Genomic DNA, 144,179 nt, shown 5'->3' with positions numbered 1-144,179 from the left:
GGTATGTCTGTCCACAAAAAGCAAGACAAATCCAATCCGGCCAATTACTGCCCCATCAGTCTACTCTCAATCATCAGTGAAGTGATGGAAGGTGTCGTCGACAGTGCTATCAAGCGGCACTGTACAATAACCTGCTAACCGATGCTCAGTTTGGGTTCCGCCAGGACCACTCGGCTCCAGACCTCATTACAGCCTTGGTCCAAACATGGACAAAAGAGCTGAATTCCAGAGGTAAGGTGAGAGTAACTGCCCTTGACATCAAGGCAGCATTTGACCGAGTGTGGCACCAAGGAGCCCGAGTAAAATTGAAGTCAATGGGAATCAGGGGGAAAACTCTCCAGTGGCTGGAGTCATACCTAGCACAAAGGAAGATGGTAGTGGTTGTTGGACCCAGCACCGATCCCTGACCCACACCACACTGAACCTGTATCCCAAACACATCACACTGAACCTGTAGCCCAAAAACACCTCACTGAACCTGTATCCCAAACACACCACACTGAACCTGTATCCCAAACACAACACACTGAAACTGTATCCCAAACACACCTCACTGAACCTGTATCCCAAACACACCTCACTGAACCTGTATCCCAAACACACCTCACTGAACCTGTATCCCAAACACACCACACTGAACCTGTATCCCAAACACACCATAGAATCATAGAAGTTTACAACATGGAAACAGGCCCTTCGGCCCAACATGTCCATGTCGCCCAGTTTATACCACTAAGCTAGTCCCAGTTGCCTGCACTTGGCCCATATCCCTCTATACCCATCTTACCCATGTAACTGTCCAAATGCTTTTTAAAAGACAAAATTGTACCCGCCTCTACTACTGCCTCTGGCAGCTCGTTCCAGACACTCACCACCCTTTGAGTGAAAAAATTGCCCCTCTGGACCCTTTTGTATCTCTCCCCTCTCACCTTAAATCTATGCCCCCTCGTTATAGACTCCCCTACCTTTGGGAAAAGATTTTGACTATCTACCTTATCGATGCCCCTCATTATTTTATAGACTTCTATAAGATCACCCCTAAACCTCCTACTCTCCAGGGAAAAAAGTCTCAGTCTATCTAACCTCTCCCTATAAGTCAAACCATCAAGTGCCGGTAGCATCCTAGTAAATCTTTGCTGCACTCTTTCTAGTTTAATAATATCCTTTCTATAATAGGGTGACCAGAACTATGCACAGTATTCCAAGTGTGGCCTTACTAATGTCTTGTACAACTTCAACAAGACATCCCAACTCCTGTATTCAATGTTCTGACCAATGAAACCAAGCATGCTGAATGCCTTCTTCACCACCCTATCCACCTGTGACTCCACTTTCAAGGAGCTATGAACCTGTACTCCTAGATCTCTTTGTTCTTTAACTCTTCCCAACGCCCTACCATTAACGGAGTAGGTCCTGGCCCGATTCGATCTACCAAAATGCATCACCTCACATTTATCTAAATTAAACTCCATCTGCCATTCATCGGCCCACTGGCCCAATTTATCAAGATCCTGTTGCAATCCTAGATAACCTTCTTCACTGTCCACAATGCCACCAATCTTGGTGTCATCTGCAAACTTACTAACCATGCCTCCTAAATTCTCATCCAAATCATTAATATAAATAACAATTAACAGCGGACCCAGCACCGATCCCTGACCCACACCACACTGAACCTGTATCCCAAACACATCACACTGAACCTGTAGCCCAAAAACACCTCACTGAACCTGTATCCCAAACACACCACACTGAACCTGTATCCCAAACACAACACACTGAAACTGTATCCCAAACACACCACACTGAACCTGTATCTCAAACACACCACACTGAAACTGTATCCCAAACACACCACACTGAACCTGTATCCCAAACACATCACACTGAACCTGTATCCCAAACACACCTCACTGAACGTGTATCCCAAACACACCTCACTGAACCTGTATCCCAAACACACCTCACTGAACCTGTATCCCAAACACTCCACACTGAACCTGTATCCCAAACACACCACACTGAACCTGTATCCCAAACACACCTCACTGAACGTGTATCCCAAACACACCTCACTGAAACTGTATCCCAAACACACCTCACTGAACCTGTATCCCAAACACACCTCACTGAACCTGTATCCCAAACACACCACACTGAACCTGTATCCCAAACACACCACACTGAACCAGTATCCCAAACACACCACACTGAACCAGTATCCCAAACACACCACACTGAACTTGTAGCCCAAAAACACCTCACTGAACCTGTATCCCAAACACACCACACTGAACCTGTATCCCAAACACAACACACTGAAACTGTATCCCAAACACACCACACTGAACCTGTATCTCAAACACACCACACTGAAACTGTATCCCAAACACACCACACTGAACCTGTATCCCAAACACACCTCACTGAACGTGTATCCCAAACACACCTCACTGAACCTGTATCCCAAACACACCTCACTGAACCTGTATCCCAAACACACCTCACTGAACCTGTATCCCAAACACACCTCACTGAACCTGTATCCCAAACACACCTCACTGAACGTGTATCCCAAACACACCTCACTGAAACTGTATCCCAAACACACCTCACTGAACCTGTATCCCAAACACACCTCACTGAACCTGTATCCCAAACACACCTCACTGAACCTGTATCCCAAACACACCTCACTGAACGTGTATCCCAAACACACCTCACTGAAACTGTATCCCAAACACACCTCACTGAACCTGGATCCCAAACACACCACACTGAACCTGTATCTCAAACACACCACTCTGAACCTGTATCCTAAACACACCACACGGAATCTGCACCTCAAACACACCACACTGAACCTGTATCCCAAACACACCACACTGAACCTGTATCCCAAACACACCACACTGAACCTGTATCCTAAACACACCACACGGAATCTGCACCTCAAACACACCACACTGAACCTGTATCCCAAACACACCACACTGAACCTGTATCCCAAACACACCACACTGAACCTGTATCCCAAACACACCACACTGAACCTGTATCCCAAACACACCACACTGAACCTGTATCCCAAACACACCACACTGAACCTGTATCCCAAACACACCACACTGAACCTGTATCCTAAACACACCACAATGAACCTGTATCCTAAACACACCTCACTGAACCTGTATCCTAAACACACCACACTGAATCTGTATCCCAAACACACCACACTGAACCTGTATCCTAAACACACCACAATGAACCTGTATCCTAAACACACCTCACTGAATCTGTATCCCAAACACACCTCACTGAACCTGTATCCCAAACACACCACACTGAACCTGTATCCCAAACACACCTCACTGAACCTGTATCACAAACACACCACACTGAACCTGTATCCCAAACACACCACACTGAACCTGTATCCCAAACACACCTCACTGAATCTGTATCCCAAACACACCTCACTGAATCTGTATCCCAAACACACCTCACTGAACCTGTATCCCAAACACACCACACTGAACCTGTATCCCAAACACACCTCACTGAACCTGTATCCTAAACACACCTCACTGAACCTGTATCCTAAACACACCACACTGAATCTGTATCCCAAACACACCTCACTGAACCTGTATCCCAAACACACCACACTGAACCTGTATCCCAAACACACCTCACTGAACCTGTATCCCAAACACACCTCACTGAACCTGTATCCTAAACACACCTCACTGAACCTGTATCCCAAACACACCACACTGAACCTGTATCCCAAACACACCTCACTGAACCTGTATCCCAAACACACCTCACTGAACCTGTATCCTAAACACACCTCACTGAACCTGTATCCTAAACACACCTCACTGAACCTGTATCCCAAACACACCACACTGAACCTGTATCCCAAACACACCACACTGAACCTGTATCCCAAACACACCACACTGAACCTGTATCCCAAACACACCTCACTGAACCTGTATCCTAAACACACCTCACTGAACCTGTATCCCAAACACACCACACTGAATCTGTATCCCAAACACACCTCACTGAACCTGTATCCTAAACACACCACACTGAACCTGTATCCCAAACACACCTCACTGAATCTGTATCCCAAACACACCTCACTGAACCTGTATCCCAAACACACCACACTGAACCTGTATCCCAAACACACCTCACTGAACCTGTATCCCAAACACACCTCACTGAACCTGTATCCTAAACACACCTCACTGAACCTGTATCCTAAACACACCACACTGAACCTTTATCCCAAACACACCACACTGAACCTGTATCCGAAACACACCTCACTGAACCTGTATCCTAAACACACCACACTGAACCTTTATCCCAAACACACCTCACTGAATCTGTATCCCAAACACACCACACTGAACCTGTATCCTAAACACACCACACTGAACCTGTATCCCAAACACACCTCACTGAACCTGTATCCTAAACACACCACACTGAACCTGTATCCTAAACACACCACACTGAATCTGTATGCCAAACACACCACACTGAACTTGTATCCCAAACACACCTCACTGAACCTGTATCCTAAACACACCACACTGAACCTGTATCCTAAACACACCACACTGAACCTGTATCCTAAACACACCACACTGAATCTGTATCCCAAACACACCACACTGAACTTGTATCCCAAACACACCACGCTGAACCTGTATCCCAAACACACCACACTGAACCTGTATCCCAAACACACCACACTGAACCTGTATCCCAAACACACCTCACTGAACCTGTATCCTAAACACACCTCACTGAACCTGTATCCCAAACACACCACACTGAACCTGTATCCTAAACACACCACACTGAATCTGTATCCCAAACACACCACACTGAACTTGTATCCCAAACACACCACATTGATCCTTTATCACAAACACACTGCACTGAACCTGTAACCTGTATAGGGATGGGCAATAAATGCAGCTTAGCCAATATCGCCCACATCCTAAGAACAATTTACAAAAGCTACCAACACCTCTGTGTTCGCTTTGAGTGCTCGTGAGGCAGTAAATAAATGACATTAAATTAGGAGCGACAGTAAGTAAGGCAGATTGCCCAGGTATGTCTGTCCACAAAAAGCAAGACAAATCCAATCCGGCCAATTACTGCCCCATCAGTCCACTCTCAATCATCAGTAAAGTGATGGAAGGTGTCGTCGACAGTGCTATCAAGCGGCACTGTACAATAACCTGCTAACCGATGCTCAGTTTGGGTTCCGCCAGGACCACTCGGCTCCAGACCTCATTACAGCCTTGGTCCAAACATGGACAAAAGAGCTGAATTCCAGAGGTAAGGTGAGAGTAACTGCCCTTGACATCAAGGCAGCATTTGACCGAGTGTGGCACCAAGGAGCCCGAGTAAAATTGAAGTCAATGGGAATCAGGGGGAAAACTCTCCAGTGGCTGGAGTCATACCTAGCACAAAGGAAGATGGTAGTGGTTGTTGGACCCAGCACCGATCCCTGACCCACACCACACTGAACCTGTATCCCAAACACATCACACTGAACCTGTATCCCAAACACACCACACTGAACCTGTATCCCAAACACATCACACTGAACCTGTATCCCAAACACACCACACTGAACCAGTATCCCTAACACACCACACGGAATCTGCACCTCAAACACACCACACTGAAACTGTATCCCAAACACACCACACTGAACCTGTATCCCAAACACACCACACTGAACCAGTATCCCAAACACACCTCACTGAACCTGTATCCCAAACACACCACACTGAACCAGTATCCCTAACACACCACACGGAATCTGCACCTCAAACACATCACAATGAACCTGTATCCGAAACACACCACACTGAACCTGTATCCCAAACACATCACACTGAACCTGTATCCCAAACACACCACACTGAACCTGTATCCCAAACACATCACACTGAACCTGTATCCCAAACACACCACACTGAACCAGTATCCCTAACACACCACACGGAATCTGCACCTCAAACACATCACAATGAACCTGTATCCCAAACACACCACACTGAACCTGTATCCCAAACACATCACACTGAACCTGTATCCCAAACACACCACACTGAACCTGTATCCGAAACACACCACACTGAACCTGTATCCCAAACACATCACACTGAACCTGTATCCCAAACACACCACACTGAACCTGTATCCCAAACACATCACACTGAACCTGTATCCCAAACACACCACACTGAACCAGTATCCCTAACACACCACACGGAATCTGCACCTCAAACACATCACAATGAACCTGTATCCCAAACACACCACACTGAACCTGTATCCCAAACACATCACACTGAACCTGTATCCCAAACACACCACACTGAACCTGTATCCCAAACACACCACACTGAACCTGTATCCCAAACACACCTCACTGAACCTGTATCCCAAACACACCACACTGAACCTGTATCCCTAACACACCACACGGAATCTGCACCTCAAACACATCACAATGAACCTGTATCCCAAACACACCTCACTGAACCTGTATCCCAAACACACCACACTGAACCTGTATCCCTAACACACCACACGGAATCTGCACCTCAAACACATCACAATGAACCTGTATCCCAAACACACCTCACTGAACCGGTATCCCAAACACACCTCACTGAACCTGTATCCCAAACACACCTCACTGAACCTGTATCCCTAACACACCACACGGAATCTGCACCTCAAACACATCACAATGAACCTGTATCCCAAACACACCTCACTGAACCGGTATCCCAAACACACCTCACTGAACCTGTATCCCAAACACACCTCACTGAACCTGTATCCCTAACACACCACACGGAATCTGCACCTCAAACACACCACACGGAATCTGCACCTCAAACACATCACAATGAACCTGTATCCCAAACACACCACACTGAACAAGTATCCCAAACACACCTCACTGAACCTGTATCCCAAACACAACTCACTGAACCTGTATCCCAAACACACCTCACTGAACCTGTATCCCAAACACACCACACTGAACCAGTATCCCAAACACACCTCACTGAACCTGTATCCCAAACACACCTCACTGAACCTGTATCCCAAACACACCTCACTGAACCTGTATCCCAAACACACCTCACTGAACCTGTATCCCAAACACACCTCACTGAACCTGTATCCCAAACACAACTCACTGAACCTGTATCCCAAACACACCTCACTGAATCTGTATCCCAAACACACCACACTGAACCTTTATCACAAACACACTGCACTGAACCTGTAACCTGTATAGGGATGGGCAATAAATGCAGCTTAGCCAATATCGCCCACATCCTAAGAACAATTTACAAAAGCTACCAACACCTCTGTGTTCGCTTTGAGTGCTCGTGAGGCAGTAAATAAATGACATTAAATTAGGAGCGACAGTAAGTAAGGCAGATTGCCCAGGTATGTCTGTCCACAAAAAGCAAGACAAATCCAATCCGGCCAATTACCGCCCCATCAGTCTACTCTCAATCATCAGTAAAGTGATGGAAGGTGTCGTCGACAGTGCTATCAAGCGGCACTGTACAATAACCTGCTAACCGATGCTCAGTTTGGGTTCCGCCAGGACCACGCGGCTCCAGACCTCATTACAGCCTTGGTCCAAACATGGACAAAAGAGCTGAATTCCAGAGGTAAGGTGAGAGTAACTGCCCTTGACATCAAGGCAGCATTTGACCGAGTGTGGCACCAAGGAGCCCGAGTAAAATTGAAGTCAATGGGAATCAGGGGGAAAACTCTCCAGTGGCTGGAGTCATACCTAGCACAAAGGAAGATGGTAGTGGTTGTTGGAGGCCAATCATCTCAGCCCCAGGACATTGCTGCAGGAGTTCCTCAGGGCAGTGTCCTAGGCCCAACCATCTTCAGCTGCTTCATCAATGATCTTCCCTCCATCATAAGGTCAGAAATGGGGATGTGCACTGATGATTGCACTGTGTTCAGTTCCATTCGCAACTCGCCAATGCTTCTTCGACAGCACCTCCCAAATCCGCGACCTCTACCACCTAGAAGGTCAAGGGCAGCAGGCACATGGGAACAACACCACCTGCACGTTCCCCTCCAATTCACACACCATCCCAACTTGGAAATATATCGCCGTTCCTTCATCGTCGCTGGGTCAAAATCCTGGAACTCCCTTCCTAACAGCACTGTGGGAGAACCTTCACCACACGGACTGCAGCGGTTCAAGAAGGCGGCTCACCACCACCTTCTCAAGGGCAATTTGGGATGGGCAATAAATGCTGGCCTTGCCAGCGACGCCCACATCCCATGAACGAATAAAAACAAACGAGGAAGCAGGAAGTTGCAAAGGGACATAGACAGATTAATGAGTGGGCAAAACTATGGCAAATAACGGGAGTGGGACTAATTGGATAGCTCTATCAAAGAATTGGCACAGGCACGATGGGCCAAATGGCCTCCTTCTGTGCTGTATACCATTAAATGGAGTTTAATATGGACAATTGTGAGGTCATGCACTTTGGACCTAGAAAAGATAAATCAGAGAATTTTCTAAATGGTGAGAAACTAGGAACTGTGGAAGGGCTGACAGATTTGAGTGTCCAAGTACAGAAATCATTAAAAGCAAAAAGCAATCGCAAAGGCTAATGGAATGTTGGCCTTTATCTCAAGTGTGCTGGATTACTAAGGGGAGGAAGTTATGCTTCAGTTTTATAGAGCCTTGGTTGGACCCCATCAGGAATACTGCATTCAATTTTGGGCGCTGCACCTCAGGAAGGATATACTGAGCAGGACAAATTCACCAGAATGATACCGGGGCTTAGAGGTTTAAATTATGAGTACAGGTTGCATAAACTTGGCTAGTATTCCCTTGAGTGTAGAAGATTGAGGGTTGATTGGGATGTTTAAAATGTTAAAAGGATTCGATAGGTACAGACAGAGAAACTATTTCCTCTCACAGAAGCATCAAGAACGAGGGGACATAATCTTAAAATCAGAGCTAGGCAGTTGAGGAGGGAAATCAGGAAGCACTTTTTGCACAAAGGGTAGTAGAAATCTGGAATTCTCTCCCCCAAAATGCTGTGGATGCTGAGATAATCGGAACTTTCAAGACTGAGGTTGATATTTTTGTTAGGCAAGGGTATCAAGGGCTTCGGAGCATAGGCGGGTAAATGGAGTTGAGGTACAGATCAGCCATGATCTAATTGAATGGCGGAACAGGCTCGAGGGCTGAACGGCCTACTCCTGTTCCTATGATCCTAATTCAGTAACTTGTTAAGGTGAAACTGGCTCTGCAACATGCTAGACAAGCTACGAATGGACTCAACTGTCCTGCGTGGTGAAGTCATGCCTTGTACTCTGGACATTCCAGGTTTATCTGCGGAGAGAAAAGCAATTTGATTTTCATCAAATACACAAAGGTAGCAGCCCCAATTTTAACTCCCGGCAAGGAACTGTGCGGGAGGGGGCGGAGAATTTTAAGTCCTGGGCCTTATCTGCATTGGCCCCTTTATGTCTCCCACCCGAAACTGGCAGAAAGAGTAGGATTTCGAATAGCGGGAGGCCACCACTGGGGACCTGAAGGAATGGTCCTCAGCAGTCAGATAAGTGGTTGGGAGGAAATGTGGGGGTGGGGGTGGGGTGAGTGGGAGGGCCTTACAGTCAAGGGAGAGGGAGGGAAGCCCAAAATTTAAATGTGGAGCCCAGAAGGATTCTCCTGCTTCTTCTGGCCCACAAGGAAACTAAAAACAAAATTTTAAAAACACATACCTTTCTGGGCCTCATCTGGCTCTGGCTCTGGCTCTGGCTCCTCTTTATGGCTAAAATTGCAATCAGGCCCCGATGACATCACGAGAGGGATATGGGCCAAGTGCAGGCAATTGGGACTAGCTTAGTGGTATAAACTGGGCGACATGGACATGTTGGGCCGAAGGGCCTGTTTCCATGTTGTAAACTTCTATGATTCTACATATTTAAGGAATGACCCCGCTGCCTTCTGGTAGATATCCCTCTCGCTGCTCAAAAAAGCAGATTAAAATTACAACTCATGAAAAGAAAGCAGGATCAATGTGGGTACGTCCATGAAGTTGTCTGATTGTCATAAAAACCCAACTGGTTCACTAATGTTCCTTAGGGAAGGAAACCCGCTGTCCTAACCTGGTCTGGCCTATATGTGACTCCAGTCCCACACCAATGTGATCGACTTAACCACCCTTTGAAATGGCCTAGCAAACCATTCAGTTGTATCAAACTGCTACCAGCGGTTCAAGAAGGCGGCCCACCACCACCTTCTCAGAGAAACTAGGGATGGGCAATAAATGCCAGCCTGGGCCAGCGATGCCCGCATCCCGAGAATTAATATAAAAAATAATAAAAAGTTGCATGGGGCAGTTTTAGTGCCCTCCCACCTGGCCGGTTTCCACTGGGCACGTCACAGTCAGAATCATTATTCATCCGTAGGAATTGGAAGTCAGATAATAAGCACAAAGCAAGTACTCACAGGTCACAGAAGGTTCAACTATAATTGTAGGTTAAACCTTAGTATCAGTGGTGAGCACCATGGCTCATAATGAAAGACTCTTCATGATGACTAAGCCCCTTTCACCCCCAGTCAACCACTCCAGAACCATGAGGCTAAAGAATCCAGTAGCACTTTAAGTTCCTGTGTTTGCCACCAATAGCCTGAAATTAAATGCTCCATTTGTGGCCTCCTTAGCATTGAGCAATCGTATTGTGCACAAGGACCTCCTGGGTTGATGAAGGACACCTACGTGTCTATGGAATATGTCAGTTTTTGCTTTTTATATTCGTTCTGAACAAATTCTGTCAGGAGCTTCACCATCAACTCGCTAAGTATTGAATTATGATGATCACAGCTGAACTCTGATTGGGTGGCTTAATTGCCCAACAACAGGTATTACACTGCTGAGAAAGTGAACAGCTACATTGCCATGAAATTTGCCTTAAACAAACAGTCCCTTCCTCAAGGACCCAAGGAGAATTTTGGGGTAAAACCACCTGGGTGTAAAACTGGTGTTGCGGGTTGGCCGCCCATTATAGAAACCATTCAATTTTCATTTCTATTGAAATCAAGCAGTTAAGGTTTTACTTTTAAGATTTTTGTGGGGCTAGGAGTAAAAAAGAGAAAGAAATAGAAAGAACTTGCATTTATATCGCACCTTTCACGACCTCAGGATATCCCAAAGCACTTTACAGTCAATGAAGTTCTTTTGAATTGTGGTCACTGTTGTAATGTAGGAAACACGGCAGCCAATTTGTGCGCAGCAAGATCTCAAAAACAGTAATGTGATAATAACCAGGTAATCTGTTCTTTTAGTGATGTTGGTTGAGGGATAAATGTGGACCAGGACACCAGGGAGAACTCACCTGCTCTTCTTCGAATAGTGCCATGGGATATTTTACATCCACCTGAGAGGGCAGACGGGATCTCGGTTTAACGTCGCTTCCAAAAGACGGCACCTCCGACAGTGAAGCACTCCCTCAGTACTGCACTGGAGTGTCAGTCTGGATTATATGCTCAAGTCTCTGGAGTGGGGTTGAACCCACAACCTACCGGCTCAGTGGCGACGAATGCTCCTTCTGGCCAGCTGCCGGGCCGACCAAGCCCCCTCCCTCCCCCTCTGCAAAGGAGAAAAATTCCAATACAGCTCCTTGGTGGTGCCACCGGACTTTTCATCCCAACCACTAAAGAGCGAGCTGTGCTCGAGCAGTACTCGTGCACTGCCCACACTTTGCCCATTGGTACCTAAAATGTCTTCAGGGTACCACGCATGACATAGGATCTGAACTGGCATATCGGAATGAGGCTCTCGCCTGAAATGGGCGGGCACTGGGCCGTCTGTGCGGAGGCTCCCAAGAAAATGGTGGTAGGTGGGAATGGAGCGGGAACAGGAATGGGGTGGTAAGCACAGCACTCTGGTTTTTGGGCTGCTCGTGTCCCATTCCCGCCCAATGGAGTAACTTGAAAAACAGTCCTAGGGAGTTAAAATGTGAACATCAAGATTTCTAAAAAAAAAATGAACCAATGTAGATCAAAACAAATTATGGAGACAGTCGACAAGAAAGAAAGGATTTGCATTTATATAGTGCCTTTCACATCCTTAGGACTTCCAAAGCGCTTCACAGCCAATGAATTACTGCTGAAGTGTGGTCACTGTTGTAATGTAGGAAAACAGACAATTTGTGCACAGCAAGATTCCATGAACAGCAAATGAGATGAATGACCAGTTAATCTCTTTTGGTAGTATTGATTGAGGGAGCGATATTGGCCAATGTGATTCTTTGCTCTTCTTCAGAAAGTTGCCGTGGGATCTTTAAATTCCACTTCAACAGGCAGACAGGGCCTCGGTTTGACATCTCGTCCAAAAAACAGAGCAACAAACCCACAGTACTGCACCAGAGTGTCAGCCTACATTATGTATGCAAGCTCTCTAGTAGGACTTCAACCCACAACCTTCTGGCTTAGAAGCCGGAGTGCTATCAAATGAAGCAAGCTAGCGACACCATCAAACACGCAAGGAATATGCATTCCAAAATAATTATGCTTATTTTCAGCAGAATAACTGATCATTTTCTTTTTATTCCAAATTGAAAATACTTTGAGTGGAACATGTGTACTTCCCTAGCACTAGTGGCAGTCCAACATTTCATGCATCGTTCAGCAGCAGTGAAGCATCATCCAATGAAGCTTGACACAAATGACAGTAGGGTTATGATATCCTCGGACAGTCCCTACAAATTAACTTTCTTGAAAGAAATGCGTCACAATATGAATCTCAAAATGTTCAAGGACTCAATAAGGTTGTTTACCAGCCTGGAAATTGTTTTATAAATTGATGAATGTTGATGGAGATTTATTTTGACTGACCTGTCAAGTCAAAATCAAATTACTGACAGGTCATCCGAAAACCTCAAGAATTCCAGGGTACATCTTACCATCATCGCCAAGGCCGGGAATTTCCTCGGAGCTGCTCCTGCTCCACTGCTGTAACTTCACCGAAAACCCCATTTACACATGCAAACGGGATTTCCACCACACATCCAATGAGGTTATAGCGGCGGAGTGGGAGCAGCTCTGAGGAAATTCTTGGCATAGGTCTCTCTAGCTCTGATGAAAGATCTGAGACAATTCCATCGCCTCAGTTCGTTCCAGACTAACAACTTTACCAAAAGATACACATTCATTCTGTTCACATGAAATGTCCACGTGGTGACAGAATAATGGTTGACAATTTTGTAAATGGACTTCATGGGCCAAAACGTGCGGAGTTCATTCTGAAGCTATCTGTAAGACCAGCTGCCCAGAGCTCCATTAGGAGGACATGCAGGTTAGACTCCCTGAAGTTTGAAGCTCGTTTCTTCCAATAGGCTGCCAATCTTCTTGCCCAAGTTGCCTGTTTCTTCCAGTGCTGTCTTTGCCCCTTTAAGCTGAAGTAGGTTTTATATCCTGCTGTTGCATCAGGGTTCCACCTCTCACAGGTCCATATTCCAACGACCTCCTTTGTCAGCCACCTGAACAGAGTTTTCTAGGCCTAACTCCAATCTCTCCCTAACTACCACCCCCCATGTATCTGAGGTGTTGCACAGCCTGCATACCTCTTCATATATTAATTACCTGACCCCACAATTTAGGACGGCATCTTCTGAACTTCGGGGTTAATATCACTGACAACACAGTACTACACTCCACTAGGGTTTTACCCAAGATTTGATTAAGTCCTGGAGCGAGATGAACCAACAACCTTCTGACTCGGAGACAAGAGTACTACCAACTGAGCTAAGCTGACACATCAAAGCAACAACTCCTGAAAGGAAAGGAAGAAGTTACAGCATGGATTATTAACTGACTAGATAACGGGAAACAAGAGTAAATTATTATTTTTATTAATGGTCTAGATGTAGGTGTTGGGGGTACGATCTGCAAATTTGCAGATTATACTAAGATCTGTGCAAGTGTCAGGACTGTAGACTTTAGACGATGCTCGGTTGTTTCAGACGGATCTTGATGTGTTGGGGGACTTGGCTTGTGACTGGCAAATGATGTTTAATTTGGAGAAGTGCAGTGTTATGCATGCGGGCAAGATAAATGCTCAACATACATACACCCATCAGGGAAAAGCATTAAATCAGGTAGAGATAGAAAGAGATCTGGGTGTTCTAGTGCATTGTTCTCTAAAGGTTCATGAGCAATGCCATGAATCGATAGCTAGAGCGAATAGGGCGTTGGGGTGCATTTATAGGACAATTGATTACAAGACAAAGGAACGATTTTGTCCTTGTACAAGACATTGGTCAGGCCTCATTTGGAAAACTGTGTCTAGTCTTGGTCTCCTCACATGGTGGGTGATATTGAGGCTTTGGAAAGGGTGCGGAGGTGGGCCACTAGACCAATTGCTAGCTTCAAGCATCTTAGTTATCAAGATAGGTTAAAAGAGCTGGGACTCTATACTTTAGAGAAGCATAGATTTAGGGGTGATCTGATTAGAGTTAATGAGATGATGAAAGGAATAGATTGTGCTCCAGTTGACGGTTTCCAATTAAATACGTTAGGGAAGATCAGGGGTCACAAATTTAAATTGTACAAGATCAGTAATGGTGGCCACGAAACTACCGGATTGTCGTAAAAACTGATCTGGTTCACTAATGTCCTTTAGGGAAGGAAACCTGCCGTCCTTACACAGTCTGGCCTATATGTGACTCCAGACCCACAGCAATGCGGTTGATTCTTAAACGCCCACTGAAATGGCCTAGCAAGCCACTCAGTTGTACAATCTCGCTATAGAAAGTCACAATAAGAATAAAACCGAACGGACCACCCTGCATCGGACCACTAGGCACCGGACACGACAAAGGCAAACCAAGCCCAGTCGATCCTGCAAAGTCCTCCTCACTAACATCAGGGGACTTTCGCCAAAATTGGGAGAGCTGTCCTACAGACTAGTCAAGCAACAGCATGACATAGCAATACTCACAGAATCATACCTTTCAGCCAACGTCCCAGACTATTCCATCACCATCCCTGGGTATGTCCTATCCCACCGGCAGGACAGAGCCACCAGAGGTGGTGGTACAGTGATATACAGTCAGGAGGGAGTGGTCCTGGGAGTTCACAACATTGACTCCAGACCCCATGAAATCTCATGGCATCAGATGAAATACGGGCAAGGAAACCTGCTGATTACCACTGAACACCCTCCCTCAGCTGATGAATCAGTCCTCTTCCATGTTGAGCACCACTTGGAGGAAGCACTGAGGGTGGCAAGGGCACAGAATGTACTCTGGGTGGGGGACTTCAATGTCCTTCAAAGGACATAGCTGCCATTCTGGGCCTGCGGCAGGTGGTGAGTGAACCAACATGAGGGAGAAACCTACTTGACCTCATCCTCAACAGTCCACCTGTTGCAGATGCATCTGTCCATGACAGTATTGGTAGGAGTGACCATCGCACAGTCCTTGTGGAGACAAAGTCCCGTCTTCACATTGAGGACAGCGTCCAACGTGTTGTGTGGCACTATCACCATGCTAAATCGGATAGATTCAGAACAAATCTAGCAGCTCAAAACTGGGCATCCATGAGGCGCTGTGGGCCATCAGCAGCAGCAGAATTATATTCCAGCACAATCTGTAACCTCATGGCCCGGAATATTCCTCACTCTACCATTACCAACAAGCCAGGGGATCAACCCTGGTTCAATGAGGAGTGTAGAAGAGCATGCCAGGAGCAGCACCAGGCATACCTAAAAATGAGATGCCAACCTGGTGAAGCTACAACACAGTACTACATGCATGCTAAACAGTGGAAGCTACATGTGATAGACAGAGCTAAGCGATTCCACAATCAACAGATCAGATCAAAGCTCTGCTGTCCTGCCACATCCAGTCGTGAATGATGGTGGACAATTAAACAACTAACGGGAGGAGGAGGCTCCGTGAACATCCCCATCCTCAATGATGGCAGAGTCCAGCACGTGAGTGCAAAAGACAAGGCTGAAGCGTTTGCAACCATCTTCAGCCAGAAGTGCCGAGTGGATGATCCATCTCGGCCTCCTCCCGATTTCCCCACCATCACAGAAGCCAGTCTTCAGCTAATTCGATTCACTCCACGTGATATCAAGAAACGGCTGAGTGCACTGGATACAATAAAGGCTATGGGCCCCGAAAACATCCCGGCTGTAGTACTGAAGACTTGTGCTCCAGAACTAGCCGCGCCTCCAGCCAAGTTGTTCCAGTACAGCTACAACACTGGCATCTACCCGACAAAGTGGAAAATTGCCCAGCTATGTCCTGTCCACAAAAAGCAGGACAAATCCAATCCGGCCAATTACCGCCCCATCAGTCTACTCTCAATCATCAGCAAAGTGATGGAAGGTGTCATCGACAGTGCTACCAAGTGGCACTTACTCACCAATAATTTGCTCATCGATGCTTAGTTTCAGTTCTGCCAGGACCACTCGGCTACAGACGTCATTACTGCCTTGGTCCAAATATGGACAAAAGTGCTGAATTCCAGAGGTGAGGTGAGAGTAACTGCCCTTGACATCCAGGCAGCATTTGACCGAGTGTGGCACCAAGGAGCCCGAGTAAAATTGAAGTCAATGGGAATCAGGGGGAAAACTCTCCAGTGGCTGAAGTCATACCTAGCACAAAGGAAGATGGTAGTGGTTGTTGGAAGCCAATCATCTCAGCCCCAGGACATTGCTGCAGGAGTTCCTCAGGGCAGAGTCCTAGGCCCAACCATCTTCAGCTGCTTCATCAATGACCTTCCCTCCATCATAAGGTCAGAAATGGGGATGTTCGCTGATGATTGCACAGCATTCAGTTCCATTCGCAACCCCTCAGATAATGAACCAGTCCGTGCCCGCATGCAGCAAGACCTGGACAACATCCAGGCTTGGGCTGATAAGTGGCAAGTAACATTCGCACCAGACAAGTGCCAGGCAATGACCATCTCCAACAAGAGAGAGTCTAACCACCTCCCCTTGACATTCAACAACATTACCATCCCCGAATCCACCACCATCAACATCCTGGGGGTCACCATTGACGAGAAACTTAACTGGACCAGCCACATAAATACTGTGGCTACAAGTGCAGGTCAGATGCTGGGTATTCTGCGGTGAGTGACTCACCTCCTGACTCCCCAAAGCCTTTCCACCATCTACAAGGCACAAGTCAGGAGTGTGATGGAATACTCTCCACTTGCCTGGATGAGTGCAGCTCCATCAACACTCAAGAAGCTCAACACCATCCAGGACGAAGCAGCCCACTTGATTGGCACCCCATCCACCACCCTAAACATTCATTCCCTTCACCACTGGCGCACCGTGGCTGCAGTGTGTACCATCCACAGGATGCACTGCAGCAACTCGACAAGGCTTCTTCGACAGCACTTCCCAATCCCGCGACCTCTACCACCTAAGAGGAGAAGGGCAGCAGGCACATGGGAACCACGTATACGTTCCCCTCCAAGTCTCACACCATCCTGACTTGGAAATATATCGCCGTTCCTTCATCGTCGCTGGGTCAAAATCCTGGAACTCCCTTCCTAACAGCACTGTGGGAGAACCTTCACTTCAAGGACTGCAGCGTTTCAAGAAAGCGGCTCACCACCACCTTCTCAAGGGCAATTAAGGATAGGTCTTGCCAGTAACGCCCACATCCCATGAACGATTAAAAAAAAAATCTAGGTTAGATGTCAGGAGGTGGTTCTTTTCCCAGAGAGTAGTGGATGTCTGGAACAGGCTGCCAGCTCGTGAGGTGAACGCAATTTGCTGAATTCCTTCAAGCAAAAGCTGGACCTGTTTCTGGTTGGGGCTGCCGCTGGGGCGACCGGGTACTGTAGCATAGTGGTAATGTTAGTGGATTAGTAATCCAGAGGCCTGAACTAATAATCCGTGAGACATGAGTTTAAATCCTGCCACAGCAGCTGGGGAATTTAAATTCAGTTAGTTAAAAATATAAAAATCTGGAATAAAAAGCTAGCAGCAGTAATGATGAGAATGAAACTACCAGATTGTCATAAAAACCCATCTGGTTCACTAATGTCCTTTAGAGAAGGAAACCTGCCGTCATTACCCGGTCTGGCCTATCTGTGATTCCAGACCCACAGCAATATGATTGATTCATAACTGCCCTCTGAAATGGCCTAGCAAGCCATTCAGTTGTGCAATCTCGCTACAAAAAGACATAATAAGAATGAAACCAGACGGACCACCTGGCATCGGACCACTAGGCAGCGGACATGACAAAGGCAAACCAAGCCCAGTCGACCCTGCAAAGTCCTCCTCACTAACATCTGGGGACTTGTGCTAAAATTAGGAGAGCTGTCCCACAGACTAGTCAAGCAACAGCCTGACATAGCCATACTCACAGAATCATACCTTTCAGCCAATGTCCCAGACTCCTCCATCACCATCTCTGGGTACGTCCTGTCCCAGCAGCAGGACAGACCCACCCGAGGTGGCGTCACAGTGGTATACAGTCAGGAGGGACTGGCCCTGGGAGTCCTCAACATTGACTCTGGACCCCATGAAATCTCATGACATCAGGTCAAACATGGGCAAGGAAATCTCCTGCTGATTACCACCTACTGCCCTCCCTTAGCTAATGAATCAGTCCTCCTCCGTGTTGAGCACCACTTGGAGAAAGCACTGAGGGCAGCAAGGGCACAAAATGTACTCTGGGTGGAGGACTTCAATGTCCATAACCAAGAGTGGCTCGGTAGCACCACTACTGGCCGAGTCCTGAAGGAAATAGCTGCCAGAGCCTGCGGCAGGCGGTGAGCGAACTAACACGAAGTAGTAACCTACTTGACATCGTCCTTACCAATCTTTCTGTTGCAGATGCATCTGTCCATGACAGTATTGGTAGGAGTGACCACTGCACAGTCCTTGTGGAGACGAAGTCCCGTCTTCATACCGAGGACATCATCCATCGTGTTGTGTGGCACTACCACCGTGCTAAATGGGATAGATTCAGAACAGATCTAGCAGCTCAAAACTGGGCATCCATGAGGCGCTGTGGGCCATCAGCAGCAGCAGAATTGTATTCCAGCACAATCTGTAACCTCATGGCCCGGCATATTCCTCACTCTACCATTACCATCAAGCTAGTGGACCAATCCTGGTTCAATGAGGAGTGTAGACGAGCAGGCCAGGAGCAGCACCAGGCATACCTAAAAATGAGATGCCAACCGGGTGAACTACAACACAGTACTTCATGCATGCTAAACAGCAGAAGCAGTCAGTCATGAATGGTGGTGGACAATTAAACAACTAATGGGAGGAGAATGCACCGTGAACATCCCGATCCTCAATGATGGCAGCGTCCAGCACGAGTGCAAAAGACAAGGCTGAAGCGTTTACAACTATCTTCAGCCAGAAGTGCTGAGTGGATGATCCATCTCGGCCTCCTCCCGATATCCCCACCATCACAGAAGCCAGTCTTCAGTCAATTCAATTCACTTCATGTGATATCAAGAAACAGCTGCGTGCATTGGATACAGCAAAGGCTATGGGCCCCGACAACATCCCAGCTGTAGTGCTGAAGACTTGTGCTCCAGAACGAGCCGCGCCTCTAGCCAAGCTGTTCCAGTACAGCTACAACACTGGCATCTACCCGACAAAGTGGAAAATTGCCCAGCTATGTCCTGTCCAAAAATAGAAGGACAAATCCAATCGGCCAATTACCGCCCCATCAGCCTACTCTCAATCATCAGCAAAGTGATGGAAGGTGTCGTCGACGGTGCTATCAAGCAGCACTTACTCACCAATAATCTACTCACCGATGCTCAGTTTGGGTTCCACCAGGACCACTCGGCTCCAGATCTTATTACAGCCTTGGTCCAAACATGGACAAAAGAGCTCAATTCTAGAGTTGAGGTGAGAGTAACTGCCCTTGACCTCAAGGCAGCATATGACCGGGTGTGGCATCAAGGAACCCTAGTAAAATTGGAATCAGGGGGAAAACTCTCCAGTGGCTGGAGTCATACCGAACACAATGGAAGATGGTAATGGTTGTTGGAGGGAAGTAATCTCAGCCCCAGGACATTGCTGCAGGAGTTCCTCAAGGCAGTGTCCTAGGCCCAACCATCTTCAGCTGCTTCATCAATGACCTTCCCTCTATCATAAGGTCAGAAATGGCGATGTTCGCTGATGATTGCACAGTGTTCAGCTCCATTCACAACCCCTCAGATAATGAAGCAGTCCGTGCCCACATACAGCAAGATCCGGATAACATCCAGGCTTGGACTGATGAGTGGCAAGTAACATTTGTGCCAAACAAGTGCCAGGCAATGACTATCTCCAACAAGAGAGAGTCTAACTACCTCCCCTTGACATTCAACGGCATTACCATCGCTGAATCCACCACCATCAACTCCTTGGGGTCACCACTGACCAGAAACTTAACTGGACCAGTCACATAAATACTGTGGCTATAAGAGCAAGTCAGGGGCTGGGTATTCTATGGCGAGTGACTCCTCAAAGCCTTTCCACTATCTACAAGGCACTGTCAGGAGTGTGATGGAATACTCTCCACTTGCTTGGATGAGTGCAGCTCCAACAACACTCAAGAAGCTCAACACCATCCAAGACAAAGCAGCCCGCTTGATTAGCACCCCATCCACCACTTTAAACATTCATTCCCTCCACCACTGGTGCACCGTGGCTGCAGTTTGTACCATCTAGAAGATGCACTGCAGCAACTCGGCAAGGCTTCTTTGACAGCACCTCCCAAACCCGCGACCTCCGCCACCTAGAAGGACAAGGGCAGCAGGTGCATGTGAACACCATCATCTACATGTTCCCCTCCAAGTCACACACCATCCTGACTTGGAAATATATCGCCGTTCCGTCATTGTCGCTGGGTCAAAATCCTGGATCTCCCTACCTAACAGCGCTGTGGGAGAACCTTCACCACATGGAATGTATCAGTTGAAGAAGGTGGCTCACCATCACCTTCTCAAGGGCAATTAGGGATGGGCAATAAATGTTGGCCTTGCCAGCGATGCCCACATCCCATGAATGAATAAGAAAAAATCACCGCTTACAAAAGATAAGGTAATGTAAAGCATAGAATTGTCTGCGCCAGAGTGATCTCCTGGACTTGTTTTGATCGCCAAATGGATCGGAGAGGAATTTCCCAGATTTTTCCCCCCAATTGGCTTGGGTTTTTATCTGGTTTTTCACCTCTCCCAGGAGATCACATGGTGTGTGGTGGGGAGTGTATATATTGTGATACACAAGGTATCACGATTGGGTGGGACAGGCTGGATGGACGGAAAGGTCTTTTCCTGTCCGTCATTGTTCGTATGTTCATATTAATGGCCTAATTGGACAGCTCTGAAGAAGGGGACGGAACATTTGTTCAATATTGCTGTTCTTAACGTATATAAATCATCTTCATAAGGGTATTGTAAGTTGAATGCCAAAACTTAACGATTGCCCACAGCCTGAACGTTTACTGATCTGCCGAAATTAATGAGTCAACTGTCTAGTTTTAACCATTTTTTCATTAAATTAGATCCTTGTTTTGAAATGTGTCCTTCTACTGCATTGCTATCTGGGGCTCCAAAGTTTGGAAAATTAAAATAGATGATGCACATTCACTTATTTAAGCAAATAGGCAGTGTTGTCAATGCTGCAGTTGTGTTAACTGCTTACTGGTTTCAAACATAATTTGATAGGACAAAGTCAGCATGGCTTTACAAAGGGGAAGTCATGTCTGACAAATTTGCTTGAGTTCTTTGAGGACATAACGTACAGGGTGGATAAAGGGGAACCAGTGGACGTAGTGTATTTAGACTTCTAGAAGGCATTCGACAAGGTGCCACATAAAAGATTATTGCTCAAGATAAAGAATCACTGGATTGGGGGTAATATTCTGGCATGGGTGGAGGATTGGTTATCTAACAGGAAGCAGAGAGTTGGGATAAATGGTTCATTCTCGGACTGGCAACCAGTAACCAGTGGTGTTCCGCAGGGGTCGGTGCTGGGTCCCCAACTCTTTACAATCTATATTAACGATTTGGAGGAGGGGACCGAGTGTAACATATCAAAGTTTGCAGATGATACAAAGATGGGAGGGAAAGTAGAGAGTGAGGAGGACATAAAAAACCTACAAGGGGATATAGACAGGCTGGGTGAGTGGGCGGAGATTTGGCAGATGCAATACAATATTGGAAAATGTGAGGTTATGCACTTTGGCAGGAAAAATCAGAGAGCAAGTTATTATCTTAATGGCAAGAAACTGGAAAGTACTGCAGTACAAAGGGATCTGGGGGTCCTAGTGCAAGAAAATCAAAAGGTTAGTATGCAGGTGCAGCAGGTGATCAAGAAGGCCAACGGAATGTTGGCTTTTATTGATAGGGGGATAGAATATAAAAACAGGGAGGTATTGCTGCAGTTATATAAGGTATTGGTGAGACCGCACCTGGAATACTGCATACAGTTTTGGTCTCCATACTTAAGAAAAGACATACTTGCTCTCGAGGCAGTACAAAGAAGGTTCACTCGGTTAATCCCGGGGATGAGGGGGCGGACATATGAGGAGAGGTTGAGTAGATTGGGACTCTACTCATTGGAGTTCAGAAGAATGAGAGGCGATCTTATTGAAACATATAAGATTGTGAAGGGGCTTGATCAGGTGGATGCGGTAAGGATGTTCCCAAGGATGGGTGAAACTAGAACTAGGGGTCATAATCTTAGAATAAGGGGCTGCTCTTTCAAAACTGAGATGAGGAGAAACTTCTTCACTCAGAGGGTAGTAGGTCTGTGGAATTTGCTACCCCAGGAAGCTGTGGAAGCTAGATCATTAAATAAATTTAAAACAGAAATAGACAGTTTCCTAGAAGTAAAGGGAATTAGGGGTTACGGGGAGCGGGCAGGAAATTGGACATGAATTTAGATTTGAGGTGAGGATCAGATCAGCCATGATCTTATTGAATGGCGGAGCAGGCTCGAGGGGCCGATTGGCCTACTCCTGCTCCTATTTCTTATGTTCTTATGTAATGTGTGGGATGCAGGAGAGACAGATTCCTTTGTCTCTGCAACTCTGTCCCAGTGAATCAAACACATTAAAACAATGGTCCAAAGTCAATAAATTGTTAACAAATCAGTTTTGGCAATGTTAAATAATTTCTATCTTTATCATTTCCATGTATCTTTCCCTTAATTGTAGTATGTTGAAGGTTTGGGTTGGATGGAAGAGTTGATTCTCTGTGTAGGGTTGGATTAGATGGAAGAGTTGATTCTCTGGGTAGGGTTGGGATGGATGGAAGAGTTGATTCTCTGTGTAGGGTTGGGTTGGATGGAAGAGTTGATTCTCTGTGTAGGGTTGGGGTGGATGGAAGAGTTGATTCTCTGTGTAGGGTTGGGTTGGATGGAAGAGTTGATTCTCTGGGTAGGGTTGGGATGGATGGAAGAGTTGATTCTCTGTGTAGGGTTGGGTTGGTTGGAAGAGTTGATTCTCTGTGTAGGGTTGGGTTGGATGGAAGAGTTGATTCTCTGTGTAGGGTTGGGTTGGATGGAAGAGTTGATTCTCTGGGTAGGGTTGGGGTGGATGGAAGAGTTGATTCTCTGTGTAGGGTTGGGTTGGATGGAAGAGTTGATTCTCTGGGTAGGGTTGGGATGGATGGAAGAGTTGATTCTCTGTGTAGGGTTGGGTTGGATGGAAGAGTTGATTCTCTGTGTAGGGTTGGGTTGGATGGAAGAGTTGATTCTCTGGGTAGGGTTGGGGTGGATGGAAGAGTTGATTCTCTGTGTACGGTTGGGTTGGATGGAAGAGTTGATTCTCTGTGTAGGGTTGGGTTGGACGGAAGAGTTGATTCTCTGGGTAGGGTTGGGGTGGATGGAAGAGTTGATTCTCTGTGTAGGGTTGGGTTGGATGGAAGAGTTGATTCTCTGTGTAGGGTTGGGTTGGATGGAAGAGTTGATTCTCTGTGTAGGGTTGGGTTGGATGGAAGAGTTGATTCTCTTTGTTGGGTTGGGTGATTGCAGAAGGTGTTGGAGGATGAATTTCCAAGGGCTTCTTCCACTCTGCCACCATAACTTCGGCAGAAGCCCTGTTTATGTGTGTAAGCATTGTTTCCACCAAACCTCTGCCAAAGTTATGGTAGTGGAGTGGGAGAGGCTCGAGGGAAATTCACCCCCATTGTCTTTTGTTATGGTCTTGTACATCTTGTTTTTGGTTTTGCAAGTTGCAAACCCAATACATTCAGATGTGTCTTTTATGCCTTTTGGTTTGCGATTTTTTAGTCACCAGACACAGGAGATAACATTCTGGTTGTGATACAGCAGTACGGTGTTAAAATGATGTTCTGCTTTGAGGAAATCCAGGAGTAAAAGCAAAATGTCATAACTACAATTACCATCTAAAAGTAGTCACTCATTGTGAAACTGTTTAGAGAAAGCACTAATTTTTACAAAATTGTTTCTTTCTCCCTGTGACTGTCTTCTCAGCTTGTTTCGATTCTCTAATCGTTTCTGTTCCATCTCTATCTCTGTTAGTCATCCACTGTTTTTTCCTTCCTCTCGCTTGCTCACACAATGTCTCACTCATTTTGGAACCATAAGTAAGACCATAAGAGACCATAAGAGATAGGAGCAGGAGTAGGCCATTCGGCCCCTCGAGCCTGCTCCGCCATTTAATGAGATCATGGCTGAACTGTATCTTAACTCCATCTACCTGCCTTGGTTCCATAACCCTTAATACCCTTGCCTAACAAAAATCTATCATTCTCAGATTTCTCAGCATCCGCAGCTTTTTGGGGGAGAGAGTTCCAGATTTCCACAATTTTTTGTGTGAAAATGTGTTTCCTGACATCACCTCTGAACGGCCTAGCTCTAGTTTTAAGTTATGCCCCCTTGTTCTGGACTCTCCTACCAGAGGAAATAGTTTCTATTTATCTTAACAAATCCTTTAATCATCTTGAACACATTAATTAGATCACCGTTTTATCTTCTATACTCAAGTGAATACATTCTCTTGTTCTCATCTCAGTATCTGAATTCTGTTCAGGCGGGGGGATAAAACATCCTATATCACTATTTAAAGAAGAGTCGGAAGTTCTCCTAGTGTCCTGGACAACATTTACCCCACAACCAACACCAGTAAACAAGATTAACTAGTCATTTATCTCATTGCTGTTTGTGGGATCTTGTTGTGCGCACATTGGCCGACGCGTTCGTCTACATTATAACAATGACTACACTTCAAAAGTACTTAATTGGCTGTGAAGCACTTTGGGACATCCTGAAGATGTGAGAGATGCTATATAGGAATATAGGAACGTAGGAACTGCTAGACAAAATAAGACCACGGTCCATCCAGTTCACCTTCTACCATTCTGGTAGTCACGTGATACAATGACCATGGAGTTGTTAACTAATCATAGCAATAAATCTCTATCAATTAGTTTGCAACAGACCCAGACATGAGGCAAGAAAAATCCCAATGCTGGAGAGCTTTAGGAACCATAGGTCTAAAATCACCTGTTCCTCCTAAGCTTGCTACACTTACCACATGCCATGTCTCAAAATGACTTATATATAAATGCACATTCTTTCTTTCTATTTCTTTTTAAGACATATGTAAATATTTTAACACTTTTTCTCAAGGAATAGAGAAAGTACTTATTACAGAAATTCCCCTAATACTTCCATCTATATTTATTGTGTATCTCCAGACTCCAGTTTTCAGAGGACATATAAGTTTTAAGGGAATCCGTAGGTTCAGTCTCAGAACGGATTGATGTGCTACCCAGAGCAGCACTCGAAAATCTGCCCGTTGGTTGTCAGAGCAATGGAAAAGTCTGATATCTGGCATCTTTGGCCAGCATGGCAAGGTGACAGAAGGTGGCTTGGTGCAGGCAGCTGATACATAGGAAATATATGAAATTGATGGACAAGAAAAGACCAGCAGGTCCATCGAGCCTGATGCAACTAAGCACCATGACCCCTCCAATGCTCCCCACCCAACATCAGTCATGTAATCTCCTAGGAGTGGCAAAAAAATATATTTTTAAAAACCCCAGGACAATTCAGGGGAAAAAGAATTCAGGGAAATATCTTTCTATTCCCTGCAGGTGATCATAAAATCAGTTCCAGGAGATAATGACCATGAGTTTCATCACCCAACATCCCATCTACCTTTTGTGTGCAGTGATATCAGCTTCAACCAGGAACTTGCCCTGGTCCCTTTTGAGCGTTTGCAGTGAATCCGCACTCACCACACGAGCCATCAACTTGTTCTAGAAGTCGATGACCCTCTGTGAAAAGGAAGAACCCCCTGACATCTAACCTCGTTCTATGTTTATGTAATTTATAAGCATGTCCCCTGGTTCTCCCTAACCTATCAAATTGAAATAGTCTACCCACCCAGACATAGTCCAGTCCCTTCATTATTTTAATATATCAGTCAAATCTCCCCAAAGTCTACGCTTTTCTAGAGTAATGAGATAACTGGCCTTTTCATTCAACTGTCCGAGCCTACTGATGCAGTGATACTGTACAACCAAAGTCTGGAATTAAAAATGGTTATTAATCTAATCAAGCCTTTGATTTCCCATGAATAATGTACATTTCAACATCTTATGACTTCCACCCATCCAATTTAATCTCCAAAGACAAACTTCTGTGAGTTTCATGCTCTCCCCCAAAAATAAATCAAGCAGAACTCCAGAATTTTTCTTTTAGTCATTCTTGGGATGTGGGCGACGCTGGCAAGGTTGCATTTATTGCCCATTCCCAGTTACCCTGAGAAGGTGGTGGTGGGCCTTCTCCTTGAACCACCGCAGTCCGTGTGGTGATGGTGCTCCCACAATGGTGTTAGGGAGGGATTTCCAAGATATTGACCCAGCGATGATGAAGCAACAGTGGTTATGTGCCCAAATCAAGATGGTGTGTGTCCTGGAGTGAATCTTGGAAATGATGGTGTTCCCATGATGTTGCTGCTCTTGTCCTTCAAGGTGATAGAAATTGGGGGCCTGTGAGTTGCTGTTAAAGTAACCTTGGTGAGTTGCTACAGGGCGTCCTGTAGATAGTATATACAGCAGCCACAGTGCATCAGTGGCGGAAGAAGGGTTAGAACAGAAGTGCCCACAGCAATTTATGTTCACAAACAGATTTGAGATCGTAGCTTCCTGTGGGGAAAATGAGGACTCTGGGCAGGGCCATCAAATAAATATCAATGGCACCAACAAACAAGAGATGGCTCAAGGGAGGGAGGTTAGCAACACAACAGAAATGCACTGTTGATGAGGGTTTCAATATTTCGAGGGTTGCCACGATCCTTTTCAGTCCAGAACTACAGTTCTGGATGCTTTGTTGCCTCCTAATTGCTAAAGTAAGGGACATATTGCGTAGAGTGGAAAAGACTTTGCAAGGGGAGGGAGAGCAACCAGTTATCATGGTCCATATGGGAGAGGATGATGCCAGCGGAGTGTCTGATCCACATGCCGATCCTTGCCGGACTGAGCCCTGAGCAAAATTCGGCTTCATTTAAATGCCGCCTCTGAGTCGGAAAGTTAAAGATTCGAGCCCCACTCCAGACTACCGCCAATGAGTGGAGATGACAGTTCCGGCCTCTGGGTTGACATCCTGCAGGGTACTCGCATCCGACGGGAGTGGAGGGGCGACCTCCCCTCCCCCCCACCAATCGCATCCAGCCGGTTTGCTTGGTAGGTAGTTGTAGGTCAAGCTGGGAAATTCCAATTCTTGGGGCAGGTGCTTCTTGCATCCATTCCCTTCCATTGTGACATCAATGAAAAATGGGATAAGCTGAACGAGCACCCCCCCTCCAGAAATCTCACCAGTTCTTCCTTTCCTGTGGCCAAGAAGCTTGCATGAAGTAGATGTATTGATTGTGCTGATGTGGCAATGGGAGCCTACTGTTATATCCTCAGTAGTAATTGATCATAGAGGGTTAGGATATCGGCAATGAAGAATGTCCAGCAGCATTTTTCATTGAACTATCTTCAGTTGATGTGGCATGCTCTCCCCACTGAGCAGCTAAGTACCACTCTGATTTTCCTTCCCCTCTCCCCCATGGGGCAGATGCCCATGCAGCGCCATAAATGGCTGAGGCGCCTGCCCTTTTTAGGCTAATGATCTTGTCCCGGGATTTGGGATAGGGTCAAGATCGGGCTAGCATAACAGCCAGAGGTCTCCACATGTTAGTGGAGACAGGCTCCAGAAATTTCAGCCCCTAAACTCCTAGAAGGCCCGGCGAGCAGGAGACCGGAACTCTGGCCTCTGAATGATGGGTTGACATCCAGCGGAGTAGTCGTATCCGATGGGAATGGAGTTATGACACTTCCATTGCGTTTAGCCAGTTCTCCTGATAGGGGGTGGTGAGTCAGACTACTGACCTGTGCATGTAAAATGGGATTTTATTACGGAAACAACCCAGAGCATGATCTGCTGGATGTAAAAGCAGTGGAAGAAATGGGTTGTCTCATAGGTCGTTAGGTATAGAAGAGAAGATATATGTCATGGAATCACAGATATTAAAGCATGGAAGCAGATAATTCAGCTCATCGCATTTGTTTTGGTGTTAGCTCTTCCGTATTTATATCATATCCTCAGGATTCCCAAAATGCTTCATGTCCAATGAATTACTTTTGAAGTGCAGTCACTATTGTTACGTAGACAAACCTGGCAGCCAATTTTGCACATATCAAGGTCCCATAAATAGCAATGAGATGAACCACCAATCTGTTCTAAATGGAGTTGGCTGAGGGAACAATTTTTGCCAGGACACTGGGATTATTATGTTTCATTTGCCATTTGTCTGCCCAATTGCATAGTTGACTGAAATCCTTCTGAAAACCATTAACTGTGTCCTCTGTCCGTACTGCTCTCTTTATTTTAGGGTTGTCTGCAAATTTAACAAGATTACCTTGGTTTCTACATTCTGGCTATTTACATGTACATAAGAAAAATAGGAGTCCAAGGACTAACTTCTGTTGTACTCCATTGAGCACCAGCACCCATTTTGACACCATGAAGTAATTTTAACCTGGCGGGACACTGACAGGATTGGATCGGCTCTCCGTTTTACGCCCCACTCAATTTTACTTTCTGTTGAAGTGAATCAAAAGTAAAACCGGGCGAGAATGTAAATCAGACTGCCGATCCGACACTGTCAGTTTCCTGCCAGACAGGTTGGGTTAAAATTATCCTCAGGAAAATACACGGGGGTAGATTTTCAACCTGCTCCTCAGGCATAAGGCTGGCATTGCGGATCGGCTGCCCGTTTTAGAATCTGCCCAATTTTCAACCCCATTGAAATCAATTGGGTTTCTATAATGCGCGGCCAGTCCACAATGCCCCAGCTTTACACCCAAGTGACAAGTTGAAAATGTCCCCCACTATTTCCCATTTTGCATCTAATTTCTTATCCGGTCCCATGTTCTACCCCGGATTCTCCCACTTTTTCATTTAATTAGAAGTTTCTCATCTGGAACCTTCTCTAAAGCTTTCTGAAAACCCCAATGAACTGTATCACAGGGAGCTCAATATCCATTTCATTTGTGTATTCTCAAGCAATCGAGGAGTTTCTGAAGCAGGATCTTCCCCTTCAAAATCCATGCTGGTTGTTTATTCAATTTTTCTTAAAGCCTACCCCTTGAAATGGCTTTCAGTATTTTACCTATTGTTGATATAGTTGTGTAAGATTGGTTCACCCTTTTTAAATGATGTTACCATGTTTGACTACTCCCAGTCCTGAAGAATCTCACCAACATCCAATGATTCTTTTGCTGACTATTTTGTCTCAATTGTTAAGATGATATATCTGTTTTATCCTAGTCACAGTGCTTGATCAGTCTTTAGTATTGTCAGTCCTGCAGCATCAATATAAATTGAAGGGACTTGAAAGTAAAAAACCTTTTAATTCACCCTGCAATTTGAATTTCTCTTACAGCTACAGCGTTGGATTGTGATGACCTATTTGTTAAACTTGTTGAAGAATTGTTTTTTTTTTGTTCAGCTTGAATGAATGATTGATTAAACTGTCTGTGGTGCAACATATTCACAAATTGGCTATTTGTAATTGTGTTTACAGAGGTTCTGTTCCAACCACAAGCTGCCTGGTAAATTAGTTGCGTGTGTGCTGTGACTTAGTGTCAGCCTTGGCTCAGCGCTAGCACTCTCACTGCTGAGTTAGAAGGTTGGGGGTTTAAGTCCCACTCCAGAGACTTGAGCCCATAAATCTAGGCTGACACTTCAGTGCAGTGCTGAGGGAGTGCTGCACTGTCTTTCGGATGAGACATTAATCTGAGGTCCCGTCTCGCGTCTCAAGTGGACATAAAAGTCCCCACAGCACTATTCTAAGAAAAGCAGGGGAATTTTCCCAATGTTCTGGCCAATATTTATCCCTCAACCAACATCACCAAAACAGATAATCTGGTCATTATCACATTACTGTTTGTGGAATCAGAACAGAGAAGGCTTTGTTCTGCTTCTGGATTCAATTATAACCGACTGGGGAATGATTGATTTTCATGCTAAAAATGTGCCAATGTTCTTGATTTGCCCAGCATTAACATCACTGACCTTGGCGAGAATAAAACTGCCTCTCGTCCCACCCAAGGACACCTTAAAAAGAAGTCTATGTGACTTCTCCAATGGCTCACTGTGTTGATCCAGTAAGTAGCTCAGTCAGCCACCTGAAGGTTCTAGGTTCTGTTCTTGGGGAGGAATTTCCTTGCTACTTTCATTGCATTAGTGGTGTAAAGATGATGCAGGACATTTGGGTGGAAGTCACTGCTTGTTCACCTTTAAAAAGCTTGCCCTCAGTTTCCTTAATATTTCTGAGACCTCTTGCGATCCACTCGCCCAGTCAGGAGGTGATTGGCTGTTCATGTTCTATAGACAACTCATGGGACTGAGGTGACCCCTCATCTCATGGCAGCTGGCTCCTGGCAAGAGACCTGCTATGTACTGCTGTCCTGAGAGATGGCAGTATCTCACAGTTGGACGTCAGCTATCAGCATTTCACTTGGCCCTGGATCCGTGGCCCCACTAATCAGTGGGATGGCTGGTCTAATGGCAGCTATCAGATCCTGAAAGACCTGAGACACAGCGGTCACCATGTTCTGGAAGCCACAATTCATGCTGTACTCTATTCTGTCCCCCGTGGCCTAGAGCTGCAGTCTGTGCATCTGCGAAGGTGCAGGCACCAACTGGTCCCTGGCCTCTTCTTAATTGGGGCCATGATCTGATTGAATGGTGGAACAGGCTCGAGGGGCTGAATGGCCTACTCCTGTTCCTATGCTCCTATGTTCTGCTGCAGATTCCAGTGAAGCTGCCACTCACTTCAACAGTGCCTGCAAGAAAGACAACGCTTCTGTGATGTTGCCGCAAAGGACAGCTGTAGGTTCGAGTATCACATCTGTCAGTTGCTGCACATGCTCAGAGATGGACCTCAGAGCCTGCACGTAAGTACGAAGTTCCTCGAACATCCTTTTTTTCAGATGAATATCCATGAGTTCAGATCCCACAACTCCAAAGCCATAGGCAGTCTTCTCCTCAGCCTCCACTGGGAAGGTAGTAAGCACATCCTCACTCTCTCCCCACTCTGCTGGTTCCCTCACTACCACTATCTGGTGCCTGGCAGAGAGGAAGCAAGTACAACAGGTGCTAAAGTGGAGGGCATAGGGACAGAGGAAGATGGGGCAGGATGAAGCAACTGCAATTGGTGGATGGACATAGTTCTCATTCTTCTCCTCATGATCATCATCGTCCTCCTCCTTTGCCCCCCTTTGCAGTGGTGGATCTGCAGGAAAAGGAAGTAGAAGCTAAGAATGGGTGAGCATTGCCCACTTGGGTTTAAGGAGACAGAGAAGGGGTTGGAAGGTTCTGTCTGTGTAGTGCTTGACAAGGTTGCCAGGGTGACAACGTAGATGCTCAGGCAGTAAACTGCCGCTGGCAAGATGCCATCAACTCACCATCTCTCATGACAAGAGCCAAGTGAGAACCAATGAACTGCATGGCCTTGCTCTCGAAGATGGTGCGGGGTTTCAATGTAGTGACGCACCCTCTGGTGGTCTAACTTTGGCAGGCATTGTGTGCCAACTTGTCCTTTAAGGAGATAGAGTGAAGTAGGGTTGGGCTAGTAGTTGAGGAGTGTGTGCCAAGTGGCATGAGAGAGGTCAAATAAAAGACCTGTAAGTTGTTTGTAGTGTGTAAATTTGATTCAAGGAGTAGCCCACTGATTAAGTACTTGTCACTTTAGAACGGAAAAACTTTTTTGTAAGATAAAAAGTTTACAAAAAATACACACCATGCAATTCCTGCAAAAAATTTATGTACAGTTCTAGAAAGAGAAAGAACTTTCAATTATATACAGCCTCATTATATCCTCAGGACGTTTCAAAGCACTTCACAGCCATTCAAAAACCTTTAATTATGTTCTTGTGGAGCATAAATGCTTATATAAACCAGTCGGGCTGAATGGCCTGTTTCTGTGCTGTAGCCTCGATGAAAATGTGGTCACTGTTGCTATTAAGCATTGCAGACAATTTATGCACAGCAAGATCCCACATACAGCAAGTGAGATGTATAACCAATTCAAACTCTATTTGGTTGAGGGAAAAATGTTGTTCAGGGCACTGGGGGAACTCCCTGCTCTTCTTCCAATAGTGCCCTGGGATCCTTTACCTGGGTACATACAGAGAAACTATTTCTTCTGATGGAGGAATCAAGAAAGAGGGGACATAAAATTAGAGTCAGGCCATTCAAGAGTGAAATCAGGAAGCACTTTTTCACACAAAGGGTAGTAGAAATCTGGAACTTGCTGCCCCAAAAGGCTATTGATGCTGGGACAATTGGAGCTTTCGGGACTGAGATTGATAGATTTTATTAGGTAAGGATATCAAGAGATATGGAGCACAGGTGGGAAAATGGAGTTGAGGTACAGATCAGTCATGATCCAACTGAATGGCAGAGCAGGCTCGAGGGGCTGAATGGCTTCCTCCTGTTCCTATGTTCCAATCTGAACAGTTAAACTGGGCTTCGGTTTAACGTTTGATGTCAAGGAGATCACCTGGGACAGAGCAGCACTCTTTTAGTACAGTCCTGAAGTGTCAGCCTGGAATATGAGCTCAAATCCTGGGGAATTAATATTCTGGAATGTTATATAAATACTGTTAGAGATATTCACTAAACTAAATGCTGTTTACGAATTCAATCATTTTAAAAATTACCTGGAACACTTATTTTAGGTTGGATTAAGATGCAGCTGCTATAATATTGCTTGCAATTCTCGCAGGATGAAAGAACTGAGAGGGACTGAGTGTCGCTGGATTAGAGAGCTGGAGCAGAGAGCTGCGAGGTTATAGGAATAAGACTGTTCCCCACTCTAAACACGCCGAAGTACCGGTTGAGAGGGTACCTATTTCTCAATCTTAATCCCCAACATCTGTCCTTTTTATGGATTGTGCTCAAATGCTTTTATTTGCAGGAAACCATCACAGTTAGTCCAACAGGGTAAGGATAAGAAGTTCGCTGCTCTCCCCGCTCCGATCGACTTGCAGCTCGGTTTTCCCACCAGCTTCTCCGGGGCTGGGATTGTACTGCCCCCTCTCGCTGCCTGCCGAGTGCAGGCTGGGGGGGTGGGGGCTCTGGCTGATCTCAGCCTATCCCCTCCTAGGAAGTGTCATTGCATCAGACTATGTGTCCTCCCCCTCCCCACGGAGATTAAAAGAAGCGGGATCTGCTCCTCTCCTCGAGTCCGGACCTTGCTCTGGTTTCAGTTGGATGGCAAGTTAAGAGAAGCTAATCTTATCACACTTGTGGCATCCCGCTAACATAGAACCATTGGACTGGCATCCCAGTAACCAGAAGAGCACTGGGCTCAGTGAACATCTCCCAGGAAGATGGACACTTTGACACCGAATTACACCAATATTTGGGTCAACGAGAGCCAGGAAGGTCCCAACAACCAGAGACAACTGCCTCTGGCGAACTACACCAACCGGTTCGTGCAGCCCTTCTGGCAGATCGCCCTCTGGTCCATCGCCTACGGCTCGGTGGTGGCAGTGGCGGTCTTTGGCAACCTCATCGTCATCTGGATCATCTTGGCTCACAAGAGGATGAGGACGGTGACTAACTATTTCCTGGTGAACCTCGCCTTCTCGGACGCCTCCATGGCCGCCTTCAACACCTTAGTCAATTTCATCTACGCCGTCCACAACGATTGGTATTTCGGGGAGACTTACTGCCGCTTCCACAACTTCTTCCCCATCGCCGCCGTGTTCGCCAGCATCTACTCCATGGCTGCTATTGCTGTAGACAGGTAAGGGTCGGCACATCCACAGGTAAGGGTCCAGACTCCCACAGGTAAGGGTCGGCAACAGCCCCACTTACCCGGCACGGACACGATGGGCCGAATGACCTCCGTCTGCGCCGTACCTTTCTATAATTCTATGGACCTATAGGTAAGGACCAGGGACAGCCCCTCTAACCCCATAGGTAAGGGTCGGGACCCCACAGGTAAGGGTCGGACATTGTCCCTCTAACTCCTAGCCAAGGGTGGGGGATCCCATATGTAAGGATCACTAGACGCCCCGCTCAATCCAACAACTGAGGGTCGTTAGTTGGCCCTCAAACTCCACAGCTGAGGGTCTGGAATAGCCCCTCAAACCCCTCCCCCTTCCCCCACCACCCAACCCCCAATCCGTACAGGTGAGACTCGGTAGAATTCTCCAGGTCGGCAATCCACCTACCTGTTAATTTCAGGTCGATTCACAATCTATCAACGAGAGCTCGGTTCACTGGGTGTGAGTGACCAGCAGGAACCTTGAGTACAGACCCGCAAATCACTTACAAACGAAAAGAATCATCTTCAAAATATTTGCACATGAAAAATCGGATCTTCGAGAATTCCTATAAAAAGATGACTTTTTCTTTCCCCGCAATAGCACGGAATGTGGAACTGAAACTTCAATACTCCCGATCTATTCATCAAACGGAAAGATTCTGAATACTGAATTTAGTCAGGGAACTGATTAAAGGGGATTTTAAAGAAAGGCCAGAATTGTAACCTTGACAATTCAAAATGTAAAAATAGTCTAGAGACTAAAGGAATTGGATAGATATTTGAAAGGAAAAAAATTGCAGGGCTACGGGGAAAGAGCTGGGGCATGGGACTAACTGGATTGCTCTTACAAAGAGCCGGCACAGGCTCGATGGGCCGAATGGCCTCCTTCTGCGCTGTAATGATTCTGTTCTGTAATTCTATTTTAGTGACTAGTTTAGAGTCATGAAGAAAAATAGATCAGATTATGAAGAGTTTTGAGAGGGTTTAACAGTGTACGGTCGTTTCCACCGGTTGATGAATCTGTAACAAAGGGGCACAGACTGAGGATTATCGCTGGAAAAACGAAGGATTAGATCAGGGAATGGTTTAACCACAAGGGGCTATTGAGGCAGAGACTGTAAAAGGAATTTTAAAAGGGAATTGGATAAGGATTTGAAAAGAAAGTCTATAAAAGGATTTGGGCAAACGATAGGGGAATGAGATTAGAGTAGAGAGCTCCATTGAAGTACTAACAGGGACCATCAGCTGAATGGTTTGTAATCCTGTCCTTTCTTGTATAAAGTCAATGGTCTAGCAATTGCATTCTTAAACCATTCCCCTTCCAAAAACAATGTCAGGCCACAATGCAAGTTCCCAGTTTAAAAGGCTGTTGCTTTCAGTTTCTGATCTGTTTGCTAAACTCAGTATTTTGAAGTTGGAATCATTGCTAAAATGCACGAACACAGTGACTAAAATACACAGCACTCCCATAGGTAAAATAATGAATTAAAGTACGTTACCAGCCAGGAAATTGACACTGGGTAAGAAAAAAGGATAGACTGGGAGAGAGCGGAAGGGGTGACTGAAGGCTTGTTTTGAAGGTGGGAACAGAGATAGTAAGGCAAAGTGGTTTAGGGAGACGATTGCAGAGCAGGGGGAGTGGAGACTGACTGGCTTCCAGTGGTAGAATGGAGGAACAGGCAAGGACCAGTGAACTAGAAAGAGAGGAGTAGAGGCTGCAGGGATAAAAGCTGGAGAAGGTCACTTGCATCGGATGGAGAGAGACCATGGAGGGATTATGAGGATGAGGGGCTTGAAGTCAATATGTTGGGACGCAGTAGAGTTTGGCAAGGCCATAGGTGATGGGTGTGCTGGACTTCGTGTGGGAGAGGCCACAGAGTCCTGGATTAGCTAAAGTTTGGAAAGAGTGGTACTCGTGAGTAGAGTATTTGAGAAATCAACCCTAGACGGTGTGGATTAGGAGTTGAGCAACAGCGGGGAGGGGAATAAGTAAACAATATTTCACGGAGAGAAGAATGCAGCAGACGGGGTGCGAGGTAAAAAGTTCAGCTCAGGGCTGAGGTTGTGCAACACCAGAGAGCAGCTGGAGATCTTCATGAAGTCAGAACCAAGGCACATAGGGGTTGACGGGAGTCAAGAAAGGCGGCTTCAGTTTTGAACACATGAACTGAAGGAGATTTCACCTCATCCAGGACTTGATGTCGGACTGGCAGTTGGATAGTATGGCGACAGCCTCGGAGCTGGTAACTGCTGGAGTTGGCTGTCGTTGGCATTCATGTGCAAACTGATCCGGCCTTTGCAAATGATGCTGCGGAGAGCACAAGTGTAAAAGATGAATAGGAGGAGGCTCGGGATGAAGCCCTGGAACTCGCCGCTGTGCGGACTCGTGAACCGGCCTGGGTGCTGCAGTCATCCGTGTGACCGGCCACTGTTGACATTGTCCACCCAGCGCTGCCTTGGCCTTTCACAGGGGCCCCGCCTGAAACAAGCGGTCAGCCTCCTCCCCCCCGTTCAGCTCGGGTCCCGATTAAGCAGAGAGGAGCCCGGTTGCAATTTGACTGGACTCATTGGGTGGGTGGAGCTCACAACGCGCAGGCTCCGAGCACCCGCCCGCGGGAACTGGCGGCCCGACCGGGAGACGGCGAAAAGCAGGGATATTCTTGTGGCGCCCGAAGGAGCAGGAGTGTTTCCCCCCGGCTCCACAAACATACTGCGGGCCGCTGCTGGCCCGGCCCCCGGGCCCCAGCACCTACCTGCGGGACTCTGCCAGCATCCCAGCCGACCGGCATTGCTGAGGCCGAATACGGCGAGCTGTATCAGGAGGCCCGTTTGTTGTTCGTAGTTCACCTGCCAAGTCTCAATGAGGCCGCGGCTACAAAAGCACAGCCGCCTCTTCACTGCCGCAAAGGGCGGCCGACCAAAAGTCAAAATGGACCACATTCATTCTCTCTATATATCTCTCTCATTCTCTCTCACACATTCATTCTCTCTATATATCTCTCTCATTCTCTCTCACACATTCATTCTCTCTATATATCTCTCTCATTCTCTCTCACACATTCATTCTCTCTATATATCTCTCTCATTCTCTCTCACACATTCATTCTCTCTATATATCTCTCTCATTCTCTCTCACACATTCATTCTCTCTATATATCTCTCTCATTCTCTCTCACACATTCATTCTCTCTATATATCTCTCTCATTTTCTCTCACACATTCATTCTCTCTATATATCTCTCTCATTCTCTCACACATTCATTCTCTCTATATATCTCTCTCATTCTCTCTCACACATTCATTCTCTCTATATATCTCTCTCATTCTCTCTCACACATTCATTCTCTCTATATATCTCTCTCATTCTCTCTCACACATTCATTCTCTCTATATATCTCTCATTCTCTCTCACACATTCATTCTCTCTATATTTCTCTCTCACACATTCATTCTCTCTATATATCTCTCTCATTCTCTCTCACACATTCATTCTCTCTATATATCTCTCTCATTCTCTCTCTCACATTCATTCTCTCTATATATCTCTCTCATTCTCTCTCACACATTCATTCTCTCTATATATCTCTCATTCTCTCTCACATATTCATTCTCTCTATATATCTCTCATTCTCTCTCACATTCATTCTCTCTATATATCTCTCTCATTCTCTCTCACACATTCATTCTCTCTATATATCTCTCTCATTCTCTCTCACACATTCATTCTCTCTATATATCTCTCTCATTCTCTCTCACACATTCATTCTCTCTATATATCTCTCTCATTCTCTCACACATTCATTCTCTATATCTCTCTCATTCTCTCACACATTCATTCTCTCTATATATCCCTCTCATTCTCTCTCATTCATTCTCTATATATCTCTCATTCTCACACATTCATTCTCTCTATATATCTCTCTCATTCTCTCTCACACATTCATTCTCTATATATCTCTCTCATTCTCTCTTTCTCTGTCTCTATCTGTTGCTCTGTCTGTGAAAGATCTCACTGCTTGCCACCTTCCTGAAATTTGCCTACTCAATTTGTGATGAGCGGGTTGGCTCGTCTCCTGGAGTTCACATTTTTTCATGTCAAACCAGTGACAATCCACTTTGGGCCGGAGGGAGATGGGATCTCAAAGTCTGGGGTGGCTCCAACATAACATATTTGGTGAGGAAATTTTGGATCCAAGTCAAACCCTCTGGCAGACCCAGTAATTCAGTTCAATAGCTGAACCAGGCAAGTCCACAGTGCTGTTATTCATTGACCAGCCAGCTTGACTGACCAATAGAACCTGGAGAGGGACGATCTATCATGGGGGGTGGGGGAGGGAAGGGAAGGAGGGGGTGGGGATCCTTCCCACTTGGCTCTAGGTAACCCTGCAGGCCAAAGCCCTAATGAGTAGGGTGGTCCTAGACGAGCAAGCAATGCAAAGCTCATCAGTGCCCTGCCCTGGTAAGCTGTGCAGTTTTAGCTGTTAGTGGATTTTCCTGTTACCGTCGCAACAAAAGGGTTGATAATCCTTCGACAATAACTTCTACATAATTAGGGCATGGGTGGTTATTAAACAGCAAGCTTTAATATAGTGACTCACAACAGTATAATACAACTGTCTTCAGATTACATTAAATTACAAGCAAGTAATACAACCTGGTTTCCACCTGGACGCAAGACGATCAGACTTGGCCTCCATAGGCTGCCTGTGGCCCTGGACTTCTGACTGTCCTCTCGAGAGCTCAAACCTTTGGGAGGGAACATGCCCTATCTTTATACTATGCGGCTGCTATGTTCTGTACATAAGCATCTCTGGCCTTCTAGTCGCAAGTCAACCCATCATGCTGATGCCACGTTAGCAACTCAAGATAAGGTGTTTTACGTAATATAACTAATGACCTCACCCTTCATCTTTGTTTACAAGTTGTTTGTTCCTCTGAGGAATAAGTGGGTTCTTGGTTACCACACCTGACGTAAGCATGACTCATAATTCTTACTTATGTAAACAATCTTTCAATGTGATCTATTCCATGGAATGTTGGTCTCATCCTCCCTGTTGTTCTGCTGTGTAAGTTGTCTTGTTTTCACAGAGATGCTGAACCATGGCCCCCTCAACATCGCCCTCTTGCTAAATGTCTGGGGAACAATGTGAGCTATGCGAGATGGATACTTGACTATTCCTAGTTTTAAACTATATTCTTTCACTGATTCAATTCCAGCATTATAGAATCATAGAAAATAGGAGCACGAGTAGGCCATTTGGTCCTTTGGGCCTGCTCCGCCATTCAAAATGATCATTGCTGATCGTCTAACTCAGTACCCTGTTCCTGCTTTTTCCCCATATCCCTTGATCCCTTTAGCATTAAGAAATATAATAGAAATAATAGCCCTGTGCACACTTTGGAATCCCTAGAACCTGGCTTTGCCAAACTGTGCCTAAGTTCTTTGTATTTGGGTAAGCAGGATGTGTCCATATGGGGAGGGTGTGTGCCCTCCACACTAGGCACACGCCCTACAGGTGAATATAGATTTCTCAGTAACTTGAATTGGAGACTCGTAAACATGGTGCTGGGCTTTTGTACGTGTCAGACACCCAACAGACCAAAAAAAGGTCAAGGGACTACGGTGACAATGGCTTCAAATAGTCCCCAGTAAAACTGTACTTTAAGTCCCTAATAAGTTGAACTTATATTTGTAAACCAAATATAATGGAGACCCAGCACTGCAAGAGCTTTTGCTTTTAAGGAAATCAGGCTGCCCGCTATGATTAATGGATAAATGTGCTCATGGGAAATTCCTTCGTCCACTATCGTAATGACAGCTCCAAATAGCCCAATGTAACGTTGAGCAGAGTCTTCACTGGTACATGATAATTGCGCTGAAAACAAAATAAAATGGCAATACTCCCATCTGGACCACTGCTTTCAGTTCAGGGCACCGCATCTCAGGAAAGACATTGGCCTATCAGGGGGTACAGCACAGTTTTATGAAAATGATACTGGGGCTAAAAGGGTCAAATTATGAGGACCAGTTGCATTGAGTTTAGATGGTTGAGGGATGATCTAATTGAAGTGTTTAAAAAGATAAATGGATTTGGTAGGGCTGATACAGAGAAACTTTTCTCTGGTGAGGGAATCCAGAACAAAGGTACAATCTTAAAATTATAACTAGGCTATTCAGGAGTGAAATTAGGAAGCATGTTTTCACCCAAACGATAGTGGAAATCTGGAATTCTCCACACCCCCCCCCCCCCACCAAAAGCTTTGTATGCTGGGTCAATTGAAAATTTTAAGATAGAGATCGATAGATTTTTGTTAGGTAAGAGTATCAAGGGACATAGTACAAAGGTGGATAAATGGAGTTGAGGGTCAGATCAACCATGATCTAATTGAATGGCGGAACAGGCTTAATGGGCCGAATGGCCTCCTCCTGTTCCAATGTTCCTAGGACATTACGTCACTGTCGGAGGCATAGCCTTGTGAGGGTCCGGCTGGTGAGTTGCCTTACTACTGGCAAACGCGAGTCGAAGTGTTGTAACCATGTTCCTGAACCGAGAACCCACAATGACCCCTTCTTCAAAACAATTTGCCATTGCATACTGGCTCAAAGGACCCATTTTCGCATTTTATTTATCCAGGTTTACACCATCAGCTGGAGTGCTTAGGCCATCCAATTACATTCAACATAATCTTCTGACTTTGGCTCCCAAGTGTACGATTTTCTGAGTGTAGAAAATCGTGCACATAATTCCCTGGAATTTCCAATATGAGATCTCAACAGGTGAGGCTCCCCATCAGGTGTGTACGGCTGGGAAATTACTCCTGTACTGTGCTCTGTGTGTAATGTTAAAGAAAAATTATTTTACTAAGCTGTAGGGCAAGGGGGTTATAATGGCACATAGTATATTGCCTGCAGCATTGCTCACAGTCCATTGATGAATATAATTTTATACACAAGGTGACAAAATTGAATGGGGAATGTTGGCATAACAGTTTAGATTGCTAAACGTTGACAGAAGATCATCTCTATGTAGCCTATGTAAGATTTTTAATATAACAAATACATAATTTTTTAAATCTTCAATTTTACACAGGGCAAAATATATCTCGGAGCTATGGTTTACCTGCATTATTCGTTTGGGTCTATCTATTGTATAAATATCAAATGCGTAACATGTACCATTTATGTGACACTGTTGGGTAGGAATTCCAAGTCTGGAGGAAATGTTGTGTCGAAATAGTGCGGTTACTTTTAAAAATGACACTTCACTGGTGACAGTGAAAATGGCAGAAAAGAGAACTCAGAATAGATGAGTTATGATGTTCTTTGGCACAAATAAAAGTCGCTGAGAATCATTCTGTTTATTCTATGCTGGAACAGTTCTTGGAATTGTACAATCATTAAATTATATCTAAAGCACTGTGCCAAACTCCGAACTAGCACGTGTTTGTGTGTGTACTATCAGCTGTTGCCAACTATGACTTCCATATTATAGCAAGGTAATGATTGCCCCTATTAATCCCTCTCACTAAATAAGTACATTTCTTGCATTTCTTCAGATGAAATAGCATCTGCTGTCAGTGTGTACTATCAACGTGCATATACTACTGCCATATAGCACTGCACCTTAATATTGACTTATTAAAATTAATTCTCATCGCTGGCAAGGCCGGCATTAAATGCCCATCCCTAGTTGCCCTTGTGAAGGTGGTGGTGGGCCTTCTTCTTGAACCACTGCAGTCTGTGTGGTGGAGGTGCTCGCATATTGTTGTTAGGTAGGGAGTTCCCAGATTTTGACCTAGTGACGATGAAGGAACAGCGATATATGTCCAAGTCAGGATGGTGTGTGACCTGGAGGGGAACTTGGAGGTGATGGCGTTCCTGAGCACCTGCTGCCCTTGTTCTTCTAGGTTTTGGAGGTTGTGGGTGTAGGAGGTGCTATCGAAGTAGCCTTGGTGAGTTGCAGCAGTGCATCCTGTAGATAGTACACACTGCGGCCAAGGTGCATCGATGGTGGAGGGAGTTGATGTTTAAGCATGTGGGGTGCTGATCGAGCGGACTGCTTTGTCATGGATGGTGTCGAGCTTCTTGTGTTTTTGCAGCTGGACCCATCCAGGCAAATGGAGAGTATTCTATCACACTTCTGACTTGTGTCTTGTAGGTGGTGGAGAGGCTTTGGGGAGTCAGGAGGTGAGTCACTCGCCACAGATTACCCAGCCTCTGACCTGCTCTAGTATTATTCCTGATATTCGACAACTACAACAACTTGAATTTATATAGTGTCTTTAGCATGGAAAAACATGCCAAAGTGGTTCACAGATGCAATTGATAAAAAGCAATGCATTTGTACTTCAATCTTAATCATTCAGTATGGATCTCAATAAGTGTCAAAAAATTATTGCTTTGGCTGTTAGCAAAATGAAAACTGATTAACATCTCCAAATGTGTACAGTAGGAATACATTTTGAATATAGGTGACTGGAGCCCATCAAAAAGTGGGGTTCCATGGATAAATAGATCAGAGCAAAAATGAGGATTAAAAAGGATGAATATATGATAAAGATGGGGGATAATACAGAAATACTTGAAACATATAAAGTATAGAAAGGGCATTAAAAGGGAAATTAGGAAGACTAAAAAGGAGTACAAAAGAGGACTGGCACTGAACATAATGGGAAATAGTGATGGCTTTAGCACATGAACAGTAAAAAGGGGTGGGACCAGATGAAGGAGGTCATCTTGTACTTGAGAGTGAGGGATGTTTAATAAGTATTTACTTCAGTTTTTACAGAGGTTGGTGAGCGTGGGACTGTAGGAGGAGGGGGTAGGAGAGCCACAACTGGAGACAAAGATTCCAAAGGAGATTGTGTTCTTAAAAAAAAGTTAAAGGGATTAAAAGTAGAGAAGTTTGCAGGCCCAGCTTACAGATGGAGGTTGTGGAAGGGATAGTAGAGGCACTCAACAACAACAACTTGCATTTATATAGTGCTTCAACAGAGTAAAACATTCCAAGGCATTTCACAGGAGCGTAATCAGGCAGAAATTGACACCGAGCCAAAGAAGGAGCCATTAGGACGAGTGACTAAAAGCTTGGTCAAAGAGGTAGGTTTTGAGGAGTGTCTTAAAGAAGAAGAGAGGCAGAGTTATAGGGAGGGAATTCCAGAGCTTGGGGCCTGGAAGACCGAAGGCACTTCTGCCAAAGGTGGGTGAAGGGAGTCAGGGATGCACAAGAGGCCAGAGATGGAAGAATGCAGAGATCTCGAAGGGATGTAGGGCTGGAGGAGGTTACAGAGATAAGGAGGGGTGAGGCCATGGAGGGATTTGAACATGAGGATGAGAATTTTAAAATCAAGACATTGTTGGACTGGGAGTTAATACAGGTCAGCGAGCACAGGGGTGGTGCGAGTTAGGATACATGCAGCAGAGCTTTGGATGAGTTCAAGTTTATGGAGGGTGCAAGGTGGGAGACCGGCCAGGAGAGCATTGGAATAGTCAAGTCTGGAGGTAACAAAGGCATAGCTGAGGGTTTCAGCAGCAGATGGGCTGAGGCAGGGATGGAGACGGATGATATACAGAGGTGGAAGTAGGCAGTCTTGGTGATGGAGCGGATATGGGGTCAGAAGCTCAACTAAGCATCAAATAGGACACTGATGTTGCGAACAGTCTGGTTCAGCCTGAGAAAGTAGCCAGGGAGAGGGATCGAATTGGTGGCGAGGGAGCAAAATTTGTGGCAGGGACCGAAGACAATGGCTTCAGTCTTTCCAATGTTTAGTTGGAAGAAATTGCGGCTCATCCAGGAGTGAATGTTGGACAAGCAGCGTGACAAGACACAGATGGTGATGAGTTAGAGCTGGATGTCGACAGCGTACATGTGGAACCTGACACCATGGCCCTGATTTTAACTGCCCCCACCTGGCGGAAATGGGGGAGGGGCAGTTAAAATAATACGAGTCACTTACTCTCTCCGATCCCACTGCCTTCCCGCTGTCTCCTGATATTAACCTGCTCTTTTAAGCAGGACACCCGCAGGAAGGAAGTGGGGTCCTGCTTTAAATATGCAGATCAGGTCCGATGATGTCATCAGGACCCAATCTGCAATTTCAACCTGAGGCCTGAGCGAAGGAGCAGTGTTGGGAGCCGGATCCTGAGCCAGAGCCAGAAGAGGCCTGGAAGGTAAGTTTCAAAGTTTTATTTGAGGCTTCTTTGTGGGCCAGGTGGGACAGGAGTGCTCCTCCTTGGGCCTCCCTTGCGCCGGGCTACCCCCCTCCCGATCTTTGACCGATCTTCCAACCCCTCCCCCCACAATGGTGTCCAGAGGCTCCTCCCGATCCCTGCCGACAGCCTTCCCTCCCAATCCCTGCCCAGAGTCTTCCACTCCCCACTGACTGCCGTTCACACTGGTCCCCGGCTGTGGCCTCTTGCTGCTAGATGCACACTCCTGCCCGCCGGCCAGGTAGTCAATCTGGCTGCATTGATTTATTTAAATGAGGTCCTGCCTCCACGTCCCCTGCCATGCCTGGTTCGTCACCCACCACTGGGCTCCCCCGCACCCTTCCCGCCCTCCCATTATTATCGAGGCCCATGTCTTCGGATGGTGTCTGAAGGGGCAGCCTGTAGATGAGAAATAGGAAGGAGCCAGGGATAGATCCTTGGGGGACTCCAGAGATAACGGTGCAGGAGCGGGAAGAGAAGTCATTAAAGGAGATCCTCTGGCTACGATTGGATAGATAGGACTGGAACCAGGTGACGGCATTCCCAGTCAGCTGGACAATGGAGAAGAGGCGTTGGAGGAGGATGGTATGGTCAACTGTGTCAAAGGCTGCAGACAGGTTGAGAATAATGAGGAGGGATAGTACACCACGGACACTGTCACGTAGGATTTATGACTTTGGAAATAGTATTTGAGTCAAATGCTAGAGGGTTTGAAATGTTACAGCCCTGTCAAAAAAGGGGAAAGGGATAAGCCAGTGAATTATAAACCAGTGTGTCTTACACCAGTTATAGGTAAACCTTGAGAATCCATAATAAGGGATGAAAGTAGAGAACACTTAGAGACATGGGCTAATGGAGGATAGCGGGGATAATTTTGGCTGTGCAATCGTGTAAAATGGGTGATAGCAAGTCAGCAAACGGTTTTACATTTTTCTTGATTTTTATTTCCATTGAAGTCAGTATTTGAAAAGGAAGAATATAAAAGGATATGGGGAATGGGCAGGGAAATGAGATGAGAAGAGATAGCTCCAGTTGAAGAGCTAGCAGTGGCACAAGAGTCATGGGCTGATTCGTCTCTTTTTGTGCTGTAATTTCCATAATATGTTACAGGATACCTGAGTGTGATTTTGAGGCTGCAATCCTGTCTTGGAATTCAGATGGTAATCACAAACCACTCAAGCCTCGTTCTTGCAGTTTCTGCTGTTCCTAAGCACTTTAGCAAAATGACTCCCCTGTATTCATTATTCACAATTACAGGCCAGTCAGTGGTAGGGAAACTTTTAGAGACAATAATCTGGGACAAAATTAAGTGGCACTTGGAAAAGTATGGGCTAATAAAGGAAAGTCAGCACTGATTTGTTAAAGAAAAATCATGTTTGACTAACTTGATTGAGTTCTTTGATGAAGTAACGGAGAGGGTTGACGAGGGTAGTGCGGTTGATGTGTATATGAACTTTCAAAAGGCATTTGATAATAGACTTGTTAGCAAAATTAAAGCCCATGGGATTAAAGAGACAGCGGCAGCATGATTACAAATTTGGCTGGGGGGCAGAAAGCAGAGTAATGGTGAACGGTTGTGTTTCAGACTGGAAGGAAGTTTACAGTGGTGTTCCCCAGGGATCAGTATTAGGACCACTGCTCTTTTAAATTTATATTAATGACCTGGGCTTGGGTATCTAGGGTATAATTTCAAAGTTTGCAGATGACACAAAATTCGGAAATGTAGTAAACAATGTGGAGGATAGTAACAGACTTCAGGAGGACATAGACAGACTGGTGAAATGGGCAGACACACGGCAGATGAAATTTAACACAGAGAAGTGTGAAGTGATACATTTTGGTAGGAAGAACGAGGAGCGGCAATATAAACTAAATGATACAATTTTAAAGGGGGTGCAGGAACAGAGAGACCTGTGGGTGTATATACACAAATCTTTGCAGGTGGCAGGACAAGTTGAGGAGTGTTAAAAAAGCATATGGGATCCTGGGCTTTATTAATAGAGGCACAGAGTACAAAAGCAAGGAAGTTATGCTAGACCTTTATAAAACACTGGTTAGGCCTCAGCTGGAGTATTGTGTTCAATTCTGGGCACCACATTTTAGGAAGGATGTCAAGACTGTAGAGAGGGTACAAAAGAGATTTACTAGAAGGATACCAGGGATGAGGGACTTCAGTTATGTGGAGAGACTGGAGAAGCTGGAGTTGTTCTCCTTCAAGCAGAGAGGTTTAGAGGAGATTTGATAGAGGTGTTCAAAATCATGAAGGGTTTTGACAGAGTAAATAAGGAGAAACTGTTTCCAGTGGCAGAAGGGTCGGTAATCAGAGGACACAGATTTAAGGTGATTGGCAAAAGAGCCAGAGGGGAGATGAGGAGAATTTTTTACGCAGTGAGTTGTAATGATCTGGAATGCACTGCCTGAAAGGGTGATGGAAGCAGATTCAATAGTAACTTTCAAAAGGGAATTGGTTATGTACTTGAAGGGGAAAAAAAATTACAGAGCTATGGGGAAAAAGCAGGAGAGTGGGACTAATTAGATAGCTCTTTCAAAAAGCCAACACTGTCACGATGGGCCAAATGGCCACCTCCTGTACTGTACCATACTATAATGCTACTGTGATACAAGTGATACAAAACATCATGCTCGTCTATTTATGGTGATTTTAAAAAGTTCATCCTTAGGATGTGGGCAACACTGGCATTTATTGCCCATCCTATTTGCCCTGAGTAGGTGGTGGTGGACCATCTCCTTGAACCGCTGCATTTATAGTGGTTTGATACAACTGAGTGCTTGCTAGACCGCTTCAGGGAGCAGTTAAGAGGCAACCACATTGATTTTGGACTGAAGTCACATTTAGGCCAGACCGGGTAAGGACGGCAAGTTTCCTTCAATAAAGGACATCAGTGAACCTGCTCTTGTGACAATCCGACAGCTTCATGGTCACTTTTACTGATACAAGCTTTTTATTTCCAGGTTTTTTAACCTGAATTCAAATCCTCAAACTGCCATGGTGGGATTTGATCTCGCGTTCTCTGGATTATTAGTCGAGGCCTCTGGATTGCTAGTCCAGTAACACAGCCACTACACTGGTGCAAATTACTTTATAACCAACACTATTTTTTGGAAGTAAATGTACTTCCACAAAGAAACTTCAGTTTGGGGATTCTTGACTGATGCAGCATCCCCTGAGCTAGGCAGGGCAATTCTTTTCTGTTTAAGAATCAATTAAAAATACCTACCTCAGGTATCTCAAGTAGGTAAATAGACTCACTAACAATCCACCCACTGACAGTAATTGGGGATGTGACTTTCGAGATTCGGCTGCGCAGCGTATTCAAACGCACTCACATTCAACCTGGAAGTGGGTGCGTTTGAGCCGAGTTGTGGTTGCGATTTAAAAAGCTGCAATTTTGACCTCCCACCCACCCCCAACCCACCTGTTCTTGGGCGTTAAAATTCCACCCTCAGTGAAAAGCATTGCCCTTTTTCAGCCTTGAACCCTTCTAGAGTTTTGCCTCTCCACTTTCCTTGCAAGCTGTGCTCTCACCCCCCTGCCTAGGCTCACTTTTTCCACCTTGGAGACTTGCTGTGCAACTGTCTTGCCTGTCTATGTATCATCTGGGCCCACGGAAATTACCCATTAAGAATTGGCTTTAAACTTAACTCCACGTAGATAGTAGACATGTGCAAAATATTGGCATTGATTCAGGACTTCCACCGTGGTACAAATAAATGCCAGGAAATGCCTCGGAGTTGCTCCTACTCCGCCGGCTGGGATTGGGATGGAATCCAACGTTTTCGCCACAGTTACGGCAGCGGAGAAGGAGCAGCTCCAACAAGATTCCTGGCCGAAGAATATATCTTAAAAACCTGGGGGTAGACTTTCTCAATGCGCACTGCTTGCCTGCAGGAGCACACATATTGGTTAATAAAGTATGCGCTTTGCATGATTTTTGATCTAGGAAAGGCCATTAAAAAGGCAGATGGAATTCTGGGTTTCATACAGAGGGCCCTTAAATGTGAAAGAAAGGAAGTGATGTTGAATTTGTTTAAAACATTAGCTGAAGTATTGTGTGCATTTCTGGGCACCTCATTATAGGAAGGATATTGGAGCCCTGGATAGGGGACAACATTGGTTCGCTGGAATAAACCAGAAATGAAAAGTGAGGAACGCAATGCACTTTCCCAGTATGTGCTCTCAATGGGTGAAGCTTCACGCCAGGAGGGGGAATTTCTAACGTTTACCCTTGTGTATAGTAGAAATGCAAGAATGACAGGAGTAACAGATGCTACTATGGTACAACAACAACAACAACAACAACAACGTGCTTTTAACATAGTAAAATGTACCAACACACTTCACAGGAGCAACTATCAAACAAAAGAACATAGGAATAAAAGTAAGCCATTCAGCCCCTCGAGCCTGTTTAATGAGATCACAGCTGATCTGTACCTCAACTCCCTTTACCTGTCATTGCTCCATATCCCTTGGCACCCTTACCTAACAAAAACAGGGCTGTGGAGGTATTGAAAATTACAATTGGCCCAGCATCCACAACCTTTTGGGGCAGAGAATTCCAGGTTTCCACTACCCTTTGTGTGACATGATGTGGAGATGCCGGTGATGGACTGGGGTTGACAATTGTAAACAATTTTACAACACCAAGTTATAGTCCAGCAATTTTATTTTAAATTCACAAGCTTTCGGAGGCTACCTCCTTCCTCAGGTGAACGATGTTTCCACATCGTTCACCTGAGGAAGGAGGTAGCCTCCGAAAGCTTGTGAATTTAAAATAAAATTGCTGGACTATAACTTGGTGTGACACTTTAGTATTAGTGGTGGTGGGCTTAACTCTGGGGCTTTAGATTACAGGGATAAAATCAGCAGAAGGAAGAGTCGACAGCTAGGAGATGGGGAAGGACAGTGCACAGAAATATGCTGGAGGGAATGGAGATAAACAGCCACTTCAATTTGTATTTATATCAAACCGTTAACATAGAAAACGTCTCATGGTGTTTTATAGATGGAGGAGAAACAAAAATGGATACAGTGAATAAAGGAACAGACACCAAGGGGGGAGGTTTATCCCCCAAGAACGGGTGGGTGGGAGGTCAAAATTGCAGCTTTTTAAATCGCAACCACAACTCGGCTCAAACGTACCCACTTCCGGGTTTAACGTGGGTGCGTTTGAATACGCTGCGCAGCTGAATCCCGGAAGTCGCGGCCCCAATTACTGTTGGTGGGCGGATTGTTAGTGAGGCTATTTACCTACTTGAGAAAGCTGAGGTAGGTATTTTTTAATTGATCCTTAAACAGAAACAAATTTAACGATTCCAGCACGGGTTTCCCAGGCCTTCTGAATCTGACCAGTGAAACGGAGCCAAGATTCAGCCGAAGTTGATCTGGACTTTTAATCCTGTGATTAACACATCTCAATAAAAGCTCAGGTATTGCAGCTGGTCACTCACTTCTCTCAAGCAAACGTTTGGCTGAGATTCCCCGTGTTGAGGCCGGGAGTCCCCGTGTTGAGGCCGGGAGTCCCCGTGTTGAGGCCGGGAGTCCCCGTGTTGAGGCCGGGAGTCCCCGTGTTGAGACCGAGGTCCCGATATTAGAATGGAGGCAGCGGGGGAGGAGGGGGGTGAATGGGCGCGTGGATAACCCAACCAATAAAAAATGTCAGTTTCCCACGCAATTGCAATTCAATTGGTGCCACTTAACATGGTTTCTGGGTTTGCCAACGGACACCTGCGCAGCGGGCGGTCTGCGCACCCTCATCACAGGCTTTCAGCTGGAGGAGCTCTATTTAAAGGGCCATTGCTCCAAAGGCTTTTGCTGGAGCAAACACCCACACACTACAATGGAGCAGCACAGGAACAAGGCTGCTCCAAGGTTTAATGATGCCTCACTCCAGGTGCTACTGGATGGGGTGAGGAGGAGGAGGGATGTGTTTTACCCAGCGGACGGGTGGAAGTGGCCTGCCTCTGCCACCAAGAAGGCCTGGCTCGAGATGGCAGAGGAGGTGACCAGAAGCAATAACATATCCCGCACCTGGATCCAGTGCCGGAAGCACTTCAATGACCTAACTAGGTCAGCAAAAGTGAGTGCACTTATTGATTCTCCTATATTCCCTCCCCATCCCCCTCCCCCAACTCATTCTGCACTGCCAAAGACTACTCCATCACATCACTCCTCACACCCACTTAAGGCTCATCCTCAACTTACCTGCACTTCCTCACCTCCCCATTAGTCACCCCACCATTACCACTCACCCCAATCCTGATCCAATGTGATGTCTCTGTCTCATACTCACTCTCTGATGCATCTCTTTCACGGTCAGCCTCACCCAAACCAATGCATTCATTGGCTGGCCACTTCACCATCACTCACTCACACGACTGTACTTTCTCCCCTTCTAGGAGAAGAGAGCACAAAATGCACGCGGGAGGGCGAGGACTGGAGGGGGACCTCCATCAACACTGGTCCACGCGGAACAGGAGGCGCTGGAGCTGAGACGCACCCTCGAGTGCCTGTCTGTCGGGGACGGCGAGACTGGTACCCCGCAAACGTCTGGTGACACAACTTTAACATTCATCACACACAATATGAATTGATGTTAACGTGCCTTGCCATCTTCAATACCTCAGTATGCTCATCGCAACATGCCACATCTGTCATGATGCTTAATATTGCCTTCTGTTCTCTTACAGGGCCTTCAGTGACCGCAGTGATGGCAGAGGGCGATTCCTCAGAGGACCTGCTGGCCTCTGAGGGTACACTGTCACATCTTAGTGAGCCATCCACCAGCACAGATACTCACACCTCGGTCCTAGTACTCAGTTAGTTGGGTTGGCACCTGGTGAGTCATCACACACAAGTGAGCACGAGCAGACACTGGTGGCAGGGGCAGTTGTGGAGAGTCCGCATCAGTGGGAGCACTCCCCTCCAGGCTCTGCTCAGCAGGACGCAGTTGCTGAACCCTGGGGGCCATCCTTTAAAAGGAGAATGATCGAGGGATAGCAGCACATTTGCGAGGTACTCGAACAGGTGCCATGCACACTCTCCACAATAGTGCAGAGGATGGAGGAGTCCAACTCCTGCTTGAATGGAATGGTGGCACAGGTACGGGAGGGAATCTCAGATACCGACACAGGGACTTGAACAACTCTCTGAGATAGAGTCACAGGTAAGTGTGGGAATGTCTGTGATGGAGAGAAGGCTAGCCTCCGTTGAGCTTCAAGCACGGCTCAAAAATTAGTCCACTCAGGCCCTGACAATGGCTGTTCGGACTCAGGGTGAACAACATTCTGCCGCCTTAAACAGGCTGACAGATACTTTAGAAGTGACTTTCCAACACATCACACATGTCCACCGCACTGTTCTCCAGCAGGGTACTAGGAGTGAGCTGGGCCTGGCCCAGGGGAGGGATGATGGTGAAAGGGGACATGGAAGTGGGGATGTCACTCAAAGTGCTCCCGCATCTCACCCATTGCCCACCTCTCAACCAGTACCTGCAATGCTGCCTCCTCTCCAGGTGGCCAAGTCTGCCACTGAACAGGTGCAGGTGGAGCAGTCTTTGGAGGGGACCTCACGGGCACCAAAACCCAGAGAGTGTAGGCCCAAAGCATTTCACAGTCAGGGCATGAACATGAGCAACCTGCCACTACCTCTGCTGCAGCCACAGGGGATGCAACACGTAGAAGTAGTTGTAAGAGAAAGGCGAAGGTGTTGTAAGCATGAAGGGTATGCATGAGGCTGTGTGACAGACTGTCATGTTTTTCATTTATATTTGCTTTTTGTTACAGTGACACCTAAATGTTATGATTGTCAACACTACTGCCACGTCTTGCCCATTCTTGACTGGCTTTTGTAATAAGGCCCTTACATGAGGTTCACCATGAACGGTGACATTTGATGCCACCCATTGGGTTACCTTACAGTGGGTGTATGTGTAGTTGCAGGACTGTTTTGTGCAGGGAGGGGTGGGGGGGCGGGCGGTGCTGGTGTGGGTGCTGCTCTTTCCAGGTGGTGTGATGACTGAACTCTTCACACTTTCTGATGTTAGGAGAACCGTTCACATATCAGTGACTACCTGGCCTCACGAGCAGCCAGGTGAGCCGTTGCTCTGTCCATGGGTTTCTCCGCCTCCTCCTCAATGTGGGTGGCAGATGTGGATGGAGCCTCCTCAAGCGGCATCCCTCTCTGTTGTGCCATGTTGAGCAGGGCACAACACACGACTATAATGCATCCCACTCTGTCTGGTGCGTATTGAAGCGCTCCCCCAGAATGTTCAAGGCACCTGAATTGCATCTTGAGCAGCCCTATAGCATGCTCAATTGCAGACCTGGTGGTGATGTGACTGTCATTATAGCGACGCTGTTGCTCAGTGATGGAGTTCATCAGAGGTGTAGGAATCATGGCAGCTGCCAGCAAATCTGGCGCACACATGAAGGAACCTTTTGTGGTGGCCACAAACAAGTTGAGTGTTGATGGAGTGATACCCCTTTCTGTTGATGAACAGTCCTGGCTGGCGTGGAGGTGCTCGTATTGCTATATGGGTGCAATCGATTACACCCTGCACCCATGGGAAGCCAGCCACAGGGTGGAATCCACTGCCCTCTCCGTCTGGCTGAGGTCGTCCATGGGGAAGTTGATATAGTGCGAGGCTCTGTGAAACAAGCTGTCGGTGACCTGCCTTATGCACTTGTGTGCAAATGACTGAGAGACCCCGACGATGTCCCCGGTGGCACCCTGGAATGATCCGGAGGCAAAGAAGTTGAGAGCAGTGGTGACTTTGACAGTGATGGGTAATGAGATGCCTCCAGGCCCAGTTGGGAGCAGCTCGACATGAAGGAGGCTGCAGATGTCTGCGACTACTTGGCAACTCACTCTGAGCCTCCATATGCACTGCTCCTCAGAGAGGTCCAGGAAGCAGAGCCCCGGTCTGTAGACTCTGTGGTGAGGGTAGTGCCTCCTGCTCTCTCTGTTGTTGCCCTCTGTGCTCTTGTGCAGGTGCCTGTGGCGGAGCACTGTGTTGTGGAGCTACAAGTGGCAGAAGTGCACGCCATGCCTGGCGAGGCTGGTGATGTTGGTCGTCCTCGGATGTACTGGTGAATGCAGCCATGGCGCCCCTCATCCCGATGGTGTGATTTGTGGGGGTCCGAAAAGTTGTTAAATATGCGTGAACAAAAGAATTATGAGTGGAAAGTAAGAATTTTCAGTGAAAACACAAAGATCTTGCAGCCAAAAGTTTGTGTGAAAGAACTGAGTGCCCTGCAGCAAGAACTCACCTTTTCTCCCCATCTGTCAAACAAGCATTTGAATGTGCAACTGGCTGCTGGCCACAGCACGGGAAATACGCTGAGAATGTTTCAAAATCAGACCTCTGCCTTAATGTGGACAAAATTAATACTTCAAGTATGTACATAAGTCTCTTTAACTATCATCCTGCCGGCTTTAATTGCCGGTGGGACTTCCGCATTCGGGATGCGCCTGCACCCAGACGCGACAATGGGGAACCTGGAAGTCTGAAGGCTGGAGCCAGGTTCTGAATCCACTCGGGATTTCCGCGATTTTCGGAGCCACCCCGCCCCCAAAGCACCCGCTACTTCATTCCAAAATCGACCCCTGAGAGTCCTTGTGTTGAGACTGAGAGTCTTTGTGTTGAGACATCTTTAGCAAAACTTTGCAGCCTCTCAAACTGACAAGGTCAGGATGGGGGTTGCAATGGATGTATTCCAGAGGACATCTGAGGAGGAGGAAAATGACCAACCATGGCCGCCACGTCATGCCGTGTTGGGATCTGCAGGTGCACAAGAGAGAGGTGCGCAACAAGGGCCTGGAGAACAACAGAGAGGCCAAGGTTGCAGAAGGCACTACCCACATGAGAGGGTCTACAGACAGAGGCTGAGCTTCCTGGATCTCTCTGAGAAGCAGTACCTACGCAGGCTCAGATTGAGTCGGCAGGTGGTCACAGACATCTGCAGCCTCCTTGAGGAAGAGTTGCTCCCTGCTGGACCTGGTGGCAACGCATTGCCAGCCGCAGTAAAAGTAACCACTGCTTTAATGGAGGAAGCGTTTGTGCAAAATGTTTAATGTACAAAAAATGTGGTACTTGTTAAAATTGGATGGCCATGTGGTGAAGGATAGAATACTTGAGCTTGGTCTTTAGTGGCTTCCAAGCCTTTATTCACAGAGATTCCCCTTTCACACACACCACATCCTAGCAGTGCTCTCCTTTAAAAAGGATACAAGAGAGTCCCCAATTGACACCCACCACCTGAATACAATTAAGTGATATAAATCATACAATTAACAGTACTGCAATCAGAAATTGAGGACAAAGTGACTTCCACGGGTAAGAGGCTTAGGGTGAGAAGTGCATGAATTTCACAAGAGAAGACTGTGACTTATGCACAGCAAGCACATTTGCCACTCATTTGAAGGACTCAATAAGATCATTTAAATCATTGCCTTTCATATTTCTTTTGTTAAATGCGCCGTGACCTGGCATAGAGACAACAGGAAGTTCAGATAACGAGAGACAAATGGCAGATTGCTGTCTACTTCAGTCATCACATAGCTGCAGTTGCTGTAAGAAAAATAGCTGCAAGTGCTGAGAATCTGAAATAAAAACAGAAAATGCTGGAAATACACAGCAGGTTCATTAGAAAAGGCTTGAGGAGCTGAATAGCCTTACCCCTGTTCCTATGTCAGTCAGCAACTGAAAAGAGAAAAGGGCCATTAATGTCTGTAATGTCTGTAGTCCTTTGGTCATTCTGATAAAAGGCCTGCACCTAAATAGTGCCTCCGTTACCTCGTCAATGCATGTGAACACAGTTCCTTGGCTATTCCCAGAAATAAAATCCTCCCAGATGATGTCAGTGGTCCAATTCTGAAATGTTCGGGCCATTGTGACCTTCACAGTCCCCACTCTAGTTGCTTCTACCATTAATCTCACTTCAGTCACTGTCATCCTGGACAGTCTCAGGCTTCTTAAATATTGTTCCTCCATTAGTCCCAGATAAAGCATTCTGGCCCTGGAGCACTTGCTCTCAGATAAAGGCTCCTCCTGAGAGCCCTCTGCTTGTTTTCCTGAAGCTCATGTTCATCCCATTCCTACTCCAAATGGTTGGTGGCAAATACAAGAAGAGCAAATGATTTATTGCTGGCTTCATTCTGTGTTTGGTGAACCAGTTGCCCAGTCCTTAACGGCTCTGAGCTTGACGTATAATGGAAATACGTGCAGAGCCACAAGAGTGTATAGAAACCACAACATAGAATCATAGAATCATAGAAGTTACAACATGGAAACAGGCCCTTCGGCCCAACATGTCCATGTCGCCCAGTTTATACCACTAAGCTAGTCCCAATTGCCTGCACTTGGCCCATATCCCTCTATACCCATCTTACCCATGTAACTGTCCAAATGCTTTTTAAAAGACAAAATTGTACCCGCCTCTACTACTGCCTCTGGCAGCTCGTTCCAGACACTCGTCACCCTTTGAGTGAAAAAATTGCCCCTCTGAACCCTTTTGTATCTCTCCCCTCTCACCTTAAATCTATGCCCCCTCGTTATAGACTCCCCTACCTTTGGGAAAAGATTTTGACTATCGACCTTATCTATGCCCCTCATTATTTTATAGACTTCTATAAGATCACCCCTTAACCTCCTACTCTCCAGGGAAAAAAGTCCCAGTCTGTCTAACCTCTCCCTGTAAGTCAAACCATCAAGTCCCGGTAGCATCCTAGTAAATCTTTTCTGCACTCTTTCTAGTTTAATAATATCCTTTCTATAATAGGGTGACCAGAACTGTACACAGTACTCCAAGTGTGGCCTCACCAATGCCCTGTACAACTTCAACAAGACATCCCAACTCCTGCATTCAATGTTCTGACCAATGAAACCAAGCATGCCGAATGCCTTCTTCACCACCCTATCCACCTGTGACTCCACTTTCAAGGAGCTATGAACCTGTACTCCCAGATCTCTTTGTTCTATAACTCTCCCCAACGCCCTACCATTAACGGAGTAGGTCCTGGCCCGATTCGATCTACCAAAATGCATCACCTCACATTTATCTAAATTAAACTCCATCTGCCATTCATCGGCCCACTGGCCCAATTGATCAAGATCCCGTTGCAATCCTAGATAACCTTCTTCACTGTCCACAATGCCACCAATCTTGGTGTCATCTGCAAACTTACTAACCATGCCTCCTAAATTCTCATCCAAATCATTAATATAAATAACAAATAACAGCGGACCCAGCACCGATCCCTGAGGCACACCGCTGGACACAGGCATCCAGTTTGAAAAACAACCCTCTACAACCACCCTCTGTCTTCTGTCATCAAGCCAATTTTGTATCCAATTGGCTACCTCACCTTGGATCCCATGAGATTTAACCTTATGTAACAACCTACCATGCGGTACCTTGTCAAATGCTTTGCTGATGAGATTGAATTGGATCTACCGACCAATTAATAGCCTTAATTGGTGTTTTCCTGACTGCATTAGAAACCCTTTGCTGACGCTTTAAATCTCTATTGGAAACTGGGAATATTACAAGTGTCAATAGATTTTTTTGTACCAAAATTAATAACATGCAAAAACATACCCAATGAGTGTCCTTGCCAAATAAACCCCTGCCATCATTAAATGTCACAATGGAAACATATTTACAAGCAGTTCTAGTGGTTTACTACAGCCTTCTGTACCATGAAAGTGGCCCATTGTGGTTTGAAAACTTGAATCATGGGCCTGTTGAATCTTAACAACATACAACTGCAACATAGTTGTGACTGTGGATGTAGATGGAGGTAAATTTCAATACAGAGACGTGTAAGGTCTTATACATTGGAGTTGAAAAATAGGAGACAGTCTCACCTAATGATTGATATGTACCAAGGCGCTTCACAGGAGCGTAAACAGGCAAAAAATTGACGCCAAGCTAAAGAAGGAGGCATTAGGATAGGTATTGGTCAAAGAGGTAGATTTTAAGGAGTTTGTTAAAAGAGGAGAGAGAAGTGGAGAGGTTTAGGGAAGGAATTCCAGAGCTTAGGGCTTAGTCATAGTAAACTTTACTCTGCCAACTAATTGCAGAGTAGCAACAATTAAAGCAACAGAATGGTAAGCTGTATTGTCAAATCTGTAGACTGTGAGGCTGTAATGCTGAAGCTGCAAAGTGCTCTGCTTAAAGGAAACGTTCAAGCTCTGGAAATGGTGCAGAGACGGCAGCAAGACTGATCCTGTGTCAGAGAAGTAAATTATATAACAATTTGCACCTCTATATCACCCTTTACAGAATAAAACATTCCAAAGCACTTCACAGAGATGGAAGTAACATCGAGCAGTGGTGGGGAGGAAGGCTGGGGAGATGACCAAAGGCAAAGTAGTTTGGAAGAGGCTTTAGAAGGATGGTAGTTAGGTGGAGGGGTTTAGAGAGAGCATCTTATAGTGTGGGGCCGAAACAGCAGACAACTTTACAGCCAAAGGTGAATTGAACAGAAGGAGGGATGCAAAGGAGGTCAGAGGTGGACAAGTGGAAGGCCTGTGTAAAAACCCACGGCTGAAAGAGGTTGTAGATGTAGGGAAGGGCCATCAAGAGATTTGTACATGAGGACAACGATTTTGGAATCAATGGTAAGGCGATATGGAGTCAATGAAAATTGGTGAGTACAGGGATATTAGGGAATGGGGCTTAAGCGCCAATTTTAACTTGGGATGAGCCATGAGCATGGGGCTGACGGGGCAAGCATTAAGCTCGCCCAATCGTGAGGCCAGGTCCATTTTAACTCCCGGGCCTCATTTACCAATACACCAGGTCCGACTCCTGCCTGAACCTGACGTCATCAGACTCTATCTTTTGAACATCAATGCCACCCGTTGCCTGCCTGAGGTGAAGGCCTCACATGCTACACCGCAAGTGCCTGTTAAAAGTGCGGGAAATGGATGCATCGTGGCTCCAGTTAGTGCCATACAACTGATCCTTTAACTCCCTGCACACCCATTTCTTGTCAGGCACAGAGGGTTGAAATCGGGGTTTTAGTGTGGGATAGCATGTGGGTGATGGAGTTTTTGGATGAGCTGTAATGTGTGAAGGGCAGAACTTGGGAAGCATTGGAGTAATTGGGCCTGGAAGCGACAAAGGCATGAATGAGGGCACCAGTGGCAGCTGGGGTGAGGTCAAAGGGTGATGTTGCAGAGGTGGAAATAAGTAGTCTTGGTAGGGGCTAATAAGAAGAGGAGTAGGCCATTCAGCCCCTCGAGCCTGTTCTGCCATTCAGTCAGATCATGGCTGACCTGTACTTCAACTCCATTTACCCGCCTTTGTTCCATATCTCTTGATACCCTTAGGATGTGGGGTTCGATGCTTAACTCTGGGTCAAATGGGACACAGAAGTTGTGCCAACGAAGTGCAAGGAAAAGAGATGGAATTTGGGGCTAGGATGTGGAGTTTTAGTTAGTTAGAGTCTTCTGTACCTATTGACACAGGAGGCAACTCATTTCTTCCACTTGCTCCAGAGCAAGATACTTGACTCCATCAGAGTATCATCTTGCCTTACATCCAGCAGATCGTGGTTCTCCACAGTTTATATTTGCCAGTCTGTAACTGACTCGTTTCTGGGTTTCTTCCGCAACAAAAGTCATTTTTACATGCCTCTCCACGAGCTGCATTGCCTTTGTCCTCATAGCATGTGAAGGGTTTAAATATAGGCATGTCCCTTCCATCGGCCGGCCTGTGGCGGGCATTGTGTGTCAATTTCATCTGCAAGAAGATAGAGTAAATAAGGAGAAGGCTAACTGTTGAGGAGTGTGTGCCAGGTGGCATGGGAGAGTTGAGTAAGAGGCTAGTAAAGTGGAGGAAGGGATTTTAGAATTGGGCATGTAAGTAATTGCTATTAAGGGAGTTGGGTAGCCATATTGCAAGGTCCCAAGTTCGAGTCCCTTTTGCCAGAGTTCACTGTGAAGTATAAGTTGTGCAAGTGTTGCTTTAAGAGGGTGAAGAGTGTGCTGATGCCCAGGATAGGCAAGGAAGAAAAGGGAAGTGTGTTACCATACTTGCGTTGGTGAGGTCATTGAACCTTTTTTACACTGTTTTATAGTGCTGGGGGCAAGAGTGTTGGCACTCGGTGCTACCTCCCTCCAGGTGGCAAGCGTGATATTTTTGGCATGCTTGCTGTCATGCACATTCAGGATACTGTGCCTCCTGCCATCAATCTCCTCCAAGAGGGCTTGGAGGTCTGAATCAGTGAAGTCCTGTGTTCTTCCTTCCCTGCTTGGTGCCAGGCCCTGTTGCTTTGTCTGGCAGCTCAGTGCAGGTGGTCCTGCAGTAGACACTGTTGAAAAGTACGATGAAAAGATTGATGAGACATGCAGTGAAGTTATCTGAGAGTCAAGTGAGTGAATCAAGCATTGCTCCTTCCTTACCTGGTTCTTCCCCAGTCTGATGCTGAAGTGTGAAGCCACAACTGTCTTACAGGACTGCACTCCAGTTTCCATGCAGTCCAGCAAATTACACCCATTTTACACAAGATTTACACCAATCACTACTGCACTGAGTATGCAAATGAGCTGACCCAGGAAACCCTCATGTAAATACCTCTTTTGACCGCCGCAAATTTTTTTTTAATGGTGTAAAAGTGACGCAACTCACTGCATAGAAATTCACATTTTGTTTATTATCCCTTAAATAACGGAGTGGAATTTCCACCGGGGAGGGGTTCCCCAATCTTCCACCATGACTTTGACTTTTCAGCAGGAGACCGCGAAAACCGCTGTGGAAAATACTGGCATGTCTGGGTTTCCATTTGGACTTGTTAGTATTCCCGGTGCTGAAAGCCAGATGTTTCGATTTAGCTGGAAGCCTCAGTCGGAAGAAAGCAGGGCTGAACTTAATTAGCACAATCATTGAGAAATATTCCAGTCACTACCAGTTGTTTACTTTGTATGAGGGATGCGGGGACTGGTTAGAAGCTTTTTGTGAATTAATTCTTATTAAAAGCCAAGAGAACTTTACACTTCCCCTGGTAGCGTAACCAATGGTGTAGGGCAAAGTTGGCCAAGCCTTTTGCCTTTGTAGGCCACTTTAGTATGTACCAAGGAGCTCTGCAGGTCAAATATAAAGAGAGGTTTTCTGCTTGGAGCTCTTATTGGGAAATTAATTAGCGTCCAGTGATTTTCTATCCTTGAAGTTGAATGGACAGAAAATTATGGGCACCACAGTGGCACCACATTTTGCAGTTGTCCAAAATGTGGTGCCAGTGTCAGCCTTGGCTCAGTGGTAGCACTCTCACCTCTGTCTCGAAAGGTTATGGGTCCCAGCCCCACTTCAGCCATTTAAGCACATGGTCTAGGCTGTCACCCCAGTGCAGTACTGAGGGAGTGCTGCACTGGTGGAAGTGCTCGGGGGGTGGGTGGAGGGATTGAACTTTCGGGTGGCCGACTGGCGGACTGAGTCGTCCAGCTGCCTGATTCCTGTGGCAGAAGGCCCGATCCGCTTTGAAGGCCGGGCCTCATTAATGTTTTTCTGCCATGCTGCACGCCCTGTACGCGTATCCCGCTGCAGCTTGTTGGCGCAACATCAGGCTGCCCGCAGGCTACCCAGCCGGCAGACAGAAAGGCCCGAGTTGGGGGGTGGGGTGGTGGTTGGGGGGGGTGGTGGTGGGGGTGTGGTGGGATGCAGGCGTGGAGGGGGAGATGATCATGGAGGATGGGGGGTGAGCCCAGGGTGGCAGCAGCCCATATTATTCTTGTGGAGCCTGACGAGGCACTCCTGCTCCTCCTGGCCCCACAAAACTAAATCTAACACTTACCTTTGTAGGCCTCTTCCTTTTGCCCTCCAGGTTTTCCTGAGTGGAGAGTCCATAGAGGACGGTCCACTCAGTAGGCTGCTATATTGCATCGGGGCCCTATGTTCACTAATTCATGAGGCTCCCATTTGACGATGAGCTGCAAGAAACACGGGGCCAACAGGACGTTAAGGAGGAGCAGGAAGGCGATGAAACAGCACATGAAGCTGTATAGGTGCGACTCATCCAGGGGCCCATACAGCCACCTTCCCCTATAAGATCGACTTAGTGCAGAACATTGTATATAGATGTCAGTCAAAGTATGCCAGTAGTTCACCTCGAGTTCCTTTTTACCTCCTTGCACAAACCCAAGTGCACTTTCTTTGCCTTAAAAAGAAATTGTGCACTGACTCCAACTTCTAGAGTATTCAGCATTTAGTTTTCCTTATATACAAGGGCAACATTTCCTATCGAGTGAAGAATGGTCTTTAGCTGCTGTGCCTGCCATGATGTGTTGCTCCATTTCCCCCCTTGTGCATTGGACTCCCTCCTTCCCTACTGCTAATTGAGAGAAGGAAGAGGAGAGGTGTGACCATCAGGTCCCTGTAGACCTGCATGTGCTTCTGTTGGCTGCTGTGTACCATCTCCGACTGGCGCCAACTTGTTTACTTTTGCCACTCTCATTATGTCCCCAGCGGCAGGTGTGACCAAGGAACTGGTGGTCCAGCTGTTCCTCTGCTTCTTTATGCATGCTGCTGGAGAGTGGGTCCTGACAGCAGCTACCGATCTCCAAGCAGAGACCACAACACCTCTGCCAGATCTCTGAACCCCTCTCTTTCAATAATACCCAGCTTATTTCCAAGGGTATGTTGGCCAGTACCTTGGTAAGACCCCTAAGCATGTCCCCAAAGCTGCCTTCTGAAGTTGGGGAGGAGAGGAGCAAAAGACTTGCCATCCTTCCCACTCATTCCTGGCTGGAATCTGGGCTGTTCTCCAGACTGGGTGGCATCCCAGCTGATCCGAGTTCCACCCCAAATTGCGCCCTTCGCTCTGGGCAATCAAACCGACTTCTTCCCTCCAACCCTACTGGAAGTTTGGGGTCTATATCTTTAGATGACCATTGGCAGTACCTTGTATAATGCCCTCAAGTATTCTCCCCACTTTTTCTTGTTGGGGTTACTCAGTCTGTAATTATCTGGTTTGTCCCTTACTTCTTTTTAGGAAGTTGGAATCACACTTGCTGTTTTTTGCATTAGTTCTCAGATATTACTTCAGTACCTAAAAATATCAACCCAAGCATCACTAATTTCTTCCTTGGGAGCTCAAAGATGTAATCCACCTGGCCCAGGATGTTTGTAGAAATGTAATCCTTCAAGCTTTTGTATAACACATGTCTTTTTTATCATAGCTGGGATTTGTCCTGCTTTGTGAAAAATCCACTTTAAACATCTTCTTGGCCAACAGTGCTGGTTCTTATGTTTTCCTTAATGGACCTTCCAATTCTTTGACCCTCCTACTGTTTATATAGCTGAAAATGTCTTGGGTCCCTCTTTCTAGAACATACTTTTGTCCATGTGTTTCATTCATTTTCTAATAGTTATGTTTATCTATCTTCAACTGGCTTTTGTCCAAATCTCAACCCTCCTTACCGCTTAAAGTAAATTCACTGGTCTGGCACTTCCAACAGGGAGCCGTGCTCAAACAAAATGTGTTTTGGAGAGAAGCTATAACACTATGGCACTGATTCCCTGATCCATGCTCCCTTTGAATGTGGCTCTCCGCTGGATGTGCTGGATTGGTTAATTTACCCTCTTGTGTCTTTATATATTCTGAAGTACTTCTGCTTTTTTGGGTTGTTTTTAACCAATTTATCTGGTCACTGCAGTTTAGGTCTTGCTACATCTTTCCTTGTTCTAGTTAGAATATGCTTCCATTTTCTATTAAAATAAAGTTAAATACACTCCATTTTTCTCCTGTTGTTCTATTTTTAAGTGAGGCTTCCCAATTAATTTGTCCTCAAGACTTTTTGCATAGCTCCAAAATGTGCTCTTCTGAAGTCTAGCAGCAAAATATCTTGGGCTAATTCTGCAATCGCAAGCTCCCAGTGGGGAACTGCACTCACAGCGAGGGCAGTGTTGTATCCATATTTCTGAATTGTCCCCTCTTCCAGCATGATCCCCTGCTGGGAGTGAGGGATTTTGCAATTAACTATTATTCCTTTCACCGTTATTCCTTTCACAGCAATATAGATCTAGTATTGTGTAATGCGACAGGGTTGATTACTAATCTTATAGTTAAGGATCCTCTGGGGGTGAGTGATCTTAATATGATAGAATTTCATATTGAGTTTGAGAGTGTTTTGGTTCATAGAGTCATAGAATGGTTATAGCACAGAAAGAGGCCATTCGGCCCATCGAGCCAGTGCTGGCTCTTTGTAAGATCAATCCAGTTAGTCCCATTCCCCTGAAAGTTAAGGCCAAAACAAGGGCCTTAAATTTAAACAAAGCCGATTATGTAGGTATGAGGGACAAGTTGGCTAAGGTAGATTGGGGAAATTAGATTAAAAGATATGATGGTAATTAAGCAATGGTGAACATTTAAAGAAATAATTCATAATTCTCAACAAATATACAGTCCCTTGAGGAGTAAAAGCTCCACTGGATCCAGCCATGGCTAACTAGAGAAATTAAGGATAATATTAGATTAAAAGAAGATGCCTACAATGTTGCCAAAAAGAGTAGTAAGCATTAGGATTGGGAAGGTTTTAGAAATTAGTAAAAGATAACTAAGAAATTGATAAAGAGGGAGAAAATTGAATGAGAGTAAATTAGCAAGAAGCATAAAAACAGATTATAAGAGCTTCTACAAGTATGTAAAAAGGAAGAGAGTGACAAAAGTAAACATGGATCCCATAGAGGCAGAGACAGGAGAAATTATAATGGGCAATAAGGAAATGGCAGAGACACAAAAAACATACCGGGGAACCAAGGTTCTAATGAGAGTGAGGAACTTAAAGTAATTAAGATTAGTAAAGAAAAAGTACTGGAGCAATTAATGGGACTAAAAGCCGACAAATCATAGAATCATAGAAAGGTTACAGCACAGAAGGAGGCCATTCAGCCCATCCCTGGAATCATTCTAGTAAATCTCTTCTGCACCCTCTCTAGGGCCAGCACATCTTTCCTAAAGTGCGGTGCCCAGAGCTGGGCACAATACTCCAGTTGTGGCCGAATCAGTGTTTTATAAAGGTTCATCATGACTTCCTTACTTTTGTACTCCATGCCTCTATTTATAAAGCCCAGGATCCTGTATGCTTTTTTAACCCCTTTCTCAACCTGCTCTGCCACCTTCAACTATTTGTGTACATATACCCCCAGGTCTCTCTGTTCCTTTACCCCTTTCAGAATTGTGCCCTTTAATTTATATTGCCTCTCCTCATTTTTCGTACTGAAATGCATCACCTCACATTTTTCTGCATTAAATTTCATCTGCCACATGTCCGCCCATGCCACCAGCCTGAATATATCCTCTTGAAGTCTATCACTATCCTCCTCACTTTTCACTACCCTTCCAAGTATTGTGTCATCTGCAAATTTTGAAATTGTGCCCTGTGCACCCAAGTCCAAGTCATTAATATATTTCAAGAAAAGCAGTGGTCCTAGTACCGGCCCCTGGGGAACACCACTGTACACCTCCCTCCAGTCTGAAAAACAACCGTTCACCACTACTCTCTGTTTCCTGTCACTTAGCCAATTCTGTATCCATGTTGCTACTGCCCCCTTTATTCCATGGGCCGCAATCTTAATGACAAGCATCTCATGCGGCACTTTATCAAATGCCTTTTGGAAGTCCATATATACCACATCAACTGCATTGCCCTTATCTACCCTCTCTATTACCTCATTAAAAAACTCTGTCAGGTTAGTTAAACATGATTTGCCTTTAACAAAGCCCTGCTGGCTTTCCCTAATCAATCCACCCTCGTCCAAATGACTGTTAATTCTGTCCCGGATTATCTTTTCTAAAAGTTTCCCCACCACCGAGGTTAAACTGGCTGGCCTATAGTTGCTGGGTTTATCCTTACACCCTTTTTGAACAAGGGTGTAACATTTGTAATTCTCCAGTCCTCTGGCACCACCCCCGTATCTAAAGATATTTGGAAGATTACGGGCAGTACCTCCGCAATTTCCACCCTTACTTCTCTCAGCAACCTAGGGTGCATCCCATCCAGACCGGGCGACTTATCCCCTAGACCGATGGCCTGCATCCTAGGGTTTTAAAAGAGGTGGCTGCAGAGATAGTGGATGCATTGGTTTTGATCTTCCAGAATTCCCTAGATTCTAGAACGGTCCCCGTGAATTGGAAGGTAGCAAATGTAACACCGCTATTCAAGAAAGGAGAGAGAAAGAAAACAGGGAACTATAGGCCAGTTAGCCTCACATCAGTAGCAGGGAAAATGCTAGAATCTATTATTAAGGACATAGTAACAGGACACTTAGAAAATCATAACATGATTAGACAGATTCAACATGGTTTTATGAAAGGAAATCATGTTTGACAAATCTATTAGAACTTTTTGAGGGTGTAACTAGCAGAGTAGATAAGGGGGAACCAGTGGAGGTAGTATGTTTGAATTTTCAAAAGGCATTTGATAAGGTGCCACACAAGAGATTGTTACACAATAATTGGGCTCATGGGATTGGGGTAATTTATTAGCATGGATTGGGGATTGGTTAACGGACAGAAAATAGAGAGCAGGAATAAACAGGGCATTTTCAGGTTGGCAGGTTGTAACTAGTGGGGTGCCGCAAGAATCAGTGCTTGGGCTTCAGCTGTTTAAAATATATATCAATGACTTAGATGAGGGGACCGAGTGTAATGTATCAAATATTGCTGACGATACAAAGCTAGGTGGGAAAGTAAGCTGTGAGGAGGACTCAAAGAGGCTGCAAAGGGATATGGACAGGTTAAGTGAGTGGGCAAGAAGGTGGAAGGTGGAGCATAATGTGGGGAAATGTGAGGTTATTCACTTTGGAAGGAAGAATAGAAAAACAGAATATTTTTTAAATGGTGAGAAGCTATTAAATGTTGGTGTTCAGACAGACTTGGGTGTCCTCGAACAAGAAACACAAAAAGTTACTATGCAGGCACAGCAGGCAATTAGGAAAGCAAATGGCACGTTGGCCTTTATTGCAAGGGGGTTGGAGTACAAGAGTAAGGAAGTCTTCCTACAGTTTTATAGGGCTTTAGCGAGATCTCACCCGGAGTACTGCTTACAGTTTTGGTCACCTTATCTAAGGAAGGATATACTTGCCTTGGAAGCGGTGCATCGAAGGCTCACTAGATTAATTCCTGGGATGAGAGGGTTGTCCTATGAAGAGAGATTGAGTAGAATGGGCCTATACTCTCTGGAGTTTAGAAGAATGAGAGGTGATCTCATTGAAACATATAAGATTCTTAGAGGGCTTGACAGGGTAGATGCTGAGAGGCTGTTACCCTTTGCTGGAGAGTATAGAACTAGGGGCCATAGTCTCAAGATAAAGGGGCGGCCATTTAGGATCGAGATGAGGAAAAATCTTTTCACTCAGAGGGTTTGTGAATCTTTGGAATTTCTACCCCAGGAGGCTGTGGATGCTCAGTCGATGCATATATTCAAGACTGAGATCGATAGATTTTTGGACACTAAGGGAATCAAGGGATATAGGGATAGGACGGTAAAGTGAAGTTGAAGTAGAAGATCAGCCATGATCTTATTGAATGGCGGAGCAGGCTCAAGAGGCCGTATGGTCTATTCCTGCTCCTAGTTCTTATGTTCTTAGATCCCTGGTGCCCACCCAACTTCCAAGCTACTAACTAGCTCAGGTGAATCGCTAAATACTAAATCAAGCTTCTGTTCAACTAGTTACTTAACCTACTGAGTCAAGAAGCAGTCCACTTTTGTCTCAAAAAAAAATTCTCTATCCACCTGTTCATTTATATTGACGAAGGTGTGAGTCTTGGCTCAGTAGTAGCATTCTTGCCTCTGAGTCAGAAAGTTGTGAGTTCAAGTCTCACTCCAGAGACTTGAGTACAAAATCTAGGCTGACACTCCAGTGCAGTACTGAGGGAATGCTGCACTCTCAGGTGGATGTAAAAGATCCCACGGCACTCTTTTGAAGAAGAGCAGGGGAGTTCTACTAGTATCATAGTCAATATTTATCTTTCACTCTCTTTCTTTCCCTCTCACACTAACACACCCAAATGGGTCTCAATCATACAAAATAAAATCAGGTGTTATGGAAGGGCATTTACAAAAAAGGGAGTTCAATTTAACTCCTGAATAATGCTTGATCTAAACGTAAATATGGAAGTAAAAAACAAGAAAGAACTTGTATTTATATAGTGCATTTCACAACCTCAGGAAGTCCCAAGCCAATGAAATACTTCACAGCCAATGAAGTACTTGTTTTGCAGTGTAATCACTGTTGTAATGTAGGAAGTCACCTCAAGGGGGTCAGGATTTACTTAATGATTTCTTCATGGGTCAATGGGTCAACAAACACTCAAGACCTCCAGTCACAATATTTGCAAGCTGGATTGTTTAAATAAATACTATTTATATATGTTATTCTGGTACAAATAAACTGTGAATGAAGTTCCTATTTTCATAAACAATTGGTATTGACCCGGGTTTGATTCTTCTTTAACTTTTGTTTTTTATTTATTTTCTTTCCACTTTCTATAATTTACCTTCAGTGTAAATATTCTGACCCGGTGAGTTGACCGTGCAATGTCCTTTAGCAAGAGGATTGCGAGCCAACGGAAGCTGACACTCCAACCCGTCTGTGTCAGCTGCCATGAATTGTTGATTCTCGTTTGTTTACAAATATCTTTTGGCTCAGCAAATATGTTCCTCTGACTAATGAGTAATTGATAGCCAAGTTCCGCACCCATGAGGATGGCCTCAACCGGGATCTTGGGTTCATGTCACGCTACACATAACCCCACCAGCAAGGGGGGAAAAAAAGTTATCTGTTTTTAATATTCTCTCTCTCTCTCTCTCTGCCATTTGGGTCTCTTTCTCTCTGTCTGTGTAATTTGACACAATGTATATTCAGTGTACTGGGACATACTGTTCTCCGTAGCTAATCTGTCTGAATACCAACGACACCTTTTGATTGGTGTGATGGTGTCCCAGCCTAATACAAGATATGCGATTTGAGAACCTCTCATTCACTCACTCACCTGACGAAGGAGATAATCTCCGAAAGCTTGTGATTTTAAAATAAATTTGTTGGACTATAACCTGGTGTTGTAAGATTCCTTACATTTGTCCACCCCAGTCCATCCCCGGCATCTCCACATCATGAGTAATGGAGCAGCATAGATCTGTTTAGCTCAAGTTAAGATAGATCTGAAAGGAGGACCATGAGTCTCCGTAGTAGCAAATGTGAGTCAGAGAATTGGGGCTACAGGGCTATAGCAGAAGCCCTTGCAAAATACACCTATGGAGAAAGCAAGGTGAAGGGCCAGACAGCAACAAGGCTGAAAAGAATAAAACAGCTGGGAACTCCAGGACTCTTCCCGTGTCCTGGACAACCACAGATGCAGTCGTCAGCTAGAGGAGCTCGAGCTCCGGGTTTTGAAGCTTGAGCAGCAGCTGGCGTCACTGCAGTGCATCCGCGAGGCTGAGAGCTACATGGATAGTACGTTTCAGGAGGTGGACACCCTACAGCTTAAGAGTGTGCAGGCAGAGAGGGACTGGGTGACTGCCAAACAGACAAGGAGGACCAGGCAGATAGTGCAGGAGTCCCCTGAGGGCATCTCGCTCTCTAACCAGTATTCAGTTCTGAATACTGGTGGGGTAGAGGGTTCCTCTGAGGAATGCAGCCAGAGCCAAGTGCACAGCATCATGGATGGCTCAGCTGTACAAGGGAGGGAGGAGGAAGGTCAGGAGAGCAATAGTGATAGGGGATTCAATAGTTAGGGGAACAGACAGGTGTTTCTGTGGCCGCAGACGTGATTTCAGGATGGTATATTCCCTCCCTGGTGCCAGGGTCAAGGATGTCACTGAGCGGCTGCAGAACATTCTGAAGAGGGAGGGTGAACAGTCAGAGGTCGTGGACCATATCGGTACCAACGACATGGGTAGAAAGAGGGATGAGGTCCTGCAGGAAGAGTTTAGGGAGTTAGGAAAGAAATTAATAAGCAGGACCTCAAAGGTAGTAATCTCTGGATTACTCCCAGTGCCACGCGCTAGTGATTATAGAAATAGGAGGATAGAGCAGATGAACGTGTGGCTGGAGAGATGGTGCAGAAGGGAGGGATTTAGATTTCTGGGGCATTTGGACCAGTTCTGGGGGAAGTGGGACCTATACAGGCTGGAGGGGTTGCACCTCAACAGAGCTTGGAACAATGTTCTTGCGGGGAAGCTCGCTAGTTCTGTGGGGGGGGGGGGTTTAAACTATTTTGGCAGGGGGTTGGGCACCAGGATGTAGCATTGGAAAGGAGAAACAAGGGGCACAAAGGATCGGAAGAGACAAATAGCACTAGAGTAAGAAATAGTCCGGTATTAGATGGGATCAGACTAAGACAGAATAAAAAAAGGTCTAAGATAGGTTTACAGTGCATGTATGTAAATGCACGAAGCGCAGTAAACAAGGTTGGTGAGCTGCGGGCACAATTAGCCACATGGGAATATGATGTTATGGCGATAACGGAGACCTGGCTCAAAAAAGGGCAGGATTGGGTACTAAATATTCCTGGATACAAGGTGTTCAGGAAAGATAGGGAAGGGAAGAAAGGGGGTGGGGTGATGGCAGTGTTCATTAAGGAGAATATTGCAGTGCTAGAGAGAGACGATGTCCTGGAGGGGGCAAGGACAGAATCTATTTGGTTAGAGCTAAAAAACAACAGAGGTGCCATTACACTACTGGGTGTATTCTATAGGCCACTAACTAGTAGGAAGGATATAGAACCCGTGTGGGGTGTATGAGAGACGGCCAATCAGTTACCACCAGGTTTGTGCCTCCAGCAAAGTTGAATTTTACCCCCCTTCACTGTCTTGAGATTCTGAGAAGAATGAGTTAAAATGGAAGACTACCATACTGTTGAGTCTTGATTTTCAATGCAGTGGGGATGTCGGGAGAAGGAAGTGTGTGTGTGATGGAGTCTTTGGAGTGTAAGAGAAACAAAACAGGATATTTCAGAGCTGCACTGAGTATATTAATATAGATCAAAGAAGGAAAGGCAAGAATGAGTTCAATGGAGACAGAGGTTGGAGGTTAGAGCTGAGAGAGAAATTGCCATTTTGTTGACCAGCTTTTTCCAGTCTCCTAGCCAGGAGTGTGAGGGAGGGGTTGGAAGAGCCCCTCAAATATGGGAGCAGGATTCAAGTCTTGGACAAGATTTGGGCTTTGTACAGAGTTAGAGCAGTTGTGAGGAGAAGATGTGTTTGGCACAAAAGAGGAAACTGAGCTTCTTGGAGGCGGCTTTGGCGAAGTGGGAGTTCCACTTGGGGCCAAGAGAGATGACATGTACTGGGCAGATGTACAGAATGGAAGGCTTGCATCCATATAAGGGTAAATTTTAAGAATATATGGCGCCAGCACTGAGACTCGCTCACGTGTCTATCCATAGATTGAATGTCACTGGGGCCGCACATGCATTTTTCCAATGTGGAGTGCCAGTCGAGGCCTCACGCTAGCAGTGCATTTGTAAAAGTTGCCCTATAACACCTTATCACATCTGTCACAAACATCTCCAAAACGCAGTGACGGTTATTATGTAGCTGACCGTTGCACAGAAGCAAGGCCCCACAAACAGCTAGAAGATCGATGACCAGTTCATCTGGTTTTGATGATGATAGTTCAGGGAGGAGTGTTGGCCATGACACTAGGAAAATTCCTTGCATCGAATGGTGCTGTGGCACCAAACCAGCAGATGTCTCAGCTGATTGACAGTAATGCAGCACTCCATCAGTATGGCACTGGAGCATCAGTCTAGGTTGTGATCCTCAAGCTCCCACTTTCCACTTTGAACCCACGACCTTCTGACCCAAAGGTGAAAGTGCCGCCAACTGAGGCAAGCTCACACTCGAGGGTAATTGACTTTGCGCTTTTTGCTGGCAGTGCATGCTCTGTGTGATTTGCTCACCACTTAAATGAATGATTAGAAAATCGTGCTTCATCCGCGCCCACATTTCTGACATGCGATCCTGGCAGGTGTGGCTCCTCAACAGCATTACAAGGTGAGGAAAATTACCCCAACAAAGCAAAGTGTACCAGGATTGCTGACAGCCACTCGCAGCTCACTTCCCTCAATACTGGTTGTTGGTCTCATCTTGTTCTATACAGGACAAATGAGCACACCTGAGACTGCCACTAACGTGCTTCCCCTCCCCCATGATATTGTGCATACACGAGAACAGTGCTGGGTAAAATAGAATTGTCCTCCTCTTCTTGGTCCTCCCTTTCATCCTTCTCTTCTTCCTCCTCCCTTTCCTCCTGTTCTTCCTCCTTTTATTCCTCTTCTTCCTCCTTTTCCTCCTCTTCCTCTTCCTCCCCCTCTTCTCTTCCATGGCTCATGAGGCACCCCATTTATTCCACTGTTTTACATCCATCAGATCATGCCCTGAGTCATTTCCGTAACAAAATCCCTTGTTATGTGGACAGATCGTAGCCCAATTCCCAACCCCCTATCAGGAGAACCGGCTAGATATGATAAGGGAGTCACCAGTCTGCTCCCATCAGTTGCGAATACCCCACTGGATATCAACCCAGCATTCAGAGGCCGGAATTCTGGTCTCCTGCTCACCAGGCCTTCTAGAAGTTTAGGGACTCAAAAAAAATTGAGGTTTCCTTATTCCCCTATTCTTTATCAATTGTGTTCCCCCTTCCTCCTCCTGAAGGCTAAGGTAGGGTCCCAAGGGCATTGCTCATTCTACTGATTGCTTATTCTAGTGCTTATTCTCCACCCCTGCCTCAGCTCATCTGCTGCTGAAACCCTCATCCATGCCTTTGTTACCTCTAGATTTGACTATTCCAATGCTCTCCTGGCCGGCCTCCCATCTTCCACCCTCCATAAACTTGAGCTCATTCAAAACTCTGCTGCCTGTATCCTAACTCACAACAAGTCCCGTTCACCCATCACCCCTGTGCTCGCTGACCTGGAATCATAGAATGATTCCTGTCCTCAACCAATGCTCACACCTACTTTCGGCAGGGGGTTACAGGATAATGAGCAAGAGCGATGGGCAATTTTCCCTTTCCGAAGCAAAAGGTCTTGAATCTAAATTCTTTACAGCACAAAAGGAGGCCATTCGGCCCATCGAGGCCCATCAACCTACATTGGCTCCAGGTCCAGGAACACCTCGATTTTAAAATTCTCACCCTTGTTTTCAAATTCCTCTATGGCCTCACCTCTCCCTATCTCTGTGACCTCCTCCAGGCATACAACCCTCCGAGTTCACTGCACTCCTTCAATTCTGGCCCTTTGCGCATCCTTGATTTTCATCGCTCCACATTGGTGGCTGGGCTTCAGCTGCCTAGGCCCTAAGCTCTGGAATTCTCTCCCAAAACCTCTCTACCTCTCCCTCCTCCTTTTAAGATGCTCCTTAAAACCTACCTCTTTGACCAAGCTTTTGGTCACCTGTCCTAATATCTCCTTATGTGGCTCGGTGTCAAATTTTGTTTGAAAATCGCTCCTATGAAGCACCTTGGGACATTTTACTACATTAAAGGCGCTATATAAATGCAAGTTGTTGTTGTTGTTGCTGCTATTAATCATGTGTGAGACTTAACAGTGATTGCGGGTTATTTTTTCTGTGTGTTTGAGTTGGAACATCACATCCAATCCCAATCCTGTCCTCAACCAATGCTCACACCTACTACCAGCAGGGGTTTACAGGATAATGAGCAAGAGTGATGGACAATTTTGCCTTTCCCAACCAAAACGTCTTGGATCTAAATCCTTTACAGCTGCCCAGTTAGATCACCTAACACAGCACATACTGGGCATCAAATCTGAAACCTTACCTGCCTCACCTACTCACTGGAGAAACTCAGGAGCTCAGGACAGATCTCTGATTCTCTTCCTGAGTAGGGCTACTTACTTGAAGTCACTGTGAATTGACCAGTTTGCACAGACAAACTTGCTGTCTACTTTTTATTCTAAAAATGAATTCTCTGAATAAACCCACGTAATCATATGGAATGTTTTGTTCCCTAAGCAGTTATTAAGACAGGAAATGTAAAATTGTCTCGATCCAGTAATTAAAATTTGTCCCCAAAAAAAGTGTTTCCACAGCTTGTGATTGCAGTCCTATCTATGCAAATACAGTCAGCATATCTCCAGCAAAGGCTTCTCTTCGCACCCCTCCCCCGCACTGTCACCTGAGGAGGCCCAAAGTCCTATTCTTGATGCACACCTCTTCCCTATCCACATACTGCCCCTGGGCAACATCATCCACAGGCATGAGATCAGCTGAGGAATCCTGGTTTAACCTCTCCACCACTTTCTCAGCCCCATGACCATCTCTGTGCTGTCAGATTACCTGCCCAATGTCAAGTCATGGAAGAATCACAGTTTCCTCCAACTTAACATCAGGAAGATCAAAGCCATTGTTTTCAGTCCCTGTTGTAAACTTTGCTCCCTTGCACCCTCCCTGGTGACCTCATCTTAAATCTGATTGTGTGCAGCCTTGCACAGGAGAATAGACAGGATGAATGCGTGGCTGCAGGGATGGTTAGGAGGGAGGGATTTAGATTCCTGGGACATTGGGACCGGTTCTGGGGAAGGTGGGACCTGTAAAGGCGGGGCGGGTTACACCCGAGCAGGACTGGGACCAATGTCCTCGCGGGGTTTTTTCTGCTAGTGCCGTTGGGGAGGGTTTAAACTAGAGTGGCAGGGGGATGGGAACCTTAGCAGGGAGTCAGAAGGGAGTAAAGTTGAGAGCAGCAAGAGAGCGGAAGACCCAGGGGAAATTTACAATACAAATAGTACAAACAGTTGTTCAAGAACAAGTGAAAGGGAAAAGCGTAGAGCAGCGGAAAGAAAGTGTACTTTAGACACTACAGATAAAGTGAAAACTAGAAGGCGTAAGGCGATTAACCCAGCATCAAAGCTGAAGGTCAGGCTAGGGTGTGTGGCCCAATTAAGAGTTCTATATACAAATGCAAGGAGTATAAGGAATAAATTAAATGAACTACAGGTTCAAATTCAAATTGGAGGGTATGACATGATAGCTATTATTGAGACATGGCTGCAGGATGGTCAGGATTGGGAACTAAATATACCGGGTTATAAGGTCTACAGGAGAGATAGGGAAAATGGAAGAGGGGGAGGAGTAGCCTTAGTGATTAGAGATGAAATCACTTCAATGATAAAGGAGGATATAACGAGAGGTAAGCAGCCAACAGAGACCTTATGGGTTGAATTGAGAAATAGGAAAGGATCTAAGATTATAATGGGAGTTGTGTATAGGACCCCTGGCAGCAGCTCTGAAGTGCCAGATTGTATAAATGCAGAGATTAGACAAGCGTGTAAGAAAGGCATAGTGGTCTTAATGGGGGACTTTAACTTTCACATAGATTGGGGAAAGCAGACTAGCAACTGTCAGAAAGGTAGTGAATTTCTTGAGTGTGTCCGGGATAGTTTTCTGCAGCAGTATGTCCTAGAGGCAACAAGGGGGCAAGCCATACTAGATTTAGTAATGAGTAATGAACCAGATTTAGTTAACAGCTTAACTGTGCGTGAACATCTATCTAATAGCGATCATAACATGATCGAGTTCAATGTAGTGTTTGAAAGGGAAAAAAGTGAATCAGCTGCTAAGATTCTAGACTTGGGTAAGGCCGACTTCAATGGGATGAGACAGAGACTGTCCACAGTAAACTACTGATGATCAGTGGGAAATGTTTAAAGAAACATTTAACAAGATACAGAACCGGTTTATACCCCTGAGGGGCAAGAACTCTACTTGCCAAAAAAAAACAGCCATGGACAACTAAAGAGGTAAGGGACAGTATAAGACATAAGGAAAGGGCATACAAAAAGGCAAAAAATGGCACAGATCCTGGCGAATGGGAAAGATACAAAGATTAACAAAGGGTCACAAAACAGATAGTAAGAGCTACAAAAAGAGAGTATGAAAAGAAACTTGCAAGGGATATCAAAACCAATACGAAGAACTTTTATAGTTATATTAGGAAACAGTGGGTGGTCAGGAGCAGTGTTGGCCCCTTAAAAACTGAAAGTGGGGATATTGTCATTGACAATGGGGAAATGGCGGAAACGTTGAATAATTACTTTGCGTCAGTATTTACAGTAGAAAAAGAGGATAGCATGCCGGAAATCCCAAGAAAACTAATATTGAATCAGGGACAGGGACTCGATAAAATTAACATAAGTAAAGCAACAGTAATGAAGAAAATAATAGCACTAAAGAGTGACAAATCCCCAGGACCAGATGGTTTCCATCCCAGGGTTTTAAAGGAAGAAGGTGAGCAGATTGCAGATGCCCTAACTATAATCTTTCAAAGTTCTCCAGATTCAGCAACTGTCCCTCTAGATTGGAAAATTGCACATGTCACTCCGCTTTTTAAGAAAGGAGAGAGAGGGAAACTGGGCAATTATAGACCAGTTAGCCTAACATCTGTTGTGGGGAAAATGCTGGAGTCTATAATTAAGGACAGGGTGACTGAACACATTGAGAATTTTCAGTTAATCAGGGAGAGCCAGCATGGATTTGTGAAAGGTCGGTCGTGCCTGACAAACCTGATTGAATTTTTTGAAGAGGTGACTAAAGTAGTGAACAGGGGAATGTCAATGGATGTTATTTATATGGACGTCCAGAAGGCATTTGATAAGGTCCCACATAAGAGACTGTTAGCTAAGATAGAAGCCCATGGAATCGAGGGAAAAGTACAGACTTGGTTAGGAAATTGGCTGAGCGAAAGGCGACAGAGAGTAGGGATAATGGGTAAGTATTCACATTGGCAGGATGTAACTAGTGGAGTCCCGCAGGGATCTGTCTTGGGGCCTCAATTATTCACAATATTTATTAACGACTTAGATGAAGGCATAGAAAGTCTCATATCTAAGTTTGCCGATGACACAAAGATTGGTGGCATTGTAAGCATTGTAGATGAAAACATAAAATTACAAAGGGATATTGATAGATTAGGTGAATGATCAAAACTGTGGCAGATGGAATTCAATGTGGACAAATGTGAGGTCATCCACTTTGGATCAAAAAAGGATAGAACAGGGTACTTTCTAAATGGTAAAAAGTTAAAAACAGTGGATGTCCAAAGGGACTTAGGGTTCAGGTACATAGGTCATTGAAGTGTCATGAACAGGTGCAGAAAATAATCAATAAGGCTAATGGAATGCTGGCCTTTATATCTAGAGGACTAGAGTACAAGGGGGCAGAAGTTATGCTGCAGCTATACAAAACCCTGGTGAGACCGCACCTGGAGTACTGTGAGCAGTTCTGGGCACCGCACCTTCGGAAGGACATATTGGCGTAGGAGGGAGTGCAGCGTAGGTTGACTAGAATGATACCCGGACTTCAAGGATTAAGTTACGAGGAGAGATTACACAAATTGGGGTTGTATTCTCTTGAGTTTAGAAGGTTAAGGGGTGATCTGATTGAAGTTTATAAGATAGTAAGGGAAACAGATAGGGTGGATAGAGAGAAACTATTTCCGCTGGTTGGGGATTCTAGAAGTAGGGGGCACAGTCTAAAAATTAGAGCCAGACCTTTTAGGAGCGAGATTAGAAAACATTTCTACACACAAAGGGTGGTAGAAGTTTGGAACTCTCTTCCGCAAACGGCAATTGTTACTAGCTCAATTGCTAAATTTAAATGTGAGATAGATAGCTTTTTGGCAACCAAAGGTATTAAGGATATGGGCCAAAGACAGGTATATGGAGCTAGATCACAGATCAGCCATGATCTTATCAAATGGCGGAGCAGGCACGAGGGGCTGAATGGCCTACTCCTGTTCCTATATTCCTATGTTTCCTATGTTCCTTGCCATCCAGTTTAATTCTCACCTGAGCTTCAAAACAAAACATTCTATTCTTCACTAAGATCACCTATTTTCACCTGTGCAACATTGCCCACCTGTGTCCTACCTCAACACTTAGAATTGTAGAATCTTACAGCACAGAAGGAGGCCACTCGGCCCATCGTGCCTGTGCTGGCTCTTTAAGAGAACTATCCAATTAGTCCCACTCCCCTGCTTTTCCCCATAGCCCTGCAATTTTCTACCCTTCAAGTATGTATCCAATTCCCTTTTGAAAGTTACTATTGAATCTGCTTCCACCACCCTTTCAGGCAGTGCATTCCAGGTCATAACAACTCGCTGCATAAAAAAAACTTCACATCTCACCTCTGAATCTTTTGCCAATTACCTTAAATCTGTGTCCTCTGGTTACCCACTCTTCTGCAAGTGGAAACAGTTTCTCCTTATTTACTCTATCAAAAGCCTTCAAGATTTCAAACACCTCTATTAAATCTCCCCTTCACCTTCTCTGCTCTCAGTGGACCAATCCCAGCTTCTTTTTTTTTTATTCGTTCATGGGATGTGGGCGTCGCTGGCAAGGCCAGCATTTATTGCCCATCCCTAGCAAGATTTTTACAACTGAGTGGCTTGCTGGGCCATTTCAGAGGGCAAATTGAGAATCAACCACATTGCTGTGGGTCTGGAGTCACACATAGACCAGACCAGGTAAGGACGGCAGGTTTCCTTCCCTAAAGGACATTAGTGAACCAGATGGGTTTTTACGACAATCCGGTAGTTTCATGGCTATCATTACTGATACTAGTATTTTAATTCCAGATTTTTTTTTTATTTAATTAATTGAATTTAAATTCACCAGCCGCCATGGCAGGATTTGAACTTGTGACTCTGCGATTTTAGTCCAGGCCTCTGGATTACTAGCCCAGTAACATAACCACTACACTACCGTAGTCTCTCGATGCAGTCTCTCCACATAACTGAAGTCCCTCATCCCTGACACCATTCTAGTAAATCTTCTCTGCACCCTCTCCAAGGCCTTGACATCCTTCCTAGAGTGTGGTGCCCAGAATTGGCCACAATACTCCAGCTGAAGCCTAACCAGTGATATATAATGGTTTAGCATAATTTCCTTACTTTTGTATTCTATGCCTCTATTTAGAAAGCCATATGCTTTTTTAACAGCCTTATCAACTTGTCCTGTCTCTCTGTTCCTGCAGCCCCTTTAAAATTGTACCATTTAGTTTATATTGTCTCTCCTCATTCTTCCTTCAAAAATGCAACACTGCACACTTCTCTGCATTAAATTTCATCTGCCATGTGTCTGCCCATTTCACCAGTCTGTCTATGTCTCCTGAAGTCTGCTGCTATCCCCCTCACTGTTTACTACTTTTCCCAGCAAACTTTGAAATTATGCCCGCTAAAACCCTTTCCCATCGTTTTGTTACCTCTGGACTTGATTACTCCAATGCCTTCTTTTCTGGCCTCTCATCCTTCAGCTTGTCTAAAACACAGCTGCCTTTATCCTGTCCTGCATTAAGTCCCACTCATCCATCATCCCCGTCCTCACTGACCTATACTGGCTCCCTGTCTCAAAGCATATTAAGTTCAAACTCCTTGTCATCATCTTCAAATCCTTCCATGGTCTCACTTCTACCCTTTCTCTGCAACCTCCTCTGGTCTTTATACCCCCCACACTCTTTGTTTCTCTGACTCAAGCCTATTGTACCTCCCTTCACCTCACCATTAGCACCACATTCTTCAGCTGCTTTGGTCCCCGTCTTTGGAACTCCCTCCCTAAACCCCTTTGCCCCACCACTTCTTTATACTCCTTTAAAAGCTTTCTACAAACCCACTCAGCTGTTGGTTTCCAGTCCTAATCGTTCCTCTACATGGTTTGGCATGTGTTACCACTTTTTTTTAATGTTATAGGCGCAATATAAACGCAAGTTGTTGCTGTTGTCGCTTCAGTTTCCAGTTGTCAAAAAATCCTGGAGGCAAGTCACTAGGCAGCTTGGTCTTAGATAGATTTCTAGAATTATGATGAAAGAAAGGCTTACATTCATACAGCTTCTTGTGGTGGATCTCAGAAGCACCTTCGAAGAGCTTCACATCTGACACTACACTTTTTGAAATGCATCTACTATTCTTAATCTGTCTAATTCAGACAGATTGGGGCCGATTTTCGGGTGACGGAGCAGGTGCGTTGGGGATGGGGGGGCTCCGAAAATCGCTAAAATCCGGAGCGGGTTCGGAGCTCGGCTCCAACCCGCTGACTTCTAGGTTCCCCAGTGACGCGTCCGGGTGCGCCCGCGCCTCCCGAATGCAGGAGTCCCACCGCCAATTAAAGCCGGCGATATGATAATTTGCATAGTTTCTCCGATAGTTGAGGTACTTGAACTACTTGATTGACCAGACAGGTGGGGAGAAAACCTCATTTATTGCAGCAGGGCACTCTGTCACTTCAGACAAAGTTTTGACTGCATCACTAAATCTAAGAGTAGTCTTTCCCCTGTGCTGCTCCATTGTGCTGTTGGGGTTTTGCTCCAGGAGCAGCCATTGGAGGACTGCCCCTTTAAATGGAGCTCCTCCAGCTCTGATGTGGATGCGCAGTCCGCCCGCTGCGCAGGTTTCCAACGGCAAACTCGAAAGCCACGTTAAGTGGCTCCAATTTACCCGCGATCACATGGGGAATGGACAGATTTTATTGGGCGGGTTACCCACGCGCCCGATCGCCCCCGCTCCCCCGCTGCCATCCCGCCTCCCCGCTAATATCAGGGCCATTAAGTGTGGATTGAGTGTCAGCCGCGCCTCAGTCTCGCCTCTGAGTCAGAAGGTTGTGGATTCAAGTGCATTCCAGAGACATGAGTACATGATCCAGGCTGACTCTTCAGTGCAGTACTGAGGGAGTGCTGCACTGTTGGAGGCGCCATCTGTCAGATGAGACGTTAAATCAAAGCCCCTTCTGCCTTCTCAAGTGGACGGAAAAGATTCCATGGCACTATTCGAAGAAAAGCAGGGGAGTTCTCCCCGGTGTCCTGGCCAATATTTATCCCTCAACCAATATCACTAAAACGGATTAACTGGTCATTATCACATTGCTGATTGTGGGACCTTGCTATGTGCATATTGGCTGATGTATTTCTTACATTACAACAATGACCACTTCAAAAATACTTTAGGGCATCCTGAGGTTGTGAAAGGTGCTATATAAATGCCAGTCTTTCTTTATATCAGATTGCAATGAATTCTAGGATTTGTCAATGAATTGATCAACTTGAAACTTGAGTCCATATAAGTGGGGGTTTGTTTAACAATTTTTATCAATAATCAATAATTTCAAAAAGTCAACATTATCAACTTCACAATAATAGCTTTGTTATAATCCATTTTTTGAGTCGATTTTCCTCTGCTCTGAAACCAAGGAATGCGCATTCTCCATATGCAAAGTAGAGGTGGAGACCTGCAATGTCAGGTCTCTTCCCCCTTTGCGTTTCCTTGGAGGTCTCCGTGGGAATGAGAGAGGGGAGAGGCTGTGTGCTTGTGCCAGGATACCATGCAAATATTATGCAAATGAGGTGGAAGAGGTGGAACAATGCCTTCCGTTTCATTTTCCTGCCTGCCCATTAACAAGGTCACCTAGAAGAAGCAGGACTTAGACCTTTCACTTTGGAAAGCAGCCGGAAGACCCTGGGGTTGCTGACCATTCCCAGTGCTGTAGGTCTATCAGGGTCGGAATTTTGCCCCAGTTTCCGGGCGCAAGACACTGCCAGGATGAGCCTGCGGTATGTTGGGCCTGGGGTAACGACTGAACCCACATTGGAGGGGGAGGGGGTTCAGACCAGGCTGAGATCACTTTTGGGTAGACATCGTTTGACTTGCCTCCAGGTGGAGGGGGAAGAAAATCAGCCCCATTGAATTTTCATCGATGGCATGAAAATTCCAATGGCAATTCCCTGAAAAATTCATCAGGCAAAGAATTATTATTCCCAGTAATGGAATGAATGTAATCCACCATATGTAGAAGTTAATCATGGAAAGGTTTAACCAATTGATTTTCTCTTCTGTTTTTGAAGGTACATGGCCATTATACATCCTTTACAGCCAAGGCTGTCAGCGACCGCAACTAAAGTCATCATCGCAAGCATCTGGAGCCTGGCCATTATTCTTGCATTTCCTCAGTGCTATTACTCAGAAACCATGCAGCAGCCAGGGCGAGTTCTCTGTCGTTTGAACTGGCCAGGAGCCTTCATGTAAGTGTGAACTGACTTTACGTGAGAGTTTACTGTAAGCAAAGCAATGCCACTTATCCTTTACATAGCGACACTTGGAATAACCAAGCAATAATGAACGAGTTGAAGATGCGTGCACATCAAGGTTTTAGTGAGTCAGTGTGGCCTCTCCTTGCACTAATACAGAATGCTAAAAATTACACTGGCACATTTGGGTCCCAGATGTAGACAGCTTCCAAGTTCACCATTGATATTTGCTTTTTGTACCACTTGTGGTAGAGTGTTGGGGAATGGAACACTCCCATTTCAGGTAGCCAATGTCAACATCAAGCAGTCCCAAGTCAGATATATCACCATTCGATGCTCAGTAAAACTCCCTCTGCTGTGGCCCAATGATGCAGCACAGTCCAAGTCACACACCATCCTGACTTGGACATATATCACCGTTCCTTCATTGTTACTGGATCAAAATCCTGGAACTCCCTACCTAACAGCACTGTGGTAATACCTTCACCACATGGACTGCAGCGGTTCAAGAAGGAGGACCACTACCACCTTCTCAAGGGCAACTAGGGACAGGCAATAAATGGGATGGGCCTTGCCAGCGACACCTATTTCCTGAGAATGAATTTTTAAAAAGCCAATGTGGACACTTCCACATGCTCTTCCAGATATCTTTGAGGTTTCTGAGTGATATGACCAATTTATGGCTTTAGTTTCCTTAGTCTATCTGTTAACTATTTTGCATAACTGATTTTTTTAAAGTCTTTAACCCATTTATTCCTCCAGTTTATTTTGTTTTTTTTCCTTTCTTCATTTCGTCTTTTGGTGTATGCTGAAAACCATGCATCTAGTAATGATCTTCCAAATGATAATCAGCAACAGTCAGTCTGGAAATAAATTACTCGATAAGTATTTTATAATTATCAGGTAACCAAGAATTATATACTAACAAATATATTAAATACAACAAAAAATAAATGATTTATTTGTTACTGGGCACAGGGAGCAAACAATTCTCATTGTGGTTCAACATCAAGCGCATTCGAAATGCACTTGTTCAAACTCAATCCGATTTGTAAAATGCTAAATTTAAGTCATTGATACCAGTGGATCTCCCATGATGCTCTTATGGGTAGGCCAGGATCCGAAGTGCAGTTTGTGATGTTTCCCATAGTCCTTCACTAGTCAAAACATGACGGAGGTTAAATTTGATAACCCCCGAAACCGGGCGCGGGGGTCGTGGTGCGTGATTAATCCGCGCCTGGTAGCACGTAACATTCGTGATCCTGGTCATTTACCTGATATCTGCAAGCAACCAGGCCTGGCTGCGCTATTGAGTGGCTACTCACCAGCAGGGGGGCCCTGATATTGCGCGACTGGCTAGCATCATGTAAAGGTGGCCTGCACCTCTTAAAGGCAGCCTGCACCTCTTGCAAAATATAAGATATGAATCCGCGGAGATCAGACATCGCACACATAAAACACAGATGCAGGACCCACCCCTATGTTTACAAACTGTTGAGGTATGTTAAAATACTAAATAAAGGTTGCGCACATCCTCCAAACTGCACGCCGGACCTCACCAATCTGCCGATCTGAGTTAGTACCAGGCCTGTGAGAGTGTGTGCACCAAGGTTCTCTGCTGACACACTAGAGGCCTTGGTGCAAGAGGTGGACAGAAGGAGGGGCATCCTATATCTGCGGGGGGGGGGGGGGGAGGAGGCCCTCCAGATATATGCTTACAAGGCATTGGGAGGCAGTAGGGGACAAAATCAATGCACCACAAATGCACCACAAACATGGATGCAGTGCAGGAAGAAGTTCAATGCTTTGACACGAGTGGTCAAGGTGAGTGAGGTCAACTGTCAAGTGGCGTCTCCTACCAACTGCACACTAGCCACATCCACGACTCCACGCACTACACCCCCCATCACCCAGCTATCAACAAACTCTTTCAATCAGTACTCAACTCTTCCAATCAGATGCTTCCTCTCACTCTCACACATTATCATTGTTGCAAGCAACACACCCACAACTCACAGGTCACACACACTGGCAGCTATTCAACCATGAAAGGCTCATCACCCAAGCATCTTGCAGGACACTCACCGAAACACTTCCTGCTTTCTTGCAGGAGAAGGTGGCGCATAACAGGAGGCAGCAAGAGGCAGTAGCTCCATGGAACATGAACCTGCTATCCTCTCTCAGGATGACAGCATTCCTGTCCCACCCCTGCCACTCTGTCAGTGCCCTTGCTGTTGCTTGTCAGCTAGCCAGCCCGCTCCCTGTAGAGTATTGAAACTTTATTATAGGAACATAGGAACAGGAGTAGACCATTTAGCCTCTCGAGCCTGTTCCGCCATTCAATGAGATCATGGTTGATCTATGACATAACTCCATATACCCGCCTTAGCCCTATATCCCTTAATACCTTTAGTTAACAAAAATCTATCAGTCTCAGATTTAAAATTAACAATTGAGCAAGCATCAACGACCATTTGCGGAAGAGCGCGCCAAACTTCTACCACCCTTTACAGGTAGAAGCGTTTTGTAACTTCACTCCTGCAAGTCCTGGCTCTAATTTTTAGGCTATGTCCCCTCGTCCTAGTATTCAAGAATAGGAGACCTCCAAAAACAGGTACAAATGCATCAGCAGCCAGAAGCAAACGCCTTTACAAAGATGGCATCTGGTGCACATCACCCTAGAACAATGCGCCCACATTCGGGACGCCATTTTGGGCCCTTAGGAGGTCGCATAGCACCTACAAAATGGGTGCTACACGGCCCAATTTGTAGCCTGATGTAATCCAGCTATCCCTGTAGCACAGTAAATTTACTGAAACAAGGGGGTCGATTTTAGCACCCGCGATCAAATGCGATCCTGGCGGGGGGGGCCACGAAAATCGGCGATTCCCGGGGCGGGTCGGGAGCCCGGCTCCAACCTGCCCACTTCCGGGTTTCCCACAGACGCGCTGACATGCGCGCACAGCCCCCGCATGTGGGACTCCCGCAGGCAATTAAAGCCGGCGGGGTGCCACTTAAGGTATTTATTTTGGTATTTCAGGTCGTTTACAGACCTGATTAACGTGATATTTTAGGAGGGTTAGGATTTTACAAACAACTGGGACTGTTTCCCGTACTAGGGGAAACACTCCCAGTTGAAATGGACGTGTTGCAGCCATCAGCCTGTGGCAGCTGCAAAGGTCCACTTGACAGGTGGGGGGGAGACCCTCACTCATTGCAGGAGGCCACTCTGTCACTTTGGACAAAGTTTGGCCTCCACCACCCTCCTCCTAACAATAAAATTCACCAACTTGCACACTTACCCCGGGGTCCAGACACATGTACCTACCTTGCAGACCCCCTCAGATGTACATCTTCCGGATGGGGGCCGCCGTAGCTGCAGTCATGACCTCCTCGGAGGATGAACAGCATCACCAGCCTCGCCGGCCACGCCATCCACCTCTGACAGGTGGAGCTCCACAACACAGTGCTGTGACACATCCATCTGCACAGCAGGAGGGAGGGCAACCGCAGAGAGAGATGCGTCGCAGAGGGCACTACCCTCGCCATAGGGTCCACAGACCGAGGCTCAGCTTCCTGGACCTCTCTGAGCAGCAGTGCACACGGAGGCTCAGAGTCACTCGACATGTAATCGTGGACATCTGCAGCCTCCTTCATGCCGAGCTGCTCCCGGCTGGCCCGAGCACCATCTTCTTACCTGTCGCTGTCAAAGTCACCACTGCCCTCAACAACTTCTCCTCCGCATCCTTCCAGGGTGCCACCGGGGACATCGCCGACGTCTCTTAGTCGTCTGCACAAAAGAGCCCTGCAAATACACCTACACCCACTCTGCAGTGACACAATGGGTGGCATCAGGTGTGGGTCTTCATTGTGATCCTCAGGAAAGGGCATTATTGCACAAACCAGACAAGATTCGCAAAGACGTGACAGTAGTGGTGCCAATATAATATGTAATGTGAGTTGATCAGAGATTAAATATAAGTAAAAACCATGACAAACCCTCAAATACCCTTGTGCATCCCCTTCATGCTCACGACACGTTTGCCTTACGCTTCCTACTGCACATATGTGATGCATGCCCTGTGGCTGCAGCACAGGTAGTGGCAGGTTGAGTGAGGCTGACCGTGAAAGAGATGCATGAGAGGTGAGTATGAGATAGAGCCATGAGATTGTATGAGGATTGGGTTGAGTGGTAGTGGCGGGATGAGTAAGTGCAGGTAAGATGAGGATGAGGTTTGAGTGGGTGTGAGGGGTGATGTGATAGAGTAGTGTTGGCAGTGCAGAAGGAGATGTGGGGTGGGGTTGGTGATGTGGCAGACGGAGTGTAGGGGAATGAGTAAGTGTACTCACTTTGCAGTGCCTCCTGCACCTCCTGCAGGTGGGCGATATGTTGGTGGTGCAGGTAACCTCCTCTGCCACCTCGAGCCAGGCCTTCTTGGTGGCAGAGGCAGGACGCTTCCTCCCGTCCGCCGGGGGGCAGATCTCTGTCCACCCCCTCCTCCTCACCCCATCTTAAGAGCTGAAGTGAGGCATCATTAAACCTGGGAGCAGCCTTCCCCCTGGGCTGCTCCATGCTGTAATTTTTCCTATTTCCTGCAGCATCAGTCAGTGGAGGACTGCCCCTTTAAATAGAGCTCCTCCAGCTGACAGACCTTACTGCGCAATTGCGTGCGGGGCAGACTGATTTCACCGGGCGCGTTATCCACGCGCCCAATCGCCCCCCCACCGCGAACCCGCCGCCCTGATAATATCGAGCCCAAGATATCACTTGGCTGACACAAGGTAGATTTCTCACTGATACTGAGATATACAGGCTTCACATACAGTATTTATAGTATTACACATCTCACTGCTACTGAGAGATACAAGCCTCACAGATACAGTATTTATAATATTATACACCTCACTGATACTGAGAGATACAGGCCTCACAGATACAGTATTTATAATATTGTACACCTCACTGATACTGAGAGATACAGGCCTCACAGGTACAATGTTTATAATATTATACACCTCACTGATACTGAGAGACATAGGCCTCACAGGTACAATGTTTATAATATTATACACCTCACTGATACTGAGAGATACAGGCCTCACAGATGCAGTATTTGCAATATTACACATCTCACTGAGTTGATGGTGGGTACCAGGATTGAGTGGGCACAAGCTATGTGGGAGGAGGAGGGGTGGAACAGCTATAGGTGAAATATATTTATACAGTGATGGCTTTCAGTGTTATCTCAATCTCAATATTCACACTAACACTTTTAACCTGTGTAGAATTTTTCCTAGAAGGTTATGTTCCTTTTAATAATTGTCTGCTAGGTGCATCCAAATGTTGGTCAGTTCCATATTGGGAGTCTGTTGAAAAAGACTTCCTATTTTTTCCAGGTGTCAGTGAGGGTAAACACTCTGATCGCTCACTCTCTACAGGGAGCCCGGATAAAGGGAGCACGTGTCCATGTAGCCTATCTCCAACTAATGCTCCCTTTGACAATGACTCCCCCCAACCCTTGAATTTACCATCTCATTCTTTGGTCCCTGATGAACCAGTGTCAGGAGACTTATTCATCGGAATGGAATTTAATTGTCACAGGAGGCAATTCCATTAACCAGTTTTGATGTTGAGGAAAGTTCTGCATTGAGTATGCAATTTAAATTCATGTTGGTTTGAAAATGTCTCCATTCCCATGACTTAGCAGCACTCAAAGGAATACGAAGTCTGCCAAAAGTTTAAAATTAGTTGCTTGTGAATAATTGTTCCTGCAGAAATAATGAACTAGCTGAAGCTTGTTCTTAAATCTTGGAGAAGGGGGAGGCAGACAAACATCTTTTGTATATTTCTTTCCCTACAAATGTTCCCACCCTTCATGGATTATTTTTGAACCTTTTCTCTGTGGACCTTTGAAATCTATGCTCACATTTGATGCAGATGCATGCACTCCCTCAGTGCACAATAGAGAGAATGGGTATCTGGGCTGGAAATAGTTCCATGTGTAAGTTTAACCGTTAGGATACTGCAGGCTTTCTCATCCTAGTCCTGCCACACTGTTCCAGGATGGCCGCTGGCGGCTTTGACACCAAAGAAAGAGACAGCAAAGATTATGAATAGAGAAGCAGAAGAGAAGAGACAGTAGCAAAGTAGAACAAAAACAGAGAAACGGTGACCCAAAGACATAAGACACATCCAATCTTCTAACTCGAGATGAGCATCGTCACGGGACATTTGCTAGTTCTTAACACCTCCTCTTTTCACAATTGACCAAACAGTTCTGTTCCTGAGGAGTTTTGCCTCCCCCGTGCAGAAGTTTCAAATCATGCACTCGGGCCAGCTCTGTGTATTTTTAACTATGTGGCTCGTTTGTTCCGATGTGGTTTATTGAATTCCACTTTGTGTTCATTATATTGCCTTGGCTATTCTTTTAAGATGATTGGTACAAATACAACAATCTTAAGAACTCTGTGGAATTTGACAAGCTTTATTGACTTTCCGAGCAATTTAGGTCTGTGCCTTCTATACTTAGGAGAACAGATTTTGTACCAAATTGCTGGACCAGAATAAGCAATTTGAATTATTTGTGCCTTGGTTTGCATTCCACATCTGTTTAGCAATGTCACATCCATTAGGTCACAAGCTTGGTCTTCACCTTCTTAAGTTGGTGAATTTCAGGAACTTTGTCCAGCATCTGGTTTGAATTCTCAGTCACCACCAGCTGTCCCACGTGACTCCACGATCTGGCATTCCTGTCCGGGAATCTGTGCACTGATTCTCTGACCCGCTCTCCCTTTCAAGTGCGTTTCCGCGAGATCATACCCCGCCTGCCCCATGCTTCCACGGACCAACCATCTTCTAGCCTGGAGGCCGGCCGTGCGCCCGGTATTTTGGTGGTCTGGAGCCGGTGATTTATCCCGGGACGCTCGGTTTCTGCCTGCAGTCTATAGGCCAAATGCTGTTGCGGCCCAGCCTGCATAATGGACCGGGCCTCCAGCCGGGGACTATCGGGCAGCTGGTGGGCTCCTCGTAAACTACACTGGGGAAAATCTAACTCCATGTGCCTATATTAGCACCTTTCACATCCTCAGGACATTCTGAAAGCACTTTACAGCCAATTAAGTACTTTTGAAGTGTTGTCACAATTTGTGCACAGCAAGGTCCCCTAACCAGCAACAAGATAAATGAGCAGATAATCTATTTTAGTGGTGTCGTTGGGGGATAAATGTTGGCTAGGGCACCCCTTCACTTCACATAGTGCCATGAAATCTTTTACATCCACCTGAGAGGGTAGATTGGGTCCCAGTTTAATGTCTTAGCCCAAAGACAGCACCATCCAACAGTTCAGCACTCCCTCAGTACTGCACTAGAGTGTCAGCCTAGGTTATATGCTTATGGATCTGGAGTGGTGTTTGAACCCATGACCTTCTGACTCTGAGGCAAGAGTGCTACCACTGAGCCATGGCTGAATTAGTCCTTTGCTGCACAGCAGTTGAAAACTAGCTCTCTGAAAGCATTGAGTCTCTATAAAAAACATGGTTTCCTGAGGTCTGTATTCTTCGTAAATTCCTGAGTTCTGCTCATGAAATATTTGCACTAGCTCAATTCTTCACATTGACAAATGTGTGTTTCAGAGGACCTTGTTAAAGCATAAACTATTTAGAATCACCACATTTTCAATCAAATATTTTGAATTTGGGCTATGCGATAATATAAGTAAATCAGTTTTTATTATCAACAATGCATTTTTGTCGAAATATTACACCATGGAATTTCACTGGGATTCCTTAACACTTTCATTAAGTGTCCTACATTCTCTGGATGGTATGGGGTAGATATTATGAGTTCTGTTTTCATGCAATTTACCGCTGTAGTAAAGGGCAGTCCGGATGAATGGGGGTAATTTTACAAGTTTGTCCTCCCCATAGAAAGTCTTGTCTGTTGTGAGCATTGGAAATTTGATGGTAGTGCTCGTCCCTGGATTCACAATATACTGGGACTAGCTGGATTGTTCTTGCACGGAGCCGGCACAGACTCGATGGGCCGAATGGCCTCCTTCCGTGCTGTAACCTTTCTATGATTCTATATACTCATGGAGGTTAAGGCTCCCCAATATAGCAGCATGGATTTGTACAATTGTTCCCAAAATATCCTCTAGTCCTGTAACTGCTTGTTACATAGTCAGGTTTACATTGCCAGCCTAACTCCTTACTCATTGGTAGAAGCCCACAGGCAAGCGCAGAGACCCAGAGAACTCTGTGAAACAAACAAAATTGCCTTGTAAGGGTCAGAATTTCTACCTGCCCCATGGCAAATAACAGGCCGGGGGAGGGGGTCGGATGGGGTCAGGGGTGACTCCCTAAGCTTGGAGTTCCCACCCCTGACCCACCGAAGGGTCCCGACTCCATAGTGGCAGACAGTGAGGTGAGCCGTACCGGCCTTCACAAGGACCTCCGAAAAGGAAGACATTATTTTTTAATAAATATTTCCTGGATCAACCACTTTCTTGGGGGATCGATTATCGAATTGTCAAAGTAGAAGGGCAGGGGGACTAGCTAACTCTGCTCCTTCCCCTACCCCCAACGGGCAGACAGGCGCCAAAGTTTCTTGCAGTATGGGCGGTTAGCAGCATCTGATGCTTCTAAAGTGATGCTTCCATCGGCATGCCCCATGCAGATGAGGTGACCTCCCGCTGATCCCATGAGCTCCGATGGGAGTCAGTATTAGAGGGCACCGGGGAGGGTGACTTGTGAGGTGCATAAGTGCCACATAAATAGTTAATAGATTAGTTTGTAATCACGGAATCTTACAGCACAGAAGGAGGCCATTTGGCCCATTGTACCTGTGCTGATTCTTTGAACGAGCTATCCAATTAGTCCTACCCCCCTGCTCTTTCTCCATAGCCTTGCACATTTTTCCTTTTCGAGTGTATATCCGATTCCCTTTTGAAAATTGCTGTTGAATCTACTTCCACCACTCTTTCAGGCAGTGCATTCCAGATCATAACAGCTCGCTGTGTAAAAAAATCTCTCCTCATCTCCCCTCTGGTGCTTTTAAAGGTAATAATAGTATAAAGTCACTCAGTGGGAGATTAGCTCAGTGTATATGAAGGGGGAAACGTCAGCTGCAGCTACTCCTGAGGATTGTTCAATGCAAAACTGGCTGGTGAGGCAGAAACTATAACATCATTTTCAAAGGGAATTGGATAAGTACCTGAAAAGGAAGACTATTAATGGATCAGGGGAAAGGGTAGGGCAATTGCATAAGAGTAGAGAGCTCCAGTGGATGACCCAGCACTGGCTCAGGTGCAATGGGCCAAATGGCCTCCTGTGCTGCAATTCCTTTGATTCTTTGAAAAGGGTCCCAGGAAAATGAGTGGGAGTTGGCTTTTAATGTTTAAAGAAAGAAAGACTTGCATTTACATAGTGCCTTTCATGACCTCAGGATGTCCCAAAGTGCTTTACAGCCAATGGAAGTACTTTTGAAGTGCAGTCACTGTTGTAATGTAGGAAACGCGGCAGCCAATTTGTGCACAGCAAAGTCCCACAAACAGCAATGAGATAATGACCAAAACAGTCTGCTTTTGTGATGTTGGTTGTTGAGGTATAGATATTGGCTAGGACAGTGGGGAGAACTCCCCTGCTCTTCTTTGAAATAGGCCCATGGGATCATTTATGTCCACCTAAGAGGGCAGATAGGGCCTTGGTTTAACGTCTCATACTGAAAGACAACACCTCCGACAGTGTAGCATTCCCTGGAGTGGGACTTGAACCTACAACCCTCTAGCTCAGAGGCAGGAATGCTACCACTGAGCCACTGTATGCATTTCTCTTAAGTAGACTGTAAGGGTTTAAATTGGATAACCCCCGAAACGGGCGCTGGGATTGCAGTGTGCGATTAACCCGTGCCCGTTGGTTGCGATGCAGGCAGCACGTAACATTCATGCTGCTTGATGATTTGAATGATAGCTGCGTGCAGCCAGCGATACCTGCGCTGTTGATTGGCTGCACGCACCAGCTGGGGGCCCCGATATCGGGAGTGGCTCGCGCTTTTTAAAGGCGGCCTGCACCTCTTAAAGGGGAGGTGCACTGTTGCTCTAGGAAGTCGTGTCAGAAGTGATTCTTGGGCTGTGATACCTGGAAGAATGGCTGCGCCTGCGGGAGAGTGTGCACCAAGGTTCTCTGATGATGCTCTCGAGGCCTTGGTGCAAGAGGTGGACAGAAAGAGGGGCATCCTGTATCTGCAGGGTGGCAAGAGGCCCTCTAGACTATGCTCAAGAGGCAGTAGGGGACAAGGCCAATGCCAGGAGTATCGCGCCAAGAACATGGATGCAGTGCAGGAAGAAGTTCAATGATTTAACACATGTTGTCAAGGTGAGTGAGTTCAAGCTTCAAGTGGCATATTCTACCAACTGCACCACTAGCCTCATCCACTGCTCAATGCACTACACCCCCCATCACCCACCTACCAACAATCTCTTTCAATCAGTACTCAACCCTTCAAATTTGATGCTTCATCTCACCCTCACACATACCACTGTTGCAAGCCGCACACTCACAGGTCACACACACTGGCAGCTGTTCAACCGTAACAGCCACTTCACCCAAACACCTTGCAGGACATTCACTGACACACTTCCTTCTTTCTTGCAGGAGAAGGTGATGCAAAGCAGGAGGCAGCAAGAAAGAACTGGAGGAGGACAAGCGCCCCTACACATCCTACCTCCCACGGAGGAGACATCATTGGAAGGGCTATCTCTGAGGCCATGGCCACTGGCAGTGCTGGAGGTATCGATGATGAGGGCTTCTGCATACCTAATCCTTCTCTCTTCCCACTTCTCCCTCAGCCCACAATTTTTTCTGACTCACGTGTTGTAGATAGTGTAAACATGCACTTAATTTCTCCTTTCCCTTCACCACAACTCAACCCGTGTCCCTTTGTCATTTCCGAAACCCAAGAACTGGAACCTGCCCGGTCAGAGGAGGCAGAGGAAAACAATAGAGATGATTAAGACACACCGTCACTCGATCGTATACTCACGGCAAGCAGCTCAGAGACTGACATTGCGTGTAGTTTAGAGGCTAGGATAGAGGAGGAATCTGCATGTGGTGAGATACCGGGCACAAGTGCATAGGAACCAGGATGGGGGGAAAGGATACCGCAGGTGCCAGCTTGCTGGGGGCGAGGTCGCACACAATTTCTGCTGCTGGGGAATCAGATGATGACTTCAATGGGCCCAGCTACAGAAGAAGGCTGATGGACATACACAACCAATTGCTTGGTGCACTGGAAAGCCTGCCAGAAGGCCTGCGCACAATGCCAAGGAGCACGGATGAGTCCAGCTCTAACTTGGCACAGGGCTTTGCGCAGAGCTTGGAGCCCATCCTTTCCCACATGGAACAGGTGGTCACTTCATCAGCGCACCTGTGGAACCCACCATAATGCAGCGTCTGATGACTGATGTCACAGCTTCCATTGCAGCACAAACATCTGCCAGCTTTGGAAGCTCAGACTGCTGCTTTCCTGGCTCTGGGTTCCACTGTTGAAAGGGGCTTCCTGGGCATCACAGCAGTCCAGCAATCTGTTCTCCAATGGTTTACCAGGATTGCTGAGGCACTGCCCCAGGAGAGTGGCAGCGGCGCCATGGAAGACGAACCTGATGTCTTCTCTCAGGATGATAGCATTCCTGCTCCCATCCCTGCCACTCCATCAGTGTCCTTGCAGTTGTCTGTCAGCCAGCCAGGCCAGACTGCTGCAGCCCAGGCCGAAATGGTACAGTTTGAAGCCGGGTCGTCCTCCATGGCCAACTGCACTCTCCTCAATTGAAGGTCAGCAGCCTTCCACCACCCATGCTCCAGCCACTGGGGATGCACCTCGTAGGAGCACTAGGAAAGGTAAAGGCACACAAATGACAAGCACTGAGGGAATGCACCAGGGTGAATAGTATCAGTTTGTTTGAATCATTTCATGTGTTAATTTAAAAATGTGGATTTGAATTTGCATTTGGTGGTGGTTTTTATTTCTGCGATGAGCTGAGGGAGGAAGCAATGTGTAATCATAAGAAGGACGATTTGATGGTCATGTGGGAGAGGAAAGGTAAGAAGTGAGGGACTGTTGGTGAATGGGGAGTGTCATTGAGGTTATTGGTATCTCTCATTAATAATCTGATCATGCAGAGTCCTGTCAGACAGGACCTGTCTACCTTGTAGCTTCCCTGCCTCTTCCTCCACTTCCTGCTGCACTTCCTCCTCCTCCTCCTCCACTTCCTCCTCCACCTCCGCCTCTTCCTCCTCCTCTTCCTCCACCTCTTCCTCAGGTTCTTGACTGATAGGCGGTGGCAAGGGCTGTTCCCTCATAATGACGAGGTTGTGCAGCATGCAACATACAACGACAAATCTTGATACCCACTCAGCTGAGTACTGCAGGGCTCATCCAGAGCGATCCAGGCAGCGGAAGCATTGCTTGAGGACGCCTATGGTGTGCTCTATGACGTTCCCTGTGGCAGGATGGCTTTCGTTGTAGGCCTGCTGTGCACGTGTGCGTGTATTCCTGACCAGAGTCATGAGCCATTTCATGAGGGGATAACCCTTGTCACCCAGTAGCCAGCCTTTGACTTGCCGTGCTGGTTGGAATATAGGTGGAACGGAGGACTGCCGCAGGATGAAGGAATCATAATTGCTGCCAGGATAGCGGGCATTGACCTGCATGATGCGCTGCGTGTGGTCGCACACCAGCTGCACATTGAGGGAGTTGAATCCCTTTCTGTTCATGAATATGGCCGAGATCAGTTGTGGAGCACGCATGGCAATATGTGTGTGGTCAATGGCACCCTGCACCATGGGGGAGCTTGTAATGTGAGCAAAACCTCATGCTCACTCCTTGTCTCTGGCAAGAGGGAATGAAATGAATCTGTTTCTCAGTGCGTGCAGAGCCTCAGTAATGTCCCTTATACAGCAATGCACTGCAAACTGCGAGATGTTGCTTATATCTCCAGCAGCAGCTGGAAAGGAACCAGAGCCATAAAAATTTAGAGCCACTGTCACCTTGACAGCCACAGGCAACGCTGTCCTTGCCCTGCTCTGAGGCTGCAGTTGTGGCTGCAGCAGTTGACAAATTTCAGTCACGACCTCTTTAGTGAACCGTAGATGTCTGTTGCACTGTCATCGTTAAAGTTGAGGTAAGAGAATTGGTCCCTGAAGACCCTCCCTGGATATGGCCTCCTGCTGAGTGCCCTGTTGCTCCTCCTCCTCCTCCCTCTTCTAGTAGCTTGTCCTGCTCTGAGTGACCTCTCTTCATTCTCCCAGTCATGTTCAATTCCCAGAGGAAGCCCTAGCAGGCCACCCTTGTCTGGAAGCAACTTTTTTCAGCACTATATTTTAAATGCCACTAACAGTACTGCAAGACCAGCCAGACCACTCACTATAGAATATTGAAACTTTAGCCAAGTATAGGAAACGTCCAAAAACACGTACAATTGCACCAGCAGACAGTAAAAATAATCCAGCAACTAACCTCTAAGTACTTCATGATCCCTTTAAATAGTTCTGGTTGGGGGGGGGGGGTCCATCATGCCGTTTAAGTCCTGTTCAGCTGTGTGAGGTTAAGACAGTTTGTTGGCTGGAGCATGGCATTCCAAAATGTCATGGGCTGGCAGTTTTGCTGATGGTATGGGATTTGGGGTTTAAAAAAAGATTCAGCTCTCCTTGAACAGAACACCAATGTTGTCTGCTAATGAAGGTAGACTGAGGAGCCAGGTAGGTTGGTGGGGTTTGTGCCAGAAGTACACCAGTGCTGGTGAGAACCAGACAACGGTTTTGCCAACACTGAGCTGTGAGAATGTCCTGAATGTTATCTTTTCAAGAGTATCGGCTACAATTGCTGCACTTTTGGATACAGATTTGCTGTCATAGTTTATTATTCGCCTTTCTCTTACAGATACCAAATTGCCGTGCTTGTCCTGGTGTACCTGCTGCCGTTAGTTGTGATGGCTATTACCTACACCATCGTCGGAATCACTCTGTGGGGCGGGGAGATTCCTGGTGATACGTCAAACAACTACCATGAGCAGCTCAAAGCCAAACGAAAGGTTAAAACAAAATATGTTTTGAATATTCACAGATAATGTTGGTTTTGTCTGACAGAATTTGTCACAGTCCAATGTACTGTTGAGTGTCACATGGTGCAAAATGCTCCTGAAGTTGACAGTTGTGAGGCAAACAATTCCACTATGGGATGGGGCGTCCAAGCTTTTGGTCCTTTTTGCTCTGTGCAGGTGCGTAACATGGAGCCTCATGGCTTACATATAATTTTAAGTCGATGTTCCCATTAATTTAAATATATCTCATGTTGCTGATATTAACAAGTCCTGCATCTAGCATCTGCCCGACGCACTCACAGGCTGGAAATTTCCTCAAAGCAACGGCCCAAATTTGGAGTCCTCTTCACCGGCGGGCTCTTGACGCTTCGTCAGCAACATTGAAATGTTGGAGTATAAGAGTAAGGAGGTCTTGCTGCAATTATATAGGGCTCTGGTGAGACCACACCTGGAGTACAGTGTACATTTACCTAAGGAAGGATATACTTATCTTAGAGGGGGTGCAACGAAGGATCACTAGATTGATTCCTGAGATGAGAGGGTTGTCCTATGAGAGATTGAGTAAAATGGGCCTATATTCTCTGGAGTTTAAAAGAATGAGAGGTGATCTCATTGAAATGTATAAAATTCTTAGAGGGCTTGACAGGGTAGATGCTGAGAGGCTGTTTCCCCTGGCTGAAAAGTCTAGAAATAGGGTTCATAGTCTCAAGATAATGGGTCGGCCATTTAAGACCGAGATGCGGAAAAATTTCTTCACTCAGAGGGTTGTGAATTTTTGGAATTCTCTACCCCAGAGGGCTGTGGATGCTCAGTCATTGAGTATATTCAAGACTGAGATCCTAGATATTTGGACACTAAGGGAATCAAGGAATATGGGGATAGGGCAGGAAAGTGGAGTTGAGAAAGAAGATCAGCCATGATCTTATTGAATGGCAGAGCAAACCCGAGGCCTCATTTAAGAACATCTGGAGAGCCTTGGGCCTCACCATTCAGGCATGGGGGGGTGAGACCTACAACCCCCCCCTCCCTCCACACCTGTGCACCCAAAAATCGTGTGGGCCCAATTTCTAGGCCAAAGTTTTAAGCTACTATCTGATGGCTCAAATAATGTCTTTCTTTCCCTGATAAGTAAAGCGTGAAATAAAGGAGTATTCAACACAGGAAAATTTAATCTGAATGCTTTTGGCCTCATTCAAAGAAATGGTGATGCAGAACAGCATTGATGAGAATCTAAATGGTCAGTTCACAGAGGCAGGGCACTCTATTTCAAGATGCACAATTCATCTTTCATGACCTATGTGTCATTCGTCTCGGTATTTTATGACGTAGCTTGGTTCTCAGTGAGTGCAAGGTTAGAATGTAAAACTGTCACTCATTTGACACAAATTGGCACTAAACTCACAGTCTCATTCAGAAAGGCCTTAATAATGGGTGATGTGGGAAAGAGACAATTCGCATTGTGCGGTACAGTGTTCTTTTGCGGTTTTCGGCTACTTGTTGGTAAGAACAGAGGGAGTTTTTCCCCGCAACTGCCCTGTGCTGTACCTGAGCTGGGAATGCTTGATTAGATTTTTAATGGATTCCAACCTTGTTCCTTCTCAAACCACCAGCCTTGTGCTTCTTGCAGCTCCAGCTGGGACTACTCATCACACTGTATTTGTTTGTTCCCGCTGGTTGGAAATTATTATGTTATTATGCTTGAAGCATAACATCTTGTAATGCCATTTGGTCTGATCCAACTACAAAAACCTATCAATGAAAGTAATTTCCTGTACCTCTATCTATGATAGAATTGCAGTTTGGGTTGCCCCGGCCTTGTAACCTTTAGTTAATATTGAAATAAAAGCGGGAAATGGAAAAATGGGATCTGATGCCTTTGGGAAATAAGTGAATGAAAGAATTTTCATTTATATAGCACCTTTCACAATCTCAGGAAGTCCCATAGTGCTTCACAGCCAATGAAGTACTTTTGAAGTGTAGTCACTGTTGCAATGTAGAGAAACGCAGCAGCCAAATTGCACACAGCAAGGTCCCACAAACAGCAATGAGATAAATGACCAGATGATCTGTTTTAGTGATGTTGGTTGAAGGATAAACGTTGACCAGGAGTGCTATAAGATCTAGCAAAGAGGAAATATACAGGAACAAAAGTACAGTTTGTTAAAAAATCCAACATTTTTGGAAATTCCTCAGAGTTAATTTTAAGCTCATCAGGAAATGTTCCTACTAAGAGACTGGAACGTTAGTGAACTGATTTGCTCTAGTAGCTGATCAGTTAATGCATTCTTATCCTTTGGGGCGAAATTGCTGGACGCCAGTAGCAAAAAACGGACACGGCGAATTGCCAGCCTGTTTTACATCACGTCCGAATTTATTCTCCATAAAAGTCAATTTGTGTCCTGGTTCAGTGCAGTCACCACCCATTTATTTTAAAGAGGTTGAGAGCTGCGTTAAACTGGCACACAAAATAATTTTTAGCAGAAACACTGACCAGTGCATGGACAAAGTAAATTATGGCCTGGATTTTTCTCCTTATGCCGGAGGAGGGTGGTATGGGACTTCCGCCCGCTGCCCCGACCCCGCTGTGACCCCAGCCCAGTTCTCTCCTTGAGCCTCATTAAATCTATAGGGTGGGCTACAGGTGGGATTTCCGCCACCCAAGCAGGAGCTGGCTGTGGAGGAGCAGGTAGAAGTGGTGGTATTGCAGAAGTGCACCTACTGCAGCATTGGAAGAGGAGGGAGCCATGTTTAAAGGGGTAGACCGGCTCAAAGACTGAATCAGACTTTTATATTGAAGGCCTCAGCATGGACTGAGACCTTCAACTGGTCAGTGCGTGGGGCCATTATGCATGGAAAGGACACCCATCTCCTTCCAGCCAATGAAATAGGAGATCTGTCATTCCAACCCAGGGACGACAGCCACCACCCCTCTCCTGGTGGTTCCTGACTTTGTGGGTGTCAGCGGGCAGGCAAAAATGGAATTTGGAAAATGCGGAGGGCCGTGAAGGGGCAGCCTTCCTGGCTGGGATTAGCAGGGGGTGGGTAGGAGGTGGAGGAAACTTGAGGTCAAGGCAGGGATAGGACAGTAGGCCTCATCGTCCAATTTTCCGCCATATCCCACCAGATTCGGGGCAGGACATCGGAGGAAAATGTTGGCCCAAAGCTCTTAGAGTCCAATGAACAATAGGAACTAGGCTGACGCTGGCTAACTTGTTTAGCATAGGACTTAAAGCTGGCAGAAGCAAGAGGCAACTTGTTGTTGTTATTAGTTTAGGATGGTTTTAAGAACATCAAAAATAGATGCAGGAGTAGGCAATACTGCCCCTCGAGCCTGCTCCGCCATTCAATAAGATCATGGCTAATCTTCGACCTAAACTCCACTTTCCCATCCGATCCCCATATCGTTTGATTCCCTTAGTGTCCAAAAATCTATCGATCTCAGTCTTGGATATACTCAATGACTGAACATCCACAGCTCTCTGGGGTAGAGATTTCCAAAGATTCACAACCTTCTGAGTGAAGACATTTTTCCTCATTTCGGTCCTAAATGGCCAACTCCTTATCTTGAGACTAAAACTCCTATGGGTGGTGACAGCATCTATCCTGTCAAGCTCTCTAAGAGTTCACCTCTCATTCTTCTAAACTTCAGAGAATATAGGCCCATTCTACTCATTCTTTCCTCACAGGACAACCCTCTCGTCCCAGGAATCAATCTAGTGAACCTTTGTTGCATCCCCTCTAAGGTAAGGAGACCAAAACTGTACACAGTACTCCAGGTGTTGTCTCACCAGAGTCCTATATAATTGCAGCAAGACCTCCTTACCCTATACTCCAACCCCCTTGCAATAAAGGCTAACATACCATTTGCCTTCCTAATTGTTTGCTGTACCTGCATGTTAACTTTCTATGATTCGTGTACAAGGACACCCAAATCCCTCTGAATACCAACATTTCTTAGTTTCTCACCTTTTAAAAAATATTCTGCTTTTTTATTCTTCCTACCAAAGTGGATAATTTCACATTTCCCCACTAATATATTATCCCCAATCCCATGAGCCCTAATTTTGTGTAACGACCTCTTGTGTTGCACTTTATCGAATGCCTTTCAAAAATCCAAATATACTACATCCACTGGTTCCCCCTTATCTACCCTGCTAGTTACACCCCCAAAAAACGCTAATAGATTTGTCAAACACGATTTCCCTTTCATAAAACCGTGTTGACTCTGCTTAATCATATTATGATTTTCTAAGTGCCCTGTTACCACGTCCTGAATAATAGATTCCAGCATTTTCCCTACTACTGATGTCAAGCTAACTGGCCTATAGTTCTCTGTTTTCTCTCTTCCTCCTTTCTTGAATAACGGGGTTACATTTGCTACCTTCCAATCCACGGGGACCGTTCCAGAATTTAGGGAATTCTGGAAGATCAAAACCAATGCATCCACTATCTCTGCAGCCACTTCTTTTAGAACCCTAGGATGTAAGCCATCAGGTCCAGGGGATTTGTTGACTTTTAGTCCCATTAATTTCTCCAGTACTTTTTCTTTACTAATCTTAATTAATTTAAGTTCCTCACTCTCATTAGACCCTTGGTTCCCCATTATGTTTTTTATGTCCTCTACTGTGAAGACAGATACAAAATATTTGTTTAACGTTTCTGCCATTTCCTTATTCCCCATTATAATTTCTCCTCTCTCAGCCTCTAAGGGACCCATGTTTACTTTTGCTAATCTCTTCCTTTTTACATACTTGTAGAAGCTCTTACAATCTGTTTTTATATTTCTTGCTAATTTATTCTCAGATTTAATTTTCTCCCTCTTTATCAATTTGTTGGTTATCCTTTGTTGATTTCTAAAACCCTCCCAATCCTCAGGCTTACTACTCTTTTTGGCAACATTGTAAGCCTCTTCTTTTAATCTAATACTATCCCTATCTTCTCTAGTTAGCCACAGTTGGATCACTTTTCCCGTGGAGTTTTAATTCCTCATGGGAATGTATATTTATTGAGAATTATGAATTATTTCGATAAATGTTCGCTATTGCTTATCTACCATCATATCTTTTAATCTAATTTCCCCAATCTACCTTAGCCAACTCACCCCTCATACCTAATGCTAATGTGATGTATCAAAGGGGTGGTTCCTGTCCCAGTGGAAAGAAGCAATCATAACGATTGCATCTTGGGAAAACATGACCCTGCATCCTTTAACTTTCTGTCCACTGAATGGAACAATCACTGGCTGCGTGCTCATGATTTCCCAAGATTTGCTCCCTGGAATTGGTGGATTGTGGAACCGCTGCTTAAACGTCCTGAGTAATCCAATGCCTCTCTCACCCTTTGCATTTTCAAGAATCCTCCATATCACCTGCCCTCTCATCCTAAAGATACAGTATAGGACGAAATTGGTTTTGGACAGTCACGCTAAACAGGCGAGAGCGAATCGGCAACTGCACTTTACTCTGCACCCAATTTTCTTCTCCATTGATGTATAAACGGCCTGCCAATTCACGATCACCCGTTTTGGCAGAAGACCAATTTCACCCCCAGTGAATCCAGGAAACACTCGAAATGCAGGGGATGAGAAAAGAACGGCCGCAGTGATGAGAAATAACTGAACAGCCCATTTTAATAAACCAGATATTTTAATCACAGGGCTTCATTGTTACATTTCAAATGACACACCAGGTCAAACAAATTATCTCAATGTTCTTGAAAACAAAACTGTCTCAATAATTTGCCTAATGAAATAAATTATCGTGCACATTGACTGATTTTTTAAAAATCGTGAATAGGTTTTCTATGTCAACAATCCCTGAGCTGAGCCTCGCTCAGCGGGAGGGCAGATCGGACAATACACCACGGAGGTTAGCACTGGAATCCTTCTCCTTCTTTCAACCGGAAAATCTTGAGTGCATAGGTCGATCTTAGCGCTCAGACCTGGGAATTAATCTAGTGGCCCTCCTCTACACCTTTTCCAAAGCCTCAATATCACCCATCATGGGAGGAGACCAAAACTGGACACAATAGTCCAAACGAGACCTGACCAATGTCTTGTACAAGGACAAAATAGTATACCTTGTCTTATAGTCAATTGTCCTATAAATGCTCCCCAACACCCTATTCACTCTAGCTATCGATTCACGGCATTACTCATGAACCTTTAGAGACCCATGCACTAGAACACCCAGATCACTTTCTACCTCCACCTACTTTAATGCTTTTCCCTGATGGGTGTATGTATGTTGAGCATTTGTCCTGACCACATGCGTAACACTGCATTTCTCCAATTTAAACATCATTTGCCAGTCACGAGCCCAGTCCCCCAACACATCAAGATCCGCCTGAAGCAGTCGAGCATTGTCTACAGTCCTGACACTCGCACTGATCTTGGTATCATCTGAAAATTTGCAGATCGTGCCCCCAACACCTACATCTAGATCATTAATAAAAATAGTAAAGAGCAATGGTCCCATCACCGAGCCCCGCAGGACACCACTGGTGACTGGTCTCCAAACCCATCTATAACTACTTTCTGCCTACGGCCTTCCAGCCAGTTCTCAATCCAGTTCAATATATTACCACTAATAACGGAGGCTTCGACCTTTAGAGTTTTTACCTTGTCAAAAGACTTTTGGAAGTCTAAGTAGACAATGTCTACCGTGCTTCCCTCATCCACCATCTTGGTGACTTCTTCAAAAAATATAATCAAATTTGTTAGACGTGAGGTCCTTTCTTTGAAGCCATGTTGGGTTTCCCCACCACGTCCCTCTCTATCCAAGCAATCATAGATTATATCCCTAATGATTCCTTCAAGCATCTTTCTTATTACTGATGTCAAACTAATGGGCCTATAGTTACCCAGGTCTGTCTTGTCTCCTTTTTTAAAGCTAGGGACTACATTAGCGTTTTCCAGTCTACAGGAACCGTACCAGAGTGCAGTGAGTTATTAAAAATACGGGCAAGGGGCTCGCACAGCAGATGTCCCATCTCCCTGAGGACCCTCAGGTGGATATCATCCGGCCTGGGTGCTCTATTTTTAGGTTCTTAATTCTGTCTAAAACAAAATGTTTATCTATGTTAATATTGCTAATTTTATTATTAACATCATTAAATTGTAACAGTCGAACATTGTCTTTAAGAGCGAAGACTGATGCAAAGTACTCATTTAGTATTTCTGCCATACCCAGTAAGTCCTTCGTAACCTGTCCTTGAGCATCCTTCAATGGCCCAATACAGTCTTTGACAATCCTCTGACTCTTCACATAACTGGAAAAGCTTTTCCCATTACTTCCACAATTGTTTATAATCCTCTTTTCCATTATCCTCTTAGCTGATCTAATAGCAGCCTTCATTTTCTTTAGCTGTTCTTTGTACTTAATTCTGTTTAGTTGAGTATTAGATGCCTTAAGATTGTGGAAACATTTTTGTTCACATCTTATTTGTCTTTGTATGTGACCAGTCAGCCACCTTGGGGTTTTTTCTTACCACATTCCCTTCTTTTGACTTTGGGCACATATTTGTCTTCCACATTTTTTATCTTGTTATTAAAAACTTTCCATTTGTATTCTACATTGGTCTCATCACCACCCAGTAGGGTCAGCCAATTAACCCGTTCCAAATCATCTGCCATCTTAGCAAAATTTGCCCTTCTGAAATCTGATAGGAATTATTGATTTTCAGTAGCTTTGGTTCTACCAGCCAATTGAAACTGTATAATGCCGTGGTCACTGTTGCCCAGGTGTTCCCCCACATGGTCAGGCTCATTACATAGAAACATAGAAACATAGAAAATAGGAGCAAGAGTAGGCCATTCGGCCCTTCGGGCCTGCTCTGCCATTGAAAATGATCATGGCTGATTGTCTAACTCAGTACCCTATTCCTGCTTTTTCCCCATATCCCTTGATCCCTTTAAGATTAAGAAATATATCTATCTTCTTCTTGAATATATTTAATGACTTGGCCTCCACTGCCTTCTGTGGTAGAGAATTCCACAGGTTCACTACCCTCTGTGTGAAGAAATTTCTCCTCATCTCGGTTCTAAATGGCATACCCCATATCCTGAGACTGTGACCCCTGGTTCTGGACTCCCCAGCCATCGGGAACATCCTCCCTGCATCTAGTATGTCTAGTCCTGTTAGAATTTTATATGTTTCAATGAGAACACCTCTCATTCTTCTAAACTGTAGTGAATATAGGCCTAGTCGACCCAATCTCTCCTCATAAGTCAGTCCTGCCATCCCAGGAATCAGTCTGGTAAACCTTCATTGCATTCCCTCCATGGCAAGGACATTCTTCCTCAGATAAGGAGACCAAAACTGCACACAACACTCCAGACGTGGTCTCACCAAGGCCCTGTATAACTGCAGTAAGACATCCTTGCTCCTGTACTCAAATCCTCTTGCAATGAAGGCCAACATACCATTCGCCTTCCTAACTGCTTGCTGCACCTGAATGCTCGCTTTCAGCGACTGGTGTACCAGGACACCCAGGTCGCGTTGCACCTCCCCTTTTCCCAATCTATCACCATTCAGATAATAATCTGCCTTTCTGTTTTTACAACCAAAGTGGATAAACTCACATTTATCCACGTTATACTGCATCTGCCATGTTCTTGCTCACTCACCCAACTTGTCTAAATCTCATTGGAGCCACTTTGCATCCTCCTCACAGCTCACATTCCACCCCAGCTTTGTGTCGTCTGCAAACTTGGAAATGTTACATTTAGTTCCCTCATCCAAATCATTGATATATATTGTGAATAGCTGGGGCCCAAGCACTGATCCCTGCGGTACCCCACTAGTCACTGCCTGCACCCAGAAAAAGACCCGTTTATTCCTAAACTAAATACTAAACTAAATTCCTAAATACTAGATCTAATATATTATCATCCCTGGCTACTTCATTGACATGTTGAGTCAGGAAACAGTCGTATATATTTTCAACAAATTTTTCAGCTACACCTCCCACGACAACAGAGGGTAAACCATCATGCCACTGAATTCCAGGAAAATTAAAGTCACCCATTAAACAAAGGTGATGAATTTTTTGAGTAGATGCAGCCCGTGGGGGCAGTCGCTCCGACTGCCTGCCTCTGTTCCACGGCATTCTCTGCGCCCGAGTGACTCTGGAGAGGGAGCACGCAGGGTCTGCCCATATGCTTGAGGCTTTCCTCGACCGGTGAGCACTGCAGGGACTGGAGTGCGTAGTCGATAAGGACAATGGCAGTTTGGTTCAATTTGGTTTAATTTGTATGATTGGGTGTGTCAAAAAAATATAGTTTGTTAAATTTTGGTGGCACTTTTTGTAGATTTTTGGGGGGTTCTTGACACTGGGGCAACCCATGTTTTTTTTCCACAGGTCTCACACAAAGGGCTCGATTTTCGCACCCGCGATCGGGTGCGATTGTGGCGGGGGGGGGGGGCTGCGAAAATCGGGGATTCCTGGGGCGGGTCTGGAGCCCGGCTCCAACCCGCCCACTTCCGGGTTCCCCAATGATGCGCTGACATGCGCACACAGCCCCCGCATGTGGGACCCCACCGGCAATTAAAGCCGGCGGGGTGCCATTAAAAGTACTTAAACAGGTACTTCAGGTTGTTTACAGACCTGATTGGCCTGATATTTTAGGAGGGCTGGGATTTTGAAATGAACTGGGACTGTTTCCCGTACTGGGGGAAACACTCCCAGTTCAAATGGACGCGTTGCAGCCATCAGCCTGTGGCAGCTGCAAAGGTCCATTTGACAGGTGGGGGGGAGACCCTCACTTATTGCAGGAGGCCACTCTGTCACTTGGGACAAAGTTTGGCCTCCACCACCCTCCTCCTAATAATAAAATTCACCAACTTGCACACTTACCCCGGTGTCCAGACAAATTTACCTACCTTGTGGACCCCCTCAGATGTACATCTTCTGGATGGGGGCCGCCGTAGCTGCAGTCATGACCTCCTCGGAGGACGAACAGCATCACCAGCCTCGCCGGCCAAGCCATCCACCTCTGACACGTGGAGCTCCACAACACAGTGCTGTGACACATCCACCTGCACAGCAGGAGGGAGGGCAACGGCAGAGAGAGATGCGTCGCAGAGGGCACTACCCTCGGCATAGGGTCTACAGACCGAGGCTCAGCTTCCTAGACCTCTCTGAGCAGCAGTGCACATAGAGGCTCAGAGTCACTCGACATGTAGTCGTGGACATCTGCAGCCTCCTTCATGCCGAGCTGCTCCCGGCTGGCCCAGCACCATCTTCTTACCTGTCGCTGTCAAAGTCACCACTGCCCTCAACAACTTCTCCTCCGCATCCTTTCAGGGTGCAACTGGGGACATCGCCGACGTCTCTCAGTCGTCTGCGCAAAAGAGCCCTGCAAATACACCTACACACACTCTTCAGTGACACAATGGGTGGCATCAGTTGTGGGTCTTTATAGTGATCCTCAGGAAAGGGCATTATTGCACAAACCAGACAAGATTCGCAAAGACGTGGCAGTAGTGGTGCCAATATAATATGTAATGTGAGTTGATCAGAGATTAAATATAAGTAAAAACCATGACAAATCCTCAAACACCCTTGTGCATCCCCTTCATGCTCACGACACTTTGCCTTACGCTGCCTTCTGCACATATGTGATGCATGCCCTGTGGCTGCAGCACAGGTAGTGGCAGGTTGAGTGAGGCTGACTGTGAAAGAGATGCATGAGAGGGTGAGTATGAGATAGAGCCATGAGATTGTATGAGGATTGGGTTGAGTGGTAGTGGCGGGATGAGTACTGGCGAGGTGAGTAAGTGCAGGTAAGATGAGGCTGAGCTTTGAATGGGTGTGAGGAGTGATGTGATAGAGCAGTGTTGGCAGTGCAGAAGGAGATGTGGGTTGGGGGCAGTGATGTGGCAGAGGGAGTGTAGGGGAATGAGTAAGTGTACTCACTTCGGCTGACCTACTTAGGTCATTGCAGCGCCTCCTGCACTGTATGCAGGTGCGCGATATGTTGGTGGTGCAGGTGACCTCCTCTGCCATCTCGAGCCAGGCCTTCTTGGTGGCAGAGGCAGGCCGCTTCCTCTCGCCCACCGGGAGGAAGATCTCTGCCCTCCCCCTCCCCCTCCCCCTCACCCCCTCCCCCCCTCCCCCTCCCCCTCCCCCTCACCCCCTCCCCCTCCCCCTCACCCCCTCCCCCTCACCCCCTCCCCCTCACCCCCTCCCCCTCACCCCATCCAGTAAGAGCTGGAGTGAGGCATCATTAAACCTGGGAGCAGCCTTCCCCCTGGGCTGCACCATGCTGTAATTTTTCCTATTTTCTGCAGCATCAGTCAGTGGAAGACTGCCCCTTTAAATTGGGCTCCTCCAGCTGACAGCCTATGCTGCGCATGCGCAGTCCGCCCGCTGCGCAGCTTTCCAGCGTGAAACCCGGAAGCACAGGTAAGTGGCTCCAATCAAGTTGCAATCGTGTGCGGAGCACCCCGATTTCACTGGGCACGTTACCCACGCGCCCAGTTGACCCCCCGCTGTGAACCCGTCACCCTGCTAATATCGAGCCCAAAGATTCTGACTTTTGAGGCTTTAGAAATCTGATTCGATAATTACTGATCATGTTCAGGTGTCTGACCTGGGGTCTGTAACAATTACCAATAATTAGTCCCTGCCCATAAGCTTGGTCCACTTAAATCCAAATAGCCTCAGCTGTACCTAATGAGGCAAAATCAAGTCTCTCTTGACCGGTTAGTTTCTCACTGATAAAAATAGCAACCTCCTCTTTGATCTACTCTGTCCTTTCTGAACCCTTGGAGTCTTTTCGGCCATCTAGCCATGTCTCAGCAATGCACAAAATATCTACTTTTTCCAATACAGTATATGATTACAGTTCTAACGATTTGTTTCTAACACTCCTTGCATTTACATAGAAACAATGAAAAGGTCTCTCAGCTGCCTTAGAGTTATTTATTCTTATATACCCCCTACCTGGTTTAACAGTATGTTTGGAATCTATGCAATGATCAAGGTCGATAAAGCTATCCTTAAACATATCTGCACTATCCCTATGCTAATCTAGTTTAAATGCATGCTAATAGCAGGCTGAACACCCTCTGCGAGCCTGCGTGCTCCCCGGAAGTTTTGATGGAGGCCATCCCTCCTAAACAACTTGCCCTGTCCAGCGGATACGTCCCCGTTGTCAACGTAGTGGAACTTCTTTTTAAAAAGATCCTGAAGCCAGATGTTGAATCCTATGATTCGGCTGTTCTCCTCCAATGATCTGGAAATGACTGGTAATAGCTTGGAGACTACTACCTTTGCATCTTTACTGTAGAGGTCAGAGCGAGGTCCTTGTAGGAATTTTGCAAAACTTCCCTCCTGTCTGAAAAACACCCGTTCACCACCACTCTCTGCTTTCTGTCTCTTAGCCAATTTTGTATCCATGCTGCCATTACCCCTTTAATTCCATGAGCTTCATTTTTGCTAACAAGTCTATTATGTGGTACTTTATCAAACGCCTTTTAAAAGTCCAGATACACATCAATCACGCTACCCTCATTAGCTCTCTCCATTACTTCATCAAAGAACTCAATCAAGTTAGTCAACATGATTTGCCTTTAACAAATCCATGCTGACTATCATTGTTTAAACCATACTTTTCCAAGTGACAATTAATTTTGTCCTGGATTAATATCTCTAAAAGTTTCCCACCACCGATGTTAGGCTGACCGGCCTGTAGTTTCTGGGTTTATCCCTCTTCCCTTTTTTGAACAGGGTGTAACATTTGCAATCCTCCAGTCCTCTGGCACCACTCCCATATCTAAGGAGGATTGGAAGATTTTGGCCAGAGCCTCTGCAATTTCCACCCTTACTTCCCTCAGCTGCCTAGGTGCATCCTGTCCAGACTGGGTGACTTTTCTACTTTGAGCACTGCCAACCTTTTAAGTACCTCCTCTTTATCTATTTTTATCCTATCCAATTTCTCTATTACCTCTTCCTTTACTGTGACATTGGCAGCATGTTCTTCTTTTGTGAAGACAAATGCAAAATACTCAGCACCTCAGGCTCTGCCTCCACAAGAAAATGTCCTTTTTGTGTTCCTAATCAGCCCCACCCTTCCTTTGACTATCCAATATTTATATGTTTGAAATAGTGCCTTGGGATCTTTTACATCCATTTGAGAGGATAAACAGGGCCTTGGTTTAATTTTCTCATCAGATGGCACCTCTAACAGTGCAGCTCTCCCTCAGTACTCCACTGTAGTGTGAGCCTAGATTACATGCTCAAGTCCTTGAAGTGGAATTTGAACCCACAACCATCTGACTCAAAGGCAAGGGTGCGACCAACTGAGCCACAGCTGACACACTGATAAAGAAGCTAGAAGTGGAACCTGTTGTGTAATCATTTTTAAACCTGTCTCTGGGTTTATGCTAATGTTATCCCTCCCAGTTTTGTGCCAGCATTGTTTAATGAATATAATTTGGTCAAATGCAATGGCTAATAATAAACTTAGCTTTAATTCTTAATTATACTGATACTTAGACCAGGAGAGAAGGATTGGAAAATAAGGAATGGAAGAGATGGCATACAGCACATTGTGAAAAATTGAACGTGACTGCGAGAACGTGATTGTGAATTGAACTGAACTGGAAGACTGTGCGATATCTATCACTGCCTGACTACATTTTGACCGCATGAATACCTTCTGGGAGATGAATATTAATGCTTCTTTTTGTTAGATTCTTGATTGTGAAAGGAATGAGTTTTAGTGTTTTTGACAGGGATTGTCTCATCTGTAAGCGTCAGAAAGACAACAGATCAAGCTTTTCAGATTGTTCACCCAGATTCTGACAAACCCATTTTGTTTTCAATAACAACTTGCATTTATATAGAAAAGCATTCAAAGGCACTTCACAGAGGCATAATTTTTAAAAATGGATGCCAAGCCAAAGGAGGAGTGAACCAAAAGCTTGGCTAAAGAGGTGGGTTTTAAAGCAGGTCTTAAAGGAGGAGAGGGGGGTAGAAAAGTGGAGAGGTTTAGGGAAGGAATTCCATAATGTGGGGCCTAGGCAGCTGAAGGCGCGGCTACCAATGTTGAGGCGATGGGAGGGGAGGGGTGGGGAGGGGCGCACAAGGCCTTAGCCAGAGTAACGGAGAGTTCGGGGTGTTGTAGGTCTGGAGGAAGTTAGAGAATAAGAAGGGGCGAGGCCAGGATGGGATTTGAACATGAGAATGAGAATTTTAAATTTGAGCCGTTGGGGGACTGGGAGCCAATGTAGGTCAGGAGGAGCTGAGACGGACATTGAAATCACCAAGGATGAGGAGTTGCTCCATGCAGAGGATATCTCAGTGAGAAACTTGGGGTGGGGCTGGGGTGGTAGACAATGAGTAAAGTAATGAATGGAGGTTGGAAAGGATCAGCTCGAATAAAAGCTGAAACCTAATGTGGGTAGTTAATAAGTTAACCAGGTATGGACCTTGCAAAGATTGCCAATATGAGAATTGCTGCAACGGAGGGTGCTCTTCTGAGGTTAAGGTTGAGGAACATCCTGGGGACAAAAGTAGAGACAGCTTTACTATTCACCCGGTCCACCTCCTTTTGGTGAACCTGGCACTTTATGTTTCATTCAGACACAGATACTATTTTATGACAGTGGTGTTAACGCATTATCACCTTCAGCTGTCATCAGCTTCACTTCCTGTCAAACTAGGAATGATTTGTATGCCTCAACTTACTGGCAGCACTAAATTTAAATGCAATGGATCAGAACACACACAGTGTTCAATGTTTTGAAATGAGATGCCCCTGTCAATTTGATATGAAAGAAAGTCTTATATTTATGTAGCACCTATCAGAACCTCAGGATGTCCCAAACCACTTTACAGCCAATAAAGTACCTTTGAAGTGTCGCCACTGTTGTAATGTAGGAAACACATTGGCCAATTTGCACATCACAAGGTTCCACAAATAGCAATGAGATAAATGACCACATCATCTGTTTTCGTGATGTTGGTTGAGGGATGAACGTTGGCCAGGACACCAGGAGAACTCCGCTGCTCTTCTTGCAGTAATGTCACGGGATCTTTTACATCCACCTAAGAGGGCTGACGGGGCCTCAGTTTAACGTCTAATCCAAAAGATGGCACCTCTGACAGTGCAGCACTCCTTCAGTATTGCACTGAACTGTGAGTATGCATCTTTGGGAAGGCCTGGTAGACCTATATTGTCTGTGTGTCTTTAAAAGGCTGCTGTTGGCACTGTCTCATTCTTTTTCTGAGTGACGATCAGACTTTTCATGCAGCGTGTTTGATGGGTTTGCCATTTTTGTGACGTCCAATCAAGTGGAGATAATCCAAACAAGAGCTCTGAAGATAATCTGTAGAGACAGAAGTTATACTGGCACTGTCAGATCGAGCAACTTGGAAATATTACAGACGAGAAGGACAGACTTGTGTATAAGACTTGTTTTTAGGTTTTCAGAAATCGTGGCCCTAGAATGCTTCGGGTCTCAATCCTGGTAGTTTCTCTGGGATGTGCCTTCCAGTACTGGTGTCATGGGGGTTTGCGGAATCATTGGGATGGCAACTAATTAATGTGGGGCAGGTGGGCACAAGCACCATTTTGAGCGCATTCTGGTGCCCGTAATGCCTTCCTCCCCCCACCCTCCCCCCCACAGCACCCATCCCCAGCCCCCTCCCCCAGCCAAGATTTAGGTATCAACCTTGGCTCAGTGGTAGCACTCTCACCTCTGAGTCAGAAGGTCATAGGTGTAGGGAAATCCTGCTTTTGCAGTGATTCGTGGACCTAGACGACAGCAGTCAAAGAAAGTCACCCTTACACGGTAGTTTTGTTAATCAAAGTGATTATTTAATGATATTATAATTCATAATAGCATGAAGCAAAGCAAGCAATACATACAACCATAAACCAAGGATTTCAGCATCAAGGCAGTTCAGGTGATCAGCTTCTCATGCCTTGAGGTTCTTTGTCTTCTTATTGTTGGAGTTTCTTCTTCTTCTTGAACTTTCTGCTTCCAGGCAAAGCTTCATCAAGCTCCTCCGCCTGCAGCTCATCGGATTGTTGACTGTCCAACTATTGACTGTTGAAGCTGCTACGATGTCCTATCTTCATTTTTTTTTTGCAGTTGGAGTGTGTTCAAAGTTACAAGAAGTCCCATTTTGGTCACTCATCCACTGTTGCATTAATGATGGATAGTTGGCTGGACCACTCAGAAACCATGTGAGCCCAGCTGTATCTTCTTATCCGTGTGAATCTTGCTCAAGAATTTCTTGTTATCTCAGCACTGTTTTTCCAAATCAATTGCTTTGAGAAACAAAATTGATGTGAGAATTTTTATATTGTTTTGAGAACCTTCTGTCATTCTTATGAGTTGTCATTGAAAACCGAAGCTTGTTGAATTATCTGTACGTTGCTGCTGCTTTTGCGGTTTTAAATTTATACTGTCCAAATGTGCAAAGGGGCAAGTTAATCCTTTCCTTCAAATGTAATGTCCAAATGTCTTAAAAGGTTTCATTCAAGGGGTTCTAACCCATTCTCTATAGTCTCTCCTTAAGTAGGTCTATCTCATCTTCTGACTGATCCACTTCATATACCTCGAGCACTGTCCTTGGTTGTTAGGTTGTTTTTTTTTATTGGTTATAACATTGGTTCCGTTTAGGGTGGGATTGCCTGGCATGCACAAAAAGACTATTACTTTGCCATGTTTTCGGATTAAATGTCACATTACACATAAGCAAATTATCATAACAAACACTAGTATACATTGCCTACAGATTAAAACCACACTTATTATTCTAATCCATGGGTATTGTCAATGTTATACACTGCTTCCCACCATGGTCTCCCAGCTTCTGTATCTTTTGTTCTATAAGCGCATTGCTTGTTTCATCTTCACCAGGTGGTGAAGTGAGGCATGTGATCGTGCCAGTATGGACTTAAGACTTAATGACAACGGAGGAAGAGGGTGACCAAAGGGTGTTTTTAAACTATAGAAGTAATTCAAGAAAACCATTTCCTTTACCACATCTCAGTGTGAATCTCCAATAGGCCCCGGTTACCCCGCGTGGCTTTATCTAAAGTTCTCATCTTTTTAACATCTCGTTTTCAAACTATTTGCACCTTTAATTTAAGTTTCATTTGGTTAATATTATACATCATGATCGTGTCAAAAACAATCATAATACATTCTACAGAAAGCTACAGTGTACCATATTATCAAAAAATCATGGAATTAAAAGATCCTCCACCTCTCCTTTTACCATTATCCATCTTGTGGATAATTCTTGTTAAGTACTCTTACTTTCGGTTGTTCCAATTTCATTGTTAGCTCAAAGGAACACAACTCCGAATTTTGGAAATCTAAATTCTACGCCCTTCTTTACTTTAATCAGTCGGTTTCTCTATGGAGCATGTGTCAGTGCCTTGATTAAAAGTTTTCTCACTCTCCTGAGCCACAATAGCCACTTCATGTCGAACAAAAGATTGGGGTTGGGGAGGGGGGCGGTTGTGTGGAGGTTTTTGCTTATCTTCCCCCTTTATGGTCTCGATGTTTCAGGTTATGAGGGGGTTTGACAGGGTAGATGCTGAGAGGTGGTTTTCCATGGCTGGAGAGTTTAGAACTAGGAGGCATATTTGCAGGATAAGGGGTCGGCCATTTAAGACTGAGATGAGGAGAAATTTCTTCACTCAGAGGATTGTGAATCTTTGGAATTCTCTACCCCAGAGAGTTGTGGATGCTGAGTCGTTGAATATATTCAAGGCTGAGATACACAGATTTCTGAACTCTAGGGGAATCAAGGGATATGGGGATCAGGCAGGAAAGTGGAGTTGTGGTCGAAGATCAGCCATGATCTGATTGAATGGTGGAGCAGGCTTGAGGGGCCATGTGGCCTACTCCTGCTCCTTTTTCTTATGTTCTTATGTAGTGGCCAGGCTATCAGTATAGGCAAGGATGCAAACATCTCCATGAGAAAGCTATCAATTAACCATTTCATCTCGTTCATGAGCCCTGGAGGAACTTTACTGTTCAATGCAATATTATTATTAACCCTTAAAACATAGACTAAACATTCCCAACTTGGTCCAAGTTATGCTGTTTGTTTATTTTACTTAACCTTTTGTTGGAACTTTTATTCCTTAAGTACAATTATACTTAAATGTAATTGTGTAATTTCAAAACTATCCTGTCCAGAAAGTAATATTGATGGACTGAAAGGACTTGCCAATGTACAATTTTATTTCTCCAAAATACTTTCTTCCTTGATACACAGCATTGGGCAGGAACCACTTAGACTGGATTCCTTTTATTTTAAATAAATTTGATCTGCCGTTGTCAGCAGATAAGTATCTTAAATTCTTAACACCACCAGATTACTTCCTGCACCAATACTTATGCGGTCGCGAAAATCATGGTCCTCTGTTTAAAAGAAAAGATAGAAAATCCATTGTGGCTCTTCTTGAGAGCCCATGGGGTTAAAAATAACAAACAATTCATTAATTTCCTTCTGTTGCATTTTACCCTGGGTCCAGAGAAGGCTCCATGCACACTTCCGTGGATGGATCTGGCACCTCACTGCAGGAGGAATTGTCAACAAAGGGGGCACAGAAATAATGTCTAATATTGTGGCTTTTGTTGAGAGCCCAAGGGATTAACTTCTTTGCAGAACAATAACGACGTCGGAGACAGATATCATCAGACTCACACAGCATGTGTTAACGTAGCTTTCACGTAAACTATATTGAATTAAATTCAGGTTAATTTTAAACACCTTCTTATCAGGAAAGACAGCATTTCAGTTCATTCATTTATTTTTAGTTAGTCCAACATTTCCAGATTGTTGTCATAGAGACAAGAGATTAAGTTTCATTTCTTCCACTTTTAACTGAAGGGCGAGTCAGCCGTCACAGCTGAACAAAATCTTTGTAACATTACACAAAAGGGAACACAAAGTAAACATTGAAATGCCCACAACAGCAAAAAGAAAGCACTAACACAGGCTTTTAAAGAGACAGTACATTGAAAACAAAAGAACACATTCTGTAGTTTGTAGCTTTCTCCCTTTCTCCTACATTTATTGTTGAACTGATTTATCATTTTTCACTTAAACCAATTTTCCCATGTTTCCTACTTAATTCAATTTTGTATCAATTTAAAATCTCATCTGCCTCAAATCCTCCCTTTGTTTCTCTATTTTCCCCAATTTTTCTAACGTCTCTTGTTGGGCTGCCTAATTTAGGGTCAAATTACTTTCTTTAACTAGGGCTTGACTCTGGAAGAGCTCTACGTGGCCTCTCAGGGTCTGGATACGTTCTTCACTATTCTGCCCCTCTTTCTTTCCAATTATCAAGTGTCTTTCCCAATTGTTCCTTTACTTTTTCCAATTCCCTCTTTAGATTAGATACCTCCTTGCTTTTCCAACCCATCACTTTCTTTTTGTTTGCTGAGGGCTAATCTACTATCAGGTCCTGCTCTCCTCTACCAAAATTGCTCATTATTCCAGGATGATCCTGGAATGCAAAAGATAACCCCCGGCTTCTCTTCTCCACTACACACCCTCATCTTAAACACCTCTCCCTTGCCCCTTCCACCCTCATCTCCAACAACAAGTTCGAGAAGCTCATGGACTTCTTTGACACTAAGATCCGTTCAGCTGCCTCTGCCGCTCCCCTCCCTTCCCCTAGCTCACCAAGTCAAACATCTCCTAAAGTTCCTGTTACCCTAGCCCTGAACTCGCCTCTTTCTCTAGTTTCTCTCCTATCTCCCCTCATACCCTCCCTGAGCTCATCTTGTCCATGAAACCCATCTCCTACTTCCTCGACCCTATGCCCACCAAACTGCTGACCACCCAACTTCCCTTCCTGGCCCCCAGGTGTCCTAATTGACCCTGAGCTGAGCTTCCGACCCCATATTCTCCCCATCACCAAGACCACATACTTCCACCTCCGTAACATTGCCCCGTCTCCGCCCCGCCTCATCTCATCTGCTGCTGAAACACTCATCCATGCCTTTGTTACCTCTAGACTCGACTATTCCAATGCTCTCCTGGCCGGCCTCCCACCTTGCACCCTCTACAAACTTGAGTTCATCTAAAACTCTGCTGCCCGTATCCTAACACACACCAAGTGTCGTTCACCCATCACCCCCATGCTCGCTGACCTACATCGGCTCCCAGTCCGGGAGCGCCTCAATTTTAAAATTCTCATCCTTGTTTTCAAATCCCTCCATGGACTCGCCCCTCCCTATCTCTGCAACCTCCTCCAACCCTACAACTCTTTGAGATCTCTGCGCTCCTCCAATTCTGGCCTGTTGTGAATCCCCGATTTTAATCGCTCCACCATTATTGGCTATGCCTTCAGCTGATGAAGTAACAGAGAGGATTGATGAGGGCAATGCGGTAGATGTCATGTATATGGACTTTCAAAAGGCATTTGATAAAGTGCCACATAATAGCTTGTCAGCAAAATTGAAGCCCATGGAATAAAAGGGGCAGTGGCAGCATGGATACGAAATTGGCTAAGTGACAGGAAACAGAGAGTAATAGTGAACGGTTGTTTTTCGGACTGGGGGAAGGTTTACAGTGGTGTTCCCCAGGGGTCGGCACTAGGACCACTGCTTTTTTTGATATGTAGAGGGCATAATTTCAAAATTTGCAGATGACACAAAACTTGGAAGTGTAGTAAACAGTAAGGAGGATAGTAATAGTCTTCAAGAGGATATAGACAGGCTGGTGGAATAGGCGGACACACGGCAGATGAAATTTAACGCAAAGAAGTGTGAAGTGATACATTTTGGCAGGAAGAATGAGGAGATGCAATATAAACTAATTCTACAATTCTAAAGGGGGTGCAGGAACAGAGAGACCTGGGTGTGCACAAATCTTTGAAGGTGGCAGGGCAGGTTGAGAAAGTGGTTAAAAAAGCATACGGGATGCTGGGCTTTATAAATAGAGGCATAGAGTACATCTCCTTAGAGCAGAGAAGGTGGAGAGGAGATTTGATAGAACTGTTCAAAATCATGAAGGGTTTAGATAAAGTAAATAAGGAGAAACTGTTCCCATTGGCGGAAGGGTCGAGAACCAGAGGACACGGATTTAAGGTGATTGGCAAAAGAACCAAAGGCGACATGAGGAAAAACTTTTTAATGCAGCGAGTAGCTACGATCTGGAATGCGCACCCTGAAAGGGTGGTGGAAGCAGATTCAATCATGGCTTTCAAAAAGGAATTGGGTAAATACTTGAAGGGAAAAAATTGCAGGGCTACAGGGAAAGAGCAGGGGAATGGGACTAACTGGATTGCTCTTACGAAAAAGCCAGCATCGGCTCAATGGGCCGAATGGCCTCCTTCTGTGCTGTAACCATTCTATGATTCTATGCCTAGGCCCCAAGCTCTGGAATTCCCTCCCTAAACCTCTCCGTCTCTCTACCTCTCTCTCCTCCTTTAAGATGCTCCTTAAAACCTAATGCTTTGATCAAGCTTTTGGTCACCTGTCCTAACATCTCACTCGGTGCTAAGAGCGAGCACACTGGGACATTTTACTATGTTAAAGAAACTATATAAATGCAAGTTGTTGTTGTTTTTTGGGACTACTCCCTTCAGATCTGCCCACTTACCATCATTTGCCTTGTAAGGGGTGGATGGAGGTTCCACACTTTAAGGCAAAGAGGAAACCTCTATAAACAAAGGATACTGTGGGGGGAGGGGGGAAACGTCCACAGAATGTCATGGTTGTGCTCACAAACTGCATCAATTACGTATGAAAGAAGACATCATTCTAATGTAGGAAACTATCATACAAAGGTACCGCCCCCGTATATTAATTTCCCAAACAATATCCATGTTATTGATATTGATGTCCCAAGCACTGGGGGTAATGTTGTCCCAAGCACTCAGGGTGATATTTGTGCCCCAAACACTGGGAGTGATATTGGTGCCCTAAATACTGTGGGTGATATTGGTGTCCCAAGCACTGGGGGTCATAGTGGTGCCCCAAGCACTGGGGGTGATATTGATGTCCCAAGCACTGGGGGTGATACTGATGTCCCAAGCACTGGGGGTGATATTGATGTCCCAAGCACTGGGGGTGATATTGATGTCCCAAGCACTGGGGGTGATATTGGTGCCCCAAGTACTGGGGGTGATATTGGTGCCCCAAGTACTGGGGGTGATATTGATGTCCCAAACACTGGGGGTGATATTGATGTCCCAAACACTGGGGGTGATATTGGTGTCCCAAGCACTGGGGGTGATATTGATGTCCCAAACACTGGGGGTGATATTGGTGTCCCAAGCACTGGGGGTGATATTGATGTCCCAAGCACTGGGGGTGATATTGATGTCCCAAACACTGGGGGTGATATTGATGTCCCAAACACTGGGGGTGATATTGGTGTCCCAAGCACTGGGGGTGATATTGATGTCCCAAACACTGGGGGTGATATTGGTGTCCCAAGCACTGGGGGTGATATTGATGTCCCAAGCACTGGGGGTGATATTGATGTCCCAAGCACTGGGGGTCATAGTGGTGCCCCAAGTACTGGGGGTGATATTGGTGCCCCAAGTACTGGGGGTGATATTGATGTCCCAAACACTGGGGGTGATATTGGTGTCCCAAGCACTGGGGGTGATATTGATGTCCCAAGCACTGGGGGTGATATTGATGTCCCAAGCACTGGGGGTGATATTGATGTCCCAAGCACTGGGATGATATTGATGTCCCAAGCACTGGGGGTGATATTGATGTCCCAAGCACTGGGGGTGATATTGATGTCCCAAGCACTGGGGGTGATATTGATGTCCCAAGCACTGGGGGTGATATTGATGTCCCAAGCACTGGGGGTCATAGTGGTGCCCCAAGTACTGGGGGTGATATTGGTGCCCCAAGTACTGGGGGTGATATTGATGTCCCAAGCACTGGGGGTGATATTGATGTCCCAAGCACTGGGGGTCATAGTGGTGCCCCAAGTACTGGGGGTGATATTGATGTCCCAAACACTGGTGGTGATATTGGTGTCCCAAGTACTGGGGGTGATATTGATGTCCCAAACACTGGGGGTGATATTGGTGTCCCAAGCACTGGGGGTGATATTGATGTCCCAAACACTGGGGGTGATATTGATGTCCCAAGCACTGGGGGTCATAGTGGTGCCCCAAGTACTGGGGGTGATATTGGTGCCCCAAGTACTGGGGGTGATATTGATGTCCCAAACACTGGGGGTGATATTGGTGTCCCAAGCACTGGGGGTGATATTGATGTCCCAAACACTGGGGGTGATATTGGTGTCCCAAGCACTGGGGGTGATATTGATGTCCCAAGCACTGGGGGTGATATTGATGTCCCAAGCACTGGGGGTGATATTGATGTCCCAAGCACTGGGGTGATATTGATGTCCCAAGCACTGGGGGTGATATTGATGTCCCAAGCACTGGGGGTGATATTGATGTCCCAAGCACTGGGGGTGATATTGATGTCCCAAGCACTGGGGGTGATATTGATGTCCCAAGCACTGGGGGTGATAGTGGTGCCCCAAGTACTGGGGGTGATATTGATGTCCCAAGCACTGGGGGTCATAGTGGTGCCCCAAGTACTGGGGGTGATAGTGGTGCCCCAAGTACTGGGGGTGATATTGATGTCCCAAGTACTGGGGGTGATATTGATGTCCCAAGTACTGGGGGTGATATTGGTGCTCCAAGTACTGGGGGTGATATTGATGTCCCAAGTACTGGGGGTGATATTGGTGCTCCAAGTACTGGGGGTGATATTGATGTCCCAAGTACTGGGGGTGATAGTGGTGCCCCAAGTACTGGGGGTGATATTGGTGCTCCAAGTACTGGGGGTGATATTGGTGCCCCAAACACTGGGGATGATATTGTTGTCCCAAGCACTGGGGGTAATGTTGTCCCAAGCACTCGGGGTAATATTTGTGCCCCAAACACTGGGGGTGATATTGGTGCCCTAAATACGGTGGGTGATATTGGTATCCCAAGCACGGTGGGTGATATTGGTGCCCTAAACACTGTGGGTGATATTGGTATCCCAAGCACTGTGGGTGATATTGGTATCCCAAGCACGGTGGGTGATATTGGTGCCCTAAACACTGTGGGTGATATTGGTATCCCAAGCACGGTGGGTGATATTGGTATCCCAAGCACTGTGGGTGATATTGGTATCCCAAGCACGGTGGGTGATATTGGTGCCCTAAACACTGTGGGTGATATTGGTATCCCAAGCACGGTGGGTGATATTGGTATCCCAAGCACTGTGGGTGATATTGGTATCCCAAGCACGGTGGGTGATATTGGTGCCCTAAACACTGTGGGTGATATTGGTATCCCAAGCACGGTGGGTGATATTGGTGCCCTAAACACTGTGGGTGATATTGGTATCCCAAGCACTGTGGGTGATATTGGTATCCCAAGCACTGTGGGTGATATTGGTATCCCAAGTACTGGGGGTGATATTGGTGCCCCAAGCACTGTGGGTGATAATGGAGCCCCAAATGCAGTGGTTGATGTTGGTATCCCAAGAACTGTGGGTAGTAATGGTATCCCTAGAACTGTGGGTGATATTGGTATTCCAAGCAAGTAAATGACTTAAAATAGGGTTATATTGTTTAGTTCATTGTTGCTTTACTCTATCTTCATGAAAAAAAACAAGGGAGAAAATCACCAATCTACAGCTCCTTGCGGGGAGTTGTGCTCAGTGGGAGTTTGGGTCAGAGATCAGGTTACAAAGTCTGGATCCAATTCTCTAACCCTTCATCTGTGGCTCCCTATGGGGAGTTGAGGATTGGTGTAATTAGCCCAAAGTTGTTTCACAATCTGTTCCTTTGTTTTGGAAGGGAGAAGAATCTGTGTAGTTGTATGTCATTGTCATCACTAAAAATATCAATGATGTAAACTGCATTGGTCTCAGCCTTGGCTCAGCTGAGTCAGAAGGTTGTGGGTTCAAGCCCCATTCCAGGGACTTCAGTGCAGCACTGAGGGAGTGCTGCACTGTCGGAGGCCCCGTCTGCCCTCTCTGTGGATCCCACAGCACTACTCAGTGTCCTGGCCGACATTTATCCCTCAACCGCCATCAAAAAAAGATGATCTGGTCACTTGCTGTTTGTGGGACCTTGCTGTGTGCAAATTGGCTGCTGCGTTTCCCTTCATTACAACAGTGACTACACTTCAAACCTACTTCATTGACTGTAAAGCGCTTTGGGGCGTCCTGAGGTTGCGAAAGGCGCCATATAAATGCAAGTTCTTTCTTTCCTTTTAGACGTGAGCTACATCACTCTGCCATGTGTTTATATATAATGATAATGCTGCTTCTTTAATTATAATACACTTCCTTATCTCCACTTCTCCTGTAGGTTGTTAAAATGATGATTGTGGTGGTGGTCACCTTCACCATTTGCTGGCTGCCCTACCACATCTTCTTTCTGGTGATCAAACAGTACCCACAAGTCAGCGGCTGGAAGCCCATACAACAGGTTTACTTAGCTGTGTTCTTACTGGCAATGAGTTCCAACATGCACAACCCCATCATATACTGTTGCCTAAACAGCCGGTAAGTCAGGCACTCTGGGGGGATAGGGAGGGGAATCTTTCTACTCAGCATTTAAATCCTCAGATTATAAACAGAGATTTTAAAAATTGTCATTCCTAGTTTAGAAACGGTTTGAAATTGGTTCCCTACCCTTGCCATAAATGCTTGGTGGCCATTTTGGAAATCCCCCAAAACAGATTACAGACATAAATAGATCATTTTCTTGTGGTCACAGAGTTAGTTTTATCTTTAATTTTCTTCACTAGGTCAAGAGTTGATTCTCAGTTGGAAAGGCTCGTCACTGACCCGACACTGACCCATTCAGGCCAGGAAGGTTCCAGCTTCAATCGCTGGTTTTGCCGAGCTAGTTCGGCCATGACAGCGGTAGGGATGCACGACTTCCAGCAACGTTCCTGGGAGAAGTAAGAGAAAACCTGGCCAGAATTCTCACTCCTGAACACTTCCAGTAATCCCAACTGGGAGCATGAGTGCATGTTGTGAGTACTGGTTAAGAACTAAGCTCAACATTCTGGCAGTGCCTCCTTGGTTAAACACCTGATGGCACTCATTGCCCAGGCTGCCTACGAAGAATGGCTGTGTGGTTAAAGCCACCTGTGGAATTATCCCCCATATACCACTCCCCCCCCTCCCCCCACACCCAGTATGAACCTGCTTCAGGACAGGGACAACAGTCAGAGGGAAAACTGGGCAAAGGGTAAAATGGGTTCTCCGGGAGGAGAGGGGGGATTTTCGGGTGTCGGACTCCATCTGATGGAATCAGTCCAAGGCTCATCCAATTTTCATGGTTGGGCCTGATTTCCATAATGTCGGCGAGCTGCGAGCTCTTGGGCAGCAACCTCAGGCAGCCTGCTAGCCGGGGAGGGGGGATAAATTCCTCTGAGGGGCTGAGCTGAGGATGATCGACCATCCCCCCACCCCCCCCCCCCGATGGTCGAACGTCCCCGCCCCCCGATGACCGACTTTCGCCCCATCCCCCGATGACTGACCTTCCCCCTCACCCCCCCTCCCCCACTGATGGCCGACCGTCTGCCGCCCCCCCGATGACTGACCTTCTCCCCATCCCCCTGATGAACAACCATCCCCCCCACCCCCGGATGGCTGATCTTCCCCCCCAACCCCTCCCCCGATGGCCGACCGTCCCCCCTCATGATTGCCGGGGACCGACCACAAGGTTCCCCAACTGCAGCCTTGTACCGCTGGTTTTAAGAACATAAGAAAGAGGAGTTGGAGTAGGCCATACAGCCCCTCGAGCCTGCTCCGCCATTCAATAAGATCATAGCTGATCTTCAACCTCAACTCCACTTTCCGGCCCGATCCCCATATCCCTTGATTCCCCTAGAGTCCAAAAATCTATCGATCTCAGACTTGAACATACTCAACGACTCAGCATCCACAGCCCTCACTTAATCAGTCTATATCCCTTTGCAGACTCTGTGTCCTCCTCACAGCTTACTTTCCCACCTAGCTTTGTATCGTCAGCAAACATGGATACATTACACTCGGTCCCATCGTCTAAGTCATTAACATAGATTGTAAATAGCTGAGGCCCGAGCACTGATCCTTGCGGCACCCCACTAGTTACAGCCTGCCAACCTGAAAATGACCCGTTTATCCCTGCTCTCTCTTTTCTGTCCATTAACCAATCCTCTATCCATGCTAATATATTACCCCAACCCCATAAGCCCTAACCTTGCATAACAACCTTTTATGTGGCACCTTATCGAATGCCTTTTGAAAATCTAAATATACTACATCCACTGGTTCCCCTTTATCTACCCTACTAATTACATCCTCAAAAACTCTAATAAATTTGTCAATCACAATTTCCCTTTCATAAAACCATGTTGACTCTGCCTAATCATATTATGATTTTCTAAATGCCCTGTTACCATTTCCCTAATAATGGATTCCAGCATTTTCCTGACGACTGACGTCAGGATAACTAGCCTGAAGTTCCCTATTTTCTCTCTCCCTCCTTTTTTGAATAGCGGGGTTACATTTGCTACCTTCTGGGACCGTTCTAAAATCTAGGGAACTTTGGAAGATCATAACCAATGCATCCACTATCTCTGCAGCCACCTCTTTTAGAACCCTAGGATGTAGGCCATCAGGTCCAGGGGAATTGTCGGCTTTTAGTCCCATCAGTTTCTCCAGTACTTTTTCTCTACTGATATTAATAACTTTAAGTTCCTCACTCTCATTAGCCCCTTGGTTCCCCACTATTTCTGCTATGCTTTTTGTGTCTTCTACTGTGAAGACAGATACACAATATTTGTTTGATGTCTCTGACATTTCCCTATTCCCCATTATAATTTCTCCAGTCTCAGCCTCTATGGGGCTCATGTTTACTTTCGCTACTCTCTTCCTTTTTACATACTTGTATAAGCTCTTACAGTCCGTTTTTATATTTCTTGCTAGTTTACTCTCATATTTTATTTTCTCCCTTTTTATCAATTTTTTGTCATCCTTTGCTGGTTTCTAAAACTCTCCCAATCCTCAGGCTTACTACTGTTCCTCGCAACATTATAAGCCTCTTTTAATCTAATACTATCCTTAACTTCTTCAGTTAGCCACAGCTGAATCACTTTTCCCCTACTTTTTATTTCTCAATGGAATGTATATTCGTTGAGAATATTGCAATATTTGTTTAAATGTTTGCCATTGCTTATCTACTGTCATACCTTTTAATCTAATTTCCCAATCTACCTTAGCCAACTCGCCCCTCATACCTATATAATTGGCTTTATTTAAGTTTAAGACTCTAGTTTCGGACTTAAGTACATCACTCTTAAACTCAATGTGAAATTCTATCATATTATGATCACTTTTCCCCAGAGGATCCTTTACTGTGAGATTACGAATTAACCCTGTCTCATTACACAATACAAGATCTAAAATAGCCTGTTCCCTGGTTGGTCCCATGATGAATTGATCTAGGAAAGTGTCTCGAATGTATTCCATGAACTTGTCCTCCAGACTGACTTGCCAATTTGATTTGTCCAGTCTATATGAAGATTAAAGTCCCCAATGATTATTGCATTACATTTGTTACCAGCTCCTATTATTTCTTGATTAATACTCTGTCCAACGGTATAGCTACAGCTGTCAATTTGGCCGGCTGCCGGGCAGAAAATGAATCAGAAAAATGATAATGAGGTCCTGCCGTGAAGTTCGGCAGGACTTCCACGTCCCCGGCTTTCCCCGCATCCTTCCCGCCTCCTCATAAATATCGGGGCTAATGTTTCAGAAATGATTTTGGCTCAGAAGATCAAGATGTCGAATCAATTTGGGTGGAGGTAAGAAATAGCAAGGGAAAGAAATCACTGGTGGGAGTAATATATAGGTCCCCTAACAGTAGCTACACTGTAGGACAAAATATTAATCAGGAAATAAGGGGGGCTTGTAAAAAAGGTAATGCAATAATCATGGGCAATTTTAACTTTCACATAGATTGGACAAATCAAATTGGCAAAAATAGCCCTGAGGAGGAGTTCATAAAGTGTATTTGGGACTGTTTCTTAGACCAATACGTCGGGGAACCAACCAGGGAACAGGCCGTTTTGGATCTGGTAATGGGTAATGAAACAGGATTAATTAATGACCTCAAAGTAAAGGATCCCTTGGGAAGCAGTGATCATAACATGATAGAATTTCACATCCAGTTTGAGAGCAAGGATCTTGGGTCTGAAACTACTGTATTAAACTTAAACAAGGGCAATTATAAAGGGATGAGGGTGGAATTGGCTAAAGTGGACTGGGTAAACAGATTAGACGGTATGATGGTGGATAAGCAGTGGCAAACATTTAAAAAGATATTTTATGACTCGCAACAAAAATATATCCCTGTGAGGAGGAAAGACTCCACAAAAAGGGTGAACCAACCATGGCTAACTAAGGAAGTAAAGGATGGTATCAGGTTAAAAGAAAAAGCATACAATGTGGCAAAGATTACCGGTAAGCCCGAAGATTGGGAAAACTTTAAAAACCAGCAAAGGATGACTAAAAGAATAATAAAGAGGGAGAAAATAAATTCTGAGAGTAAACTAGCAAGAAATATAAAAACTGACAGTAAAAGCTTCTACAAGTATATAAAAAGGAAGAGGGTAGCTAAAGTAAACATTGGTCCCTTAGAGGATGAGACTGGGGAAATAATAATGGAAAACAAGGAAATCGCAGAGGAATTGAACAAATATTTTGTATCTGTCTTCACAGTAGAAGACTGTAATAATATACCAATAATAGTAGAAAATCAAGGGGCAAAGGGGAGGGAGGAACTCAAAACAATCACGATCACTAGAGAAAAAGTACTAGGTAAACTAATGGGTCTAAAGGCTGACAAATCCCCTGGACCTGATGGCTTGCATCCGAGGGTCTTAAAGGAAGTGGCTACAGAGATAGTGGATGCATTGGTTGTAATCTTCCAGAATTCACTAGATTCTGGAAAGGTCCCAGCGGATTGGAATAACTGCAAACGTAACACCCCTATTCAAGAAGGGACAGAAAGCAGGTAACTATAGACCAGTAAGCCTAACATTTATCATTGGGAAAATACTAGAATCCATTATTAAGGAAATAGTAGCAGGACATTTGGAGACTCATAATACAATCAAAGAGAGTCAACATGGTTTTATGAAAGGGAAATTATGTCTGACAAATTTATTAGAGTTCTTTGAGGAAGTAACGGGCAGGGTGGATAAAGGGGAACCAATGGATGCAGTATATTTGGATTTCCAAAAGGCATTCGATAAGGTGCCACATAAAAAATTACTGTACAAGATAAGAGCTCATGGTGTTGGAGGTAATATACTGGCATGGATAGAGGATTGGCTAACTAACAGAAAACAAAGAGTCGGGATAAAATGGTCATTTTCAAAATGGCAATCTGTAACTAGTGGGGTGCCGCATCGATCAGTGCTGGGGCCTCAACTATTTACAATATATATCAACGACTTGGATGAAGGAACAGAGTGTCTTGTGGCCAAATTTGCTGATGATACAAAGATAGGTGGAAAAGCAAGTTGCGATGAGGACACAAAGTGTCTGTAAAGGGATATTGACAGGTTTAGCGAATGGGCAAAAATTTGGCAGATGGAATATAATGTGGGAAAATGTGAAGTCATCCACTTTAGGAGGAAAAATAAAAAAGCAAAATATTATTTGAATGGAGAAATACTACAAAATGCTGCGGTACAGAGGGATCTGGGTGTCCTCGTACATGAAACACAAAAAGTCAACATACAGGTGCAGCAGGTAATCCGGAAGGCAAACAGAATATTGGCCTTTATTTCTAGGGGGTTGGAGTATAAAAGCAGGGAAGTCATGCTACAACTGTACAGGGTGCTGGTGAGACCACACCTGGAGTGCTGTGTACAGTTCTGGTGTCCTTATTTAAGGAAGGACATACTTGCATTGGAGGCAGTTCAGAGAAGGTTCACTAGGTTGATTCCGGGTATGGAAGGGTTGTCTTATGAGGAAAGATTGAACAGGTTGGGTCTATACTCATTGGAGTTTAGAAGAATGAGAGGAGATCTTATTGAAACATATAAGATTCTGAGGGGACTCGATAGGGTAGATGCTGAGAGGATGTTACCCCTCATAGGGGAATCTAAAACTAGGGGGCATAGTCTCAGAATAAGGGGTCGCCCGTTTAAGACGGAAATGAGGAGGAATTTCTTCTCCCAGAGGGTCGTGAATCTTTGGAATTCTTTACCCCAAAAAGCTGTGGAGGCTGAGTCATTGAATACATTCAAGGCTGAGTTAGACACAGTTGTGATCAGCAAGGGAGTCAAAGGATACGGGGAAAGGGCGGGAACGTGGAGTTGAGGTAAAAATCAGATCAGCCATGATCTCATTGAATGGCGGAGCAGGCTCGAGGGGCAAAATGGCCTACTCCTGCTCCTATCTCTTATGGTCTCTTATGGTTTTATAGGTCGATGACCTTTCATCAGAACTGAAAGATGTTAGAGATGAACAGCTTTTAAGCAAGTACAGAGCCAGGGAATAGGAGAGCAGAGAAAGAACAAAAGGGAAAAGATTGTGATAGGATGGAGGGCAGGAGTGATAAAATGACAAAAGGGATGATGGCACAAAGCCAAAGGAGGTAATAATGGGACAAGTAAAGAAATGAAAGATGGGTCCAGAGGAGGTGTAAATGGTTACAGGATGTCCATGAGAAAATTGGAGCGGTGGTTCAGGTCTGAAGTAGTTAAACTCAATGTTAAAGCCAAAAGGCTGTGAAGTGCCCAGTAGAAAGATGAGGTGCTGTTCCTTGAATTTCCTATTTCAGATTTTGCTTTTGAGAATGTTCTTTAACTCTTTTCTGGTGGCTACAATTACCCCATTCTGTTGGCAAGCTCTGTTCTGCGTACATCAAACAATATTGAAGACTTTTAAATGTATCACGAAAGGGATCGCTTCATACTCTATTTCCACTCTTTCGTCTCAGATATGATGGGTTAGAGAGTTGTTTTCACCGTACCACCTCTTCCCCAGGTGCCTAGAAGGTAAATTTTCCTTTTTAGTTTCCCTGGCATTCAGCTTCACGCACTCAAAATACAGATCAGGAGTTCAGGCATGTGTCCAAATTCCCAATATATGTTTGGGATCAGGAAGCTCTGTGCCAGGTGTAATAAAGATGAAAATGTGTAACTTACTCTCTCTGTCTTGTGATGCATTAAAAATGTTGCATCCCAAATCTGTGCCCATCTTTCCCACAACTTGCAGTTTGAATCTCTCCAATCAGATTTCCTTCTCTACCACAGCACCGAAACAGCCCAAACCAAAGTAACAAAGGATATCTCTGACTGTGATTTTGATGCCTTAACCCTTATTCATTCTCCTTGACCTTTGACGTGGCCAACCACACCATCCTCCTCCAACTTTTCGCCTGCATTGTCCATCTCAGTGGGACTGCCCTCACTTGGTTCCACTCTTATCTATCCAGCCATAGCCAGAGCATCTCCAAGAATGGTTTGTCTTCCCACCCCCACATGTTACCTCAGGTGTCCCCCAAAGATCTATCCTTGGAACCCTCCTCTACCTCATCCAAATGCTGCCCTTAGTGGCCACATCATCTGTAGATATGGGGTCAGCTTCCACAAGTACACTGATGACACCCAGCTCTACCTCTCCAGCACCCCTCCATTGTTTTTTTGATGTCAGTCTTGGATGAGCTACAGTTTCTTCTAGTTAAACATTAAGAAAACAAAATCAAGTTCTTCAGCCTCCACCACGAGCTCCGTACCCTTGCCATTGATTCCAACCTCCCTCCTCAGCCATTGTCTCAGGCTAAACCAGTCTATTCGCAACCTCGGTGTCCTATTTGACCCCGAGATAAGCTTCTGACCCCATATCCTTTCTGTCACAAAGAACACCTAATTCCACTTCCGTAACATCTCCAACCTCTGCCCCTACCTCCACCCATTTGCTACTGAAACCCTCATCCACGCCTTTGTTATCTCCAGACTCGACCATCCCAAGGCTCTCCTGACCGGCCTCCCATCCTCTACCATTCATACATTACAGCTTATCCAAAACTCTGCTGCCCGTATTCTATCCTGCACCAAGTGCTGCTCACCCATCACCCCTGACATTGCTGAATTGCATTGGTTCCTGGGCCCCAGCACCTCAAATTTAAAATTCTGACCTTTGTGTTTAGACCTCTTCACAGCCATGTGCTTCCCTATCTCTATAACCTCCTCCAGCCCTACAACCCCCTCCCACTCAAGCTCTTCCATTCCTCTGACTCTGGCCTCTTGTACACTTCCAATTCACCTCACCATTGGCGACCATGCCTTCAGCTGCCTAAGCCCTCGGTTTTGGAATTCATTACCTAAACCGCTCCACCCTCCCACCTCACTCACCACATTTAAGGCTCTCCTTAAAATCCACCTCTTTGACCAAGCTTTTGGTCATCTGCCCTAATAGGTCCTTCTTTGGCTCGGCGTAATTTTTTTTAAGATTACGCCTCTGTGACACGCCTTGGGACATTTTTCTATGTTAAAGGTGCTATATAAATGCAAGGCACTGTTGAATTTAGAAAAACAAAACCTCTATCTCACAACCCTCTGCCACACGATCCTGCCTTACTCAACAGAAACAAATGGGACAGGTGGTAGAGAAAGATATAAATGTGATGAGTTCATCTGCCCAGATAGACGAAGAGCTGCCCTTCATGGTAAATCCATGATGGATGTATGGATATATTTTTAATTAGCTGGCTTGAATAATGTTATGAAGGTACAATAGTGTTTCTGGGCTCAGATCTAATTGTAAACTAATTGACCTTCTTTCATGTTCCATGACGTCAAGCAAACCAACAACAACAACTTGCCTTTATATAGAGCATTTAACATAGTAAAATGCCCCAAGGCACTTCACAGGAGTGTTATCAGACCAAATTTGACACAAGCCACATAAGGAGATATTAGGACAGGGGACCATAAGCTTGGTCAAAGAGGTAGGTTTAAAGGAGGAGGGAGAGGCAGCAAGGTGGAGAGGTTTAGGGAGGGAATTCCAGAGCTTAAGGCCTCGGCAGCTGAAGGCACGGCCGCCAATGGTGGAGCGATGAAAATCAAGGATGCGCAAGAGGCCAGAATTGGAGGAGCACAGAGATCTCGGAGAGTTGTAGGGCTGGCGGAGGTTACAGAGATAGGGAGGGGGTGAGGCCATACAGGGAATTGAAAACAAGGATGAGAATTTTAAAATTGAGCTGTTGCCAAACCAGGAGCCAATGTAGGTCAGCAAGCACAGGGATGATGGGTGAATGGATACGGGCAGCAGAGTTTTAGATGAGCTCAATGGTATAGAAGTTTTGGAACAGCCCAGCCAAGGGGTTTATTTGGCAAGAACATGATCCGGTTTAGTTCGTGTGGAGCAGCCATTGATGAGTGCAAAATAGCAGTTAGTTGAAATTAAATTCCACTGCCCGCAATTTCCACGACTGTGTATGTTGGTTGTTCAGATCTCCAGCTGAAGTTATGGGACCTAAATACTCCGGGTCCCAGCCATGGCAGTCAAAGTTTTCCAGATAGCATTATGGGGACACAGCCTCCGCCCACCCTTACAAGGCCATCCATTAAATGGTTGGGGGGGGCGTCAGGGTAAGAACTCCATCAATCAGGAGGTCTTCTGGCCCGGCTTCAGTAACGGCCTGGTATGAGTTGCCGCAGGTTCACCTGACCAACGGGGGTGGGGGTGGGGCCCACCTGAGGATCAGGGCCTGGACTTCCTCCCACCCTGTCTCCCCGGAAGATGAGGGACCAAAGGTTTGTTTATATATAAAATTACAAATGGCCTCCTAACACATGGAGCTGCTGAGGGCAACTTCTTCCCCTTTCTGGGAGAGGGGGAAACCCAGCACTCCTCCTGACCCACCAAGCTTTGGCTGGCATTTCTTGCCTCTTTGGGGGGGGTTTAATCTTGGGCCCTCCCCCAAACAAAGACCTGCTACTCAAGGTCCCGCCCTCTGACCCCGTGAACCTCGGCAGGGTCAGCAGTGGAGACAGTGGGAAGGTGCTTCCTGGCAGTTACACCGGGGTGACTGAGTTTCAGTCCCTATCTTTTATGGGGTGCACGTCACCCAAGATGGGGTGCACAGATGGGCTCAGCATTTTCTTTGTTTATGTGCTTGCAGATTTCGAGCGGGATTCAAGGGGGCTTTCCGATGGTGCCCCTTCATTGAATTTTCCAGCTACGATAAACTGGAACTACAAATGGCCAGGTTTCAGCCCACCCGACAGAACAGTGCTTATACCATCACCCGCATGGAGTCCAACATGACGGTGGAGATGGACATATCCGAAAATGACAGTACGGAGGCTTGCAGCAAAAAGGGCGCAGCTTTACGAAATATGAATTTCAATGGACACTCTCGACGTAGTTCCAAAAACACTTCCAGAAGTTCGAGCTTCTTCAGTCAGACAAACACGTCATTGGACGAATACTCATAGAGCAGTAGATTGTGTTATCTCATTAGTCAACTGGGCATGCTCAATTGGTGCAGTGCAACATGCAAGCTAGTTCCTTTGTGTCAGTTTGGCTCAGTTGGTAGCACTCTCCCCTCTTGATATAGACGGCCATGAGTTCAAGTTCCACTCCTGCACTGGAGTCTGTAATCTAGGCTGGTGCTGCATTGTCAGAGATGCCATCCTTTGGATGAGAGGATGGGGCCAATTTTCATGGCCTCCACTGCGTGGAAACAAAGCTGAACATTTTTTTTTATTAACTCATGGGATGTGGGCGTCGCTGGCGAGGCCAGCATTTATTGCCCATCCCTAATTGCCCTTGAGAAGGTGGTGGTGAGCCGCCTTCTTGAACCCTGCAGTCCGTGTGGTGAAGGTTCTCCCACAGGGCTGTTAGATAGGGAGTTCCAGGATTTTGACCCAGCAACGATGAAGGAACGGAGATATATTTCCAAGTCAGGATGGTGTGTGACTTGGAGGGAAACGTGTAGGTGGTGTTGTTCCCATGCACCTGCTGCCCTTGTCCTTTTAGGTGGTAGAGGTCACGGGTTTGGGAGATGCTGTCGAAGAAGCCTTGGCGAGTTGCTGCAGTGCATCCTGTAGATGGTACACACTGCAGTCACGGTGCGCTGGTGCTGGAGGGAGTGAATGTTTAAGTGGTGGATGGGGTGCCAATCAAACGGGCTGCTTTATCTTGGATGGTGTCGTGCTTCTTCAGTGTCGTTGGAGCTGCACTCATCCAGGGAAGTGGCGAGTATTCCATCACACTCCTGACTTGTGCCTTGTAGATGGTGGAAAGGCTTTGGGGAGTCAGGAGGTGAGTCACTCGCCACAGAATACCCAGCCTCTGACCTGCTCTTATTTATGTGGCTGGTCCAGTTAAGTTTCTGGTCAATGGTAACCCCCAGAATGTTGATTGTGGGTGATTTGGTGATGGTAATGCCGTTGAATGTCAAGGGGAAGTGGTTAGACTCTCTCTTGTTGGAGATGGACATTGCCTGGCACTTGTTTGGCGCGAATGTTACTTGCCACTTATCAGCCAAAGCCTAGATGTTGCTCATGCAGCATGCAGGCACAGACTGCATCATTATCTGAGTGGTTGCGAATGGAACTGAACACTGTGCAATCATCAGCGAACATCCCCACTTCTGACCTTATGATCTCCATTGATGAAGCAGCTGAAGATGGTTGGGCCTAGGACACTGCCCTGAGGAACTCCTGCAGCGATGTCCTGGGGCTAAGATGATTGGCCTCCAACAACCACTACTATCTTCCTTTGTGCTGGATATGACTCCAGCCACTGGAGAGTTTTCCCCCGATTCCCATTGACTTCAATTTTACTAGGGCTCCTTGGTGCCACACTCGGTCAAATGCTGCCTTGATGTCAAGGGCAGTCACTCTTACCTCACCTCTGGAATTCAGCTCTTTTGTCCATGTTTGGACCAAAGCTGTAATGAGGTCTGGAGCTGAGTGGTCCTGGCAGAACCCAAACTGAGCATCAGTAAGCAGGTTATTGGTGAATAAGTGCCGCTTGATAGCACTGTCGACGACACCTTCCGTCACTCTGCTGATGATTGAGAGTAGACTGATGGGGTGGCAATTGGCCGGATTGGATTTGTCCTGCTTTTTGTGGACAGGACATACCTGGGCAATTTTCCACATTGTCGGGTAAATGCCAGTGTTGTAGCTGCACTGGAACAGCTTGGCTAGAGGCACGGCTAGTTCTGGAGCACAAGACTTCAGCACTACAGCTGGGATGTTGTCAGGGCCAATAGCCTTTGCTGTATCCAGTGCACTCAGCCATTTCTTGACATCACGTGGAGTGAATCAAATTGGCTGAAGACTGGCTTCTGTGATGGTGGGGATCTCGGGAGGAGGCTGCGATGGATCATCCACTCGGCACTTCTGGCTGAAGATGGTTGCAAACACTTCAGCCTTGTCTTTTGCACTCATGTGCTAGACTCTGCCATCATTGAGAATGGGGATGTTTGCAGAGCCTCCTCCTCCCGTTAGTTGTTTAATTGTCCACCACCATTCACAACTGGATGTGGCAGGACTGCAGAGCTTTGATCTGATCCGTTGGTTGAGGAATTACTTTGCTCTGTCTATGGCATGCTGCTTCCACTGTTTAGCATGCATGTAGTCCTGGGTTGTAGCTTCACCAGGTTGGCACCTCATTTTTAGGTACGCCTAGTGCTGCTCCTGGCATGCTCTTCTACACTCCTCATTGAACCAGGGTTGATCCCCCTGGCTTGTTGGTAATGGTAGAGTGAGGAATATGCCAGGCCATGAGGTTACAGATTGTGCTGGAATACAATTCTGCTGCTGTTGATGGCCCACAGCGCCTCATGGATGCCCAGTTTTGAGCTGCTAGATCTGATCTGAATCTATCCCATTTAGCACGGTGATAGTGCCACACAACACATTGGACGGTGTCCTCAGTGTGAAGAGGGGACTTCGTCTCCACAAGGACTGTGCGGTGGTCACTCCTCCCAATACTGTCATGGACAGATGCATCTGTGACAGGTGAGGACGAGGTCAAGTAGATTTTTCCCTCGTGTTGATTCTCTCATCACCTGCCTCAGGCCCAGTCTGGCTTTTCTGTCCTTCAGGACTCGGCCAGCTCGGTCAGTAGTGGTGCTACCGAGCCACTCTTGGTGATGAACATTGACGTCCCCCACCCAGAGTACATTCTGTGCCCTTGCTACCCTCATTGCTTCCTCCAAGTGGTGTTCAACATGGAGGAGGACTGATTCATAGCTGAGGGAGGGTGGTAGGTGATAATCAGCAGGAGGTTTCCTTGCCCATGTTTGACCATAACGTCCCACTCCCACTGCTGATCCCGACCCACTGTGGAAATGGCCAGCCAGAGTCCCCGCCTGTATCAGCCGGGAGCCTTCTTTGAATCTACAAGTCATGGCCCCAACACTGTTTGTAGGTCTCCGATGCAATTTTCATGTACCAATGGGCTGAGCGGGCGTGACATGCATGTTCTGCCCATTTGGCACTAGGCGTAGAGCAGCCTAGCTGGCAGACGTTAAAGGAACTGCCGCAGGCCGCTCAGGAAATACATGTGGGACCAGCGTTGGCGAGCAGCTCATGAACGCCAGGTGGCGCAATAGCACCGCCCGCTTGATATCCACCCAAAATAAAAATCGTCCCTGTGGAGACGGGGCCCAGTCTGCCTGGTCTGGTGGACATCAAAACCCCTGTGGCACTATTTGAGGAAGAGCAGAGTTGTTCTGGCCAATAGCCATAGGAACATAGGAACAGGAGTAGGCCATTCAGCTCCTCGTGCCTGCTCTGCCATTTGATAAAATCATGGCTGATCTGTGATCTAACTCCATATATCTGCCTTTGGCCCATATCCCTTAATACCTTTGGTTGCCAAAAAGCTATCTATCTCAGATTTAAATTTAGCAATTGAGCTAGTATCAATTGCCGTTTGCGGAAGAGAGTTCCAAACTTCTACCACCCTTTGTGTGTAGAAATGTTTTCTAATCTCGCTCCTGAAAGGTCTGGCTCTAATTTTTAGACTCTGCCCCCTACTCCTAAAATCCCCAACCAGCCGAAATAGTTTCTCTCAATCCCCCCTATCTGTTCCCCTTAATATCTGATAAACTTCGATCAGATCACCACTTAACCTTCAAAACTCTAGAGAATACAACCCCAATTTGTGTAATATCTCCTCGTAACTTAACCCTTGAAGTCCGGGTATCATTCTAGTAAACCTATGCTGCACTCCCTCCAAGGCCAATATGTCCTTCCGAAGGTGCGGTGCCCAGAACTGCTCACAGTACTCCAGGTGCGGTCTAACCAGGGTTTTGTATAGCTGCAGCATAACTTCTGCCCCCTTGTACTCTAGTCCTCTAGATATAAAGGCCAACATTCCATTTGCCTTCTTGATTATTTTCTGCACCTGTTCATGACATCCTCAACCAACAACAGATAAACAGATTAACTGGTCATTTGCTGTTTCTCTGCTGCGCGCAAATTGACTGCCGCGTTTCCCGACAAAACAACAGTGACTACACTTCAAAAAATAATTAATTAAAACTATGGAGCACTTTGGGACGTCCTGAAGACGTGAAAGGAGCTATCCAATTGCAAGTTTGTTCTTTTCTTTTCCCGACAAAAATGAAATAGAAGTCGGAAGGAATGCCCATGGTGTGCTGGGTACCTTTTGGAAATGCTCAGTAGAAGTAGGAAGTCTCTTTACATGCTATTTTTGTTCTCCCATTACAAAGTGTGTAAGTATTGTTTTGTCAAAATAGAAACAGATTGCATTTTTAAATAATATTGCTTTTATTCGTCCATCAAGCATATTTAAAGGTAAATGTATGGATGGAATTTCCACCACTGGCAAAGCGAGGGTTAAGGGAAGTGTATGCAATAGCTCATTGTTTTTTGCATTGCACCAATTTCTCGAGTAATAACTGATATTCTGCGGGTAACCCCATTTGACCTTTGCCAACATGCTAAAGGAATGGGACCTTGAACTAAATTCCTCAGCCTTGCAGTTCCCTCCATGCATTGGTAGAGATTACCTGTCCAGAGCTTGAAGTAGAGCAGAGGAGTGAATGGGAAGATGAACTAGAACAGACAAGAGTATGTGTGGACAGCAAAAAAGCTGAGACAACGGACGGCACCGAGAGCAGCAGTAAACCCAGACTGTCCCGGTGTAAAAGGGTTCCACATGTCGCGTACACTGGTGGTTACCAAGGGTAACTGTCACCTTTAGTATCAAGCCAATCAGTTACATTTCTATGATACTACTGATCTCCACATGAGAAAGCAAAAAGACATATTAACATTGCACTATGAATGACTATGTACACAAGGTCAGCACGTTACTGAAGGGACTGCTGAAGTTTACTAGACCCGCTGACGTTCAATCAGCTGTTATCATGGAGTGAGGACATTGCAGTTTTCTACAGGGGAAAAGAAGTATTCAAATTCAGAACTCAAAAAGGAGACATTAGATGTACTTACAGGTAGTGATGCGGCAAAGTGACTCTGAAGTGAACTCAGGAGCATGTCGCTAGCGGGGCTGCTGAAATCCAACCTTAATTGGCTGCTCTTAATGTATGTAGAGATGGGATCAGCGGCTGTAACATTGAGCAGTTGTTCAGTACCCCAGTGACAAGCAGACATTGCCAATGTTCTGGGGCACTGAGAGCTTTTTTTAACGTGACCTATGGAATCCTATATTGATAGTCAATAATGTAGCTGCGTTTTATCCATCGTGTGCGCAAGATGTTAAGTATTAAATTTTAAATGAGAATATTCAAGATGCCATGCTATTCGTTATATAGTAGCTAATTAGTGATACTGAGGCACAGATCAGTCAAAAGGTCATGCAGAATAATGACCCACAATTAATGTTAGGTTACAAGCTGCAAAACATGTTTTATTACCATTTTCTTTCATGTCCTGTTATATTTGGTTCCACAAGGCTGCATATGATTTTGGATAAGCGCAGAACAAAACTGCAGTCATTCCTTTTGGATTACACTTCCTACTCAAGTCTAGCCATTGTTACATGCGTTCACACTTTTATTACTCATATTGCAAATTAATGAACATTTTTAAGATACGAGACTTTTTAAAAATGATTAATTCTTTGGATGTGGGCGTTGCTGCCACGGCCAGCATTTAGTGCCCATCCCTAGTTGCCCGTCCGTCGTTGCCCTGAGAAAACAGTGTTGGGCCTTCTTCTTGAACTGTTGCATTTATAACGGTTTTTAATAGAACTGAGTGCCTTGCTAGGACACTTCAGAGGGCAGTTAAATGTCAACCACTTTGGTGTGGGACTGGAGTCACATGTAGGCCAGACTGGTTAAGGACAGTAGGATTCCTTCCCTAGGGAAGTAACCAGTAGTTGTGGTCCGCGTAGGAACCAACGGCATAGGTAGAACTAGGAATGAGGTTCTGCTGAGGGAGTTTGTGGAGCTAGGGACCAAATTAAGAAGCAGAACCTCAAAGGTAATAATCTCCGGATTACTACCTGAGCCACGCGCAAATTGGGATAGGGTCAAACAGATTAGATAGTTAAATGTGTGGCTGAAAGAGTGGTGTGGGAAACAGGGGTTTCAATTCATGGGGCACTGGCACCAGTAATGGGGAAAGAGGGAGATGTCCCGTTGGGACAGGCTCCACCTAAACTGGGCTGGGACCAGTGTCCTAGGGCGGTACATAGGGCTTTAAACTAATAAGAGGGGGGAGGGTTCAAGTAAGGGTAAATTTATAAATCGAAAGAGAAAAGTCAAGGCTGCAGAGCAGAGTAGCAATTTGGGTAAAAACAAGCAGAGTGTGTTAGGAAGGGACAGAGAGATTAACAATGGTAATAGGGCATTAGTGACTAAGGTCACATCAGGGAAAAATAGTAAAAAGTTAAAATTAAAGGCACTATATCTGAATGTACGAAGTATTCGTAACAAGGTAGATGAATTCATGGCACAAATAGAGATAAATGGATTGATCTAGTAGCCATTACTGAGATGTAGTTGCAAGGTGACCAAGGTTGGGAATTAAATATTCCAGAGTACTTGACTTTTAGTAAACATAGGCAAAATGGAAAAGGAGGGGGAGTAGCCCTAATAATAAACAATGAGATAAAGGCAGTCGTGAGAAAGGGTCTTAGCTCAGAAAATCAGGATGTAAAATCAGTATGGGTAGAGCTAAGAAATAACATGGGGCAGAAAACACTGGTGGGAGTAGTTTATAGGCCCCCTAACAGTAGTAATAGTGTTGGACAGAGTATGAAACAGGAAGTTAGGGGAGCATGTAACAAGGGTAATGCAATAATCGTGGGGGAGTTTAATCCACTTTGGTAGGAAGAATAAGAAAACAGAATTTTTTTTTAAAGTTGAGAGACTAAGAAATGTTGGTATTCGGAGGGATTTGGGTGTCCTTGTTCATGAATCACAAAGTTAACATGCAAGCAATTAGGAAGGCAAATGATATGTTAGCCTTTATTGCAAGGGGATTGGAGTATAAGAGTAAGGAGGTCTTGCTGCAATTATATAGGGCTCTGGTGAGACCACACCTGGAGTACTGGGTACAGTTTGGTCCCCTTACCTAAGGAAGGATATACTTGCCTTAGAGTGGGTGCAACGAAGATTCACTAGATTGATTCCTAGGATTAGAGGGTTGTCCTGTGAGGGGAGATTGAGTAGAATGGGCCTATATTCTCTGGAGTTTAGAAGAATGAGAGGTGATCTCATTGAAACATATAAAATTCTTAAGGGTTTGACAGGGTAGATGCTGAGAGGGTGTTTCCCCTGCTGGAGAGTCTAGAACTAGGGGTCATAGTCTCAAGATAAGGAGTCAGCCATTTAGGACCGAGATGAGGAGAAATCTCTTCACTCAGAGGGTTGTGAATCTTTGAAATTCTCTACCCCAGGGGGCTGGGGATGCTCAGTCATTGAGTATATTCAAAACTGAGATCGATAGATTTTTGGACACTAAGGGAATCAAGGGATATGGGGATAGGGCAGGAAAGTGGAGTCGAGGCAGAAGATCAGCCATGATCTTATTGAATGGCGGAGCAGGCTCGAGGGGCCATATGACCTACTCCTGCTCCTATTTCTTATGTTCTTATATTCTAAAGGACATTAAGTCTACAGCAGAGAAACAGGTCATTCGGCCGAACTGGTCAATGCTGACGTTTATGCTCCACACGAGCCTCCTCCCACCCCTCTTCATCTCACCCTATCAGCATATCCTTCCAATCCTTTCTCCTTCATATGCTTATCTAGCTTCCCCTTAAATGTATCTATGCTATTTGCCTCAACTACTCCTCGTGGTAGCGCATTCCACATTCTTACCACTCTTTGGGTGAAGAAGTTTCTCCTGAATTCCTATTGGATTTATTAGTGACTATCTTATATTGATGACCTCTAGTTTTGGACTCCCCCACAAGTGGAAAAATTTTTTTCTTCATCTACCCTATCAAGCCCTTTTATTATCTGGAAGACCTCTATCAGGTCACCCCTCAGCCTTCTCTTTTCTAGAGAAAAGAGCCCCAGCCTGTTAAGCCTTTCCTGATAAGTATATCCTCTCAGTTCTGGTATGATCCTTGTGAATCTTTTTTGCACTTCCTCCAGTGCCTCTATATCCTTTTTATAATATGGAGACCAGAACTGTGCACAATACTCCAAGTGTGGTCTAACCAAGGTTCTATACAAGTTTAACATAACTTCTCTGCTTTTCAATTCTATCCCTCTAGAAATGAGCACTAGTGCTTGGTTTGCTTTTTTTATGGCCTTATTAACTTGCGTCGCTACTTTTAGTGATTTGTGAATGTGTACCCCTAGATCCTTTTGCTCCTCTACTCCATTTAGACTCCCATTATCCAAGCAGCATATGGCCGCTTTATTCTTCCGACTAAAATGCACCACCTCACACTTATCTATATTGAAATTTATTTGCCAATTACGTGCCCATTCTGCAAGTTTATTAATGTCCTCTTGTATTTTGTCGCATTCTTCCTTTGTATTAACTACACCTCCCAATTTGGTGTTGTCCACAAATTTTGAAATTGTACTTCTGATTCCCAAGTCCAAATCGTTTATGTAAATGGTGAACAACAGTGGTCCCAGCACCAATCCCTGTGGAACACCACATCCTACCTTTTGCCTGGGTAGCTACCCTTAACCCCTACTCTATGCTTTCTGTTTTGTAGTCAGTTTGCTATCCATTCTGCTACCTGCCCCTTGACTCCACATGGTCTGACCTTAGTCATGAGTCAACTATGCGGTAGCTTATTGAAGGCTATTGAAAACCCAAAAATATTACATCTACTGCATTACCCTTGTCTACTCCTTCTGTTACTTCTTCAAAGAATTCAATAAGGTTGCTCAAGCATGATCTTCCCTTTTGAAATCCATGCTATTATATTTTTGGTTTCTAGGTGTTTTTGAATTACATCTTTGAATAAAGAGTCCATTATCTTTCCAACCACTGATGTTAAGCTAACCGGTCTTTAGTTCTATGGACTTGTTCTATCTCCCTTTTTAAATATAGGAATCACATTAGCTGTCTGCCGGTCCTCTGGCACTATTCCCTTTTCTAATGAATTTTTATATGTATGTAATAGTGCCTCTGCTATCTCTTCCCTAACTTTTAATATGCGTGGATGCAATCCATCCGGACCATCGGTTTTATCCTCTCTAAGTTTGATTAATTTATCAATTATCTCTCCCTTCTTTCTATCTTAAATGTCTTTATATCATTTTTGTTCTAATGTCATGCCCATTTTGTTAGTTTCCCTGGTAAATACTGAGGCAAAGTAACTATTCAATATTTCTGCCATTTCGCTGTCATTACCTGTGAGTTTATTGTGTGTATCCTTTAGTGGCCCTATCCCTATGCTGATTTTTCTTTTGTTATTTATGTGACTGTAGAACTATTTCTTTTTATATTCCTTTATAATTTAATTTCGTAGTTCCTTTTTGCTTTCCTAATTGTTCTTTTGACTTCTTTCCTAACCTCTTTATATTCCCTTTTGTTATTCTCTCCTGTATTGTCTATGTACTTAGAGTATGCCTTTTTCTTTAATTTCAATTTTACCATGGTGCTTCATCACTGGCTAGTTTGTTCTTGTTTTTTAGAGGAATAGATTCCTCCTGAACTCTATTGATCAACGTTATAAATATTTCCCACTACTGTTCTGTCTCTTTGTCAAGTTTTTTTTCCCGTTTACCTTCCCCACTTCCATTCTCATCCCCTCAAAATGAACTTTTTTCCAATCTACTACTTTGGTCTTTGTCTTACTTATATGTGAACCATTTGGGTTCTTACGGCAATCCGACAGCTTCGCACTTACTGATAGCGTTTCTTTATACCCAGACTTTTTAAAACTGAATTCAAGTTCTTGAACTGCCATGGTGGGATTTTAACTCATGTTCTTTAGATTACTAGTCCAGTAACATAACCGCACATTACCATACCCAATGATGCTTATAAGACATACCCCTATCTCAGAGGAATGAATTCCATTCCCTCTGTATCACACCCCCAGTAGCACGTGATACATCCTGAGATACATCATGTGACTTGCTTCTCACAGGTTAAAAACGTACTAACCTTTTCTGGGAATTGGGGAATGGGTATATTGGAGCTGTTACCATGAATTATCAAAAAAAAATCACTGCACGACGCACTCCTGCAAACAACAATTGTAACATAGACCGCAGCGTTTCATTTCCAACGCAAGTTCAAGGCCATCTGGGTTCATTAGGTTTCCAACCAGAAACACTAACACAATTCAGAAATATTACTGGTTTTGCACATTTAGGCAGAAGACAACAGCAGCCACATATTTTGCAACACCTTGTTGGACGTTATTATTAAAGTCTACACCCATTTCCCGGAGGGTAGACGTCTTGTTCAGTCCCAGTTTCAGTTTATCATATTGGTTCATTTTGGGCCCATCAACCTCATGTTAAAATGGAACTCTTCCACCCCCACCTTACTCACCAAATTCTTGGCCTTCATCAGTCCCGAAAGAGGGAGGGGTGTTGCAGTGTCTACATTCCCTGAGCCTCCCTCATCCCACTTTCATACAAACATATGAAATTGATGGGCAAGAAAAGATCAGCTCGTCCATCAAGCCTGCCCCACACTCATGATGGCTGGAGCATCATTACTAGACATTTCTTATGCCAACTTCAGACCATAACCACAGCTTCCATTTTCTCTCTGGTAGTCGGTGCTGGCAACGCGGATGGGAATGCTGGTGTTTTCCGGGGATGGGAGAAGAGAACAGGTTGGCACTTGGGGTGGGCTCCCCCATCGGAACACTACTTGGGGGGTGGTCTTCGTCCTTGGTGTTGACCTGCTTGCTTTTTTCCTTCCACCAGACTCCTAGGCCACTTAAACCTGCTCCATCTTGTTGGTTTATCATGCTTCCCTTTCTATCTAACCATCTTTAACTATTCAAACACTCTCTGTGCCTCGTATATGTCTTTTATTTCTTTGATCGCTCTCCTTTTATCTCCTGCTAATACCACATCTGCCATTTAACCATCTCCTGTCCTCCACCCAAACACTTCACAGGACGTTCCATTTCTGTTCACGTGTCTGTGTTTTTCTTCCCCTTTGCCCCTTTCCCTCGTTGTGTGCTGTTTAAATGCTACTCATCTGTAACATCGCCTAGTTTTGAGGAAGGGCCAACGGCTTGAGATGTTGACTACTGTTTCTCCACAGATGCTGCCTTACATGCTGAGTGTTTCCAGCTTTTTCTGATTATATTTTACTGATTAAGCTGCGTACAGCCTGATTGTCATGCTGTAGTTATGACCTTATGTAGCCTGTGAGATGCAGTCGAAACTGCTTCAATTTTTAATATTTTTGAATGTTGTCACTGTTTAACGTGTGATGTTTTCTTGGGTGTGTATTGAGAGTGGACTTTCTTCACAGCTTACAAGATCTATGTTGTGTAACATGAATAGCGTAGCTACAGCATTCTTTATTGTAAGTTACTAAAGTTATTAAGAGAAATGCAGGAATACTTTGAACAGTGCAATTGTGTTCTTTAGTGCAGATTCTGTGAGTAAATGTGAAAATTGTAACCTTGATATATTTCAATATATGTTTCAAAAATACACCAGGTCTGAGTCTTAATGGTGTTGCTAATGAGAATAAAACCAAAAATATAGAGCCAGTATACACAATATAAATAACAACACCGATGGAAACAATATCCTGACTTGTGTTGCCCTGCAAAAAGGACTGGGCATCCAGCAAAACAAGTAGATCGAGTGTAAAGATGTCCAAATAAGAAGTTTTGGATCTGTAAACCCCGTTGGGTATGTACGTGAAGAAAACAAACCTCTGCTGTGCAGCCTCACTCCAAGCCTCCAATCTAGCCTCTTCCATCTCCTCATCCTCATCATAACAAACGGATTCCCATTAGGAAATCCGCGCCCCAATCTAAAGCTGTGCAAAACTGGCCAAGTGTCAGCCTTAGCTCAGTTGGTAGCATTCTCGACTCTCAGTCAAAAGGTTGTGGACTCAAGTCGCACTCCAGAGACTTGAACGCATGATCTAGGCTGAAACTCTAGTACTGAGGGAGTGCTGCACTGTCGGAGGTGCCGTCTTTCAGAAGAGATATTAAGCCGAGGCCCTGTCTGCCCTCTCAGGTGGATGTAAAAGATCCCTTGGCACTATTTGAAGAGAAGCAAGAGAGTTCTCCTGGCCAACATTTATCCCTCGACCAACAAAACTAAAAGAAAATAGATAATCTAGTCATTACCTCGTTGCTGTTTGTGGGACCTTGCTGTGTGCAAAATGGGAGGATGGAAAACACAGGGCCCCAAACTATGAACAGTCTCGGTTCAAAACACAGGGCAGAGTTCCGCCAGATCCAGATGTCGCCTCAGGCACATAGCTCTTTTGCCATCGCTGGCTCTCAGATTGAACCTAGTCAGAACACCAGAATCTGATTGAAGACAGCACAGAGACAACACAGTGAGAAAAAGAAACACAGATTGTAAGATAAGAGACGCACATTAAAAAACAGTGTGATACAAACCAACCCCCTCCTGCTATTGGTAACTGTTCATAGTTTGAGGCACTGATAAAAAACACAGGCACTGTAATGATAAACAACACAAGGCACTGTACTGATCAACAGCACAGGGACTGTGCTGATAAACAACACAGACAGGGACTGTACTGATCAACAACACAAGGCACTGTACTGATAAACAACACAAGGCACTGTACTGATCAACAGCACAGGGACTGTGCTGATAAACAACACAGACAGGGACTGTACTGATCAACAGCACAAAGCATTGTACTGATCAACAGCACAGGGACTGTGCTGATAAACAACACAGACAGGCACTGTACTGATCAACAGCACAGGGACTGTGCTGATAAACAACACAGACAGGGACTGTACTGATCAA

The 144,179-nt window shown here is 45.5% G+C and overlaps 2 protein-coding genes across 2 annotated transcripts; one reads left to right on the top strand and one right to left on the bottom strand.

Moving 5' to 3' along the window:
- Positions 1–23,217: 23,217 nt before the first annotated feature.
- LOC137320657 (repetin-like) lies at positions 23,218–24,135 on the bottom strand. The gene has a single exon (XM_067982335.1). The coding sequence runs from the start codon at positions 24,133–24,135 to the stop codon at positions 23,218–23,220; it is 918 nt and encodes a 305-aa protein (XP_067838436.1).
- A 10,033-nt stretch (positions 24,136–34,168) lies between these two features.
- LOC137321148 (neuromedin-K receptor-like) lies at positions 34,169–131,247 on the top strand. Its single transcript, XM_067983394.1, is given in 5 exon segments — positions 34,169–34,386; positions 81,493–81,690; positions 95,609–95,759; positions 121,101–121,297; positions 130,932–131,247. Coding segments are annotated over 5 exon segments (1,065 nt in total). The 5' UTR covers positions 34,169–34,183.
- Positions 131,248–144,179: the final 12,932 nt, after the last annotated feature.

Source organism: Heptranchias perlo, chromosome 4 (assembly GCF_035084215.1).
Source record: "Heptranchias perlo isolate sHepPer1 chromosome 4, sHepPer1.hap1, whole genome shotgun sequence".
NCBI lineage: Eukaryota > Metazoa > Chordata > Chondrichthyes > Hexanchiformes > Hexanchidae > Heptranchias > Heptranchias perlo.
The sequence above is the reverse complement of the archived record's forward strand: the minus strand, read 5'-3'. Positions and strand labels throughout refer to the sequence as shown.

Excerpts from the sequence above, each read along its gene's own strand:
- LOC137320657 (XM_067982335.1), bottom strand. The coding sequence starts at position 24,135 with ATGGTGGCAGAGTGGAAGAAGCCCTTGGAAATTCATCCTCCAACACCT.